This window comes from Ischnura elegans, chromosome 6 (assembly GCF_921293095.1).
Source record: "Ischnura elegans chromosome 6, ioIscEleg1.1, whole genome shotgun sequence".
Classification (NCBI taxonomy): Eukaryota; Metazoa; Arthropoda; class Insecta; order Odonata; family Coenagrionidae; genus Ischnura; species Ischnura elegans.
Window position 1 is genome coordinate 96,578,273 of NC_060251.1, and position 133,950 is coordinate 96,712,222.

The 133,950-nt window shown below is 38.5% G+C and overlaps 4 protein-coding genes across 5 annotated transcripts; 1 reads left to right on the forward strand and 3 right to left on the reverse strand.

Moving 5' to 3' along the window:
- Positions 1-31,223: 31,223 nt before the first annotated feature.
- LOC124161221 (spermine synthase) lies at positions 31,224-66,579 on the reverse strand. Of its 2 annotated transcripts, none has more exons than XM_046537487.1 (9): positions 66,102-66,579; positions 65,616-65,695; positions 65,313-65,533; positions 50,857-50,968; positions 43,570-43,692; positions 42,817-42,971; positions 41,855-41,944; positions 35,001-35,192; positions 31,224-32,050 (listed from the first exon to the last, which is right to left on the reverse strand). In XM_046537487.1, exons 2-9 carry the CDS (start codon positions 65,674-65,676, stop codon positions 31,877-31,879), a joined length of 1,128 nt encoding a protein of 375 aa, XP_046393443.1. In that variant the 5' UTR covers positions 65,677-65,695; positions 66,102-66,579; the 3' UTR covers positions 31,224-31,876. The 2 variants fall into 2 exon arrangements, with proteins under 2 accessions (XP_046393443.1, XP_046393442.1); XM_046537486.1 differs by lacking the exon at positions 50,857-50,968 and adding an exon at positions 48,523-48,634 and having other exon boundaries at positions 66,102-66,573.
- A 1,765-nt stretch (positions 66,580-68,344) lies between these two features.
- On the reverse strand, positions 68,345-78,350 carry LOC124161222 (transcription initiation factor TFIID subunit 9). The gene is made up of 5 exons (XM_046537488.1): positions 77,774-78,350; positions 77,556-77,692; positions 76,908-77,039; positions 76,509-76,809; positions 68,345-68,677 (listed from the first exon to the last, which is right to left on the reverse strand). The coding sequence occupies exons 1-5, from the start codon at positions 77,901-77,903 to the stop codon at positions 68,493-68,495; spliced, it is 885 nt and encodes a 294-aa protein (XP_046393444.1). The 5' UTR covers positions 77,904-78,350; the 3' UTR covers positions 68,345-68,492.
- Positions 78,351-78,635: 285 nt separating this feature from the next.
- Positions 78,636-85,483, forward strand: LOC124161223 (39S ribosomal protein L14, mitochondrial). The gene is made up of 3 exons (XM_046537489.1): positions 78,636-78,822; positions 83,022-83,266; positions 85,136-85,483. Exons 2-3 carry the CDS (start codon positions 83,050-83,052, stop codon positions 85,387-85,389), a joined length of 471 nt encoding a protein of 156 aa, XP_046393445.1. The 5' UTR covers positions 78,636-78,822; positions 83,022-83,049; the 3' UTR covers positions 85,390-85,483.
- A 1,400-nt stretch (positions 85,484-86,883) lies between these two features.
- Positions 86,884-117,302, reverse strand: LOC124161224 (sialin-like). Its single transcript, XM_046537490.1, has 10 exons — positions 117,025-117,302; positions 113,271-113,431; positions 111,056-111,292; positions 110,301-110,388; positions 103,028-103,266; positions 100,484-100,630; positions 99,589-99,721; positions 90,772-91,013; positions 88,429-88,569; positions 86,884-87,140 (listed from the first exon to the last, which is right to left on the reverse strand). The coding sequence occupies exons 1-10, from the start codon at positions 117,080-117,082 to the stop codon at positions 87,123-87,125; spliced, it is 1,464 nt and encodes a 487-aa protein (XP_046393446.1). The 5' UTR covers positions 117,083-117,302; the 3' UTR covers positions 86,884-87,122.
- Positions 117,303-133,950: the final 16,648 nt, after the last annotated feature.

Consider the following 133,950-nt stretch of genomic DNA (forward strand, 5'->3'; position numbering starts at 1 on the left):
AGAAATAGAAAATCCTCTCCGAAACTACGAGACCATCACGAGAAATTTTGGAAACGAGGAAATAAATCATATTTACATAGATCTTAGATATCATCTAATAAATCATACTTGATTTAAGCGCGTTCAAAAGCGCTGATGGATGAGCGTGGTGGAGTAAAAGCACCGGTAAACAATACTGTCCAAAATAATAGGAAATTTTGATTGAGTGTTTGAGGAACAAAAATTAAACGAGTGAATACAGCTTCCTGCCAGGAAAATCAAATTACCACTCAGTAAAGAATTGTTCTACAGACAATTCTTGAGTAAAAACGAGAGCAAATTCTCGGTTAAAACCACGGATAATACAATAGAGGATTCTCCTGTTGGTCTATAACTGTGTAATCCACGGTACATTTCAATGGGTTGAAAGAATACTCGACTAAGGCCGCTGACAGGCAAAGCCATCCGAATTTCATGGAGAAATAAGCTTTAATTTAGGGTTCTTTAGTAGTTTTAAAGTATACCGGGACTAGCCGCGGTGATAACTTTTACGGGAGTCACCCGCAATGCACAATCGTGCGAAAGATCCACAGAGAAAAAATCATAGTAGTCTAGAGCGAACACCCCTTGTGTTCTATGTCCGGGCCTGCTCTCCGGCTGTGGCGCTGTGCGCACGATTTGGACTGCTTGTGGCATCATATGCTCAGCAGTCCAGCAACACCTTGTCCGGTAGTGTCCGAAAATATCCGCAGGGAAGAATGACGCCTCGGTAGCTTAACTGGCTAAAGCACTCGACCGGAAATCGGGGGATCCGGGTTCGAATCCCGGTCAAGGCGAATGATTTTTTCTCTGTGGATCTTTCGTTAGGGTTCTTTGGCTATCTAACCAATTTTTCTATTTGAAATTATGTAATCTATGAAATACGTGAATTTTTCAATGTTATTCCTCTCGATTGAAAATAATATATTATAAATATTAGCAATTAATGAATCGCTATCCAGTATCGCCGCGCTGGGAACATTTACGAAAACTGATTTAAATGCGCTCAAATTGAAACAAAAAACAAACTTCAATGTTACTGACTGGGGCCTCTTCAATGAGGTCCCCTTTGTTCAAACGCTAAGAAGAGTATATTTACTTTTTTTCTGAAATTCTTGGTTTAATGTATTTATAAATATAGAACCTTGAGGATTATGTCCTTTACTTATTAAAAACAAATGTGCGGACGTTTAGGAAATGTATTTTCCATTTTCAAAGCTCATTATATGAAAAGATGAGGAACAATAAATACAATATAAAATCCTTGAAAATGGAAAATAAATGATAAAAGCATGTACTAATAATAAAACGAAGTTATCTGGGCAAGAATAAGACTGTTAAGTCCCTTCTTCCATCTAACCCCTAAATTTTATGCGTATATATTCATGTAATGGAAACTAAAGTTCAAGTATGTAATCTGAGAATAGAAAGAAGAAAAATGATTTTGTTCTTTGTATTCCGTAAACGGTATAAGTTTGTACTGCATTCATCGAACAGCATACATCAGTACCAACCAATTTTTAATTGACCCATTGCTTTCAAAGGTATCCGAGATTTGCATTGTTAACAACAAATCCACCTCTTTTATTGGCAAGAAAAATTATTTCCTACCAACTATTAATGCTTTCTGGCTTTACTATATCAAAATTCCAAGTTATCATAACAAAAACTAAAGAATTCCAAGCATTCAAAGCTGGGCAAACTTGATTTTACGAGCAAAAAAGGGTATTTTTTTAACAAATTAAGTACAGGAGATGCTATCGAGACGAAGAATTTTTAAACTAAGTGATCCAACGTAGAAATTAACTCTCTCTCGCATGCTTTTTGTTGCATTGAAATTGATTTCTTCGTGTAGACGATAGAGATGTTCAAACTCTAGTGTATGGCTTTGTTCCCGACAGTACATTGGTAGTCATTTATCTTTTACCTTTTCATATAACAAGCCTTGAAAATGGTAAATAAACTCCCAAAATGTCCATGTTTTCATTGATGTGGACCTAAAGGTCAAGATTTCGTATATTTATAAAAAGTTTTTTAATGAATGTATCTCGATTGATATTGACTTCTTGTTTTAATCCTTATAAATATGAAATCTTGAGGATGGTTAAGGTACAGAAAAGTTCAGAATTAATAGAGGACGAATGGGTAACAACGTTCGCTACACCGACGCATTTTGCCTTCAGCGAAAAGATGCTCGATTTCCTACGCGACGCGCTCTTGAGACGTGAGTAGAGAAACAGAAGAAGGTAGCGAGATATATAAAAGCCACTTTCCGCGTAAATAGATTTACTTCGTTCATTTTTTTTTTACTTCTTTCCTCCCATACCATCACCATGGCTGCGGAGGAATCCACGAGGGAAGCGGCCCAGAATGCACCGCTCTCCCCCCTACGCGGAAAGAGAGAAAACACGAGCGCGACAGCGGAGAATGAAACGAGGCCAAAAGTGCAGGGTTCACGGACAAGCGAGCATCGAAAGTCAAAACGGGGCAGATGGGGTCGGAACACTTAACACAAGATATGGCGATGAAAAGGACGCCCAGGAACATCCGCTGAAATGTCTCGAGATTCTTTTATTTCTTTTTTTTTCGAAAATGTGGTAATTATGACTGTTACGGAAACTTCCGCCGTCGCAGACCACGAATCACTGCATTTTACAAGGATTCGACGAATCGACGATAGCCGTGATTTGCCTCAAACATCCTTTTCAATGCCTCATACGCAAAAAATTACCTTGGCTTATCATAAACAAGATCAATTTGTGACTCATAACTTAAATAACAGCATTCAACCACTCATCAATCGTGAAATAGATTTTCGAGGTATTACAATAGTTTAAACTCTCGACAGACAAAATTTCCTTCCTTGCATCAGCTTAAATTCGAGAAATTTGAGTTTTTCACAAATATTGATCATTATAGTTCGAGTTATGCCATTTTAAGAAGTCCTTAATGAACCGACAAGCCCACCTTTTGAGTCAAGAGAGACATAGTTTAGGCAATCCCAATCAAGTTTCTGTAAACGGCTAAGATCACAATTTTCCTTGGCGTAACTATCGAATTGAAAACTAGGGAGGAGTGTCTAGTGTAAAAAATATTTGCTGTTTTCCCGGCGAATCGTGAGGGTGAACTTCTCTCGGGATTCCCACCGGGTCAGAAACTCGACATCTGCCAACGTCTCGAGCTCCAACTCGGAACTTATCCCTAGGGCTGCTGAATGTCATTTTGAGAAAATTGGCCTTCTTGTGGAGCTACTGGTTGTTTAATTGAAATGTCACATTGTTACAGTTTATTTGGTGTACCAAATTATAATAAATTTACTTAAATGCATTATTCTAGTATTTTTATCGGAGCTATTTCTATTACTTGCGTTATGTATATTGCTTCTCAGCAACTTAATGCCAAGTTTTGCAAAAATGTTAGGTTTGCACGAATAACGAAATTATTACACTAGTAAATTCGATATCAATACTTAATTATTGCTAAGTATAACTAAACTTTGTTTAAATCCACTTACCTTTATGGTATTCTTACTTTCAACGCACAGTGTTGGTATACAATCAATCAAGGAATCAAGGAATACAGAACCTACGTATAGAAAAAATCAAGAACACATCTAAATTCACTTACCTATTTTACGGGTACCACGAGGTTCCAAAGTGGTGCCATAAAAGAATGTAAAACATTTTAAAATATCTTTCCTAATTCATATTGGACTCGCGCAACGTTGCCCTGAAAATATGGCATTCGTTTCAAATGCAGAACTTTTTGTCATTGATGCTACATTTTTACGATAATTTAAGGCTTTAAGGGCGTAACAGAGTCATTTATTATGGAGATGGCGGTTACTTACAGTTCATATCAGTCTTATGAAGGTGATATATCCCACGAAATTACAAACATTTTATACGATGCAGCCAGGGACGCCGACTTACAAAATATATTGGGGGGGCCCAAACCGGGGATCTTGCCCCGGGAAATTTTATTAGTAGTTATTTTAAGTTATTTAAGCATTTTAGAAGAGTCATTACATTAAAATTAGAACCCGGATAACTCGAATCTCGATATCTGGACACTTCGGGGAAAATTGACAAGCCTGAAACATGTTTTCCTATAACCCATCAAGAATTTTTGAGGGGGCCCGAGCCCCTTCAAGCCCCATGGAGTCGGCGCCACTGGATGCAGCTCCACCATACAAATCCGTCATAGGAGCCAGTAAACAAACATCTTCAGTCTCTTACCAGGTTTAAAATCTTCTCAAAAATTCGAAATAGCGAGTTGTTTATTGATTTCTTGGCAAACACTCAACCAGAGAAAAGAACCATGAACACCATGCGCGAAATAATTGCTTGACCCCAAATTCCATGCGGCAGGGAACCTCTTCCATCACGAAATCCCGCTTTCAAGATCAACCTTCGCTGCAAAGAGCATAAATCATCCCTCGTTCGAAAAGCTAACCCTCTAGAGACAATTCCAATCCTTGTATCAAATTTCGAAGGCCCAAACTCTCGCCAAAAAATTGGGCACATTGTGTAAACTAGGTTACATTATGGGCCAGGATGTTACACTATGGTCCAAGTTGTGGTTTTCAAAGGTCAAGGGTTCATTTCCCACCTTCTCGCAGAGTGTGGTGTAATTTGTATTGACGACCTGAATACTATGTCTTTTTCCTTCTCGATGACTCGAACTTAAAGAGTTATTTTTGAAAAGGAACTGAAATCTTCGTAATTCCTGGCGTGCATGAAGAATGGCTAAAAATGGATAGGATTTAATAGGATAGTAATTTAAATCAGCGTCGATATGAACCACACAGGAATAAGTTATTTTCAAGCATAGGTAAATTTCTGCGCATGAGTACTATCGATTAAAGGAAAAATATTATACCTTAAAACTTGATTGGCAACATCCGCATCCGAACTAGTAATATGTCAAGTCATCATCAAGTCAAGTCATCAAGTCAAATGAATCAGCATCATTTTTTAAATATTTACCCTAAAAATAGCTCCAAATTAATTTATAAACTTAAAATACAGAATTATTGGACTCGACCGACGATCAAATCAGACCGATCCATCACACAAGTCACCGAAAAACAACATTTAATGCAATAAACAACATTCGAGTGAACTTTTTTCTTCCTGTCTCAAGTGAATTGGTAGAAGTATCTAATACCGCATCATGCAGACAGAAAACTAGTTCGATACTTCCTCTGCATAAGCGCTCAACAATCGCCCACCGAATAGAATCCACTCATCTAGTACCATAAGCGTTTATGCAGTGGAGGTATTGAGTTATTAATCATAAGTAGTATTCCTACATTTAATTCATTAATAATAAAATAAACTTTTAATAATTAAAGATGATTTGCAATTTTCCACAAAAATAAATTTAATCCGACCCGAGTTTCGGTGTTACTACATCATTTTCAAGGTACTTGTAATTTAATACTTGAAAAAATCTTGAAAATAATGTAGTAACATCGAAACTCGGGTCGGAATAAATTAATTTTTGTGAAAAATTGCAAATCATCTTTCATTGTGAATCAATTCCACTCCATCTCGCTTGATTCCTCGAAATTTTTTAATAATACTTATGATTACTATTTAATTAAAAAATAAATCCAGTTACAAAGCTAGAACATTTCTTTATACTTCAATTTCATGAGGAAATTTACCAGTAACGCAAACTCAACTATGGAACTACAGCTTCAAGAGAAAACTCAGAAGAATACGCCGGTAGAAAGGCAACCAAAATCGCACCGCACAATGAGCATTGCCGCGGTCCACTTTAAAAAAAAGTTTAAGGCCACACTGCGACCATTATTCCACGGATTGCCGATAGCTCTCGACTTCCTGCGCCACAAAACAATCATCGGTGGTCATAACCGCAGCCTTCCGTTCCCCAAAAGGATATAACGGATCCACATTCAGTGCGTGTTGATCATTGCAGGTCATTCTGGCAGATGGCCTGACAACACTTAGGGGCGCACAAAAGTAATTTCAGCAAAAAAAAAGATAGCCTTCACACGTAGCCCAAATAATACGGTATCTCTTTCACTGGGTGAAATGACGAAAATAATGATGCGAAAAAAATGGAACAAGGGAATTATTTCCACGCAGCCCCGATAGAGTATCTATTATTCTTTTCTGCCACATTTCTTTCCAAAGAAAACAAAAACGTAACACTACATTTACTAAATGGATTCATTTATACTTCCCTCATACTGTTTATTAATTTTATTATGCTTTTATACAACAGTTTCAATCTGAAATGTAGATTTTAAAACCTTTAAACGCCTTTTGTGGAACATAAATCTAGATGAAAACAATTTGGCTCCTTCATTAAACAGTTGATGATGAGACAACTTAAAACTACCAGACGCAAAGAAGTTTTAAACACTTTCCGATTAGACAAGGATACTTAAATAGGCTATTTTTCGTAGCTGCATAATGGAATAGGAATAATATTGGCCAAATAAAAACGAATTTTAAGTTTTTTTATTAATAAGAGTTGAAAATTCAAAGGGTGATAATTCAAATTTATCTAATTGCAGTGGAAAGAATATTTTTGAGTTAACAAATAAAAATTTATTCACCTACTGGCGTTCCTTCGAAAAAATTTAAAATACTTAAACTCTATTCCTTACTGCAAATCTGGCAGGTCGGAAAGAGAAAATGCTTTCACAGCAATTTGCATCAAAACAGGTGAGCCATATTGAATGCTGAAAAAGTTAAAACATAAGTTTAAAAAAATTTAATGGTGGAAGCAAGAAGGCGATAAAAACTTCCATTATTGTAACTTGTATAGTAAAGTTCGAGAATATTTTTTAAAGTTTCTATTGGACTCAAAAGTAAAAACATATAGCAATATTCCATGCATCGATGTCTGAGTTCTAACAACACGTATCTCAAAATTTGGCCGGTCTGAGTTAATATTGTTAATACGGTTAATAAAAAATAAAATTCAAGCAAAAAACAACTCTTTGTTTGCAAATGCATGCTTCTTCTTCAGTTTAATGTATTTTGGATTTTTTTATTTCAATTAAAATTATATACAATTAAAAAAATAAATCGTTTTTTTTTGCTCTCCTGAAAAGTTGCTATTTTTTAGATACGTATTGTTAGAACTTAGCCATCGATATGTACTTAAATCTGTAATTCCGCTTACACTTTTTTAACGTCGACAACCGCATTCCACCTACGTGATCTACTATCTACTGACTACTCACTCCTACGTAGTTTATCTCCTTCTAAAAAAAAACACCCCAAAAGTCGTGTCTTAGGTGCGAGGTATTCACAAGGTGTTGGACCACGAGTGCGGAAATAAAACAGGAATATGAAGAATTATGTACGCTTTGGAATATTTATGATTGCAGCCACATATTCAATCACTCCCTCAGTGCTTCATCCCCAAGGTTGGTTTGGATAGGCAAGGATAGAGCTCACCCCGGACTAAATCAAATTCATGTGATATTAACAAATTCAGGGTGGGGGGGATTCCTTTTTCATGTTCCACCTCGCATGTGGACCTACCCGTTCGATGATGGTAGAGCTCAACCCAGGCTTAGCCAGAGAAGTGTGAATATTTTTGTAAGCGTGAGTTCCTTTCCCTGGGCCACATTCCATTTCGAGGATTAGATTTGGCGGTGTCCGATGGCTTCAACCCTGATTTGAACCAGGAACCCCTCGATCATAAGCCAAGTGCTCTACCCACTAGGCTACCAAATTTCCAAGCCATATATCTTCCTCATGAAAAATTATTTTTTGTAAATACCGTTACCTTGGCAACGATTTTGGCGTTCCTGATAACAATGGGTGCGTTCATCCAGGCTAGCGCTGAGCTAGCGAACAGCGCTTCTCGGGATTGAACGCTCCGCTAAGGAGTTCGCTACCTCCAGCGGACGCCATTTTCAACAGCGAAATTTTCCTATGCTCGCGGACTTAGCGGTGATCCCTGATTGGTTGCTACAGCGTGTTTACTGCAGACGAGGTTATTCGAACGAGGTATTTCGAGGTTTTTGTTCTTAAAAGGGAAGCTGCACACTTTTTAAAAATAATATGGCCGAAGAGGATGTGATAACTCTTGAATTTACCCACGGTGGAAAGACCTACCATTCCAAAATATCTTCGGCGTTGCTTCCATTGATGGAATCCGGTAATCATCAATTTTAACTGTTCGCTCTATCGTTTTACGGTGAAGCTCTCGGATGGACCAGGTTTTATGTATTACCAATCTTGAATTTTATTTTTAAACCCTATTTAATTTTATCATTTTAGACGACTCGTTCAGAAACAGCGTTTTAACGCAAATTATGAAAGCATCTTCAGACGGCGAGAAGGAGACGAATGAAAAAAAAACCGAACAGGAAACAACTAGCACTTCAGCGGAGGATTCATCATTCAAATGGGACGATAGCAGCACCAAACTTTTAATTTCAGAATACAGCAAAGAAGCGTCAAAATTTCGTGATCCAAAAATTTAAAAAAATCATATTTGGCATAAAATATCAAAGGAAATAAACTTGTTTGGCCACAAAACCACCCCAGAAGCCTGCGACCGAAAATTTAGGAATTTAAAAGTCACATACAAATCAGTGAAGGACAATGCAAACAAAACGGGACGTGCAAGAGTCAGCTGGCCATATTTTACAGCGATGGATGAAATTTTTTCCCCAGATGCTACCATCCACCCACAACACCTCATTTCCTCTCTCCCTTCCAATCATCCTCCCGTTCAGCCTTCAGAAACAACCTTGCTTGCCAGTGCTTCACAGTCAAAACCATCCACATCTAGTGAATTATCTGATCCAGTCAGCAATAGCCAAACTAGTGAAAATAGGGAAGTTATTGATGTGAAACGTCGAAAAATGTCAGAATTGACAAAGTTTAGAAAAAGATTCATTGAAGTTCAAGAGAAAATTTCTAATGAACTGGTTAGTTTGAATGAAACTTATAGAAAGAGTGTTCACCTTCAAGAAGAAAAGAACAATTTGCTCAGGGAAATACTGGAGGAATTTAAGAAGAACAGTGCTAATCGTTGACCAATATTTCAATGTATATTTTAAATTTTCCTGTTTTTATTTATTTATGATTGGTTACACAATATTTTAAATACATTACACGTATTAACCAGAGTGGAGTATGATTTCATTTAATAACATATTTTTTTAATTACATTTTTAAGCATTGTTTTTATTTTCCGTGCATTTAAAACTCTTGCCTATTCTCAATAGCATTTAATATATTCAACATTATATTAGGGCGCACGTTGAAAAATATCCCTCATTATTCTACTTCTCTTTTCGGCTGCAGTTGGCGCATTTCTCATCAGGGGCTCCACTAAATTTCTATGTACAGCATCGTCAATGTTTTCTTCGTCTCCTGATGGTGGGTTTTCATAATTTTGATCAACTTCACGTTGAATCAAAAAATTGTGCAAAACACATGCTGCTGATACTGTCAAACTAGCATATTCTAGATTCGTGTCAAGGTATTTCAAACGTCTAAACTTCCCTTTCAGCCTCCCGAACGCCTGTTCAATTTTGCTCCTGGCTCCACTGAGAACAGAGTTAAAATTTGTTTGTTCATCTGTCAAATGTCCATTGTCTTTAAATGGCACAAGGAGGTTCATCATGAGAGGATAGGCACTGTCACCGATTAGGTGGAATTGCGGAGAAATCAAGGGGTTATCCTCACGATTTATGTGGTCGTATAAAGGGCTCACTCGAAACACTCGAGCATCATGCACACGGCCTGGCATCCCTATAAAAATATCTAAAAACTTAAGTCTATGATCACACACTGCTTGCAATACAATTGAATGAAATGACTTCCGATTGAAGTAATCAATAGCATTATTTTGAGGACACTTTATTGGAACATGGCATCCGTCTATTGCTCCTATTATTCCAGGAAAACCAGTTCTTTGTTCAAAGTGTTCGGCGATTAAATGCGATTCATTTACATTTGGCCACTTTATGTAGTCATTTATCATTCTTCTTAAAATTTTGCATATATCAACGTATATTAGGTGGCCTGTACTCTTGGCTAAATTGAATCGGTCACAGCATGCAATAAAAGATTCCGGTTTTGACAACATCCAAACGGCAAATAGAACTTTTTTTTCTACCGGAATTACCGATTGCTTCTCCATTCTATTTCCAACTTCATCAATCAGAATCTGAAAAATATTATAAACATTGATGAAAAACCCATTCATGAGGGTATACTGTTTAAAAATTAATAAAATTAAAAATTGAAATTTTGAACTTAATGATTGAATGTGAATGCTAACTAATAGCGTCAATAAAATCTAAACTATGTGAACTAAACCCATATTTTTACCCGATTATCATATCTTTTAGCGGTAATTTGAGAAACCCTAAGAACTTATCAAAAATATATACATGGAAATTGTTAAATACCTGCATGGTAATTCTCGACATCCGAAAATGTTCAAAAAAATCTTTAGGTGGATATCTGGGAATGATAGTTTCGTAATAGTTCACATTCCGGACCGGTGTCTCCTCTTCTTCCTCAAGAATGTTTACAACATTCGCGGCATCATTTAACTGACGAATTGCCGGTACTATGCCATTTAAAATGTTGTCATTATAATCGTCCAACTCATTAAATAAAATGTTCAGCACAATATCCATTTTGGTTGTTATCCAAATTTACGCCTGAAACTGTTTTCAAACATACGCGCGGTGTTATGTCGTTCCCTTGGCAACAGCACGGCGTTCACCCGAACCTAGCGCTAATACATCAGCGCTGTTCGCTTCGCTAGCTCAGCGCTAGCCTGGATGAATGAACCAAACTTATTTGCATCGTCGGCAAAATGCGTAATGAATGTAAAACTATAGAATCCAAAGGCTCTCAAAATAAACAACTTAAAAATATGAAACGCAATGATCCCTCGCGCTGTATTTTTAAGCCATGAATACTTGATTTTCTATTAAATTTATGTCGAAAATATGATCCTCAGTCTCCCGTGACATTTATCGACGCAATTACTGCATCTACCGGTCCACGGTATTACGCAGTGTGCACATCGGCAAACGGTGATTCTGCCCATGGAATTTTGATAGTCATGGAATTGCTTTCGTTTTTTGGGGCTTTACCGTTAATTTATCTTCCTGATGCTTTCAGAGGAATTGCCAATTGGCTGGAGCTATAAAATATTTTTTTTAAACATTGAATGGGCGTGGTTTCGAAATGTTCAAGATCAAAGTCAAAAGTCAATGATCTTTCGTCTGAAATTCTAATAATGGGGCCTAGGCAATAAAAATCTCAATTTAATTATTTTTGAAAAATGTATGTTGTTGTTCTATACATTAATTACCAATAGAATTATATACTTGTATCTCGTTTGAAAATGCTGTAAAATCTTACGAAATTTCTTAACTTTGGTGTCATCTATAGCTTCCCAGGAAATTGCTATATAAATCCACGCACTGTTACATTTTAAAGAACCAGCAATACTCGCTGAAAATATGGAAATCCAGAAAGGAATTGAATACGGTAGGGATGAGTGATGTATTGAAATCGCAAGTAAATTCCAACTCTCAATTACGGCGTGGCTCTCAATTACGCCAAAAATTACAATAATGGTCGAGTTGAGATGAACGCCATATAAATGTAGCTTATAGAACAAGATTATTCAATTTTACATGAGAATTAACGCCCACTCGGAAGTAGAAAGGTAAGCTACGGTCACGGACGCCAAAGATAGAAAACGGGAGAAGAGAGCGAGAGAAGAGATTTGGGATTTCCCGAAAAAAATTAATGGGTTGCTCCCACGAAACTAACCGAATAGCACCGTTATCGAAAGATGGAAAGGACAAAGATAACTACTCGCTCTATTTTTAGAGATTGCTGATTTTTATTCGCTGACAACACCGCGTGTGTTGCCTCGTCTTAATTAAATTAGCATAACTTTCATAGTCGCCAGTGGATTTTTTATTTTCCTCCATATATGTCTTCAAAACAGCAGTGAATCCCCTAATATGAATTTCTCGACGAGCATGTTTTAAAAACACTACTTTCGTTCCAATTTATGTAAAAAGTCGCGTAAAAGTAATGTCTACCATTTTGTAGCATAAGGGCTGCCTATACCAGTTCCAAAACTCTGAAACTAGGTTAAAATTAACACAAAATATCAAACTGATTGATAGTGCCATTTTGTATTCTATTAAAATATTTCAAAACGGTGACCATGAACTTAAAATGTAAGAATACTCCACGTAAACAGGTAAATGCCTTTTCTTAGAAAGTTTTGCGGTGATAAAGACAACGACGGGCAACGTCACGACGCATGGGCAACGACGAATTTACAAGACAATTGACATACGCTTATTTGTGGCCGATTTTTTTTTTACTTTGCACAGTTTCAGATTCCTGCCTCAAAAAACAGTTTTATCCACTTATTTTCCATTTCAGCTCACTGTGCATCGCAGCACTGCGGACATTTTGGAAACCGATTGAAATTCTCCCTCAGAGTGCCTCCTCTACGTAGTTTTATTTGATGGTATTAAGCCGAGCACTAAATACTCGTATCATGTAGACCTAAATATGTAGAGAGACTCTCTCTCATCGAAACGTTGGCTATGACGGAATGTCACCCGGACGTTAGCCCTCTTATTATACTAAGTATTCGCCGATAAAACTGATGCCTCCACCATGTATATACCATGTATATACCTCCACCATGTATTATTCTTTTCGTCTGGGGGCATGAGGATGAGGGAATTCGGGGCGATAGGTTATGACATTTGACAAAAAATGCGTACCTAATTTTGCAGTCGATGGCCTCCACCAAGGAAACTACATACAGGAGGCCCTAGTCAGTCCCGTTGATGATTTATTTTTGTTGCCATTCTGGGCGCTTTTAAATGAGTTTTCAGATATGCCCGCAGCGCGGCGCTAAGTGCAAATGAATTTATTTATACTGATCACTTGCAATAAAGTATTTTAAAAAGACTGAATCACGCCATCTTTTTTTCCGTCCATCAGAATGATAGTGTAAGCGATAGGTTTTCAGGGAGTTCCGAAAGAGTGATCGCTCAAACCATCATTTTCCGAATGACGTGATCATTCCCAGTCTCTTTTTCCATCGCTTACGTCGTCACTTCCCGTAGTTACAACTGTCGTTCACATAAAAGCCAAGCGTGGCGTTACAATAGCTGTTGGCCCCCTTACGGTCATAATGGCAGAAAGACGGTACCATTGGCGTAACTATGACGGTGGGGGTGAGGGGATAGATCCCCCAAAAGCCTCAGAGAAATAAAAAAAAATATTCAAAACTATTGTCTATTTTTTACGCATAATAAATTCATCTGCTTAAAGTTAAAGATCGTTCATTAATGATGTGAAATGTATTTTCAGGAATATCATTGCTCAAAAATTTCCCCGTCCCCTGTTGCATAGGGGGGAGTCGCCCCGTCAGGCCTCCCTATCCCCCCCAACGGCATATTCCTAGTTACGCCACTAGACGGCACCTAAGGTTTCAGCGACAGAAAAAGGGACGTGGATGTAGAAAGGGATGGTATCTCCATCCTAGGAGCAATTGCGGAAAAAGATTGCGTGAAACGGCCATTTTTGCGCTATCATTGGAGATATCGCTCGAAAGGGACGGAAGAAAAACGATCGCATGATTTAGGCTTCCAATAGCATTTATTTTATTTATTTATTTTAATATAGACGTACTCATACAGCGAGACTGCCAATTTAAAGTGCACTTATAACAAAAAATATTAAATAATAATTATTTATTACAAATTTAAATAGAACAAAAGAAAACAACAAACATTTATCCGGCTATCTAGTCATTTATGCGATAAATATGTTGAAGCGAGGTGAGTATTGAGATTGTCGCTAGATGTGGTAGGCAACCGTCTCAACTTCATAATATCAAGTGAACATTTGTTCAAATCGTTTCAAAATTTACATAGAAATGGTGAGTAACCGTCTCAACTTTATGATATCAAGTAAAAATTTACTCAAATAGTTTCAAAGTGTGTTTTGTCAGAAGTGAGCTATTTTGCTTAAGACCCTCATATTCCCGAAATCTCGCTCTTGGGCGTGTGATGGAAGAGGTGAATGTTCCGGACAGCGGATGAACCATGGGATTACCATTACCATCCCTGGAGCCATCGCTGAAAATAATGGCTTGAAAGGGTCATTTCTTCGCTATCATTGGAGCGACGCGGGTTCCAGTTCCGCCTGGGTAAGTTATCCCTAACCTGGACATGGTTGTTTGTGCACATTAAATTGTTAAACATATTAATAACCGTGATGTAAAAGGCCGTATAGAGCAGTTTTCGGTATTATAGCAATAAATAAATAAGCAATGGACGAAAAAATAAATCGTGTGATTCAGGCTTACTCGAGAGGAATAGAATTTTAAAGTTACGAATATAGTCTTCTCAATACGTTAGGGAGGCGACGGGACAATTTAGTTGACCACATTATTAGACATGATGGCCAGATGAAAACAATCGCAGAAGGACAAGTGGCTAGGGAAGAAGGGCAAGGGATTTCCCCGAATGAGTTATATGGGACAGGCATGGGCATACCCAGCAAGGGGCAGGGAGGGCAGCTGCCCCCCCCCCCCTAGAAGCAAAAAATTGCAAAAGTCTTTGAGCAAAATCAGTGCTGAATTGAAACGAAAGTATTCAACAAATTTTTTTTAAACCCACGAAAAGGATGTGTGTCAGTATAAGATATGTAGCTAAAATAAAACCATTTTTTTCAAGGAAATAATTTCATAAACTAATAAAGCACTGTTATAATTTTCTGAAAATATTGGTTTCATTCACCTTGTTCATGCTAAAATGTCACAACTTACCCCCCCTCCTCTAGACCATGGCCTTCACCCCCCCAATTATGATCCTGGGTACGCCCTTGGGGACAGGTTATAAATGATGTGAAAGAGAAGAAATACGTCGCTATGAGAAGGCTAACGAATAGGAGAGAGGAATGTAGAGCTGCGTCAAACCAACCTATGGATTGTTGACTAATAATGATGATGATGAATTCGATATATCATACCAGCTAAAAAATAAATATCGGTTAAAATCCCTATCTATAGTTTAATTTTCCGCGAAATTCTGATCGCTCTATCCGCCTGCGACGCCAGTGGCGACTTATATGAACCCATTTAAATGGGCGGTGAGTGACAACAGGGGCGGATCCAGGATTTCTTCCTGGGGGGGCACAAGTAAGGCCGTATCCAGGATTTTGTTCCGGGGGGCACAAGGATACCTCGTAATACAAAATGAACGCAATGATAATGGGACCGTATTAAAAATCTTGCATATTTTTTAAGAGTCTGGGGGGGGGGCACGTGCTCCCGTGCCCCCCCCCCTAGATCCACCTATGAGTGACAATTCAATCAGTGGCTGACAGGATAACCCTCAATAGCAATATCTGTGATCTCCGGTCTCTTCAACATCGCGGTGATGTGCCCCGGACGGCCACTTTCTATGTATATACCTGTTGCGTGGGAGAAGGCGCCCGTAGGGGAAGTGGTAGGGGGACACTTTGAGGGGGAACGTGAAAAAGGGGTGGGTGGTCGTCCCCGTTACTTCATAACGGGCTCGTCAGAGTTCAAGCGTCTCATTGTTGCGGAACAATAAAAGAGTCGCCTGACAGGAGGAAAGCGAAGAGTCTGCCGGGGATAGCGCCTCCCCCGGTGGAGAAGAGATTGATATTAATAGGCAGTAAGAGTAGCCGCGAAATTCCAATGAGCAATAAAAAGGGAAGGCGAGAAGAGACCACAGAGCTATAAGAATACACATCTACATTTACAAGGTACCATGCAAGTCACCACCAGGCACGGGATGATTTTCTTGTGTTGGCGTTTTTCTGCAGTGGGTTTTTTCCAATGAGGACGAAAGTCAATATCCTTAGGTTTTTCCCACGCTTGCTCACATCTTTTTACCCTTGGTAAATGTAACTTCGATCACTTTGAATTTTGTTTGCATGTTGTTTCTTAAAATCATACTCCTGGGTCTCTTTTGCCATAATTGACTGCATTTACTTTTAAGAGTAATTTGACAATGTATTTAGCTGCAAAAATTTAATGTATGAAAGTGGCGTAGCGAGGGGGTGGTTCGGGGGGTCCGAATCCCCCCAAAATATAAAAACACAATTATTTTGCTTCATAAAAGAAAACAAAATACTGAAAAATCATGAATTTACCGCAGATTTTTTAATGAATTTTTTCGATCGTGAAAAGTGTTAAAATTAAATTTTACCCCATGATTTTAAACAGTTCCCCCCCCCCTCACCCGCCCCCCGATCAAAATTCGTGGCTACCCCACTGATGTATGCCGAGGAGTTAGATGGAAGATGGGACTTTCTAGTTCCAATCTCACCCAATAAAGTCGAATTATTACTATTATTCCTCAAAAGGCGTGCATCACTCATCCCAGCCTTAATCAGAAACGCGCTAGATCGCCGGACACAGGCCAAGCACACAGTATAATGACACGCGGTCAGACCAGAGACTAGGAGAGTGATAAGGAAACGAACACGCTACCATGTGAATAAAACTACTAGTTCACAATAGAAAAACTAAAATTAGCATATTTTTCCTAGTCCGAGTCAAGCTATCCTTGAGTTAAACTATCAAAAATATGAAGTGGGTATTGTCCCTTATTGAGCGCGGAAAATTATGTGTTAAATCTATTGGCCATTTATCTGAAGGTAAATTTCTATATAACCAAGCTATTTATGATTCTGCCTTCGTTATGAGTCTCTCTAAAAATATTTTTAATCGAGCGGGAAAAAGCGAACAGATAATACATCACAGCAATCACGGACACAGGCCAAGCTCACAGTATAATGACACGCGGTCAGACCAGAAACTAGGAGAGTGATAAGGAGACGAACATGCGACCATGCAAATAAAACTACTTCATAATGAGTGATGGAAAAACGAGGAGTAGTAAGTGAATAATTTATGAGTTATAACATGCCAAAAAAAATCATGGAGATAGTTAGTATTTAGGCATATGATAAATGTTTAACTACACATGCAGAGCCTATTTCACCTACTCCGAGATAAGCTTAAGTATCGAAAATACTATGCTGGCAATTCCTGGAAACCGGTGCTTAAATATGTCAGCGAAGCCCGGGAAAAAAGGCGGGAAAAGGTGGACCAATCACGAGTCACCTGACCTGGAGACCATACTATGGGTGCTTTCCAATCACGTATCTGCGCTGATCTGTTTGAAACTGTTTAGCTCAGAGCGTGTTCCAATCGCACCTGTGACGTCATCTGCGCTAAACAGATGGGAACACATCCTGCACCGTTGTTCGTCTGCGCTAGCAGACAAAACTAATGATGGCGGGAAAAATTGCTGACGGGAAATGAATTCCACCATCTCAAAGATAAGTATGATGATCATTTGAGAATAATAAACTATAATTTGATCTGTATATGTCTTACATAAGTTTAATTAAGCTCGTAATTTGGGAAATATAATATTATCTTCGTCAAACGTAATGATTGATATAACATGAGCAAAGGACGATAGCAAGAGGAGGCTAGTCGATTTTCTAGAGAAATTGTCCTTATCAAAAAAATTAGAAATGGAGAATGTAAGCTATTAAACTAAAATGTTATATTGCTTAGATTCTAAGCAGATTTATTTCATTAGCTTACATGGATAGCGGACGTATTATATACCAAATTTCCTTTAACGTTCATGTGGCGTTAATTCTATTCCATTAATTGTAATTCAGTACCGCAAAATAACTATAGAATCGGCAGATTTATAATGCAGTGTTAACATTTTTTACGGCTTTACCTGCGTGATATGGATTATTAATTATTATTGTATGTGTATCTCAATCCAGAAATGCGAAATGAAGTATAACTGGTATAACTGCCGGCACAGTAGCGGTTCGGGAGAGGTAATTATTAAGTAGCGATAGTTCCATAGTATTTTATTTCAATTAATACTTACTAGTGCTTATATAAATACAAAATGATATAGACGAACATTTATCATCCTTCTTGATTGATCATGTGGCGAAGGTCAGTTCAAAAGCTACAGGTCATTTGAACATTCAACTTTTGCCGCCGATCGGTGCACCATTTGTAAACACATCAGCGCAGATGCGTTCCAATCGTCTGTTTCTTTGTGCGCTAATGTGTTTCAATCTGTTGCGATGTGAGCTAATCTGCGCAAGGTGATTGGAAAGCACCCTATATAACTGGGATCACCCAACGCAAAGACAAGCCCTGATGACGATGGACGACTCGGCCATCGAAACGTCGGCAGAGATGGAGAACCTTATCCGGTGGCAATCCCGAATAAACTTCAACAACTATGGTCCCTCATTGCATCCGGAAAAAATCGACAACTTAAATCCATCCGTTCTGAAGTTTATTTCTCAAATCTTATCTTTGTGATCGTTTCTGCCATTATAATTAGGCTCTCTCAAAATATCTTGAACATCAGGCGAAAATTATTCCAAAGCCACGAAGTTCGCTCTGATAAAATGGCATGGTGGTGTACTGGCTAACACACCTGACCGGCTATCGGTAGATCCGGGTTCGAATCCCGGCTAATTCTAATATTTTTTCATGGCGAACTTCATCCTTTGGTGTATTTGAAAAGTGTTGAAATTTCCGCAAATTATAAGATCTAAAAATTTTCCCTTCGATTGGCTAGACTTTCTCATTCTAAATTCCTAATTAACTTAGTTATACCTTAGTTATATATGTTTATCGTATATATATTTTTTTTAATCTCGCTGCTCGTCTCTGTACTCTATCTTTATCCAAAATCATTCCTTTTTCATACAGATTCCTTACACTAGCTGTACCAGAGGGTGGCTCTATGAGCCGAAACGCGCCGGACGCATGAAAATAACTGATGAAAAGTGAAAAAATACCTTTTATTTCAATATGTCGAACTTCCACTTAATCACGACTAAATCAGTTGGCTTCATTCGGAAAGTTTATTAATAAGATGGAAAAAGGAGTTGGTTGCTCTCGTGGTATCATCTGGTATCAAATGATAAAACCTCAGCAACTAATTTTTAATGTGACTCAATGTTAGTAAGAAATTACTCAAAAGATAATGTAATAATTTATAACAGAAATCAATTTTCACCTAGATTAGTAATAAAATTATTTAATTATCCAAATCATTTATTAAAATTATTAATAGTTATTTATTTTTATTCCTGATATTTATTGTTGTAGTAACAATTACAGAATCCCATCAAGGCACTTTACGAACAACTGACTAATGAATAAATCAATACGATTAATACCTACATCCATTACTTAACATAGGAAATAATGCTTTAGTAAACTTAGCTACATCATCAAAATTTCTATTTGATGACACTTCGGTTCACTATCAGGATTATGTTTAATTTTACAAATTGCTACAACATAAGATATCTAATGACAAAACCTCAGGCTTATGAGCGTCATCATCATTCTAACGGTTGCGGGAATATGAATTTCCGTAATCAAGGTTCTCTGAGGTTTATACGCGTAATATATGAGTGGTCGTAATACTTGAAATTTTGGATACCCAATAGTTCGGGCTAAAGTCCACAAATGCGCACTCCGAGAGGCATTTCATACAACATTTGGGCATTCGCCCGTAACATCCTATAACCCTGATTAACACGAAAATCGCGAATGTCCAGATGAAAAATCGACCGGAAGCGAAATATCCAACACGGCGGCTGAGTAAAAAGAAATACTGTTTTCCAGTTAAAACTGTAGTAAATCGCTCATGCAACGTCTATATTATTATGGTTTCAGTCAAAAATTCATAATCTAGAAGAAGAGCATTTGCACCTTTTTTCCTCAAGATATTTGGAATTTTAATGGAATTGTATGTGCCTACGGCCTAAAAATCGTATTTTCCGTGAAACAAGGCCAAAAGTAAAAATAATGTTGCGGGCAAAATTTTTAGCACATTTCTCCAGCTACCATATCAATCTATAACCAGTGTTCTACAACCGTTTCTGAGATATCTTTCCGGATGATAACCAAACTGCCCATTAAGTATGAGTGCGCGATGTACCTTTGGGAACTAAAAGGTTATCACCGCTGTTGACTGTGCTTCCGAGAGCGACCAAATTAAACTCAAATTAACAAAAATTCGGCATTATCTCAAAATGCCGGCCTCGGTTGTTGACTTGGCAATCGACTTGTACTTGGCAAACGAGTGAATACAAGGTTTTCACATCCGCACGCACTTGTCGAGTCGAACGGGGAAAATTCCTTCCTGGCGCTGCATATTGCACCAGTGCCCCACACAGTGCATCGCGGTTATCTTTTTTTTTAGTGGTCGTACTTGTTAGTGTGGAAGCTCGCCGCGGAGGAGCGCTAGCGGTTGAGATGCAAGAGCGACACCTAGCGAGTGAAACGAAGACCACTTCCGATCAAACATTCTTCCTTTCTTCTTCGCGGCCAGGAGTGGATGATACCGAAAAAAAACTGGCCAACTTCTTTAATAGGGCAGTTTCCTTCATCAAAGAAAACGAAAGGCATTGATTGCGATTCGTTACCCACCATTAGTGTATTCATAATATACAAATTATTTGGTTTTAGAAATACCGGTTTAGACGAATGGGAATGGTCAATTTTATCCTCATTTGAAAAAGGCCAGATTGGCGCCAATGCGATGCCACTCCACGTGACGTCACAGGGACCTAGTTTCTACACGAGAGGATAGGAGTTTTACATCGTCTGTGATTACTAATGCATGCATGAGGCACAGAGCTCAGGGAAACGTCTCTTAATAATCACACATTAAAAATACCTAAGTTCGGAAAGTTTCCTTCGTTTGATAGGGGAATAATAATCCTTATTTAAGCCTAGCGCTACCACCTAGCAGGGTACTCAGCCACCTGCTAGCAGCCTGCGTCGAATCAGCGCTCATGCCTCGCCCCAAGGTCACCTCTCAAGGCGGCAGGGGGAACCAGAAATACGTCACACGGACTTTTTCCCATCATTCCTACTTAGCCGTCGCATTTTCGCGCGCTTGAAATTTTTCACTTTTCGTTTAATCGCGAAAAATAGATATCGTCATTTAAAAATCTAAAAGTGTGAAATTCGTACTCCAGGAGTAATAATCTTTCGATTTAGGCAATAAAAAAATAATAGGAAACCACCCTATTATAATTACAGTGCATTTAACCCTTTATTAGTCGCGTTGGGTCATATATGGACTCTACAGGATTTTCTTATATGATTGTTTAAATACAATATCGTCGTTCGAAATTGGAATTTTTCTAGTCAATTATTTATTGTAATTCTACAGCTTAGTAAAGTAGGATTTTCATAGTTTTTCTTTGTTTCGAGTGATCAATTGCGCAATGTAAATTTGTCTGACAAACAGAGTGAAATCTTAATATCACAATAGGGTGGTTTCCTATTATTTTCTTATTGCCTAAATCGAAAGATTATTACTCCTGGAGTACGAATTTCACACTTTTAGATTTTTAAATGACGATATCTATTTTTCGTGATTAAATGAAAAGCGAAAAATTTTCAAGCGCGCGAAAACGCGACGGCTGAGTATGAATGCCGGGAAAATTCCGCGTGCCGTCGTTCTGGTTCCCGCTGCCTCAGGTGAGGTGACCTTGTGGCGAGGCTTTGAGCGCTGATACGTCGCAGAATGCTAGCAGGTAGCCGAGTACCCTGCTAGCAGATAGCGCTTGGCTTAAATAAGGATTATTAATACCTTATCAAACGAAGGATATTTTCCAACCCTAGGCAGTTTTAATAGGTGATTATTCAGACTTGTTTCCCTGAGCTCTGTGCCTCATACATGCATTAGTAATCTCAGACGATGTAAAACTCCTATCTTCTCGTATAGAAACTAGGTCCCTGTTGCTGTTTCTTACATAATGGAATTGAACTCCCCTCGAAAGCATTAGCTCATGGAACTGACATGAAAGAATCTTACCAGAATATGCAGTAAATTTTTCACTACGCAAAATTTGTGGAAAATTAAAATTAGCTGCAATTTTTACTAGGCTTACAGTTTGACTACACGACATATTATTGCTTCTTCTGCGATTGGGATAGCAGAGACAGAAAAAATCATTACTTGATAAAAGATTGGCTATAACGTAAGCTCTCGTTCCTGGATTCAAAAATATCCTTTTTCAACTTTTTTACGATCCTAAAAATATTATTGTGCCACCTCTAAGTATTTCATTAGGGCTTTTTAAAAATTGTTTCAAAGATATGTGCAAATATGGTGCAGGTTTTACTTATTTGAAACAAGTGTCCTTAAAATCAGTGAAAAATAGATAAAAGAAGGATTTTTTGTTGGGCCAGAGATTTTTTTAAGAAGCGCTGAAGGATTCGGAATTTTGACATCAAGAGCTCAACAAAAAAAAACGCTTGTAAGGAATTCAAAAATGCAGTTGAAGGTTTTCTAGGGCATAGAATGCTTATTTCCACTCTTTGAATAAATCTGTTTATAAATAAATGTGTTAACGCAGATCGAGTCATTATCTTTAAAATCTCATTCGTTAAAAACACTCGGTGTTAATTTTTTCCTTGAATCAACTATATCTATTATGTTGATGTTATCAATTGACCTTTCACAAAATGAAAAATAAAATTACAATTAGCTCCGATTCGAATCCCCTCCCCCATAATCTCAGTGCATCAAATGCACGTGAAGTAATCCTACTCAGCTACGGAGCCACATACACATAACGTGTTCACGGTGAGTCCAAATATGAATCTGAAGAGAGGAAATCCTCGCCACGGAGCTTGCAAGCCCAACATGAGCGTGGACGTGAGTTTCCTCAGTGCATTCTATCCGCTTGGGCTTTGGAGCCTGTAGTCCCAGTCTCGCTAGTCCGGTCGCCCCCGCGTCCGTCCTGGCGTACTGGTGAGAGATGCAGGCTACCTCATGTGCCAACCTTCCAAGTTTTTACCGACCCTATTACATCAGTTAAGTGGGGCTCGTGGGTGTGTACATACTTTTAAAAACGATAGTACCTGATAACGATGATATGGTACATGGAGGAGGCGACCGACAGCTTGGGTGATTTGGGCCATTAGGAAAGGATAGGGCGGCCAGTGAGGAGAAAGACCCAACGTAGGCATTAGCATGTTCTTCACCTAAGGGGACCACGGCCTAACGTCCCATCCGACGGGCGGAGTGCTGCGCTTAGAGTGCCCACCACAAAGCACCAAGTAGGGATCTGGTTGTAGTCCCGAAAATAACTCTGCCACCGCCGGGATATGAACCCAGACCCACTGGGAGTGGACTATGTCCCAACAGTCGATACCCGTCGTGCACAAGTAAAACTTCGAGGACAAGTGTCATATTGAAGATTCTAGTCTGATTTAAATTACTTTCAATCACTTGAAACATATTAAATATCACTCGGAAACATGGGCGTACCCAGCTTTTGCGATTTTTGCTTCTCGGAGGGAGCAGCTACCCCTCCCCCCCCCCCCTAGAAGCAAAAATCGCAAAAGTCTTGAAGCAAAATCAATACCGAATTGAAACGAAAGTATTCAACAAATTTTCTTTAAACCCACGAAAAATGATATATATTAGCATAAGATATATAACTAAAATAAAACTATTTTTTCAAGAAAATAATCTCATAAATCCCATGCCTTTCCCCCTAGTTATGATCCTGGGTACGCCCTTGCTCAGAAACAAAAAACGTAAATAAATTGAGCGTGGTATTTACTCACTCGAAAAGATGCAGATGACCTCAATTCCTCCATCGGTATGACTGCAAGCCATTTCTTCTTTGTTCCTCATCCTTGGGAAAGAAAAAATCTGATACCTTTGCTCCGGAATCCTCACACAAGGGTAAGCAGTATGTGCAGGTATTTCTTAAAACATGCATGCAAAATCTTCGCATTGCATGTAACTAACTGCGTATTCCTCCATCAACTCCAAAACAAATGTAATTCCGCCAATTACAGAACAAATGCGCACAATTAAGCTTCACAAAATTCTAATTTGTTCACCGTACCCAGAACACTCGATGTTCACGCCAATACTTCCAGGAAGGAACTGAGGCCGATTTGGTAAAAGCGGTAACGTACGGTTTGTGCTTAAGAGCATGTGAATCATAGAGGCGGCAATGGGTATGCCTCTGGTGATTTGGGTAGGTCGCCACAGCAACCTTGCCTCTTTTTCCGTCACCAGAATCGTGAATGCTTTTCGTTACGGCAAAGCGATTTGAATTGGTCAAATTTCAAATGAGTTCCCAAATGGATTCTTTCCATATAGTATACCGCCTCGCGAAGCGGAGATGTGAAACGAGGTAGTTTGTTCGGGCAATACTTCTCTGCTCAAATAGCGCCTCTACGTGATACACGCTATAAGGTTAGAGCGAAGGAACATGGCATCAAGCAGACATAGCGACCATATTTGCGAGCTTCCATAGTCGTGGTGTAGCCGCGGGAAAGAGAAGCTTATTTTTTGGTCTGTTATAAATGTAATTTTAGTGAAATGATTAATTATATCACTGTTACCTCTTTATAAACCAACTTTGAAAGTGATGAAATGACAGATCTAGAACTAGAAAAAGAGTGCGTAAAGGGAGTAGGTAACCGCAGAAAAGTACTTGTGTGTGCTTATAGGCAGTGGCGCAGCGAGGGGGGGGGTTTGAGGAATAAACCCTCCCCCTCCCCCCCCCAGAGCTCAGAGAAATTTTTAAGTTAAATCTATGTTATTTAATTAGATAAATATTGCAAAATATCCCTCCGAAGGCCGTAAAACTCAACATTTTGAACCATTTATCTAAAAAAAAATTCTGGCAGAGGGCCCCCGCACCTACCACTTACCTTGGCGGGTATACCACACCCCCAGGCACCCCAGTATTAGTTGCGCCTGAAACCCCCCCCCCCCCCACCCTTGTTCCCTAGCTGCGCTCCTGCCTAAAGGGAGTAGGTAACTACAGAAAAGTACTTCTTGGATAAAGGTGGATGTAGTAACCTAGAGATCAACCACAGAATTACGAAGACAAAAACTATGATAGCTCCAAATCCTATTTTATGGGACCAACATATCGGCAGTGAAACGAAAGTAAGAATACTTACAACAATTAGCCCGGTCAAATTAGTCCAAAAAATAGGGGTACCCTTGCATAAATTGCCAACAAGCTGAAAATTCTCATGAACCTCAAGGATACCACTCTAATGAAATCCTGAAAAGTCCCCATCGATCCCGTGTGTGCAAAAAATTTTATTCAAGGTCAAAGGTCACAAAAATGAGTTTTTTTACATTTTTTGGCCAAACGGTTAGTTTTATGATAAAAATTGCTCAGATGAAAATTGTAGATCAGAAAATTATCTACAAAATTGTCATTTCTATTTTTTCTCTAAGATTTACCATTACTGAGAAAAAACCTTTTAAATAATCATTAATAATGTTCGGAGAACGCAACAATATAGTCAAGCATATTACGGAAAGTACAGCTCCAGCCTACATTCGAAAGGTTACAAAGGAAAGGAATGCGATGCCACTCCACGTGACGTCACAGGAACCTAGTTTCTATACGAGTAGATAGGAGTTTTACATCGTCTGAGGTTACCAATGCATGCATGAGGCACAGAGCTCATGGAAACATGTCTTAATAATCACCTATTAAAACTGGCTAAGGTCGGAAAGTTTTCTTCGTTTGATAAGGTATTAATAATCCTTATTTAAGCCAAGCGCTACCAGCTAGCAGTGTTCTCTGCTACCTGCTAGCATCCTGCGTCGTATCAGCGCTCAAAGCCTTGCCCCAAGGTCACCTCACTTGCGGCAGCGGGAACCAGAACGACGTCACACGCAGTTTTCCCGGCATTCATACTTACCCTTCGCGTTTTCGCGCGCTTGAAATTTTTCACTTTTCATTTAATCGCGAAAAATAGATATCGTCATTAAAAAAATCTAAAAGCGTGAAATACGTACTCCAGGAGTAATAATCTTTCGATTTAGGCAATAAGAAAATAATAGGAAACCACCCTATTGAAAATCCATAGCTTAGACCTCATCACCAGTTTATTTCAACAGATATCTCTCGATAGTTCAGTAAAAGTGTTGAAGTAAGGAAGCAGGAATGCGTATCCATTTCATGAGGAACATGGGAGTAATAAGGTTCCCAGCTGTGCGGAGATTACGCTAAAACACAAATAGCGAGGTAAATTAATCGGGAATCGAAATGGGCATGATACTCCATCGAAGAAATGCAACCATATAATCCATGAAGGCCTATTACGGCGCGGCATAGCACAGGTTGGAACTGCAGTAATTTCTCATCGTGGCGTGGAATAGGGCGCTTTCCTATTATTTTTTTATTACCTATACCGAAAGATTATTACTCCTGGAGTACACATTTCACGCCATCAGATTTTTCAATGACGATATATATTTCTCGCAATTAAATGAAAAGTGAAAAATTTCAAGCGCGCGAAAACGCGACGGCTGAGTATGAATGCTGGGAAAAGATCGTGAGATGTCAGGCTGCTGCTGTGAGAGGCCACCTGGATGCGAGGCTATGAACGCCGCTACGATGCAGGCTGCTAGCAGGTAGCCGAGTACCCTGCTAGCAGGTAGCGCTTGGCTTAAATAAGGATTATTAATACCCTATGGAACGAAGGAAACTTTCCGACCATAGGCAATTTTAATAGGTGATTCTTAAGACATGTTTCCATGAGCTCTGTGCCTCATGCATGCATTGGTAACCTCAGACGATGTAAAACTCCTATCTACTCGTATAGAAACTAGGTTCCTGTGACGTCACGTGGAGTGGCATCGCATGGGCGCCCGTCTGGCCTTTTTCAAATGAGGATACAATTGACCATTCCCATTCGTCTAAACCGGTATTTCTAAAGCCAAATAATTAGTATATTATGAATATGTACATTAATGGTGGGTAACGAATCGCAATCAATGCCTTTCATTTTCTTTGATGAAGGAAACTACCCTATTGTCTGTCACCATTATCGGGGTGATGGTGTTTATTCGTTTACCCGGAAGATAATAGCGCATTATTACCTCGAATAAATTAATTCTAGGACCTGATAACTCTTAGTACTGCAACTACCTAATTACATTGAATATTTCACAGGCATATTACTCTTTGGTCTCATTCTGAAAACAGTAACACCTATGAATCCTACATTATAAGCCCACATAATCAAGTTACCTCATTGACTAACCAAAATTCATGCACGGTGGCACAACTTTTTTGCCAACAAAATGCCTTCTCCAGCTCACTCATGACCTCTCCTCAACAGACTTTTATTTGTTTAATGTCACAGGATAACAAGTGTTTTACTTTTCAGCAAGAACTTTTTCATTAGCTTCTCTTCACTGCACCATGTAAAAGAAATTTTATGGAATTTTACATCAATTTTTTTCCTTTCAATGGACAACTTGTTTGACAGCATGGGTGAATTAAGGTCATTGTTTTGTGGGGATGCAGTTCACTACTTTCCATTATGGTACCCAATACCTCCCAGTGATAATATGCATAAGGTCTGATATGTATTACTGACTTTTTAGATAACCTTCAATACATTTTAACATAGTTCGTTCTGCTGGTGATATAAAAACTACGATAGGAGAGCCAGCTTAAATATTACCATCTATTCAATTTTTCCAGAAATTAAAAGGGAGGAGGCCCCCCTACCCCCTCAATCCGTTAACTTTTTGAGATTTTATGACATTCTATTGCTCAAATTTTGCTCTCCTTGAGTGAGGCCTTGCATTAGATTGGAGTAACAGAGGAAGTCGAATATCACAGAAGAGCAAATGTGTTGCCACTCCATTTGTGGGGAATCTCTTTTGGCCAATGACCAAGTACTGTCATAAGAGATATCAAAACTTGCAAGAACTGGATTTCAAAACACATATGTGCTAACACAATATGACGGGCAATGCCAAAGCATAAGGTGATTGAAATTTCCAAGTCAGGTATTTGCTGATAATTATTTAACTAAGACCTGAAAAGGTCGAAACCAGCAGAATTTTAAATTAACACTGTGTGAAATATAACAAAGTTTATTTTTCAATCTATCAATAATAAGATAGTAAACAGGCATGCTCCTCTCTCAGTCAGTGGGGTATATAGATCCTGATTTGTGGGGGGGGACTGGCCTTTCTATTACATATATTCACCCATGAGGGTGTGGCATTTTTTAGTGTACACCCACCCCAAATTTCTGGTACCCCCCCCCCCCAGAAATTCCTCCGAACTTATCCGCAGAACTTCTCCCGCTAAAGACTTTTCGCACAACGGATTTTTGCGCAAAGGATTTTCGCGCAAAGGCCCTTCGACTCAAAGGCTCGGAGACTCTTGTCTCCGAAACTCTGCCTCCGATAATCCGCCTCCGAAACCAGCCTCCAAACCAGCCATACCTGGAGAGCAAGACTTATGTAGGGAGTCCTGCGGAGGAATGCCTTCTCCTTGGCAATCAAGGGGAAATGGGTGCTGAGGCACATGTATGCAGTTTGGAGTGATAAGTATTGCCATAGTCCTATCACAACTCTCTTTCCCTCCAATACCTCACCCCACTATGTCTCTCCCCTCCATGAATTCCAATGAATTTCCCAGTGATGTCTCCAACCCAGAAGATTGAGGGGGAAATTCCGGCCTGCACGCTGTTCCCCCCTACTTCCCCGGCTGGGATGACTGATGCTTGGCGGAGGGGTTGTTTTCTGTAATAATTCTGATTTTGAATACTTCCACTTCAAATAGATATTGATTGAAAATAACCCGTATTTTTTGACAATTGTTTCTTGTGTGCTGATTTCTTGTTTGTGTTGTCTTTCCCTGAACCAGCTTGTGACCGACAATTGGAGTTCCCAATGTCTGGGGCTTACATGCACAATCTTCAAGATTTAACGATGTAATGCCACAAGGGGGCAACCATTAAACCCTGAGGACCGAATGTGAAGCATAGCATATGCAAAGAGAAGCCAGTTGGGAAATTTCAGGAATTGAATTAGGTTACAAGATTTCATCCTTTCTAGTTCATCTCTCTCTATCCCACACACGTGTAACTTTACATTACGGAGCTATTCCACAGTTATTTTAATTCATACAACGTATTTTGGCTCAAAGACATCATCTGGTAGCCTTGTACCAGATGATGCCTTAGTGAGCTGAAACGTGTTGTACGCATTAAAACTGTGAATAAGTGCCATTACATTCTATTTTAATAAGTCAAACTTCGACTACACCACACCTGAATTGGTCGATTTCATTTAGATGATGGGTCAACAATGATATGAGAAGTGCAAATGAGTGTGAAATCACATCAAAAGAAATAGGAAGCAAAAATAATGAGTGCGTCTCCAAAGGCAAATTAACATTTTTTCACTTTAAAGACATAAGCCATCAAGTCGGCCTTCACAGGTCCATTAAACTCATCTAACGTTATACAGATATTTCCTGATGCTTTGGGCAAGATACTCTGGCTTTTCTCTGACCTACACCTTGACTTTTACCCAAATTTTCTATCCTGTAATAACCATAATACTGTAATAACTTTCACCAAACCACAATGGCAATTAAATTTACAACTTGTGTTTCAATGCAATAGTGCCACATTGAGATCTGTTACTGATTCTAAAGCATTGAAATTCTGAACATGAGTTTTATTTGAATGATAGATTTGCAGAAGTTATGGTAATAAATCTTTTTTTGAAGAGCTATGCCAATTCAATCTTGTTTAAATATTTATAAAGTAAGACAAAAATTTGTATATCCAATACACATATGCATTAAGATCATTCCTCAGTCACCTATCAAAATGAAATTTTAAACCTTAGTCAAATTTTCAACTATCAATCATAAGCATAGTCACATAGCAACCATAAGCACAGGTATTTTTTGCGTAACTTCCACAAATATTATTTTCCCCACATATTTTGTCTCTTATTTGAATGATTATGAAGAATGTGTATTGATGAATACAAGGTAACATACCTACTATACTATTGGTGATCAAGCATGCACGTCACATCAACTGCAGACATGCCAATACTATCAACCTAAACGAAGAAATTACTAAGTGAAAAAGCATCATCAACTAAGCAAAAATATAGTAGCAATGGATTATAAGGATACTAAAATTGAGTTAATTACACATTAGGTATTTGCAGAGACATTTACAACTATTCAAAAAACAGTAAAGAGCCATCTAAAGCAGTATACTAAGAAAATGAAGAGCACCTGAGTAGCCAGTATCAATCTTGCCACAAAAGCTTAGCGCAAAATCTTAGCTTAATATATATTAGACAAAACAGAAAGGCACTACAAAACATTTATGTAGTAAACATGTTTATTGAGAGCAATATATGGCTGATGAAGCAAGTAAAAGCAAAATCATTTTGATTTAGCACTTATTTTACAGCTAGTAAGCAACAAATGTAATAATTATCACAAACACAGCCTCTGAAAAGAACAAAATATATCAAAACATTCATCAAAGCAATGAAATTCAACAAAAAAAATACTTCCCCTGGTTAAACAACCTCCACAGAACACAATCAAGATAATTATTAACTTTGGCTTAGTGAAAATGGCACAATTACAAACCTCAAAATCTGGAAACACACATACCTAAACACTCATCAATATTGGAAAAATTGTTACAAGTAGGAATATGACACACTACACCAACGCTCAATAATAGAAAATCTTGATTCACGCCATATAGAAAAGTGAGGAAATTATTCATAGTCATTGTTTGACTTAGTACTTGAGATTTACCGAGGGCACAACATTGCTACATGAAATATATAGCAAAGATTTTTGATTTGCTGTAACAGAAAAACTGGTAACATTGAGAGTGAGTTGGAAACTTATGGCACCACTAGTTATGTTGCAAACAGTCAGCTTTATAAACCAGCCAGCTATCTCCACTGAATTCAGATGATACTTAAAAATAAAAATGGTGTTTGTTTACACTTAGGTAAAACAAATTTCTACAGTGAAGACTTCATGGGACTTTGCCAATAATCTGACTTTAAAAATGACTGATTATTCTCAAAGCATTTCTGAAAAGACCTATAAACTCTTAAAATGATCACTTTCTACTAGTAAAAACTTCCATATCTAAAAAAAACATATAAACAGATTGATAACATGATCAATTTGGAAGTGTTGCAACGGTTTTGATGAAACTTTTATCAGTGAGAAAATTTATTAACACTTTTCCAATAAATCAGACACATGCCAGATGGTAGACAAATTTTAATCATACTCGTGAAGAAAGATTCCATCCACTCAAGAAAATAGATGGTAAACCAAGTCTGGGTTCATACATTCCCAAGTTTGCCATTCAGGTAGGTTAACAGGAAAAATATTATTTAAGTTTGGTATCAATTTAAAGAACACTCCCATTAATTGAGTAGAATTTTGAGATGTGAAGGACAGGAACTACTCAATCTTTGTAAGCATAACATATTTTTCATAAAAAATTCACAGCATACAAGATATTAAACTATTGATCATGTTTAAAATATCGGAAGCAATCCTGAGGAATAATGTGGTAACATGAATGGCTGTTTTCAAAGATGCAATGACAAAAACTTTACTTATATACATGAAAAAGTTTAAAAAGCTGCTTCAGCTTGGATACTACCGCTGCCATCTTTCAGAGGCAACCAAAGCAAGCACTCCTAGGAGTCTAATCTCACTTCTTCAAATGTGATTTGTTTTTAACAATACAATGGGTGGCTTATGATTGACATATTATTTGAAAGCAGCCGACTAGCTGCACGTAGCTCGCGTAAGCAGCTGCCACGAAACCTTTTAGGCCCATTCCCATTTCAGCAAACTAACAGTTTGCAGTTTGGCGGGAACACCATTAAATACAGCGTGACAAGATGCTAATTAGGCACCTTTTCCTTCTGGGACTGCTTCTTCCACACTTGAAGGAACACCCAATCCTCAAGGAATGACGGCACAAATGCATGATCACTGGAGTATTCCACCTCCACTGAGAGTTTCTTCAGTTGATCCACATACATCTGAATGGATGACGGACTGCAACTGCCGTTAACCTTTCATTCAAAGCAAGCAAAGGACATCAAATAAATTGGGAGATCTGGAGAAGAAACAATGAGAGCAGACTCTCTACGAAGGGAGCATTTCAATAGTCATTTTTGACAATAAAAAAAAGTTTTATCTTTAACTTAAGACAGGCCAAAACTTGTATGCAAATAGGAGAAGATTTGAGGAGTTGAAGGTGATGAGATGATGGAAGTGAGGATGGACAAGGTATGCCGTAGAAGAGATAGGAAGAAATACAAATTACCATTTTGTTTTGAAAAGTAAATCAATTGAAGAATTACAGTTGAGAAGTAGCAAGTGAAAGGGACTGAGAACACAAAATCCCACAAAAATATATTGGGAGAATGGATATGACAATGGATTCGTAAGTAACATAATGAAAGGGGAAGGAATGGAGCATAGTTTTCGTATAGGATAAATAATTGTGATCTTGCTGTCAGGTACAACAATGAATATGTATCAGATTGATTAAACATAAAAGCCTATTTCTAATCAAGTTGATGGTTAAAAATATCCTTTGTTTCATAAGGGCTGGTTTCTTTGATTCCTCCCCTGAATCACACAGAAGTGAAGAAACAAGGATAATCAGATAGCCCAGGAAAAGAATTTTATCAGAGGCTACCATGTACATCACATTCTGAAGAATTATGGAACAAGTTACCCAGCTGACAATGGATGCCAAAAAGAACTACATAAAACTGGAATGACAGGAAAAACAGAAGAGCAATTTTTGAACATTTTTTTCTGGTTTGAAATTGCCAGGCATGGATGATGAAAGGAAACCCTTACAATTGTGTATGTTCATACTCAAATATAAACCACAAATAGTTAAAGGGTACCACTGTTGATTCATGATGAAAAATTACTTAGTTTAAATCCCCACTTTTACCAAATAAAAGTCTGAATTTAGATTTATGTCATTCATTATCATGAATGTTACAAAATTCCAAAAGTTTCAATGAACTTGCCTGAAATTCATGATCACACTCTTACTCGCTCCGTCATTCAACCCAAAGGTTGGTTTCGAATAACTAAATTTATGATGGAATAATCAAATTTTGTAATCCACTGAAATTTTATTTCAAATTACAGCAGACTCCCGATTATCCGGCTGCGGTTTATCTGTGTTACGGATTACCCGTGAATGAGTTCACGATCCTTCGAAGTTTTCTGCAATCTTTATAAAAAATAAAATCGGACGCAAAAGTAACAAGATATTTGCATTTTTTAAATACAATGCTACACCAGGCTCATTACTTCCACTAGAATCCTCTTCTTAAAGTGGAGTTATTTTATCTACTTGCTAACAAGGAATCTTTTAAGTTTACTTGGAAGTCTGCTATAGCATTGTAGACTACAATCAGCAGCAGGAAAAAACTCCTGATTAATCTTTGAAGGTTCTTCAATTGTTAATCATTTGTAAATTCAGAGAAATGTTACCAACGGTCTTTAATTGTATATTTCATATCGCAAATGCACAATTATTGCCGTGGCCTTGCACGCGGTTGAATACTGCCCAAGGGAGCTGGAGATTTCGTCGCACTTGGGCATGTTTACACCGTTACCAGTGAATGCCAATCTGGAGAGGAAGGGAATAGTAGAAGTGAAAGCAGTGGGGGAAGTGGAAGTAGAGATAGAATGAGTCATAGCCAGACACTTGCCTGCGTAGACAATTTGTCTGAAGTCCTGGTTCCCTAAAACCACTACTGCGCGATGGCATATGTACTTGCGTACCCGTTGCCTTCACGGGAGTTCCATGCTCCTGTTTACCAAACATCGCGGTGCGTAATCGGGCTCGGTGATCACGGATCCCCATCCCACAACAGTTGAACAGGGGAACTTGTGTGATACGAGACTACTCGGCATGGCGCCTGGCAGTAGTATACTTTACACCACACTGTGGCCACCACACTTAACCCATTTGCGCCAAATGTTGGCTATACTCAATGATCATTTTTGTAACCTATGTCAGCTGTAGACAATGTGAATTTTTCAATGCAAACAAATGACTGTCATCTATATCCAATGTGAGGGTGGCAAGTGATGCTGAGTTAGCAATGGTCGGAAGACACAGCTTAGCAAGACACCTTAGTGCCACCCCTTGGCAATTTGGCCTGACCCTCCTACTCATTTAAGATCCTCCTCAGAGCAGAAATCCTTGGTAAACTAGTTGAATAGTCTATGATTTTTGCCAAGAAAAATTTGTTGCCTACTCTTAGTTTCTATGCTTCAAATGAATTGTTTGTTTTGTTCCGTGCATAAGCAATTTTTAAATTAAAATTTTAATGATATAATTAATTGACATTTGGTATGAAAGTCCTTGCACCTTGTGAGTTCATATTTTTAAAAAAATACATAATATGAGAAATACTGTCATTTTGACTTTTATTATCAATGCCAGAAATCAGTTTAAAATTCTAAAATGCTTAAAAAATATGAGTTATTGTTAAATGTGTAAATTATAGAAAATCATCAAATATATTTATTTAAAAAAACACAGCTAACGCAATGACTTGACCATGGGCTCGTGCTAAGAAAGGGTCAGCAGATCAAGTCCATTGGTCGGGGTTATGGCTGAGCACCATGTTGCATAGGGTCCCAAATTGGTGGGATGAGAATATCTGGGCAACACCTCCCAAAACATAAGCTCCGTACATGGAGGCGTAAAATATTCTCATGATACTCATAGCATGGAAAACATTTTCCTTTTGCAGGTGCTGGCAGGAAACATTTAGCGAGCATTAGTAAACTAAAATAAAATTTTCAGCAGAAATTACTAATTATTGTATCATGAATGTTCAACATTTCCTCAAAGTTACTCCTGAAGTAATCAATTTTAAGCCTAAAATCATTTCTTCTACACAGAAAAAAATTAGATGAGTTAATTCGGATTTAGTTTATAAACCACTTTTGATTGCCAAAAAACACTGCCAAACTTACGTGAGTCATGTACTTTCCAGTTGGACGAATAACTTTGAATGACTTCTCCAGGATTAGTCGAATGAAGTCCCAATGAGCTCCTTGTGGAGTTGGAGAAATAGGAACATCAGTGAGATCACCAAAAACATAATCGAAGTCTCGACCTTCTCCTATGTATTGATCCATTATCTTCACACAGTCATTAACAATAATCTGAAAAGGAGAATAAAAATATAGAAGACTCAAAGAGAAATGTTGTTACATATTTAATCAGCCACTCTGCCGCATGAAATCATGAATTAAGAATTTTCTATCTAGTATGATGTTAGGCACAATGTGGTGAAAGTTCTTCATATGGATAAGTAAAATTGAACAATCGTGTGAAAGATCCACAGAGAAAAAATCATTCGCCTTGACCGGAATTCGAACCTGGATCCCCCCATTTCCGGTCGAGTGCTTTAGCCAGTTGAGCTACCGAGGCGTCAATCTTCCCTGTGGATATTTTCGGACACTACCGGACAAGATGTTGCTGGACTGCAGAGCATATGATGCCACAAGCAGTCCAAATCGTGCGCACAGTGCCACAGCCGGAGAGCAGGCCCGGACATAGAACACAAAGAGGTGTTCGCTCTAGACTAGTTTAAAGTATACTGGGACTAGCTGCGGTGATAACTTTTACGGGAGTCACCCGCAATGCACAATCGTGCGAAAGATCCACAGAGAAAAAATCATTCGCCTTGACCGGGATTCGAACCCGGATCCCCCCATTTCCAGTCGAGTGCTTTAGCCAGTTAAGCTACTGAGGTATCAATCTTTCCTGTGGATATTTTCGGACACTACTGTACAAGATGTTGCTGGACTGCTGAGCATATGATGCCACAAGCAGTCCAAATCGTGCGCACAGCGCCACAGCCGGAGAGCAGGCCCGGACATAGAACACAAAGAGTACTATAAAGATATAGAACACAAAGTTATCACCGCGGCTGGTCCCGGTATCCTTTAAACTAAAATTGTACATTGCAATATTTCCACTGAGTTTTATTTTTGATACTATGCGTTTCATTGCTAAAAACAAATTAAATAGTGTCAAAAATAAAACTCAGTGGAAATATTGTAATGTCCAATTTTACTTGTTATTAACGGTTATTCTCAAAATTTAATAGATAAACTGATTTTAAAAAAACAGAGAAGATTGGCTATCGACCAAATGTTTTCGGCGGACGAGGATAAAAAGAAGCAGTGGTGCACAGTGACGTACCTCGATGCACTTTCTCTGAAAATGGCTCATCATTTACCCAAGGACAAATTCCGCTTGGCTTTTAAACCTTATTCCACCTTAAGGAGACTGATCGTTAAATGCAAGGACCATATAGACCGATTGGATAGATGTGGAGTATATTCTTTGAAATGCAGCGATTGCAATGGTGTATACGTGGGACAGACAGGAAGGAGTTTTGAAATTAGGAAAAAAGAACATTTAAGTGCTTACAAACATAATAAAGATGAAAAGAGTAATTTTGCTAAGCACTTAATATGTAACTGCCACAGAAGCGATTTTAAAATGAATATTTTAAATTTTTGCAATGACCGCCGAGAACTGGATTCTAGGGAACAGTTAGAAATTTTAAAAATTATTGAAAATCAAGATAGTACCCTTATAAATGAATACCTCTACCCATCCTTTTCACCTATTCTGGCGTCGGTTTTAAAATTCATCAAGTAACTAGGTAACAACAAGATTAACAACAAGATAAACAAATTATAATTAGCGCCTGATGATGATGATTACTCATTGAAACCCGGGTCGCGCTCTTATAAAATAAGTGGTATAAGTAACTGTTTATATCCAGGAAATAATGGAATACCACATAGTTAACAAAGAGTTATTGAATTTTGAAGTGTATTCTACCCAATCGCCTCTTTTAACCCTGAACATTCCTGCCCGCTCTTAGATGTTTCTAATTTCTGACCTTCGCCAACACCCGCTCCTCTCCTGATTGCTATGACTTCTCTTCCTACCTCACCGATTCACTGATTTACGTAATCCCTAGTCCCCCCTCCTCCTTCAAAGACCTTGTGCGGAAAAATCCACAGAGGAAAAATCATTCGCCTTGACCGGGATTCGAACCTGGATCCCTCGATTTCCGGCCGAGTGCTTTAGCCAGTTAAGCTACCGAGGCGTCATTCTCCCATGTGGAAATTTGTGGACTATACCGGACAAGGTGGTATGGACTGCTGAGCATATGATGCGACTAGCAGTCCAGGTCGTGCGCATGGCCAGGCGACTTACAAAAAATATTGGGGGGGCCCTAACCGGGGATCTTGCCCTGGGAAATTTTATAAGTAGTGAGTTTGAAGTTTTTTAAGCATTTTAGAAGAGTCATATGATCAACATTACAACACTGATAACTCGAATCTCGATATCTGAACACTGCGGGGAAAATCGACAAGCCTGACACATTATTTCCTCACACCCATAACGAATTTTTGAGGGGGCTCGGGCCCCTTCAGGCCCCATGGAGTCGGCGCCACTGCATACTATAACTTAATTAATTTCTTGAATTATTGGGGGGGCTCCGCCCCCCCAAACGAATTATTGAGGGGGCTCGAGCCCCCTCAGGCCCCATGGAGTCGGCGCCTATGCGCATGGTGCCACAGCCGGAGAGCAAAGCCCCAACTTTGAACACTAGAGGTGTTCGCTCTGGACTTATTTAAGTATAGCAAAGCGAACACCTCTAGTGTTCAAAGTTCGGGCTTTGCTCTCCGGCTGTGGCGCCATGCGCACGACCTGGACTGCTAGTCGCATCATATGCTCAGCAGTCCATACCACCTTGTCCGGTATAGTCCACAAATTTCCACATGGGAGAATGACGCCTCGGTAGCTTAACTGGCTAAAGCACTCGGCTGGAAATCGAGGGATCCGGGTTCGAATCCCGGTCAAGGCGAATGATTTTTCCTCTGTGGATTTTTCGCACTATTTGTGCATTGCGGGTGACTCCGTAAAAAGTTATCACCGCGGCTAGTCCCGGTATACTTAAATAAATTCAAAGACCTTCCCTATTACGCATCTTTTTAGTCAAACTGTCTCCCCCCCCTCCCCTGCTATCCTTTCCACCCCACCTTTCTCTTGCTGGACGGTATATATAGAACTTGGAAAGCCAAATTGGTACCTTGATAATGACACTACGTGTCGAAAATGGGTCAGCACTTTGTAAATAAAATTGTGTGGAAGTTTACCATTTTATTTTATCCTCATGGATATAAAACATTTCCACCAGATATCGCCGGACACTGTGAAACATTTTCTTCATATTGAAATGAGAAATCTGGCAAAATTCCACACTGAACGTTTATTAAACAGTGACCATGGTTTCAACACACAGTTTCATTATCAAGGTATATATAGTTCACTTATCTCAGGTGTATATACAGAGTAACCAGCCAATTAAAGCAGAAAACTCATGCACAGCTGTTTTCCAGTGAAATTTTACAAAATTCCAGGTTTATCCTACATGATAACTGCGATATATAAGAATTTTAAAACACCCTAAATTACATACAGGTTATCTGACGGCGAAAATCTAAGGGTTCCTAATGACCATAAATGCATGACTCTGATAAAAAAAACAGTATTCTTAGCAAGCTAGGAAAGAAAAAGTGCAATACGTCGGTTACCCCGAGTGCATTAAACAAACTAACCGCCATCACACTAAACGATGAATCGTAGCAATGGACGGCAACTCAAAGGCATTCTACATAAATAGTAATGCACAAAATAAATTACTCATGACTTTGCGATAGCTTAATACCAAAAATATAATTAGTAAAATCAGTCGATTCCCAGAAATACCAATGATTAGTCAACATGGTTTCCTTAGGAAATTTCTTGGTATCCTTGGAGCTCTATTTCCGAATTCGGCCAATAGTTGGCGTATAGCTTGTCTGGATTCTCGAATACCACCAGAGAGGACAAGGGACTGATTGTGAGTAAACTGGGTGGACGGATACAAAAGAGAGAATACGAAGTTTAAACAGAAAGATGAAGGGGGGAAGGGAGGAAGTTTGATCTGAGGTTAGTATGATAGTAACAGCTTTCATTACATAGGACAGACGGGACGATCTATCAAAACCAGGATAAGGGAACACGAACGCGCCTCTGAAAAGAAGCAGTTCTGCCATTCCCCTGTCTCGAAGCATGTGTAGTCGGAACCTGGCCACACTGTGGATTTCGATAAGCCTAAAGTCCTGTGTAATGAAAGCCATTACTATCCTAGGCTAATCCGAGAGGCTATAGAGATAACCAAGCATCCCGAGAACTGCAACAGAGAAGACGGCTACACATTAGTCAACACATGGAAAAGACTCTTCAAAATTAATGACCAATCAGAGCCCACCTAAGATCCAACCAATCAGAACCGACCTCTGATCCCCAAAGAACCTATATAAGACAGCCAAATTTATGCATCACTACTTCTGACCTGAAGACACCATCAGGATGGCTGTAGAAAATGTCGTCACGTATGGACAACTTACTGCGGAGGAACGCCCAAAAGACGAGACTCATATAGGGGGGGGGGGGAGGAAGTTTAAACGTCAAGGTAAGGAATTGTATAGAATAAGTCCTTGACATACGAACAAGATATGTTCTGAGACCTAGATTGAAAGTTGAAAAACCTAGGCTAAGCATGGAAAATTGTAGCTATCCTGCAGAATGCAGCACTGCGTAACCATTTTAGGGTAACTTATGATTGTCACTGTTCCCAGCACGTGCAACGAGGCTGGAGCTGAAAAAATTTCACTGCACGCAGGAAGGAAAGAAGAAAGGAAGGAAGGGAAGAATTTTTGATACTAAACATTACCCGACTTCGTACCTACATCTACATCCTACCCTGCAAGTCACCTAAAAAGGAGTGTTGCAGGGGATGTTAGGATACCAGCCATTTAGTATATACATATAAGCAAATGCTCAAACAAAACTACGACTAGCAGTTATTGAAGTCCTTTGTGGTTTAAGGGGAAAAACGAATTCCCATATATATATCCATTCTGCAAAATACCTTTCTTAATTTATCGCATCTGATTGACCTCACACGCACGACTTCTAAAAGAATGAAACATTTTAAGTTCTATGCAGCAAAAATTAAAATCCCTACAAAAATAGGCTGCTATTTTGAAGTAGAGAGGTAACAATTTGCCAGGGGGTAAGATAATCTTTTCTATATATGAAGGATCGCAATTAAAAGAGGAATGCACTAATAGAAGTTTTTCTTTTTATATGATAATACAGTGGAACTTGGTTAGTACGTTCCTCCTTAGTACGTTTTCCTCCTTAGTACGGCGATTTCCCTCGGTCTCGGTACCATCCGAACAAAATACAGGTAAAAGAATTTGGTTAGTACGTTTGAAAAAATTGCGCTTTCCTGGTTAGTACGCTCAATTGCTTGCCGTGACGCAACCCGCAATTCGTTCTCTAGTGTCTTCTTAAGGGTCGCAAACGTCTGAATTCATGATTTAATTTATTATTATTAGCCATTAACATTCTTCCATTCATTCCACATCTCTTTCTTCTACCGTAATTTATCCAAATGCATTTCTAAATTCTTGTGACGTGATAATAAATAAAATGCGGCCATTTTTTGGGAATGTCTGACTATGAAAAACTACAGCCAATAAGAAGCCCCAATTTTCCCCACCCCGAGCTCCTCACCTTCTGTTGCCTTTGGAGCTTGGGAGTGCCCACTGCTGCACACAAAGTTCATGAGTGGGCAATTGTTGCTATTGCACGAGTTATCATGATGAAGAAATGAGTCTTAACGGTATTAGACAATTCCCACATTATCTAAAACAGTACTGCTCCATAAACTCGACGTCGTGCGTATTTACTTGACTACTGTTGCGGGAGTAGACGATCCTCTGGATCTCCACGCGAAGCTTAGCTTAAAAATACTTGATCTCGGAACGAAAGCAGACGACATTAGACAAATTTTGAAAGTAAATTTCAACTGTTTAATATAAAATTTTCTTGTAATTACGTCGTAATCTAATAATCTTGCGTGTCATCAGTTGATATATCGATCGATTTTACAATCGAAATGGTATCATTCCAGAAGCGAATGTCTACGGCTGTTGCCGTAATTTGAAAGTCAATATAATTTTGCCCAATTTTTATGATGTTTAAAAAACCAGTTGACTTACTCCGGGTTGTTGTTATATTCTCCGAGTACGCTGTGAGAAAGAAAAATAACTTGTCTTCGCTTGTCTGAGCTTCACTCGTCCTCGTTCTGTAAATAGATATAGGATAAATCACGGGAGATAGACGCCGTAATCATGAAATCCTCTCCGGGATGTCCATGAAAAATTGCGATTTTTATTCACATGGTATTGTTTTTCATGGTAGCGCTCATTTTCTTGATTTTAAATGTGAAAAGAGTTCAGGAAGGCGATCCTATGAGAACTACTGATAGTAATTGTAATTATGACGACTTTTTCACTGATTGCAATAACCCCGACTGCTATTATTTACTTTCCTCGTTAGTACGTTTTCCTGGTTAGTACGTTCATTTTTCGTGGTCCCTTCAGAAACGTACTAACCAAGTTCCACTGTATATTGTGTATGGTTGGGACTTTGCCATTATGTTTATATAAAGATATTTACCAAATATTGAAGCTCCTTAGATTAAGGTTTTACCGTGGTATGATAGGATAGACACTGAAAGAAAGACTTAAAAGTGTGGTTTGATGCAAAAGTTGCAGAAATCAACAACCAAAGTCAGCTGACACTCATATGACATGATCTCATCTCAAAAATCAACAAATGAATGAATGGCAAATAGGAAAATTTGACTTGAAATTTACAGCTCTTAAAAAATAATTACCTTGTAATTTGGTCCATCATAGTTGTCAAGGCAATCCCCACAGGATTTTCTCATGTGGATTCTGCAAGCTTTGATTACCAATTCATCAATCTGGAAGCAAGAAAAAAATTCTAATAATTCTAATAACTTACCATCACAACATAACCCTTACACACAGTGGCAGATCTACTGGGGGGGGGGGAGGGGGGTGCAAGGGGGCTATAGCCCCCCCCTTGGGTATCCAATTTACACTAGATAGATTGGTAATTTTTTTCCGACCCCCACCACTGCTGGAATTTAAACCCCCACTTAGCCCCCCCTTGTACCTAACCTGGATCCGCCACTGTTTACACACAATATTTTCGATGCATACCCAAATTAAAAATTAAATAACAAAGTTTATACAGCATAAATATTTGCTGAAACTACTGGGTACAGAAACAAAAACCATGTTTTCACAAAATAAAAAGCATGGAAGACTCACTTCTACAAGGGTAGGAAAACTTCTAGTAAGAATGAAAATCTCTCATATAGGAGTCCACAAAATTTATTGAAAATTGAAGTAATTTGCTAAAAAATAATAGGAACTACCATTACACAGGAAATATGATACAAAAGAAATCCTTAATTTATAACCTTATCAACTTCAACCATCTTTCACCATCACCATTGTACTTGTACATTTTTGTTATGTGTTTCTTATTCCACATAGGAAATTCCGTTAAATCCTAGTCCTACTTATCAGCAAAGTTTTTTACATGCCGGGTGATTCAAAATGAACCGCAAGGTGATAATGTTTTATAATATTTTTAACACTTAAAGCAACAAATGAACAACAAAACAAACTAAACTGTTAGAGTAGCTCTTTAATTTGATATAGTCACTCTTAGTTGTAAATTCAGTGTAATAAATATAATAGTGCATTAATTATAACCCTGCCATTAATTACGAAACATCCCATATTTAACAAGGCTGATACTCACATCAATCATTGTAACAAACTTAGGTTTCTCCTTCAGAAGTTCCCACAGGAGAGCGCCATCTCCACCACCAAGAATGAGAATTTCCTTCCCTTCGTAGTTTTCTTTCCCTCTCTGCATGAGCGTCTCAGTGTACACCAAGTCAGCATCAGAAAGATCTGCAAAGTATGCATAAAAAGAGCTATGCAATTCAATTTTCATAAAGGAGATTTTATTCAATGGTGGAAGATTAGGCACAGAAATGAGTAGCTATTTATTAAATTGTCTACATTATCAAACAAATTGCCTACAGGAAATATTCAAAGCTTAAAATTGTCAAGTATTCCACCATGGGGTACCCAGCCAGGGGCAGGAGGGGGCAATTCAATTGGGTAAGGACATCATAACATGTTTTGACGATATTAATAACAAATACATACATTTAATGACGGATTTTGGCTTGAGTTTAGAAACTTCCCCTGGAAATACCAAATATAGCAATAGTTCAAGTTCCTAAACAGAGACTTAATTTTTCTATGAAGGGATAATGTAGGTAATTTTTGTGATTAAAACTAACATTCAAACCTAAAGTTCTCTTTCGTAACAATGACAAAAATATAACAATTCAAAATATATTGGGGATAAAACTTAGCTGCCATGAAATGCAATCCTTCCTAACCTAATACTCTTATAAAGTGTGTAATGTTCCCTAATATATGCGAAGAAAGAAAGGAAGGATTGATATCTTCTACTGATGACACACAAGAATGCACTTACTTTGTAAATCGTCCAAGACTAGAAAATTTCCACAGCTTCTGGAATGAAAGATCTGGATTTTCTGGAAGGGTGATTTCTCTTCATATAACAATGCATCCGTGTCGTACTCGAGGAGCCGTTCATCTAAAATAATTTGAGATTAAACATTAACAAATGAGCAAATTAATCCTTCATCTACATTACATATTTAATTAATTTACTGCATCAAAACTTTTCACAAGCACTTTCTAAAATCACACAGGCAAAACAACACTAGGGTCAGAATCTCCAGCATACCTGCACCATTACCACGCCTAAGATAAGTAACATATTAATATACTAACCTAGAACTTAAATGAACCATTTTTTCATGAAAAAAATTAAATGTCCTAATTTTAAGTGCCCGCCATGCATAGAAATTCTCAAGTAATAACTGGAATGAGAAGTAACCAAATAATACAATCAGAACCTAGGGCTTAAAAGTTTCCGCTAATTAGTGAAGTAACGTGAGACCAATTACTATAATGATAAATATAAGATAGCCAGTAAAACTATGACAAACCAACTGTTGGCCCTAACTTTATGACATTTACCCCTTCTGAGGTTGCCCACTGAATTCCATGAAAAAATATGTTGAATCAACATTATTTGCAAATAAGGAATTAGTTTAAAGAGAATCAGCGCATGTAAATATTGCTTTGCTGTAAAATATCATTCGTACAAAAATAAGACATATAGTTACAAGATGGATGAAATTATGTATGTGAGTTTAAACAAAATTGGCAAAATTTAAAAATGTGCAAGCAAAATCAGCTCAGATTATACACCAAATCCATTGTAAATCACAAACATTGTACGGCGGGGGTCTACTACACGAGCATTGCAATGAAAAAGTATTAGCTACCAAGGGTTGCACATTTAAGTTCATCACTAAATATCTCACGTTACAAAAAAATACTACATGCCAGCTTGAGTAATAATTTCAATACCTACACAATATGGCATTGCACATTGTACCACTCACTCCTACCCAAACGTGGGACTCAACCCTGTGTCCACCACTGATCAATGGCATGAGACCACCATCCATTTTGAAATTCTGCCACCATTGTTTGAAGGCTACTTTCTCAAACACCAATCATTTAATAATAGTGAAGCATATAATATTAAAGTTTGTTCATTTCTTCATCTACTGATGGTTGGTCAACATATTTAAGCCTTTTACTGCCACTTGGCCGATACACCGGCCGTCGCTGGTTGAGCGAAAATTGCCACGGCTCGATTTATTGGCCCAACTTATTTGTCTTTTTTTTCGTGATTGTGGCCTTTTCAACAGCTGTAATTTACAGAAACCCTCATAATCTATGTATGGTTATAAGATAAATCTTTTAAGTATTGTATAATGTATATATACTATGTATGGTAGTAAGACTATAAATATATCTTAAATATTGGGAAAAAATCTAGATGTATTATATAAAATTAAATAGCTGAAAAATTTTAAAATCTGAAATGTTGCTAATTCTGGAAAATAGCCTTGGTAGTCTTCGCACATCCCACCTGAAATGGGCTGGCAGTAAAAGGGTTAATGTTAAATAATATAAGATTCACTCCATATTGAGAAATGGAAAACTTATGGCATATTCCTGCCCCTATGAAAAAATTGTATAAACCTGTTTCAAAATTTTATACAATTTATACAATTACCATGGTACCCACATGAATGCAATACATCCATCCATCCAGTAACCAGAACAATACCCTGAAACTCTGCTTCTCCACGCACAAGGAAATTGAGTTTAACATTTAAAAAGAGAGTAAACACATTGATGATCAACATTTACTTCAAAGAGATTTTCAAATTTGAACGTTCAGAAATTAGAGTTCAAACGTGGTAGGCAGAATTTTGTACAAAGGTGGGAATAGAGAATTTATACCTTTAAAAATATCCTATGCGACTACTGCTAATCATACACTTAACTACTCATATTGTTTCATGATAATTTAGATTCCAAGTAAGCACCTCAGTCATATGGATAATGGACACTACCACATAGAATTGACAGATTTACAAAGTACCACATGGCATTGACAGAGTACAAAAGGTTAATTGGGCTTGGGTATTCTTTTAGGAAGCATTAGCTAACTTCAATTTAGCCACCGCTCACATATTAGGGAGCAGTAACTCATATTGACAAACTTCAAATTGCAACAATGCTCAGAAGGAAATTTTAATCAGTAAGTAACTTTTCAACATTTGAAATTACCTACACAATCTGATAAACTTTCTGAGTATTAATCCAAACTCATGATAGATACCGTTATTGACTTAATCAAAAAATGTGCACAGGCATTTAATTATTCCTAAAACTAATTTCTAATTTAATTTTTTTTAATAATTGGCATTGGATATCATAAATCAGTTTTTTTTTTCAATAAAAATAGGATTTAAGTTCCTGGGTAATTCAAAGCGCAATGAATTGAATAATGCATAATGCAACCCTCATTCCGAAATTTTATTAGGACCCCCAAAAAATTGATGAAGGAAGAGACCCCAATGAAAAAATTGTATAAACCTGTTTCAAAATTTTATACAATTTATACAATTGCCATGGCAATGTATAAGATTGTATAAAATTTTGAAACAGGTTTATACAATTTTTTCATAGGGGGAGGGAGAGAAAAAAATACACTGAAAAAGAGATAATAGGTCAAATACTACAGAGAAGCTACCAACTGTTTGGAAGTTTGTGAAAGTAGGGAGTGATGTTTATATAAAGTGACCTGTAACCAAAATTTCAATCAGCCTCCCCAAGGCATCCCTATTAAAGTTAAGATTCATACCCCATCCACATACAGAGAATCAATTAGAAAAATGAATAAATCCACATTCAGAGATATTTCCCTGCAGTTAAATTATGAGAAGTAAACTTAGGTGATATCTACATAATAAACCGATAGGCAATCTCCACAACAAATTACCCTTACTGCATTTCTTCACATTTTCATGAGCAATAGTCATTTAAAAATACACCACAAAGCTTGCATGTAGGATATGGAAGAATATCTTGTGATATTAATGCATGAAAAGACTGAACTAACTTTTCAAAAATTTTCCTTGAAGACATGCACATCGAAACCTTCTAACTCCACTACCCTACCACAGCATGGTGTCTACTAGATTTAAGAACGAATACAAGATTTAGAAGGTTTTTGCATTCAAATTCCAAATAACTTTCAAGACAAATTTTCTTATCAATACGAAATCATGAACTTGTGGCAAGAGAACAAAAAAGTGGGTTTGCAAAATTTTGCGTACAGTGTGACCATGTTAATCCGACACTTACACATACATAACCATCATATGGTTGGATCATTGAAAACCAGGGCAAACGAGACTCTATATTGGTAGACACCATGACGAATTAATCAAGTACAAAAATTTATGAAAGAAAAATGGATCAGACAAATACACCTATATTAGCCACACCACATTGTTTATGAACAACAATGACTCTAACATTTGAATGCAGTCTGGATATATCTGGCACAAATGAAAAACAAATGAATAGTGCAAAAAATTCGCAGAGAAAAAAATTATTCGCCTTGACCAGGATTCGAACCCAGATCTCCAAACTTCCAGTCGACTGCTTTAGCCTGTTAAGCTACCAAGGCATCTTTCTCCTCTGTGGAATTTTGAGGACTGTGATGGAACAACTAGGGCATATGAATAAATTAAGTGCTGAGAACTCCCCACTTTTGGTGGTTTATGTGCCAACATGAATGACGGTGATGATAGACTTAGAAACGAATGAAAAAATCACAAGCAGAGTGAATAAACATGGCTCTTACCTGATAGAAGCACATTTAAAATGACCAATCATCCTTTAAAACAATCCATATCACTTAATAAACTAATATAAAATACACACTATCTTAGAAAGTGCACGCTCTCCATCAAAATACATATTCTACATTTTTAGAATACATAGTTGAAATTAATTATGTATAACCTAGTATTGTCACCACATTATAGCCAAAATTGCCATCCTCAACCTCTCATATATGACTCTTCTAAAATGCTTAAAAAATTTAAAACTCGCTACTTATAAAATTTCCTAGTGCAAGATCCCCGGTTTGGGTCCTCCCAATATTTTTTGTAATACGGCATCCCTGTCCTGGAAAAATTGGCACACAATCGTGATGGCAAGGCAAATTTTGGCCATTTTTATATTCTGACATGCAATGACTCCTACCATATCATTTCTTTCAATGCTGTCACGGTCGATCCCTCATGTCAACCTCTTTAAACGATGCCACACCAGCTATTAATAAGCATACCCCCGTTTACAAGGCTTGCCTTTCATAAAGATTCAACACCTATCTTCGAGGTGCGTTAGTGTATTTTTGCAGGACCTCTAAATAATGAAATAAATTCAAATAATCACAAATAGTACTTGAACATGAGTGAGAGTTATCCACAAGGCACCATTAATCTTGAAGGCTCCCACTCTTTAACATGTTATGTTAAAAAAACACAGATTAGCACAATTACATACCCAGACAACATTAAAACACGTATTTTGGGATGCATTTTCAGTCCCTTTTTTTGGTGAATTGTTGTACCCACAGTCACAGGCGGATTCAGGATTCCCCCCCCCCCCTAAATCCTCCTCTGCCCACAATTGTTGTCAATGCATATTCAACATTACAAGCAATTATTCTAGCATTCACCATAGCAAGGAGAGCTTACATAGAAGTAATTTCAAGACCACTCCGTGCTAGATTTCTGCTTTTTTCAAATTGTCAGTACTGAAGAGAATAATTTCTACAGTTAAAAAAATGCCCTATCTACACATTAAATTCCGTTGGCTTAAAACCACCCTGCTTTGAATTCCTTCCCAATTCCTAAACAATCGCTAAAAGAGCATATCAATATTGAAGAGCCAAATGTCATTATAAAACCTTCTTTACCTGATGTGACGAAGTATTTGTTGACCTTATCGGCTCTCTTGAAGGGAGGATACTTGTGGCTCCATTGGCTTCGTAGAGATTCTCTGATGACACCTTCTATTTTCTTAACTACCTAAAGGTTGCCATGCAAGGGACAGAAAAATTTTGGTGCAGAACATGGATTTCTGAGTAGCAATCGTAAGTATAATAAACCATGTCATTCGGCACTGACATGCAAGAGATGTGCAAAAGGTAAACATTTAAGAGGGCAGGTGGAATCACTCACGTTTACTTCATTTAGATGGCCACTCAGAGCTGAAAGAGGAGAATTGCGGCCAAAAATTTGCAAATAATATGGCAGGCAAACAACTAAAGTCATATTAACTTTGCACGACTACATCAATCAAACCTTACAATAAGTAACACTTAGGAAACAAATGACTGCCTAATGTGTCATTTGAACCAAAATGACCAACATGTGGTTTTGAAACCAGAACCATAAACCTTGTACATATTTTATACATGGAAATAGAAAATGAAAATACGGAAAGAAAAAGTGGATGAAAGAAGAAAACAGTGTAATAGTACAACAATTCTACCTAATAATAAAAGCTGACTACAATAGAGCTACTAAAATAGAGCACAGGGATGCACTAGACTACAAGGAAAGGTTAAAATTATGGATTAGTATTACTACTAACAGTTACTACATTATAAAACAATGAACTACTACATATGACCAAAACACAACAACAATACAGATATTTCCCAACACATTGGTTAATAATAAGAGATTAGAATAGAACTAGATATCACTATTTTCCAATTTTAACCAAGTCTAAAAAAAAGTGGTGCAGGCCTGTGGAAGTGATAAATCCTAACCTGGGTACTCAACACCTGATCTCTGTCCAACCAACACACTCAATACTATCAAAGGTTTCAGAAAGTTTGAAGTACTCATAATAGCTATTCTATAATGCAACAAAGGCAGAAAAGCATATAAGCAATTGTAGTAAAATAGAACTTAGATATGCATTACCACCACAATTTAGATTCCAAATTCACAAAAAGATGAACAATGAAATGGCTAATTTTCACTTAATAATTTCTACTCATGTGTGATCAATGGAAAAAGCAAAATTATTTCCATAAACTGAAAGTAAACTGACTAGAATAATTCCGATCAGTTTTCATACAAAACAGTCGATGCCAAAACGTTGCAGCACAATTTTAATTTTTCGTGACAAAATTTTCACTCAAATGACTCGCTATGAGGGCTCATATTTCCATCAGAATAAAACTATCAAAGAACAAAAAAGTCTGATGGCATTTACAACCAATCATCATTCACCATGGAAACCAATCTGAATATTTCTGATCATTATCAAGAACACCACCTCAATGGCTTGATAAAGTTTCTGATTACAAAAGTGGGGAAGTGAAACTTTTGAAATGGAAGTCGCATATCAGTGAAATTTTTATCGACAAAAAATGGACAAAAGTGACTGGGTACATGATACTTCACCATACTGTGGGAATCCAGTTAGTCAAGTGGATAGAGCACTGGGCTACTAACCAATAGGTCCCCAGTTCAAATTTAAAGTTAAAGCTTCAGACACCCAAAAAAATTCTCTGAAGTGCAAGACAAGCATGAGAAAGTAACTCTTCCATGAGAAAGTAACTCTTCAACCACGTCTTCAGGTCGAAGGTGATGACGCTGACTGCAATGTCAGCTAAACTGTTGTCGCCAAAACCCAATGGACGCGGTGAAAACCCGAAGAGAATGCAGAGATGAATATGACTACAAATGACCATAATGGCATTCCACTGGACACAGATCCAGATAACAAATGTTGGCTAACTGATACTCAAAATTAAGAAGGGAATGGGATTGTTCAACAATTTTATTTTTTAGGGATAGTATGTGAAAAGTTAAAGAGTACCTTCCCATGGAGATCGAACCTTCACATATAAGATGCAGGTGGGTTCCTTAGGCTAACATTTTGGAAAAAAGGTGTTTTCTATGCCGTCAAATACAGTAATTAAAGGCACTACACCCACCAAGAAAAAAGGACCATGCATTCACCACTGAGACCACCTGGTATCCTTCACACAATCTCCTTAATTTTAAACCCACATTCACTCTGAAGAAGTGAATATTTGTCATTTCATTGCTCAACAAAAAACCATTACGTCATATGGAATAACTTAGAGCATCTCATATGGAAAAGATATGCTAAGACTAAGAAGTCATTTGTATTTATAGGTAAATAAATATTTGTTTTTGATCCACCCAACTGCCCTTCCACAGATGGGGAGAAGGCCCAGGGGATTCGATTCATCGACCTCACTCACCAGAAGTGGTGAGGTACATGTCAAGTGGGGAACCACGACGAATGGCCGGAAGCAGCTTACTCCTCTCCGCCCCTAACTTCTCCTTAAGGAACATCTCCACACATCGGGCTTGCTGCAAAATTACAGGCCACCACCACTAAAGATACCCTAATACAAACTAAATGGTTAATCTACCATGCAAATGAACCCTCCTGAAACGTTATCAGCCTTTACTGGCATACCTTCAGAGAAAGGCTGCCGTGGGCAGGGTTCCCACTCAAGCTATCTACAGTGCACTCCCGATTATCCGGGCTAATGATGGGGAGAAACGGCACGAATAATCGGAAAACAAGGATAACCCAAACTTCCACTTAAATGTCTTGCAACGTTCTTAATTTACTTAAAACAAACAATATATTATTATTTATGCAGGTATTACGTTATTTGAGTGCTTCCCGGACGCAATGAGACTCTTCGCCAGTTCACGATCTTTTTAACGGCGATAACATGGTGGTATTCATATTATTAATGCTCCATTTAAGGAATGGTTTTGAAAACCACACATCCGTGGCTGCATAATCACAGTTACAGAAAAGTGGTTTGCAGGAAAGCTTCAAAAACATTGCTCGACGTTGGAAACTACACTGTCAGGCACCATGCCATGTTGTCCCGTCTCGCACGAGTTGCCCGGGTTGCAACTGCTGCGGGACGTGTATCCGTGATCACGGAGCACGATCACACACAGTGAGGCTTGGAAAACAGGAACACAGTGCTCCCATGAATGCAGGTAGTGTGTGATCGCTTCCGTTTTATGAAGGGGATTCTAATGGAAATAATCTCAGTGTAACCTCACATTAATGCAGTAATTCCAATGATTTTGCATCCAATTTTATTTTGATTTTTTTAAAATCGCAGAAAAAATTGAACAAGAGTGAAAATCATGCACGGATATTCCGCAACCCAGATAAACTGCAGCCAGATAATCAGGAGTACACTGTATGTTATAAAATTCACGGTCTAAATGCCATCAATTTCACGGTCTCTTGATAAGCCATTTTATGCAGAAATATTGATCACGTAACAATCACCAGCCACACGTTAAATAAAAATTTAACATATGCGACAGACACCGTGAATGCAAAGGAAGTGCTATCTCTCATGACGTCACCTATCGTTAGCAAAATTCAGGGCCGGTAAAAGGTTGTGAGTGGGTAAATGGAGGGAACAGGGTGACTGGGAAGTGAAGAAGTGTCTGAATTTTTGCCAGGGTTAATGAACAATTTGGTTACTCGCCTTCCAATCACAGACTTAAGGTCAATGTGTCGCCATGGCTCACACACCAATAATTGTGCTTCGAACATACGTGCGCAGATAAATGCGTGGGCAGTGTCTACAAGTGTCTGACCTTAAAACATGATCGACATATCGATTTTCCTTTTGATCTGTCGTTCGTAGTCCTACAATCAATTTAGAGAGATTTTTTAAGTCCCATGATGAAATTCACGGCTTATTCACAGTTTTAAGGTTTTCAATGCTGAGTGGGAGCCCTGGGTAAGTGTACTATGTCTCATAGAGTGACACGGTAAGGCTTCCTTCCATGACAGCTTCACCAGTGAGTCGACACCATAATGCCCAGTTAACATCAACTTAACAAGGCTGAACTTGACTTAGAATGAACCATTCTTTAATTACAGAAAAACAGCATAGCAATCATGAAATTCATTTTTATAGGACAAAAAACTGTTATTAGACCTAATTATAGACAAAAGAAACTATCTTGCTAACGGTTAATTTCAAGAGAAATTTGGACTTTCACCAGATGACTATCCTAAGTCGAGCTGGGCCACGTAACTGTTTTGAAACCCACATACACAATTTTTATTTTTTCAACTCCATAGATAGGCCAAGTTCAGACAAATTAAGTTGTTTTCATCAATGGTTTACAGAGGACCCCCAGTAAACTATGATAATCATTCTACTGGCCATTTGGACAGGAAACAAATGGAAAATCCAAAATGTACGTTGTTTGCTAGATTAATCCATCATATTATGGGGGTGTTACTCTATCCACACAGCACGACTCATAGAACAAAGGAGCACATTTCTCCATGGCACTAACATGGTTGTGTTTTCCATTTTTACCTTTTATTATGTTACTATGGACTTATTATGAGGCTGCTATTTTCACATTCTGTTTTGGTGAATGGCAGCTTCCGTCAGAAAAAGACATAATTATGTATAGTGACAGCGATAAAATATCGCAATGAAAATATAAGTATGTACTTGTGATCCATTAACACGTTGCGTACGGATGGCGAGAATTCTCGTCATTTTTTTCCCGAACATTCCGGATGGATGACGAAGATTCTCATCATTTAGGCACGTCAACCTAAACAATTTTTAAGCGTGCAATACGTCGTTAGTTCGTTTTCAGTTGTTGCTCGTTATTCATAATTAATTGATGCATCATAAAGTTTGATTGGGTAAAGTTATATTCTAAACATTAGCCTTTTAACCATGTTTAAACCAAAGGCATATTTCCAATCTCAACACCTCCACCCAGAATCGGCGTTCCTAGGAATTTAAATACCCCGGTACGCAACATGTTAAGTTGAATTAGTACACATTTTGCAGCCTGTTAGAGGGCCTAAGGCTATCTTCCAATTCGCAATTATTCACCCTTCGTGCACTTTTCAATCGTCAACTTACGGATGTGACGACAGCAAGGGTGGATCCAATTGGCGAGGGCGCAAGGGAACGGAGGGTAAGTGAACAAGGGAACGCGGATGCTCCCTCGTTCACGTGCTCTCGTAGGAAGTGGACGTGAAAATGGCGGCAACGGAAAACTTAGAAATCTTGAACTGGATTTGTAATTTTGTGTTTATTATGTGCAGAGAGAGAGCGTCCAATCGGTGCCAGAAAAGTCAAAATACTAGCCAGTCTAAATTACAAACGCAAAAAAACCGAGACGCAAGGTGAAATTGATTCTGAAATCAACCACCAGATGTCCGAACACTGCCCTGCGCTTCACATTTCGTTACTGTCAATAGTTCACATTATTTCAGTTCACACTTAATGGCACCAGTAGAGCATTAGCAAGGGTGCAAGGAAGAGAGGGAACGGGGGAATGAGTGCATACTAAATGGATTGAAAAAATTGGATTGGATAGTTGGCATACTAATTGGATTGGATTATTTAATGAGTATGTACAAGGTTTCTGCTAAAAAGTTTACATAGATGAGAAAACGAAGGTTTCATTGTTTTTAAAAATTGGTGGAAATAGTCCACTGAAACTTAGCCATGGAAATTTAGGTGGTAAAAAGCAAACCCTTCAAAATGTTGAAAATTTGATGGAGAAATGTATCTTGAATGAAATCTAGAGCAAAAGTATACAATCATTCCAGGCTTGATTTTGTGGAAGTTCGAATTATCTTTGATAAAAAGTGGAAAAAACATTCTCGCCCTAGAAACACAATTTTGACCTCACACAATGAGATGTCTTGTATGCCCCTAACATACCATACTGCCCTGTTTCTTAAAGTCTCTTTCCTTCACATAAGAGTTTGTAACACAAATTTAATACACTCAGAGACCGTACATGACTTCATCTTTTCCAAATTTGAAAACTGGTATTAAATATGTATTTCTGAGGTAATTACAGTGGAACCTCGTTAAAGCGAGTACGGGCTATAGCGAGACCCCCGCTTTTACAAGAGATAGCCGATGCACCGTCAATTGACCCTATAATAAGAGTGTTAAAAAATTCGTTTTTACGAGGCCCTTTTGGTGTTGGCTCTCGCCATAGCGAGGGTTTCACCGCCGGAAAAACTTACGTCAAGACTCCTTAATCTCTGTAATTGCTAGCGATCTTTTAGAAATGAAGTTAATGGAGTGCTCAGTCTCAAATTTATGTGGTAAACTGTCGTTCGATAAATAAGTAGTTAATTTTGGTGAAAATATTGTGGCATTAGCATTTGCGAATGCTTGATCTTCTTTTGTTCCTCGGGCAGCAGAAAGCAGACGGCAGCATACCCGCACGTCCGTGAGTTGCGTGAATAGGAAGTATTTGATGGAACACACCATGGCCAAAAAACACCAAACACGTCTAAGCGATTAAATAAAAATAAAGGAGTAATATGAGGTATATTGGCTATTATTTGCACCACCTCCGGTAAAGCGACAATTCGCTATAGCGAGTGTTTATTGGTGCACCGTGGGGTGTCGTTTTATCGAGGTTGCACTGTATAACATTATTGCTCCATGAAGAAAGGGAGACGTAGCAATTTATTAGAAATGTATGATTTGGAGCCTTACTAATGGGCGACTAGAGGGAGCCCAAAACACCAGCTGCCTTCAATTTTCCTATCCAGAGGCAAACCCAAGAAAAATGAATAAAGTCATTTGTGTTTGTTAAATTATATAGTGTTACGATGGACTTCATCGACACAGGGTTGCTATTAACATTTTCTATTTCATTCTGTGATCAGTGGCTTTTGTAAGAGGAAGACAGGCTGATGCATCAAGAGAGAGAATAATTCTCATTAGTAGAATCACTAGATATTTTAATATATATAAAGATGAATCACAAAAGCTGTCTACCAACTAATCAACCACATTTCAGAGAGCTTTATCTGATAAGATTAAATTCTTATTTTCCAACAATTCTTATTTTCCAAAATGTTTCAACAATCAAAAGCTTCCACAATCACTTCAACAATCATAATTTTAAGCACTGCATTGCAACGAGAAATTAACCCTCATATGGATTTACAAAATTAGTTACGTCGTTGGATTCTCGGCGCCGCAGCGGCGCCGCGTCATTTTTTGCTATTATCTTTCAAAGTTAGCTTGAATTTACAAGTTTTTTGATTGATAATGGTAAATACATCTAATATCTTTATTTCTTACCGTGTTTTGCTAGATTTAAACCCTTATTGTTGAAGTAATAACAAAAAAAATTGAACGCTGCATTCTTTTCCATTTCTTGCCGTAATGCTCTTTATTTCAGTTCCCTTTGTATGTTATTTTTGAGTGAAAGTTTTAATTTCGTGAGTAATTGTTGTTTAAAATATTTTTCTGATATGCAGAGCTCGGCAAACTCCGCTTTTTAATGTCTATATTGTTTATAATTTTATGTATCTAAATGCTAAAAATGATGACCAAATAAAATTCGTTTATGCCCATATGACATAATTTTGCTTCAATGCGTTCACCCATATGTTATATCTTTGCAGTGTATATAGAAGGATAAGTTATTAAACGTTAATAATGGAACAGATGTAGGTTAAGTGTGAAGAGACGAATGTAACTTTCGTGATTTTTACAAGATTCTGGCGATCAAGACAAATCTTACGAATATTCTGGGAGCTTATGTCCTGAAATTAAAAAAATCAAGTCTTATGGCTTTTGAAATATAAATAATATGGGATGATAAGCGGCGTGTCAAAGAACTCAACGCTTCTTTGGAGATGGAGCTAGAAGAGTCGGTACTCTTTTCCTACCACGGAGCCCCATTCCCCCACTGGGGACTTGTACCCCAAGCGAAAGGTTTCCTTAGATATGGACGGGTAAATGTTTTGCGTGGGAGTGCATAAGATTAGGTTTTACTCCTGGATTGGTGGGAAGTCCAAAAAAAAAAAAAATTCTTAGAAGTATGTGTTATTGGTGGTAGGGGAGAAGGTGCAGCTGCGTGAGAAACTGTTGAAAGAATGCTCTGGGGTGACAAAAATACCCTCACTTTGGAAGGACTTCCCTTACATTTTCTTTCCGTTTCCTTTCTTAGCGTTTCACTGACCCAAACATTGAGACTCTCCATACTTTCCCACTAAGCTCCCTTATTCGTCATTCACCACCTTCTTACCCCCTCCCACAAAACGTGATTGAACTTCTCACCACCCTAATGACCCACCGAGCTGGACCTTCTTGGAATGAAGGGAGGGCCACCGCGGGGCGTTTTGACAAGGCTTTTGTTCCCTGTCCTTCATGCAGCGTTAGAAGGATGAAGAAAAAGTAGGCTTTTGTATCTAATTGCCTCCTTGCACTCCCAACCTTTTTTGCGATAAGGATTTTCTACTCCTACCTGTCCTAACGATCTGGGTATTCCCCGATCCTTGGCAGTCTACACACTACCGCCCCTTCACCTCAAAACAACCTCCTGGCATTCCTTCTCCTTTCTCCTTCTCACTCATCCCTTTACGTTAGTAACACCCCCAATGCATAAAACATCTGTACATTTCAGTACACATAGAAACGAGATATATGTTTACAAATTTTCACCTCATGGTAAATTGTCTTTTCATCTATTCATAATGAAACGATTTTTACCATGTAAAGTCTAAACTCATCGTCAGGAAAGAGAAATTGTTTTCTATCACGAAATTAGTTGGGTAGTTATCTTGATTTCACCTCAATGGTAAACTGTCACGTCATCAGTAGCTATATAAACGCCAGCAATTTTGTATATACTATCGTAGCCGCAAAGGGATTTTTTTCGAATGAAAAGTACAAGACTTATAACAATAACTGTGCGATGTGTTCTTCAAGGGTAGTCGGTGAAACTTCTGAACCTCTTGGTAAGTTACAGTTACTCATTCAGCGAAAAATATTCACACAACGGTGAGGAAGCATTATTCTACGAATTCGGATAATGCATTGTGTTAAATTTTTCTTAGAATTGCTGCTTGGAGTAATTCTAAACAGAGTCACTCTAGTATTTACCCAAAGCTGACTATCACCACGGCAGTAACGTGGACGCGGAGCGGAGAAGGTGCCCAAGCAAAACTAAGTCGGAAGCCATGGAAAAACAACTTTGAATAGGCATGAGTTTCTATGAATAATTCTCGCAAAAAGATGAAGTTTTGTCAATGAACATTATAACGAAGCAAACGTAATGATTCTTAGCTAAAAGAGAAAGCACAATTGGTATTGTAATATTTTCCTTTTGTTAAACAATTTCACTTGGTTTATAAGTTAAAAATTAAATAATAGGATTAAAATAGATTATAGCATTTCATATGAAACATTATTGCTTTGACATTAGTGTTGAAAGTGCAGACCCTGACGTAACGATGAGGAAATTCTCGGTCCAAGCAAAACTAAGTCGGCGGCCCATGAGAAAACAACTTTGACTAGCCATAGGTTTTTATGAATAATTTTGTAAAAAGATGAAGTTTTGTCAATGAACATCATATTGAGGCAAATATTTTGATTTTTAGCTGTAAGAGAAAGCAAAATAGGTATGGTAAAATTTTCCTTTTGTTTAACAATTTCATTTTGTTAATAATGTTTAAAAATATAAATAATATGATAATAAATATATTATAGCATTTCATACGAAACATAAATGATTTGACATTAACATTAGGAGTGCAGTCAATGACGTAGCGACGAGGAAATACTGAGCGCCGCAGCGGCGCCGAAAATCCAACGACGTAACTTTTTCCATTAGAGGCCAATTAAATGTAAACTATCGACACTATGCTGTCAAAATTTTATACGTAGACGAAAAAGGCAGAAAAAATAGACTACTGAAAATTTCAGAATGATCCATTGGAAAGGAAAATTTTTACACCACTTTTAAAACCACGAGCGCCGCTAAGGCGCAGAGAATCCATATGAGGGTTAATATAATTGGATAATTTTTAAATCTGAACACTATTGACGCTTATTTTTATTATGACAGATTTTTCAGACTTCAATTTTGATGAAACAATGTTACTTAGAAAAAAAACAGGAAAAACTCCACCAGATAAAATGAAACTGAAAGTTACACTAACCACGTAAACGAAACCATAGGGCAAATCAAAAATTACTTATGTCACCCAGGAGATGGCCAGTTGAAACAAAAAAGAGTACTTTTTAGCTTCATACTGTAAGGCGACTCTTCAAATTTTCTAATGTATGCCACATAACTAACTTCTGGGCCATTCCATGTCAAGTCATCCAGGGGTTGACACCCACCTGTCACACATTGCCATGAAAATTTGTACTAATATTATACTTATATACATAAGAATAAATCCAAAAATTCAGCTCATTCTGACCAATATTTCCAGAGATGTGGTAGTTTGAAGTTTTAGTCTATTCCGATTTCCAAGCGGTGTATGCATGCCGAATGATCGTGCATGAATTCTCGTTTTTACATGGCAAATCAACAATTTTGAAGCTAGAGGCTTCTAAATTGATTCAATTGTTCCAAATTTAATGGAGAATCATAAGATACCAAAAAAATGTGAATCCTACCTTCCATCACAATAAAAATTAATCCCAAACACAAAAAATATGATTTGTGTAAAGTCCGTACATCGATTCAGAAAAAAAATCTTAGCAAAAATCTCTCTCCAGATACACCTAAACAATTAATATTACTGGAAAAAGAATAAAATTATCTTTAAAATGATATAAAAATATGAGTGGGGTTTTGAGTTATAACATTTTTATTACACGACAAAGTTGAAAATAAAATGTTTTAAAGCCGAAATGCAATTCAACATTAAGAACTTGAGTAATTAAATAAAATTATATTCATGTGGTTTAAAAGTGAAAAATATTTAGCCACAAAGACCTTCCAATGTATTAAATGTTAATAAAATATTTTACTATTTATTTTGAATTAATTAAAAAAAATGTCATAGTTATTCGAATTAAAGATGTGTTGACGGAAAAAATTAGACCAACAAAACTGTCAACGATAAAATTAACTTTTAAACCACAAAAATATATTTTTATGGGTTTAGTTTTATTTAATTAATAAAATCAAGTATAATTTAAAAATACTTTCACAATAAAAATGAATATAATTGCATGAGCTTTTGTTCAAACTTCACTGTTGAATGAGCCATTAGCATCAGGTAACAATCCTAATCTGATTTAAGGCATGATCACATGAAATTGCTTCATTTTAAAGAAAAAACTTTGTAAATTTCACATGTGATATTACTAAGGACCAGTTTTGTTGCTGTGCTACAATGTTAGATTCAAATTCAGGGAGAGTATGGCCTTATATACATTGAGTCAGTAAGGGTTGCCAAGGTGGGGAAGCTAGGAAGGAGGGTATGGTGGTGCTTCAAAGTCATACAAAGTTGCCTAATGGGAGGCACAAAAGTTACGAAATGGAAGGCACACAATGATACAGAAAGGGAAGAAAAAAATGTAACAAAGTGGGAGGCACACAATGATACAAAAAGGGAAGAAAACAATGTAAGGGGAAGGCACACAATGATACAAAAAGGGAAGAAAACTATGATGATGTGAAATTGGTAGAGTAAATTAATATGTAATGAAATTTACAAAGTTTTGTATTTAAAATAAAGCCCTAAGATTAGTTTGACTGCTGAGTGAGATGTTTACATTAAACATATCCTAGTGGATAGTAAAGCAAGTATAGGAGTAACATAGTCCAGTGAAGACGTGTTACATTTAAGACTCAACAAGAATAAGTTAACCTCTCCGGTAGTGCTTAGTGGACTTACTCCAGACAAGACATGAAACAGACAAGTTCCAAAATGATTAAGATCACCTATTAGTAACAATACATCCTATTTTCAGTGTGTGTACAGTTGTATTGCAGTTAACGTCAGTGTTATGTGCTACATGCTTCTAAGAATTTGTATATTTCAAGTGAATTAATGTTTATCCAAGTGTAATATATTGTGCATAGTTTTGTGTGGTGTGTTTTGTTGGTTTATAGAATGGGAGAAATAGCTGGCCCTAGTCAAGTGATACCAAATTTGTTTTGTACCGTAGGTAAACTGTTAAACTCACCTTGTGAAAATTTCTCTCTAACAAGAGACAAAAATTTATATTTAATTTTTGAAAAACTTTCAAGAGAGGATGTAGAAATATTGATTTGTCGCACAAATAGTGAATATTGTGAAAGGGACACTATATGTTCACACCACTTGTGTTATTTCTTGAGGTATTTTGAAAAAAACCAAAAAGCATGTTGTGACCCCTTTGATAAACATGCTGTGCCATTGACAAAGAAAAAAGATTTAAGAGTGATTACTTTACAAAAGGCTAAAAATGTTAGGGAACATCTCAACATCATTTTAGTGCCGGGAAAGCTGTTATGCAGCACTTGTAGAAAATTATTGAACAATGCAAGCACTGGTGTAAATGATGGAGAGACTGCACTTTGTAGTGATGAAGATAACGGTAAAGAGTTCAAAACTGCTGAAAGGCTAGTGGAAAAAGATACTCTAAATGAGTCTCTTGCAGGTTTAGATGTGAAACCTTTGAAACTGCAGTCTTTATCCACTCATTCTAAAAAGAAGTATGCCAAGAAAAAGTTGAAACAGGCAAAAACACAGGTAAAGAAAAAATTGTCATTTGTACTTCAAGTGGATGATAATTCACTCAATGAGTCAACAAGTGAAGAAGAAGCAAAACCACAAGATAAGTTAATGAAAAAAGCTGAAGATCTAGATTATTTGATGGTTGCTATTAAGCAAAAGCTTAAGACAGACATAACCAGACGAGAAAAAATACAACTATTAACAATTGCTCCTAATTCATGGTCACGAAGGAAAGTAGCCGAGGAATTTGATGTTTCAGAATACTTGGTACGAAAAGCGAGGGCTCTTTGCTGTAAAATGGGAATTTTGGCCATACCAGAACCCAAACAAGGAAGAAAACTGTCTGAAGAGACAATTGCTGAAGTATTACAGTTTTTTGAAGATGATGAATTTTCATACATGCTGCCTGGCGCCAAAGACCGTGTAAGTATAAATAAAAATATGTACATGCAGAAAAGACTTCTTTTATGCAATTTAGATGAAATATTTATTGCATTCAAGGAAAAACATCCAAAGCTAAAAATAGGATTTTCTAAATTTTGTTCTCTGAGACCGAAATGGTGTGTCCTGGCTGGTTCACCAGGCACACATTGTGTTTGTGTATGCTTGTATCACCAAAATGTTGAACTTCTAGCTAATGCAATAAATCAGCATGACAAAGAATCAATCCATAAAATGATGGAAAAATTGGTATGTAATAGGCAGTCCAGGAAGTGCATGTTACGATATTGTGATGAATGTCCTAAAACATGCGAGCCACTCAGACTTTATCTGGAGGATATTTTAGAGGATTTCGATGATGAGGAAGAAATCAAATTTTCGCAGTGGATAAGTGATGGCCGAATGAAGCTGCAGACAATGCTACTTCCCCGTAGAGAATTTATTGACTTCATGGTAGCAAAAATTGAAGCTCTCATACCACATTCTTTTATCACAAAAGCACAAAACACCTACGTGAAGGAAAGGAAGGTAAACTTATTACATGATGAAGCTCTAGTTCTCATGGATTTTGCTGAAAATTATAATTTTGTGCTCCAAAATGAAGTGCAGTCTTATCATTGGAGTCACTTGAGTTGCTCGATCCATCCTGTTGTGATATATACAAGAGGCAAGAGTGGAACTTCAGAAGAAACATCAATGTGTTTCATTTCTGATGACTTGAGGCACGATGTACCATTGGTTTATTCAGTTCAAGAAAAGACTATCGAGTACATCAAGTCTAATTTTCGAAATGTAAAGAAAGTTGAATATTTAACTGATGGTTGCAGTGCACAGTATAAGAATTTCAAAACAATGATAAATTTGTGTTATCACCAAGAAGATTTTCAGATAGAAGCAAGTTGGTCATTCCATGCTACAAGTCATGGAAAAACTGTCTGTGATGGAATTGGGGTCACAGTTAAAAGGACTGTCACAAAGAAAAACCTACAGAGTGCTAGAGAAGCTGATCAAATCATTAATGCTGAACAAATGTTCTCATTTTGTAAGAATCTGTTCTCCAAAATAAGTTTTTTCTTTTTGAAAGAAGATGTAATTGAAAAGAAGAGGAAAATTTTAAAAAGGCGTTTTGAAATTGGTGAAACAATTAAAGGAACGAGGAGTTTTCACTTTTTTCAGCCAGCATCTGGTGAAGTTATTACAGCAAAAAGACTGAGCTCAGACACTGAAATATGTCTAAAAGAAAACATATTCAAGAACACTTCACCTACTATAGAGCCTAATATTCACTCTTTTGTAGCATCTGTATATGAAAATAATTGGTGGATAGGTATGGTCCACTGCTTCAATGAAGTTGAAGGGGATTATGATATTAAATTTATGCACCCTCATGGACCTTCTGAAACATTCTTTTGGCCCCAGAAAGAAGATGTGTGCCCTGTACCAGTAGCTCATCTTCTGTGTGTTGTAAATCCACCTAAAACAAGCTCACAGTGTGGCCGCTCCTACAAAATTGATTCCATATCTTGGAGGGAAATAAGTAAGGCATGGAATGCTTATAAAAATTCAATATAAATTTTAGAGTCCAAAGTCATTTGTTTATAAATGATTTTGTTGGACTATCACTAATTTGGAAAACATGACTTTTGTAACATGAACATTTTCATGGCTGTTGAAATCTTATAAAGTAGGTATTCTATACAAATTAATTTCATGTTCTTTCCTAATTTAACCCTTGACTTCAACTTTAGTGTTATTATAGACATTGTTAGTTTCCTTGTTCAAAGTGTTTGTCTGTTCTTATTTTTACCAAAAAATATAAAATTTTGTACATAAAAAATGTATATTAGTATAATGTATATTAATTTTTATTGTGATAGAAGGTAGGATTCACATTTTTTTGGTATCTTATGATTCTCCATTAAATTTGGAACAATTGAATCAATTTAGAAGCCTCTAGCTTCAAAATTGTTGATTTGCCATGTAAAAACGAGAATTCATGCACGATCATTCGGCATGCACACACCGCTTGGAAATTGGAATAGACTAAAACTTCAAACTACCACATCTCTGGAAATATTGGTCAGAATGAGCTGAAATTTTGGACTTTTTCCTATCTAAATACATATATTTAGCATGCAAAATTTTATTGACATCCAAGAACCTTGGGTGTCAAGTCTACTATTCACTGGATCATTTGGCGTGGAATGGCCCTTCTGTCAGAGTAAACACTCATGGGTGATTCAAGACTTTTTTGTCACCTCAGATTTGTTTTGGAGAGGTGAGGTGCACCTAATGGATGAAAAATTCCTATTAAATTTTAATGTAAAATTATTTGTAATCGGGAAAAGGCCAAATATTAGATGCAGCCGAACAGTGCAAAATAGTAGAAAGGAAAAGAAAAAAAAATTACTTGATGAACACAAAGGAGTATGCTAGTCATTCCCCTATCTCTGATGTAATCCCCCAACTGATTTATAACTGTAATTCCTACCCCAAAATTCTATTGCCTTGTGACATGACACACGTCCAGAATTTTGATTCCATAGGTCTGTATGATTTACTCTCCCTAAACTATGTTTCCATGCTTCCTCCCTAAGAACCATACTATATTATTCTCTGTATCCCATGCACAAGATGTCAATGAGAGAAAAGTCAAATGAATGTTAAGATAATCATTTTATGTCAGCTTTTAACGTACAGGAGTAGAATATAATCTAATCAAGAATAACTAAAGAAAGAAATAGGATCAAGAAGTGTGAAGGAGCCTCTAGCCTCATCACCAAAGATAACTAAAAACATTAATGGAAGACCATAGACATTTTCCATATCAAAGTTAGTAATATTATTAAGTCTATTCAATCTAAAGGTAGCAAAACATTGATTGATTCAACCAGCACATAAAAAACTAATGTATAAAAACATATTATGGATAGAATCGTTAAAATAGCCATCCTAGTAATAAATTTGCAGTAGTAATTTAAAAAACTATTTAAAAATGATTACGTTAAATAGACTATTTTTGAGAAAATCCCACATCTGTTTTTAGAAAGTTGATTCATTGGAAATAATAAAGCTATAAATAGCCAGGTAAATGCTGATATAATGCTGTAAAGATGGAAGTTGGATTCCAATGCACAGTCTGTTAACACTGGACAAATTGTACTAATAATCATGAAGTGCAGTTTATTCACTGATAAAGAGACTAATGGTGTCTTTAAGCCAATTCTCACTACCGAAGGTGATATGCTTCTGAACTCACTTCGGATGGTGTACATATCACCGAAAGCATTCGAAATTCATCAAGGAGTAGCCAATATAAGAATAAAAGACAATAAAAGCCAAATTCCCACGTACCTACGGCTCGATTAGGATGCTAAAATTTATTTACAACATGCCATATTTACCAGAATGTGAAATGATTAATATCCCCCCCAGCTAACCCCCATTTAAAGGGATGATTGAAGGTCGAGAAGAAAGAAAATGCAGTTTAAAAACAAGTGCAATTGTGTAACTGTCAAGCGATGTTCTCATTTATGCATGGAATCATGACTATACACATGAAGCAAACGCCTTATGAGTTAGTTCAGGGTAAATTACTAGTCCGTGATTTTTGAAGCAAGAATATCATGATACTCACACCCTATCAAAATAGAATGATATGACGAGACATTATTGAAAGCACTCGCAAAAGTAATTAATAGGATGATTAGGCACCAGCAAAATTCCCATTATAGACTTTACCTCAAAGTTCATCAGCGGGTCTTCATCTGCTGGTTTGTAGAACTCGACGTTTACAGTGAGAACTCCTTTTTCAAAGGCTCTAGCGGTAACCAACGTTCCTTTGTACCCGAGAAAAAATACAATGAACCCATCCACTACTTCCGTCGTCTGCAGGATCTTAATATCCTTCACATAGGAAGATAAAGCGGACTCCAAGGTATTTATAAGATTCTGTCGTTCCTCTGAAATTTCCAAAAATACAAATGTAATCAAAGGACACAAAGTAAAAGCTAATAATACAAACCTTACTTATAAGAAACGCACCAGAATCTCCCGGAGTGTTAGCCTTGATGGTAAAATCCATCATTATTGTATGCACAGCCATCGTGAAGACCTCAACTTAACTGTAAAATTGGAAACAAATTTCATGATACGAATTTTCTAGGGCAAACGAAACATCCAACTAAAATATAACATGCATTAGCACAAACTGATTTAGTCGCTTAAAAGCACTGCTGACAACAGAACAAATATCTATTTCCATCCTTAATTTCCAAACTTATAAGAGGGTAAATTGAGTGCACAGGCTGTTAACAGAGATAGGAACTTTTGCTAGGAGCTTGCATCCTGACTGCCGGCAATAGTAAGTTATTTGCAAGCATGCTACTTCACCACCATGGAACAATTGTAATCACTGGTTAAATAACCATATACTTCACAACTTTAAGGGCCGAAGGTACCAGTAGCACTATTGACAAGATAAATAACATTTGCAATTCGATAGCTCATATACTAGCTCCAATAGCTTACCGGCAAGGTCTCCGAAGTTATCAATTGCTCAAGTCGTTCGTCGTGAGCATTCACTTATCCCGGGCAGATTTACTTAAATCTGCGAAATTTAAGCGGCGTAATTTACAACTGCATACATCTATATCAGCTGACGAATTTTCCGGAGTTGATCTGAAACTTCAGTCTCAAAATTATCGGATAATGCATGCCCGGAACAACTGCAATATGAAGTTTCCTCGTTTTTTAGCTATTCAAGGACAAGGATAACCCGCACCGCCCGCACGTCTTCGCGAACTTGTTGAGATAACAGACTCCCTCTATATTGCGATTTTAAATTTGGAACCATCTGAAGCGCCAAAGTCAAAGTAGTCAAATGCCGGGAAAATAGCCACAAATTAACGTAAAGTAACACATGTCATCAAAATTCGGTTATCGATCGAACGAAAACGCAGCTGTTGCTATCGAGAAGGGATGTGAGCAAGAAAAGCCTGAGAGGGTACGGTAATGTGGTGGGCATCGCGATAGAAAGGCTGCCAACATTCACAAATGGCCATTCAACTATTCCTTTTCCACGTAGATGTGCGGACGGACATGGAGGTAAGCAATTGTGCCCTCACTCTGCCAGCTAAGTGGATTCGCCAGTCACATGAGCGTCTGGTATGTGGGCAAAATTTGACTGCATTCAAGTTAGAGCTATCCCTATATGCATTATCGACTGAGAGATATTTTTATAAGGGGTGATAGAATTAGCAGAACAGTTAGAATTTTCTTTTTCGAAATAAAATAGTTTAAATTGATTTTTTTTGCCAGGTTTTCCAAAACAGTGATGTCAAAAGGGTTTACTCATGGACGGATCTGGTTGGGTGACCAGTTATCTGGATTAGTCCAGACATGTTCTCATTTTTAGATGTTTGTCCGGTGTCAGGGCAGATTTTTTAAGAATCAGAAGATGTCCTCCTTTTTGGAAATCATTATTATACATATGGTAAATCAGTTAACACCCATTCAAATCCTCTGAAAATTTCTGAATATTTCTTCATAATACCAGGGCACAATACAAATGTGGAAGGGTAATTTCTCTAATTTAATCCTGATGGGCTGCTGAGAGAAACAAATTGAGACCACTTGGCATCCTTCACAAAATCTCCATACTTAAACCCACAATCACCCCGGAGAAGTGAATATTTTCCATAGCAGATCATTGTCACAATACATTTTAAATGTAAGACAATATCATTTTAATTAGCTCTTAAGTTTTTTTTTAATCCACAAACGGATGATACCACCTTATTAAGCTAGCTTCCAGTATGATTTAACACATCTAGCTTCACTCTATTCTAGATGTTGTTTAAAAGTCAAGTGATTTTCTGTTATCAACGGTTTTAAATTAGCAGGTAAAGAGTAAAATGTAGGTCATAGTTTTTGATAATTATTTCCCCTTGAATATAACCTTACACCATTAAATATAAATAAACTCAACAGTTGATCAACATCCTGAGCTTGAGGTGGTAGGATATCGTAATGAAGCATGGTCTGCAGTCGATATATTAATCCTAGAAAATGTATGTGCTATTTTGCACAAGATGGATAATCGCAAATGCATTTGCAGAGAGTTGCTGACCAGAATTTGTCCCTTGGCAGTCATTGAGAACTCATGTTGTCTTCATAGATTGTACAGAACTCTAATCAAAATGGGTGATAGTTGAATATGGTAAAGTTCTGTTACAGCTTCGCAGCACTTACTCGTCTGTCTTTTCTTTCTCCCACCTTTTGACAGTTGCAGTAATTGGTGACACTACAGGATGAAAAATACCAACTCCAGGGATTATGGAACTTTCAATCATTATTTTGTTCAGTATGGCTTGAAATTGCACACGACATGCAAAAGTGTAGTTGGATATGAAACACAGAATTAGAATAGCAGAAAACTCAACATACACAAATTAAGTTTGTAATCTTAATAATAGAGTAGCCACTCTTTGCAGGCATATAAAACGGTGTTAGATGGTAGAATGTTAGGTAAACAAGGGAGGAGAAGGAAGAGAATAGGATTTTTAGATAGATTGAAAGGGAGTAGGCCTTACAGTGAATTGAAGGCAGTGCTGGAAGGTAAGGGGGGCTCCCAGATTACTTCTTTAGTACTCCATCGAAACCTACCTTAATAAATAAAATACTATAATAATAATAGTCCTCTAGATCCATTGCTAACCAGAGGAAAGTCAAACCAAAAACTATGCCCCATCGATCAACAACAACCACTTGAATTATGCTTAGAAAATATTTTTATTACATAAATCACTTTCTCATACATTCACAAACAGATCTGGTTACAAAATACGTGGAATATTGGAAAAATGAACATAATTGGAGGAGCATATTAAAAATGAATACTGACGAACAAGTATTTTTCGATTATTCTGGATCATCATAATCATCCTCCCTCTTTCGTTTAATACCTCCTGATCCCTCTGAAGTTATTATCATTGGTGTTGCTGTTGCAGCCGAATTGGAAGTAGCTGTAGAGGCTGCAGTGGATATACTGGGCATTGTCCCAGCGGATATCTGTATTTTGGGAACAATGGAAGGGCTTGAGGTACCTGTGAAATGAAAATACAGGAACTCATTTAAAAAATGGTCACACTTGGTTTCAACCCAGACCTATTTATTACAGGCAGACCAAGGTTCCAAAAAATATATGCCATCAACTTGGTAATACTAATTCATCACACCACTGGGTATACATTTAAATGGCTGAAGAGGGAAGAAGGTGAAAATTGAGGATTGCCTCAGTCTCATTGTTGAAGAGCATGAGCTGTGAAAGACAGATACTCCAGCCAGCAGTACTGGTAGTTTTGGAATGGGGCACATCTATCCCATGGAATTGGATTTGGTCGGGAAGAAACGAGAATAAGCACAAAGATAGAATTCTTGGTTAGAACAGAACGTTAAATATAAAATCAACTGATCAGTTGATTCAGTCAGTTGAATCAGTTGATTTTATTCGAAATGCTAGTATGGCAAAACAGGCGTTTCTCTTCAAGAAGCTTTCAGTCAAACTTCCTCTCGCAAGCCTTAACATATTCTTTAGCAACCAGTGCCTTAAACTTCAACTCATCCCGAATTATGTCCACATCTCTACCAAGACATCATCCGCAGCTTCCAGAGCAGCCATCGCCCAAGCCCAGAGGACATGGATCCGAAAGGAACTAAAAAGCTGGTTCATGAAGAGGGATTCCCTATCCCACTATCTCTACTACCTTCACCTGGAGCTGGGACATCGTTTGCACAGGTGCCAGTGGAGTTCTTTCCAAGACCACGTCAAGGATCTGAGCAGCCGCATCGCCTTCAAGAAACGTAAGGTGATCAGCAAAAAACAGTACTTTCTTCGTATTTCACAACGACCAACCACCCCTCCACTGTGTGCTAATCGTGCCCCCAGATCCTTCCCTCCACGGGTCATCAACCTTTCTGACCACAACTTTACGGACCAAGAAGTCAACTTCCTGAGCAAGGGTTACAAATACTCACTTTCCCAACCCATCAGCAAGAAGGCTGCTTGTAATTTCTTGGTTGATTGTGAAGTAGCCCTTCATAGTGAACCTCCCGGCAAAAAGCACCAAATCGCTGAACATATTTCTAAAACCCTCACTAGAATCCCAAATTCTTCACCTGCCTCTTCCTCCCACTTGTTAAAATCTATTAAGTCGGCCCCACAAACCACGACCTCATCTTCACCAAAGCTGACTAAGGTTCTAGTATCGTCATCCGCAACAAACGTGATTACCTAACGAAGTGCTATGACTTTATAATCAACAAACGACTTCGAACTGCTAAACAAAGACCCCACCCCCATTTTTCAAGATAAACTTAAATCCACCGTGAACAGATGCACCTCTTTACTCTCACCTCGAGAAAGGAGATAACTTATTAAAATGAATCCATTGCCACCGAAAATGTAGAGCTGACCCAAAACCCACAAGTGTAACGTGCCCACACACCCTTTGGTTTCCCATTTTTCTGCTCCCTCCCACCTCCTTTCTTCAAAGCTAAATACACTCATACGGATCCTCTCGGGGTTCAAGCCTACGCACAGCATTGAAAATTCCTCTGAGCTAGCAAAAAGTCTTTCAACAATAACCCCCCCACCAAAAGGAAAACTGGTATCATTTGATGTTTCCAACCTTTTTACCTCCGTACCTGCCAAAGAAGCTATAGATATAACTCTAGATTGCCTCAGAAAATCATCCGTCAATGACGACCTAGTGAGTGACTTCAAAAAACTATTATCAGTGTGCATGGACCAAAATTATTTTCAATTCAATCACCAGTTTTATAGACAAAACCACGGCCTTTCCATGGGCTCTCCTCTCTCGCCTATCCTGGCTGATATCTTTATGGATAACCTGGAAAGTAAACTGTTCAACTCTCATCACCCTCTTTTAAAAAACTTGTGCTACTACTTTAGATATGTGGATGACATTATTTGCTTATGGACCGGTAGCAAGAGACAACTGGCCTCCTTTCTTGGGCAACTCAATTCCCTCCACCGATCCATCAATTTTACTTCTGAACTCGGAGGTGAATCAATCCACTTCCTAGATCTCACAACTTCCCTCAAAGAAGGCAAACATGACTTCGCAATCTACCGGACAAGTACCTACCTTTACAGATGTACTTATCCCCGCAGACTCAAACCATCCTTACTCCCACAAGATTGCGGGCATTAACTCTATGTTAAACAGACTACTTTGTATCCCAATGACTGCTTCAAGTTTCAACCAGGAACTTGATGTAATTAAATCGATATGTTCTAATAACGGCTATAATGATGACCTCATCCGTAAATTACTGGCCAAAAAAACCGAATAAGAGTATCGCCCACCCTAACCAGTTTGCTGCCGGTCCCCAAAACAGAACCCAAACGGTGGTGCAAATTACCTTTCCTTGCCCCCCTGTCTTACAGTGTTCATAATCTCATACCCAAAGACAAATACCGAGTGTGTTTTTACTCCCCGACCTCCCTTGGTAAAGTGATTTTTAACTCTAAGGACAAAGTGCATCCTGAAGACAAAAGTGGTGTCTATGCCCTGACATGTGATGAGTGCAACAGTGTGTATGTCGGTCAAACGGGCCGCAAGTTTAAAACTCGTGTTGATGGACACAAAAGAAGTGCTCGTTTGAAAGACTCCATTTTTCTAAACACGTGTCCTAATTCGGCCACAACAGTGATTTTAATATTAAAATTTTACATGTACATGACAAAAGTGTAAAACTGGATATTTTAGAAATTTTATAAATCACCAAATGCAATCTTGCACGTAACATCGAAATTTTTAATGATATGACTGTATTCAAATGTTCTAATTTTTTATCTACTGTTTTAAAATCTGACTTCTTCCTTGACAATCCTTCCTCCTCCCCTTCCCATTAACCTCGTTACCACCTGACTTTCTATCTGCCTGCCCCCCCCCCCCCCCAAGCTTTTATACTTTGTGTTTTGACCCTCCAATCCAACCAACAATGCTCCTCCTCATTTAGTTCCCCCCCCTCCTCCTTCCCTCACACTATTGTTGGATAAACAAGGCTGGACGTTGTATGCTATTGCTCAGTTAGTCTTGATAATGACAGTGTAATCATCGAAACTAGTAGACGGTTAAAATAAAAGTTTAGGGAATAGTACTGTGTTTTGTTTCATCATGAAATTAAATATAAAAAGTGGCTTGTACAGGGTTCATACCAATTTTCCCTTTTTAAATTCTGTTGATCACCTAAATAGCTTGAATGGAGGGGTTTTATGGAAAAATGAAGCAAGGTATGTAGTTACAAAGTCATGTAGTGGCAAGTTGGCTCAGCTAGGACAGCAACAACGTACCCACCTCGCTGCTCCAATTGCTCAACATATAAAAAGGTTGTTCTATGTCAGTCGATTTCTAAATTTGAAAGTGAAGAAAAAGTTCAAGCAATGAAGTTTGAAGACTAATGATGGACTACTGAAGAGAATACTGTGTTATCTGAAAAATATGGAATTTGGTCAAGCAACTTGTGTCAGACGATTTTTGGAAAAGTGACTAGTTTTCCCACCATGAAAACGCACCTGTTCATACAGCCCTTTCAGTGTGCCTGTTTTACACAAAAATAAAATGAATCTTTGTCTCACATCCCTTATTCACCTGATAGTACTGCTACAATTTTCTTTAGCTTTATATACTAGTGTTCTTTTATTTCAAGGTTTTGATTCTTGTTATATTTTATGTACTTGATTCAATTCATTGCTTAGAATGAAGATAGAAATCAGAGTGCTCTAATACGATCGTAGAATTGTGCACGGTTTGTATAAAAACCAAGTATCTGGCTATGATAAAATGTGTTACCAAATGTGCAGAAGCAAAAAGGAAAAGTAGTGAGACAAGGGTGTGCTCTGTATCCTATCAATTTCAATGCTTACATCGAGAAAGCCATCAATTAAAAGACGGGCTTGGGTGTCAATGTCTACAGAAAAAGTATTAGTATGCTGTCATCTGCTGACAACACAGCTGTGACAAAAATGATTTGAAGAAGACTCTAGCAAATTCGGAAAGGACAATAGCCAGATACCAGCTGAAATTCAACAGAAAGAAGACTAAGATTTTAGTACGCACCAAAAGAGAGGAGACTAAGACAAACATTAACCTAGGAAAGCAAAAAAGGTTGAAGAGGTGATGAGTTTTGCTGCCTAGGAAGCTGAATTACCATCAGTGGACAAAGCAAGAAAGAAATAGTCAAAAGAATAGTGCAAGCGAAGAGGTCTTTCAGCAAAAAAAAAAAAGAATCTTCTTACAGCTGAGAATACAACCATGGAAGTAAGGAAACAATTCATCAGATGCTACATACATATAAAGCATGTTTCTCCATGGAAGCGAGGCTTGGACGTTAACAGCAACAGAGAAGTCAAGAGTGGAATCCTTCAAAATAAGGTGTTACCATAGAATGAAGAAGATAAAATGGAAAGCATAAGCTTGAAGAGGTGAACGAGTTCTCCTACCTGGGAAAGCGAATTACCAGCGATGGACGGAGCAAGAAAGAAATACACAGTAGAATAGCGCAGGCGAAGAGGGCTTTCTACAAAAAGAAGAATCTTCTTACAGCTGAAAATACCAGCATAGAAGTAAGGAAACAATTCATCAGATGCTACATATGGAGTATGTTTCTATATGGAAGCGAGGCTTGGACGTTGACAGCAGCAGAGAAGTCAAAAGTGGAAGCATTCGAAATGTGGTGCTACCGAAGAATGATGAAGATAAAATGGATTGACCGTGTGAGTAACCAGGAAGTGCTAAGGAGAGTAGGAGAAAAGAGAAGCCTCCTCAAAACATTAAGCAGAAGAAGGGACAACTTAGTTGGCCACATTTTGAGGCACAATGGTCTGATGAAGACAATCGTTGAAGGACAAGTGGAAGGGAAAAAGGGCAAGGGACGGCCCCGAATGAGTTATATCGGACAGGTTATAAAGGATGTAAAAGAGAATAAATATGTAGCTATGAAGAGATTAGCGGATAGGAGAGAGAAATGGAGAGCTGCGTCAAACCAATCTTAGGATTGTTGACTAATGATGATGATGAAAATGGATCGACCGAGTTACTCAAGAGGAATTGCTAAGAAGAGTGGGAGAAAAGAGAAGTCTTCTGAAAACATTAGAGAGGAGACAGGAAAACTTAGTTGGCCACATTATGAGACATGATATCCTGATGAAAACAATTGTAGAAGGACAGGTGGAGGGGAAGAAGGAGAAGGGACTTCCCTTTGAGTTAATAGGACGGATTATGAAGCATGTAAAAGAGAAGAAATACTTTGCTGTGAGGAGGCTAGCATAGAATGGATTGCTGACAAATGATGATGATTAAAATCTTCACGTCACAAAAATAATGGGACCCAAAAAGTAGTGATTTCGCTCTTCTATTACAAGGCTAAATATTGTTCTCCAAATTTTCCTTAAATTGTACCATGTAATGTAAATTTCAATGAATCCGACAGAAATCAATAACTGTGAGTACATTTAAAAAAATTGCTTACCCAGTAAAATTATAATGAAGAATTTTTAAGAGATTTAGTGTTAACTAAGAGCATGTTCTGTCAATACTGGAAGAGGTTTAAACCCCATCTTTTCCCTCTATGATGGGAAATTATTGAAAATGAAAGAAACTTGTCTATCAGTCACAGTATTTGTTGGAGACAGCATCTGCTTGTATTCTTTTTGTGGTGATATGAGGCACACAGGCATATAACATATGGCATCCCAATGTCACAAATTTAGAAAATGATAAATGAAAATTGAGCTCTATGAAATTGAAACCTTTTTTCTTGAGTATAACAATGATTGAATATTCACTTGTCTTCCAGTACCAAGTATATTTTGGAAGTTTTATGATATTAAGCTTTGGTTTAATGAGAACCTCGCATTAGTAGAATGGTGTCGCACAGGGGAGTGATCATAAATCCAGTAGTTTGCATGGATTTGGCAAATCACTGTGCGACAACGGAAACTAAACCAAAACATCACACCATGCAGTTGCACCACGCACAAGTTGCCTGGGAGGCAACTTCTGAAACAACTCAGAACCAAGCCCCAAGGCAAATGCCTTAGTTTAGAGTTCATACAGTGGTATCATGCCCAGGCTCAGTCAGAAATGTTTGGTGCAGTGACAACTGAGCATGGGTAGAGGAGGTTGCAACTCTAATTCCAACTTGTAATCAACCAGAACACAATTTAGACAACATTCAGGGTAATTCAAGACTTTCCTTACTTGGAAATCAACGTACAAAACCTAAACCCATCACAATGCCACATCACCTCCTTGAGATTTTCCCAGCCACCCCTTCCACCTTCCTTTTTCCTCCCCCACTGAAATCACATTCTTTTTATGATTTATAAGTACAACTTTTATGCTTGTAACCCCTGTACCTGATGATGACGCCGCTGCGTCGAAACTAGTAGTTGTACCATGAGAATAAATTGGTGAATAAATACATAGTTTTCCTTTCATTTCTAAGAATGAACTTCCACAAAGTTGACCCAGAGACTACAGAGATTATCCTAAAATCAGTGTTAAATTTTATGGCGAACACATGCAATTGCCACTTAGCAGCACTGAAAATCCCCAGCATTTGACTTCCACAAGTTCTCGTCTCTAATCAGATGCAGCACCCAAACACCCAGAGCGAAGCCTTCAGTCTTCGTCCCACATCAAGGTACCATGCACACGAACTCGAACATGGCCTCAGTATAAATGGAGACAGTGAGATTGCACAATCATTCAATGCCATCAGGACACCTGTAGCAGTTGTGATACTGTATAATTTGAAGGTGGCAGTACCCGGAGGTAATTTTTAATGTGCTTCTAGTTCGATGGTTTTCACTAATCATTGAAAGGGGACCGAAAATTGAATTCCTATCCCCAGGAACTAAAAAATAAACAAGTAATAAATAAACACCCTTGACTGAGTAAAGCTAGAGAGATTTGTGATACAATTTTGTGACGCGGCTTGCACCTGTGGTTGATTACAATGGAGCATAGGTCCATGTTTACATTCCTCTCCCACCTTCAACCTCTTTGCCGATTGCAACATTCTACTATTGATTGACAACAGACTTACATTCAACTTCGTTTGTAATAGGGTGGTTTCCTATTACTTTTTTATTGCCTATATCGAAAGATTATTACTCCTGGAGTACGTATTTCACGCTTTTAGATTTTTAAATGACAATATCTATTTTTTGCGATTAAATGAAAAGTGAAAATTTTCAAGCGCACGCAAATGCGACGGGTAAGTATGAATGCAGGGAAATCTCCGTGTGACGTCGTTCCGGTTCCCGCTGCCACAAGTGAGGTGACCTAGGGGCGAGGCTTTGAGCGCTAATACGACGCAGGATGCTAGCAGGTAGCTGAGTGCCCTGCTAGCTGGTAGCACTTGGCTTAAATAAAGATTATTAATATCTTATCAAACAAAGAAAACTTTCCGACCTTAGCCAGTTTTAATAAGTGATTCTGTTTACTGTGCTGTTATGTAGTAATCTGTTTACTGTATTGTAGTACTTGGATATATTATACTTACTGTTCTTTGTATCTTCCAAGAATAAAGATGTGTGCTCTGTGTTATCGGTCGAACTACTTATGTTCTTAATTCTCTCTCTGCAAAAGTTCCTATTGAGTCTAACAGAATCGCAATCAATGCCTTTCGTTTTCTTTGATGAAGGAAACTACCCTATTGTAAAATTTAGTCATAAAAACACTTCTCCATTCTTCCACATGTAAATTTTGTTGGGACCAGAGACAATGGTTCATAATTGTGAAATTTCATTATGCCTGGGTTCATCCCACTCCACATCATAAATCCACTCCACTGTATTCCAGTTATGTTTGAGTAATCTCTTGCACCTTGCAAAACACTTACCAGCTGAAAATTTAATCACAGGCTTTGGAACTGTGATAACTTTGTGAGTAGTCTGCTGACCGCCTGGGTTTTTCCCAACCAGAGCCACAGTTCGTCCATGTCCACTGCTATTAACAATTGATACTGATGGTGAAGAAGAAACCAGGGAGGTTGATTTAGAGCCAGATCCCTGTGTATTTCCGGGCATTTGATGAACCTTCATTTGGCTGCTTCCAGAAATCATGCTACCAGGTGTAAGTTGAATTCTTGGATGGCTTGTTAGTGAAATAGGAGCTCCCAAAGGATTCTGCTTACTCAATTGCTGAAAATGAAATTCAAGGAGTGAAATTTAAAGCACATATTACATCCAAAACACTTAATGGCCAGAATAATAGTTACCATTTCAAATTTTAACCTTACCTTTTTATAGTTTCTTAGTTTGTAATTACATGAATTCAAGCTGTAACGATCTGGGGGAAGTCTTATGCCACAATGTGGCTTAATCATAGGCAGTGGAACATTATTCTTAGCCCTTGCTACTTCCAGTAAAATCTGCAAAGTAATTGAGTGCATGAATTTAGAATAACTTTTCAAAATAAGTACACACAAAGCATTCACACACGACAATGAATAGGTAAGTCTCAGACATAATAATCTTCAGATAATTTGGGATTAAACTATAAATATTATTGAGAATTATGTACATTATCGGAGTCTTAAGACACACAACTGTACTCAGGTCATACTTCGTATCATGCGGAAAATAATCAAAGTCAATTCACATTTCAATAAAAACTGTTAATGATGTAAAATGTACCATTCAAATAGTTTCTTCGAAAAGGCAGAATGGCCCCTTATCCGGTCAATTCCGGTACTTAGGGACTAAAAATAAAGAGTACATGCAGCAAATAATAAAGTAATTAATTGTTTTATGTTGAATTCTTTCCATGCTGCGCGAGCCATGAGGTACACCGCGCCTATGCTCAATAATCAGAGAAATACGAACTGCCTAACGGCTGTTCACAGAAAATTTTTAAATAATAATGGAAAAATATCCGTCAAACTTACGTCTCTTGATGGAGGATTGGTGAACCGACGATCCAGCTGCAACTGAACAGCCAAAGTAACGTCATCCAGGTCCAAAGACTTCTTCTTTGCATGATTCGCAAAAACTCTGGCATCGTCCAAAGTACAGGTAACATACCCTATAAAAAATAATTATGACTTATGGAGAGAAAAAAGAAAACCATGGAAGACTTAACAGATTGTGGTTTACTTCGACGCACTGTATGTAAATTCCAGCAGCTGGTTCACCACCCTTGGTTCATAATCCGTTATCCCCATATCTTTCAGCATAGATATAATAACCTGAGCGTCCTTAGGGATATGCTTAGTCTGAGATGTTATTTTTGACATTGTGAAATTTTGAAAACGGGTGTTGTAATTCCTAAAACTATACTTTTACTTAGCTCTCGCTAACGAGACAACCGTCATTGCAACTATATAGTCATGGACAAATATATGATATGATAATAACAGCTTCATCCATGGCCGCAACCACGAATTAATAGACAGAAAAATACCAGTCTCTAAGTTTAATCGGAAGAGGTTTCCCGAGGAGAACTTAGGTAAACAAACCCGTTGGATCTTTAGTGATTTTTAGCCCCTCGACGTCTAGACTCCCCTTCCTAGCTTTCCGGAGAAGCAACTGCGATAATTTGAAATTACACTGCGAATGGGAAGAAATTAGAAAAGGCGGATATGAATTGAAATACAGTATTAATTACAGCATTTTAATAAATAAATAACATATAAAGGAATAATGCAGCATCTATTGGCTACGATTCTGAGGTTACGGTCCATTCACAATAGTACTTCTAACTACTCATGTTGTATCGGTACAGTTGGTACTGCTGCAAGGTGTACACAAATGTAGTTTCCCAAACTTCATTTTCGATTTAATTTCTAATTCATGGGGCATTATTTCAAATTAAACTATATTTAAAGAATAAGGGTATGAATCGTGGATGCAATCAATCATAGGAAGGAAAGTTTTATTTAAAATGTTTCGAAGGCTGCGCTCGCTGCGCTACTCCATGTTTTTTTGGTCGTTTCTAGTACTACATTTGAACAAAAGAAACACAAAATTCCACCCCCTCGGATGCATCCGATCCGACCTGCATCTCTGAAGTTGTGGAATAATCTTTGTTGAGGAATGTGATATGTCCAAATTATGTTTTACTAAAGCTATGCTTTATCTGACTAAGTCTTCTCCAGGAATTCGTCTCACGAGCTGCTCTTGATAGCTTCAGAATTTCAATCCGAAATTCAGAACGTGAGTCTTAATAATCAATTAATTTCCTATGTAGCCAGGCGTTTTTCATGTAGTGTGTATTAAAAGTGTGAATTAAAATGGTATTTATTTGAACCCCTTAGAAGGTGCTTGGGGTATTACATAATCTATTAGAAGGGGTTTGCAAATTCAATATTTTACTCCTAAATTGCACTCTAGGTTGGAATTATTTGGGTTGTAACATTTTGCGCTTGCACTCACATGCTGCTGATATCTTCAAAACCGCTTATTCGGAACTTTTAATTTTTTTGTAAAACAATTTTACCCCCTTATTGTCTCGATATATTCCACAGATGTGACTGTTCAACGCTTGTATTTCCCTCGGCCCAATGCATAAATAATAAATGAATAAAAATTAAGAGGTCGTCTTTTGGCCCGTGCTAAGCTTAAAGTTTTTGTAAAACTAAAAGGATTTGTAGTCCTGCAAATTTTAATGTTACATTCAGTTGAAGTGAAGTCATGATATTCCCGAAGCCTCCCTCATTTTCTCCTTATTATTGTTAAGTCTCTTGTTAGTTGTCTCTTAAGTTAATCTTGATATTTATACAAGTGGTGTATTCTTCATTCATCCGTGTACAGCTCATGTTTGGAAACTAGTTAGCTGAACTGCTTTGTTTCTGGCTCTCTGATGCACGTCACTGTAGTTTCTATCTGGGGTATTTCATGGCGTTAAATTTAGTCATGTTGATAAAATGTTTGGTAGATACCTTGTGGAGGAGGTAGTGAAGTCGGTCAATATTTGTTAGGATCAGGATAGTGTGATAATTCCTTTGATTTTTTTCCCATGTGTATGAAGTTAAGTAGAATGCATAGGTTTATTGAAATGCATAGGCTCGTATTGGGGTAGCTTGCATGTCTAGATGGGTTTCAATAATCTCAGCATTAAAATGACAAGTATTCCTGTGGGTAGATATTTCTACCCTTTGAGCAGTATGAAAAATGTTTTATGTGGGACTGAATAATGTCATGGAAAACCTGATATCTCTGGGGATTTTTTAATTGATACCTGATTGACTCCCTGAACTATCTAATGCATAGAGTTACCATGTTAGCAACATTAGGGAGTGAAATAATATTAGAAAAACTATTATGTTAATGTGTCAATTACGTTAAATCGTTATAATTTAATTGTCTGAAATGGAAAATAGTTTGTATACATGGACAAATTTGGTGATGATACAACTAATTCTCTATAGAGCATTAGAAGACCTCCCGAGCCAACTTACATTACTGATGGAGGAACTTTACCATGGAACAATGCAAATGATTTTTGGCTAATTTCATCCTTGGTGAATATCAGTGGCGGATCCAGGATATGGACAAGGGGGGAGGCTAAGTGGGGGTCAAAATTGGATACCCAAGGAGGGAGCTATAGCCCTAATCCCTCTGTGGATCTGCCACTGGATTTTAACGTACCAAAAGCATGTAAAATAGGCCTTAAGTTTAGAACTAATTTGTATTTAAATTCATTGAAGTAGGTAAATATATCTGAAAATATAACTTAATACTTTTTTAAAAAGTTGCAACCTCCAAAAATTTTGACTTTATCTAGTGTGTGTCGACCCAATACACATCCCCACTGATCCACCACTGGTGAATATAAATTTGCCTCCATGTGCATTAGAGTTGTATGTTTCATGCAGTGCTTTGGAAAACGTACATTGCTGAATAGCGACAAAGTAGGGTTTATTTAGTCTCAGACTTCCTACTTGATGGTCTAAGAATGGATTTTATTGTTCACCTCAAGGTAGACCACCTGAATTTTTGGCATAAAGTTTTAATTTTAGTAAATTTTTAATTAGGGAAAACTTACCATTCATATTGACTAGATAAAATTTAGCAATCCTCTGCCTACTAGTTGCCTTACTCTTATTGCTAGTTGCCCGCTTTCCATTTTTTGGAATATCTAAGGCTTTCTACCATCTATAGCCATGGTTCTTAAGTTTTGGTTTATGCAAAAAACCTGTTTCAAATGATTATCAGCTATCGTTATCTCATTTTTTTTAAATATACATAAGATACATAACAACTCATTTGTCTCCTTGTTTTACCTAATTTTAACCACTCATTTCTTGATGGCGTTGTAATTGATCATAAAACATTATTTTCAAACCCTTGCAAATTTATAAATACCCTAGCAAAATTTTCTTTCCAGTTTATGTACAAAATCAGATCTGAAATTGGTGAGGTAAAATCTGGAACAGATGTAGGAGCATAAATCCTTATCTGGACCTGATATGGAAGTGATGTTTCATGATCTGGAATTTGTGAGGACAAGAAACACTGTTGCCATGTTCCCTATCAATTCAATGTATTCCATATCAGTTACCCAATGCATAGCTCCCAATTATTTCCATTGAAAACTTCCCTCCCAGGTTCTTTTGTCCCACATATTTTCCCAAGTAATGAGTAATTTATATGAGTTAAACTGCAACATTCACCAGCATCATACCAGGTCAAACCTAGATATCCACATCAAAACTAGATCTACCACACTAAATACTGAGGGTCCATACCACAAAGGAGCCAAACTCCACAATTCACTCCCTCATAATATTTTTAAAAAATCAGCAATTTGTTTAAATTCAAAACTGAGCTAAAAAAAATTTTAATACAAAAACCTTTGTATTCTACTGATGAATTTTATGCTGTATGTAAAGAAAAACTTAAATGAGTTATGTTGTATGTAAGGAAAAACTTAAATGGAAATAGGGTGGTTTCCTATTATTTTTTTATTGCCTAAATCGAAAGATTATTACTCCTGGAGTACGTATTTCACGCTTTTAGATTTTAAAATGACGTTATATATTTTTCGCGATTAAATGAAAAGTGAAAAATTTCGAGCGCGCCAAAACGCGACGCGTAAGTATGAATGCCGGGAAATCTCTCCGTGAGACGTATTTCTGGTTCCCGCTGCCGCCCTGTGAGGTGACCTTGAGACGAGGCTTAGCGCTGATACGACGCAGGCTGCTAGCGGGTAGCTGAGTACCCTGCTGGCTGGTAGCGCTTGGCTTAAATAAGGATTATTAATACCTTATCAAATGAAGAAAACTTTCCGACCTTAGCCAGTTTTAATAAGTGATTATTAAGACATATTTCCCTGAGCTCTGCGCCTCATGCATGCATTGGTAACCTTAGACAATGTATAACTCCTATCTACTCGTGTAGAAACTAGGTCCCTGTGACGTCACGTGGAGTGGCATCGCATGGGCGCCAATCTGGCCCTTTTCAAATGAGGATAAAAATGGACCATTGCCATTTGTCTAAACCGATATTTCTAAAAACGAAATAATTTGTATATTATGAATACAGTAATGGTGGGTAACGAATCGTTATCAATGCCTTTCGTTTTCTTTGATGAAGGAAACTACCCTATTAATGTATTAAATATTGTCCTGATGTATATTTAATTGTCATTTGCGTACATACTGTGTTCTATTGCCATCGTTTGTTTGTGTTTTTATCCTTTATGTAATGTAACTTGACGAAACTATGCAATTGTATTGCCTTCAGTGAATAAATTATTATTATTATTATTAGTAACATTTCACTTGTTCTGTTTCCATACCAGGGTGCTATATTTCTAACCTGATGCATTAATGTTGGTTGTTGTGGAAAAAAATTCCTTGTATGCACCAAGAATTGAACCACAGACCTTTCCAAGTCACTGCTCAAACCACTAAACTATCTAGGTTCTTTGATACCAATTGCAAAGTACTGAAATTCATGGTGATGGATGAGAGAATTTGTTCCCATGGCAATTATAGTGAACTTCGCTTTGAACTCACTGTTGTTTAAACCGCAGTTAGGAATATATTGCTCTGGCTTTTGTGCAGTCATGGGCTAACCACTGGTAGTGACTTCTTTGGAGTCCATATTCCCTTGTGGACTGCCAGGCCTAACACTATGAAACTTCTTCAACTTAATTTTTTAAGTTGGTTTAATTTCATGGAAATCAAGAAACCTTCTTAGATCCAAAACATAATTTAATGTAAGTTGTTATATTTCACTCACAACCTATGGGAAAGGGCCTATCAAAGGGGCCCTTACCTTCCCTCAAGGGCATAAAATTAATTCTTTGTACTCCTATGAAGGTCAATAATTACTATAACAATACAATAGGTGCATGAAGAGTAGCTGAAAAAATATTTCTATTTAGTATAGTTTTCATTTCTTTGCAGTGTCTACAAATTTTAAAACTGCTTCAACATGCTGAGTAATTCATTGCGCTGCCTGATGGCTATACCTCCAACTGCTGCTGTGGATTTTTGCCGTTGTATTTCTACTTCAGCGGTCAATCAGCACATTATTAAGTTAACTCGGTTACGGGTGGTAGACAACAGTGAAATAGGGAAGTTGGCAATGGCTGAAGGCAAACCTCCGAGGTGCATACATGTGTACAATAAAAAGGGTGTTGGTACAATTGGTAAGTATTCTGAAATAACTCTTCTAATTTATATGCCTGTATTATCTTATTTTCATTATATAGAAAAATGTCTGGTATATTTAAAATGAATTGGGTGAAGTATATTTTTGTGTGGTATATTTATTTGCAATGGGTCTCTTCCCTTGATTTTTTTTCTTATTGTTGGTTTGATAAACTTTGAAAAGTATATACACCATGTTTTTTCTGTTTTTTGATCCGTCACCTATCTGCTTCTTAGCTATTCGCTAAGAAAAACTGTCCAGATGTAAACCTTTAACCCTTTTGCAGAAAAGTTGATGAAGTCACTACATAGCTACATATTATTGAGCGCAGAATAGTTGATGAAGTCGCTAGCTATTATTCACCAGTTCACTGTTTATCGGAGCAGAATTAAACATTTGCCAGTAGAAGGGAAGGTAACTAGGAGAAGACCAAAGAAGATGGAGGGATTGTGTATGGATGGAAGGCACTAGAGCTAATAGCATGAGAAGTAGATAACAGATAGAAAAAAAAAGAAAAAAATGGGTCTCTTAATTATTTCAATCACTGTCACATTCAAAAAAATTTGGTAAACTCACTCATTGACATTTTGGGTTTAGTGCATTACCCCATTGCATTGTGGACTAAGTTTAGGGTGGTTATTCTGTAATTCCAAATGAAAATTATCAATTTGAAAAGTTTATTTTTTAATCATTAAATGGAACAGTCAATGAAAACAGTCATTCAATACTCGAAGCAGCAACAGTGACACAATTGAAATGAACTTTTCCTGTAGAAGTGAGCCTTAAACTCTTGATCTTTATGAGAGCTGTTACTTGCATGCCATCAATAGTCGACCTCCTATGACTGGGGCAGGGAGGCCTCAAGTTTGGGAGAGAGGGGCAATTCAAGCTATGTGTGTATTCCTATTCTTACGAGACCTCCCCATGGCCTAAGGAGTTTAACACGTTGCGTACTGGGTATTTAAATTCCTAGGAACGCCGAGATTGGAAATATGTGTCTATTAGGGCGTAATGCCTTTGGTTTAAACATGGTTAAAAAGCTAATGTTTGGAATATAACGTTACCCAATCAAACGTTACGATGCATCAATTCATTATGAATAACGAACAACAACTGAAAACGTACTAACGAATACGTATTGTACGCTTTAAAATTGCTTAGGTTGATGCGTCTAAATGACGAGAATCTTCGTCATCCATCCGGAACGTTCGGGAAAAAAATGACGAGAATTCTCGCCATCCGTACGCAACGTGTTAACCCATTAGTGCATAGCGTCCCATGCATCGGACGGCTGTATTTCATTTTTTTATGGGCTCCAGTTGACTTGCGCCACATTTTAATACTGTATTAATATATTAGTTGACTCATTGAATTTAATGACTCGAGAAGCGTTTATGTGAGACATGGACATGGACACGCTATGCACTAATGGGTTAAGAGGTTAGATATCTCCGGAGGACTCATCACTCGAGGGGCCTTTTCTCATGATGGGATACTTTTTTGTCACGGGGTAGTTTTCAGGGTATAAAAATCAGAGGAATTTCATGAAAATATATTTTTAAGCACAATGCCATTTTGTGAGTTGGTCTGTATTTTCAAATGGGAATGGCCTCATTCAGAGAGCTAGTGGATCTTAAAGTGAATGAATCAATGAGCCATTAATTTCTCTAGGCAGCAATGATGACATGAATGAAATAAATCATTTCCATGAAAGTGAGCCCTTTATATGATCCAGTGCTCGTGTGCCGTTACTTATTTAACCTCCAAACAATGCCAGTATTCGGTTAAATCTGTGACATCTTCCAAATTTAAGCCAAATTATGAGAGTTATTGAACTGCTTGGACTGACTTTTTTTTAATTTTTCAGGAGACAAAGTGCTTGTGGCTATTAGAGGACAGAAGAAGAAAGGAATCCTTGTGGGAGTGAAGCAGAAACAGAGTGCCATGATTCCAAAGTTTGATAGTAATAATCTAGTCCTGATTGATGACAATGGTACTCCATTAGGCACTAGAATCCATGTTCCCATCCCCACCATTCTGAGAACAATTCTGAAAGAGAAGACTCTTGCCAAGGGGGCTGACTATACTAAGCTATTAGCCCTGGCAACACGCTATGTGTAGTGTGGAGCAGTAAGCGTTAAGTTTTCGAATTATCATTGAAGGTGCATTGAGTTAGTGATTGTAAATAATTTTCCAATAAAATGTTATCTGAAAATTCTTTCCTTTCATTGCCTCCCAGTTTTAGAACAATTAAATAATATAGCAAAAAGTAGATAAAGAAGTACAATATGTATAACTGTACTTACAAGGTACAAACCTCTATGGCACCAGCTACTTGGTATGACTCGTGACGTCATTTTCCCTGTTCCTGCTGTTTTCACAACTGTTTAAATTCTTCTACTCCTCTTTCATTAATTGTTGCCTAAATAATGTTCAATTTGCGAAAACAACTGTTTACCATGTATAAATTGACGGAAAGAATTGTTCAGTAGACTTACAGGAAATCGGTTCGGAAGCCCATTACTCTATAATTGGAGTACTGTTTAACCTTGATAAATATAATTGCCTTAGAAGTTCAAAAAGTAAGTAAGCAGTGAGCATGTTCTAGATCCACAAAACATATTATTAAATGAAAGCTCTCAAGAAGCAAGTGACCTGATACACAGTCTTACGGAAAGTGGGAGTGGTATGTTGGTGATATGGGCTGCTGTGAGGCAGGGTAGCCTAATCTGTCAGCGTTCACTTTGAGGAAATTCATCATTAGTAATAAGATACAAACAGCTATAATAATGTCCCCACATCTGGACTGCTCTTGATGATAGCGTTGAAACTGTTTGAGTGATTAAAATTGAGTGGAAAATTACTATACATAGCTGTTTGTATCTTATTACTAGCCCAATGCGTGCTTACTATGTAGTGTATACGATGTAGAGTGTCACCAAGGTATGTCCCTTGAATCTCTCCCCTTCTCCAAAAATTTGCTTGTCACTCTCTGTCACAAAGTAATTGCAATAGGGTTGTAATTCAAATAAACATCCATAGCTGGGAGGTTTCATGAATAGTTCATTCTGTTGCTAAGCCTGTGTCTTATAATTAGCATCATGTGATCCATCTGTTATGCACCCACATGCACCCACATCTGGAATGATGCTCAAACATCTGTTTAATATGAATGGCTTGTTCTTTTTCCCCCCTGTAATGACGAATTTCAAAGCACTGCAGAAAAAAGTGTCTTTGTACACAGTCACGCACATGGCTGCAAAGTTAAATACACCACAGGATAAATAAGGCTTTTTCACTCCGACAGTGGCTTAGTGAAAACGACCCTCGCCACATGTGCCACAGTGTGGACTAGTGATGTCGACATCTTGTTCAGTAAAACCCATCCCGAATTTCGCTCTGAGAAAATGGCTTGGTGGTGTAACTAGCTAACACACCTGACCGACAATCGGGGGATCTGGGTTGGAATCCTGGCTAAGTAAAATATTTTTTCATGGCGACCTTTTTCCTTTGGTGTATTTAACTTTGCACTTGTGAGCGTGACTGCATACAAAGTCACTTGTTTCTGCAGTACCATGAAAATTTAATTTAGGCTGAGCCATATTTTTATTCAAATACATAAATATTCATTATTTTATTTCACTTACTAAATGGTATTATAATGTATAGTATATTAGTCAATATTATAAGTGGTTAACACTGTTTCCACTGTCTCTGAGTAGAGCATAATTTACAGTTTACTGACTTGGTGGTGCCAAATATAGCATGGCCTCCATTGAACTAGCATATATTTCTTGTCAGTATCATGATCCCAGGTGTGGAAATATTCCCTTGTATTGTTGAATCCTCAAGAGTCATGCTTTTGATGGATCCTGAAAAAAAGTCATTGGCTATGCTCAGAAAATTATGTACGTGTGTAGTTAGGTATATATTTCTATGTAATACACATATTTCTAACCTGCTGCATTAACATTAATGCTATGGAAAAAAAATTTCTCTGGACAAGGAATCGAACCGTGGACCTTTAAATTTCTGGGCCACTATACTACCCAGGTTCCTTGATTCCGATGGCAATTTACCGAGGTTCCACTCCGTAGACTACTGTGTTATATCATTTGCCAAACCCTTCCTCCCAGCATGCTTAATTCTTATGTACGAGTTTTCATTGATTTTTTATTTTTGCTTTGTATTCAGACAAACCAAATGTGTTATACTATTTTTGAAGCGTATCTTTTGCAAAATCACATAATTAACACAAATTAGAGAATTATTAAGGATTTTATCAGTAATTATCAGTAAATTGAAATTATTAAAGTACATATTTACTGAAAAAATATTATGAGTATGCCTTACAAGAGATAATATTTTGGCATTCTGTTTTGTTAGTGGTGTTTGAAAATGTTATTTTTTCTTAAATCTGTTTTTTTCTCGGAATATCGGTGGTGTTGGGAGTTTTCTAAATTTTTTTATACAAATTGTTCACAGAGTCCTAGGCATATGTCTAGATATTATAATAAAGATAAAAAATCCACTCTATGTCTATATGTAGTAGAAAAATTTTTCTTGAGTGTAAAACCAACCAAATACTCATCCGTGTGGCATAGGAATTTCATTCAGGGGGAAAAAACGAGGGGGAAACATTTCTGAAAAACAGGGCACTAAGTAAAGGGTTTTAAAATGGGGTTTCTCAATTTTCATAACCGAAAAAAAAACTTCATTTTACAAATAAATCTTCTGTAAATTCATGATTTTTCAATATTTGGTTTTCTTTTGTGATGCAAAGCAAGTGTGTTCTCATATTTTGGGGGGTCCGAACCCCCTGGATCTCCCCCCTCGCTATTCCACTGACTCATCCACTTTACCTTTCATCATGAAAAAGAAAGACCTTCCTGTTCTAAATTAGCAGTTCTGTGACACCTTCATCCCACTTTTCATCCTAAGTAAACGAACTCGTTATCTCACCCTTCTTTCTCGGACAGGTGCTTACACAATACTTGAACTCCCCTATGGACCTAAGTCAATGGAGCCACTCCAGGAATAGTTCACCTCAAATATCATTATTCCTTGGCCATCAATGGAGCTATCATTGAAAAGCAGTGATAGCAGCAAAAAGGTGGTTCATATTCACTCATACTTGAGGTGGTTAAAAATCGTGCAAACCTGAATCCTCCTTCCATTCTCATCATTCATGTTATTCCAAGGCCTCTCCCTTACAGATCCAAATACCAGGTACAGCAAGTAGGTTCCAGCAGATATGCCCGCTCCAAGGTAGAAAACGATGGCCCATCGCTCCATTGTTTGCTAAAAGAATAGAATAGAATTTGTTAAATTCAAAGCACCTCTGTGTTGGGATTAACACTCGAAGAGGCTGATGCAAATTACGCTTAAACCACCCTTCAAATTGAAAATACGAGAAGAGTATACCGCCTTTATTGTGATGCGGACTGATACAAAGTTAAAGTTAATGGTGTCGTAGTCTCAAAAACATTGTTAAGGTCATATGCCAATAGGAACAGGTCATAGTGATCCATGGTGTCTGTGTATGGGTAGCACTTTTTCTTGGCATAGGGTGATGTGGTGGAGTTTTAACTTCAAATCTCCACCACAGTGGTCAGCCACTAGTCTAATATTGCTGCCATAGGTCCTCTGTAACACTGCCAGGGTACAATATACCCAAGCTCTTGGACAAAGTGCCACCCACACACAATGACCAGTTCTTTTGAGCGAGTGACCTCAACTGGATGAGGATTAGGCTCTCCTACCACCACAAACTTTAACTCTCTATCAGTCAGCATCACTATAAATGTGGGCTGCTCTACTTGCATTACTTAATTGAAGTGTGGTTTAATTGGCATTTCCATGATTCCCCTTCACTGTCAAAGGTAGAAATTTATCCTGCTGATCTTTTTTATCGAGTTGGAAAATTATTTATCACTATAATTATTATAAAATAAAACTCAACTGCTAATCACCTCAGGGCAACAGGTTAGATACAGAATGTGAATGATACCTAAAGAGAGACTCACCAAAAATTACAAACTTGTCAAAAATTTGATAATTTTTTGAAATTTATAAAATATTTCAGAGCGATCCAATTGTTTTCACCTTTACCGAGGCTCTACACAGAATCTTCCAAATTTGTGCCATGTGATGTAACCAATTACTGGTAGCAAATTAAACTATCATCGGTGTGATATCAGGGGATCTTGGTTAAAATCAAGGGGTACTATGAACTTTCTACTACGGAACATCTACTCCCATACATAGTGTAGGCCGAAGGTGGTGGTACAGCAGACTCCCGATTATCTGGCTGCAGTATATCTGTGTTGTGGATTATCTGTGCATGACTTTCACTCTCGCTCAATATTTTCCAAGATTTTTATAAAAAAATAAAATCTACGCGAAATCACTGAAATTACTGCATTAATGCTAGGGCTTATTATCTCCATTAGAATCCCCTTCGTATAACGGAAGCGATCGCGCACTAGCTGCATTCACGGGAGCACCATGTTCCTGTTTTCCAAGCCTCGCAGCACGCGACCTCGCTCCGTGATCATGGATACACATCCCATAGCAGTTGCAACCTGGGCAACTTGTTCAAAAGGCAACTACGTGGCGTGGTGCCTGACAGTGTAGTTTTTGAGGTCAAGCAGTGGTTTTGAAGCATTCGTGCATTTTCAAATTTTTCTGTATCCGTCATCACAAAGCCACGGATGTGTGGTTTATGAAACCAGGTCTTACATGGAGCATTAATAATACCAGTGCAACCCTTGTTATTGCCGCTAAAAAGATCGCAAACTGGCAAAGAAAGCTTTAAATGACTCTGGGAAGCACTCTAAAATAACAGAATAACTGCATGAATTATAATATATTGTTTGTTTTACATAAATTATTAACATTACAAGACATTTAAGTGAAAGTTTGGGTTATCCGTTTTTTTGATTATTCGTGCCGTCTCTCCCCCTCATTAGCCCGGATAATCGGGAGTGTGCTGTATTAATCAATTATTGGGATGAAGAACTGTACAATTGGGCAAAATATAGGAATAGAGAGCATTTTTTTTTAATTAGAAGCAAAAATTGAGATAGCACCACTATAGATGTATCTGGTTTGATCCCAGTTACTCCAGCAACATCTTATGAATTGAAAATTCAAAATATCATTATAAAACAAAATTTTCCTCAGAAATCAGGTTAAATTTAAGTCCTGAGAAGGTTGAATTAAAAAAATTTTGGTCGGATATAAACAATTCTTCTTGAAGTGGGGGTCTTATCCAGACCCCAGGAGAGTGGGTGGTCCCGCGACCCCCCCTCACCCCTGCTGGAAACCCTGGCAACACTCATGGATCCCAAGCTCATCTTAGATTCAGGTTGTGAAGAATAATAATCATGTTTACCCAGCAATTTAGGATATAACTTTACATTTGATTCAATGCTTGTGTCATCTCTTTCATGTTATGCATGTTGAAATTAGGATGAATGTGCAATACCAAAAAATTCATACCTCTCCACCAACTATTGCTGCTATTACTAGTGGTGTAACTATTCCAGAGGAATTTAGGACAGTGTGCAGTATCCCAGATGTTATGCCAGTGAAGTTAACTGCCAAATCAATGTGGTTCACATACGAGCCTCCAAAGAAAGCTCCTGCAGCTAAGCCATTAAGGGCTAGTAGAGCTACGATGATCTGTGGATCAGACTGAACCTGAGTTATGACTATTAAACACACGGTTGGACCCAAAGCAGCTGAAATGAAACAAAAGAAAAAATACCTCTTATAGGACCAGTTTCAAGTTAGCACAACTGTAGAGTTCACAATAATTACCATTGGATACAATTTTCCTCGACTGGGAATCAAGGAATCTTAATAGCTTAGTGGTCAGCTCGGTGGCCCAAAGTTCCGTGGTACAACAGCCGATCGATGGGCATTTTTTCCCAATGTACATAGTTGTATGTAAGTTGATTCATCAGTTAGTTCATTGGTAGCACCAAGGTTGAGCCCAGGCCCACCCAAATATTTTTCCATCCACCCAAATAAGACAGAAAAATTTCAGAATCAAAGTCCAAAATTAAATTTTATTTTAGGAAATTAAAATAAATTGTAGCTCAGAGTAAATACTTACGCTATGATTGTACATGCACAGTTATAATCATATGGAAAACCACTCTGTTATTTTTGCGAGTGCATATAAGTTTTTCAAGTGAATATAAAATGAATACACTCTCGAAAACACGTTAAGGCCTGAGGCATAATTTGTTTTAGCTACGTGGCATGTCATTCAAGTCAAAGAGGTGCCATTCATACAAGGTTAATAAATAAATGTTTTGCTCTATATTTTGTCCTTTGTATTTATACTTGTTAGCTCAAGGATAGGCCCACCCCAGTGGTGTAGCAAAGGGGGAAATCTGGGGGGTCCAGGCCCCCCCAAAATATAAGAGCACAATTTCTTTCCTTCATAAAAGAAAACAAAAATTGAAAAATTATGAATTAGAAAAGATTTCTTTGATAAATCAATTTTTTTTAATTATGGAAAGTGTCAAAATTAGTTTAAAACCATGTAATTAGTGCCCTGTTTTTTTAACAAAATTCCTGGCTACCCCACTGGCCCTCCCATTTTATAATCTGGCCCATGCATGTGACACATGCTGAAGCTACTGCTGCCATACAGTGCAACCTCGATAAAACGACACCCCACGGTGCACCAATAAACACTCGCTATAGCGAATTGTCGCTTTACCGGAGGTGGTGCAAATAATAGCCAATATACCTCATAATATTACTCCTTCATTTTTATTTTCTCGCTTAGACGTGTTTGGTGTTTTTTTGGACGTGGTGTGTTCCATCAAATGCTTTCTATTCATGCAACTCATGGACGTGCGGGTATGCTGACGACTGCTTTCTGCCGCCCGAGGAACAAAAGAAGATCAAGTATTCGCGAATGCTAATGCCACAATATTTTCACCAATATTAACTACTTATTTATTGAACGACAGTTTACCACATAAATTTGAGCCTGAGCACTCCATTAACTTCATTTCTAACAGATCGCTAGCAATTACAGAGATTTAGGAGTCTTGGTGTAAGTTTTTCCGGCGGTGAAACCCTCGCTATGGCGAGAGCCAACGACAAAAGGGCCTCGTAAAAACGACATTTTTTACATGCTTATTATGGGATCAATTAACGGTGCATCGGCTATATCGGTCTCGCTATAGCCTGTACTCGCTTTAACGAGGTTCCACTGTAGTTACCTATGTATTTTAGTTAGCATAGAGTTCAGTAGTGCAGCTGCTGGGAGTGGTCACCATCTTTCGTGAAGCAAAAGAGATTTATTTATACATTCCATTATCCTTTTCTTCCAGTAAAAGTTATAGGCAAGGGCATACCCAGGATCATAACTAGGGGTGAGAGGGGGGTGGGGCAGGCCAAGCTGTGATATTTTAGCATGGAAAAGGTGAATGAAACCAACATTTTAAGAAAATTATAATAGCCTTTATTAGTTTATGAGATTATTTCCTTGAAAAATATTTTTATTTTAGTGATATATCTTATACTAATACATATCATTTTTTGTGGGTTTGAAGATAATTTGTTGAATAGTTTCGTTTCAATTCAGTACTGATTTTGCTTAAAGACTTTTGCAATTTTTGCTTCTATTGGAGGGGGGGGGGGGAGAGCTGCCCTCCCCTGCCCTGATGTGAGGGAACTATTTTGAAGGCCCGCCATGATCCACCAATATCGATTATATCGAACCGGTGGATCGGCGACCTTGAGGGGATGGGGGTACCCGGTGGGGGAGAGTCGAGCACGTGGTGAAGATGGACGGAAACGGGACTGTGCCGGAAAGTGTTTTTAAATCCGTGAAGGCCGTGTACGCACCTAGCCATCAATAAACGTCTCTGTCCCGTTTGTACTTGTTTTATTGTGCCGCAAAGTCACTACAAATCTGGCGACGAGGAAAACATTGGCAGACAAGTACAAGTGATTTCGTGAATTCGCGCGCCACCGAAATGATCGGCCACGTTACCGAATTCAACCCCGCGAAGGAAGAGTTTGGGGCCTATGTTGAAAGACTAGAGCAGTTTTTCATTGTGAACGATATCGGGGAGGAAAAAAAAGTGCCACTATTTATTACGCTGATCGGGTCAGACACGTACGCGGTGTTGAAAAGCTTACTCGACCCGGTCAAACCTGTGAGTAAATCCCTCTCGGTACTAATATCTACGCTCTCAGAACACTTTAGCCCGAAAAGACTGGTGATTGCTGAGCGCGTAAGGTTCTACAAGAGGAATCAATTGCCAAACGAGCCCCTCTCATCGTACATCGTGGAGCTGAGGAGGTTGGCAGCAACGTGTGAGTTTAAAACTTTTCTGGATGAGGCGCTTAGAGATAGGCTCATATGTGGATTGTCGTCCGAGTTAGTGCAACGAAGGCTCATTATGGAACCACAGCTGACTTTCGAGAGAGCTTGCTCCCTAGGGCAAGAGTTGGTGCAGGCGGAAAGCCAGGCAGCGTTGTTGCGCCCTGCAATCACGGGCGCCTCTGCGCCTAATGAGGGCATTTGTAAGCTGGACCATGGTCCAAATTCGGGAAGGAGCCGACCACCAAGATCAGGCGGACCACGGACCATACCCCGCTGCTGGCGCTGCGGCCGAGCACACAGCCCTGATACATGTGCGGTGCGGACTTGGGAATGTCGCCGTTGCGGGAAGAGGGGCCACATCGCCAAACAGTGCAGACCAGGAGGACACGCACAAATTCATGAGGTCGAGGGCGTCGTCAACCTGGATGGAGAAGCAGTAGCAGCCGCCAGCGTGCACCCCGAGTATGAACGGTGCCATGGTATACATTCGGCTGGTGAAGTGGGTGAGTTCTTGGGCCCAGAGGTTTGTAAATGCACTCTTGACGTGGAGGGAACTGAAATAATTTTCGAAATCGATAGCGGAGCATCTGTAACAGTCATGGGCGTAAAGCAATTTGAACGGCTCCTCCGGGGATTAACGCTAAGGAGGTGTGCATTAAGACTGAAGTCAGCTTCGGGATCTGCACTGGGTATCAAGGGTCAGACGATTGTTTCCGTCAAACGTATCTCTGATAATAAGGGGACTGAAAACCGGGTCCAGTTAACGTTAATAGTTATTGATTCAGACCTAAGATTCCCACTTTTAGGCAGGGCATGGCTAGATGTATTAAAGCCAAATTGGAGAAACCTCTTGTCAATCAATCAATTGGATGCGTCGGCTTCCAAACTGGCAGTCTGCTACCCAGATGTATTTGATGGCAACAGGCAGGCAAAGATTAACTATTTTAAGGCACACATAGTTTTGAAGCCCAATGCGACCCCAATTTTTCGAAAAGCGTATGATGTGCCTTTTAAAATTAGGGATCGGGTAAAGCAGGAATTAGATAAGCTGGTAGAATGTGGGATCTTTGAGCCTGTAAGACATTCTGAATGGGCAAGCCCCCTAGTTGTTGTCCCAAAGAAAAATGGGGAACTCCGACTGTGCATCGATTACAAGAGTACCGTTAACACTGTGATCGAAAGGGATCAGTACCCACTCCCACGATTGGATGACATACTAAGTGGGCTCTCAGGGGGGAGAGTGTTTGTAACTCTTGACCTCAGCAGGGCATTTATGCAGCTCCTACTATCGGAAGAGTGTAAGGGGGCATTGGTGGTGAACACTATATTTGGTCTGTATAGGGTTCATAGATTACCATATGGGGTTTCAAGTGCTCCAGGCATATTCCAGTCAGTCATGGACTCAGTGTTACAGGGCCTGGAAGGGGTACAGTGCTATATCGATGATGTGGTGATAGCAGGGAAAAATTGGCAGGACTGTTATGATAAGACTGAGGCAGTGTTGTCTCGCCTGTCTAAGTACGGGATCCGGGTAAATGGAGAGAAATGTAACTTTTTCAAGTCCAGTATAGACTACCTGGGGCACACTATTGATGCGTCGGGTATCAGGCCAACAGAGGGGAAGCTGAAGGCAATAATGAGTTGTCCTACCCCTGAAAATGTTCACCAGCTCAAATCATACTTGGGGATGTTTAACTTCTATGGGAAATTTATCCCCATGGCATCCACCGTTTTGAGGCCTTTACACCGGTTGACCGAAAAGGGGGTTCCATTTACTTGGACGGCTCTTGAAGAAGCAGCCTTCTGTAAAAGCAAGGAGTTGTTTGGGCAGAATAACATCCTCACCCATTACCAGTCAGATGTTCCCCTAATTCTGGTTACGGATGCCTCACCCTATGGGGTGGGCGCAGTGTTATGCCATGAGATAAACGGGTCAGAGAGACCAATTATGTGTGCCTCTGCCACCTTAAGCCAGGCAGAAAGAAACTATGCCCAAGTCGAGAGGGAAGCACTTGCCATTGTGTTCGGGGTCCGAAAATTCCATAAATATTTGTATGGGCAAAAATTTTCAATAATAACAGACGCACAGGTTCTAAAAAGAATTCTGGGACCAAAGGTTGGGATCCCAACTTTGGCGGCCTCAAGGCTGCAAAGATGGGCCATCATTCTTGCTGCCTATGACTACGATGTCCTGTATAGGAAGACTGTCAGTAATGCAGATATGTTATCTAGATTACCCCTCCCTACGGAGACCACAGGAGATATCGAATGCGTATTCCAGATCGAATCACCCTTGAGCTGTCTAGGCGTTCAAGAATCTTCCCAACAGGATACAGTATTGCAAAAAGTGATGAGGTTTACTCACTCAGGGTGGCCACAGCAATGTGAAGATAGTCTAAGGCCATATTTTGTGCGACGTTCAGAACTGAGTATTACAGAGGGATGCGTGTGTTGGGGGAACAGAGTGGTAATTCCATTAGCATTGAGAGGGCAAGTCCTCAGGCTACTCCATGATCAGCACATTGGGATTGCTAGGATGAAACTACAGGCAAGGTCACAAGTATGGTGGCCAGGCATTGACAAGGATGTCGAGGAGATAGCAACAAATTGTGAGACTTGTCAAGCAACGCAGGCAAATATCTCCAAAGGGAAATATTTAGTGTCGTGGCCAAAGACAAACTCCCCTTGGGAACGCATCCATTTGGATTTTTGTCACTTTCAAGGGCATGAAATTTTAGTTCTAGTCGACAGCTTTTCCCGATGGATTGAAACTTGGGTTATGAGTCGCACGAATGCCCAGAATACCATATTGAAATTAAGAGGGTTCATGGCAGTGTTTGGTATTCCCCAAGAGATAGTTACCGATAATGGTCCTCCTTTCCAGTCAAGGGAATTCCTAGAATTCTGTGGAAAAAATGGCATAAAGGTAATCAAAAGCCCCCCGTACCACCCTGCCTCGAATGGGCTGGCAGAACGTAGTGTGCGAACACTGAAGGAAAGTTTGGGGAAACAAGTAGTAGAGACCCTAATGAGCCATATTTCCACTGTCCCGCAAGCCTTAACACAGACTGATATAGAGGGTATGCTTCTGAGCTTCATAGGCACTTATCGAAATACCCCAAATTCTGTTTCCGGGTTTACACCAGCCTCCCTGGTACTCAAGCATCACCCAAGGTCGTTTTTGTCCATGTTGAACCCCAAATTTGAGGGAAACCCACCAACTGTGTCAAAAGTTGGACGTCCCGCATCAAGGGAAATGCCATGCATCCCGCAATATTCTATGTTTGAAGAAGTGTGGATACAAAATCCAAAACCTGGTCCAATACGCTACGTGAAAGGTCGAATAATAGGGTGCTTGAGTGCTTCTACATACCGGGCCCAACTCCCCAGTGGGGAAAGGACTGTGCATGTTGACCAGATGAGGAAGTGCACAGGGCAAAAGAAAACAAACCTCACCGCACAAGGTCCTTCACCAGCAGTGAAGGACCCCGTGCCCTTTTGGTGCCCAACCCCCTGTCCTGAACCAGATACCACACCCACTCCAAATTCAAGCAGGTCAGGAGCACTACCAGACGAACAACCGAACCGGGCAGATGAGACTTCCCTATTGCAAGCCCAGCAGCCAACCCTGGGGTACAGGAGGAGTGGGAGACAACGAAAGCCACTGGAGCGACTGAATTTGTGAAGTTCAATAGTGCTCTAGAGGAAAAAAAAAAGAAAAGTGAAATGTGCTTCCTCCTATTCTTCCCCTCCTGTCTCCTGCCAGTTCTCACCTTTCTTTCCCCTTTCATTTGTTTTTTTCCTTTCTGTCCTTTTAATCTATGCTGACATTTTTAATCCTACATTTCAGTGACATATTGGACTATTAAGCAGTTTTTTTTATTATTTGTGGAAAAAAAAATGTGTACTTATGGGTTCTCCATTCTGCTCTCTCATGTCACTAATAGGACCCATGGGCTACTTTGGAGACATTTGATCCCATGGACTTCAAGGGAGGATGACCAGCCAAACCCGGAAAAAAAAGTTTTTTTTTTGTGTGTGTTGGGGAGGAGTGATGTGAGGGAACTATTTTGAAGGCCCGCCATGATCCACCAATATCGATTATATCGAACCGGTGGATCGGCGACCTTGAGGGGATGGGGGTACCCGGTGGGGGAGAGTCGAGCACGTGGTGAAGATGGACGGAAACGGGACTGTGCCGGAAAGTGTTTTTAAATCCGTGAAGGCCGTGTACGCACCTAGCCATCAATAAACGTCTCTGTCCCGTTTGTACTTGTTTTATTGTGCCGCAAAGTCACTACATGCCCCTCGCTGGGTACGCCCATGGTTATTGGTTATATTGATTAGATTTACAAAAAAACTCATTCTTGCAAAATGAATTTTGTATCCCAGTATATACCGTATGTTTTAGTAAAACATCTTTTTGACGACCCATCAATTGTGTAATTTTAAGTGCCAAAATAGCATAAAATGTGATTTAAAGAGGAGGGGTCCACCCTCCTGACCCCCCAAGTCATGCTTCCCCAATATATTGTCCTGGCTACGCCCCTGATAGAGTTACTGGATCGTTTCTTACATGTATTATGGTTAGATCTATGAGGTTCTGAAGTGACTGAATGTTTGGTAAATAGGATGGGTGAGTTATTAGTTTCTGACTTTGGGGCTGACTGCGTAATGTTTATGGTGAAACACTCCAATTTTAATAGAACTGAGCACAAAGAGACACAGGAAGAACTGATACAGAAAAGAAAGTAAATTAGTCCCAAGTATGATGGGGATACCATTTCATCATAATGGTTCAATAGCCGTAATGGATCTGACAAAATGGGCTCTTTCTCACTTCCCTTTTTACTCTTTATTGATAGAGTTTGAAAAATCAAGGGATGCAGTGGCGTAACAATGGGGGCAATGAGGGGGATAGATTCCCCCCCCCCCCCCAAAGCCTCAGAGAAATAAAAATAATATTCAAAACTATTGTCTAGTTTTGACTTACAGTAAGTTTTAACGTAACTTTTTAATGAAACCTAAATTTTAAATGCTAAAATTAAGTAAAATGTATTTGTAGGCATGTCATTTTTCCAAAATTTTCCCAAAAGGTGGGTGGGAGATCGCCCTTCCCCATCCCCTCTCATCCCCCCCCCTCCCCAAAGCATATTCCTAGTTACGCCACTGATGGGAGGAGCATATTCTCTGCTCTGTCACCTTCTCGAACTATGTATTCATCAGGAAAAATTGACAGCCTTGAGTCTTTCTCAGATAACTCAATGATGTCATTGGTTCATTCCGAGTTCTCAGGTACTCCACCTTGCATTGGTTGATTCCCTGTTGTTTACGCTCACGTGAACTGCTGCTTCCCTCATTTACAGGTTTCTCCGGAATGAGTAAAAGACCCAGACCCTAATGGCATCTCTGACTCATGAAAAGTAGTTGGTAACTTTTGCATTTTTGTTCATTTTAACTTTTGATAGAATGGCTTAATGGATATTTTTTTATATTATCTTCACCTTCCATGTAAAGATTTCTTTAATTGAATTATGATTTCATGTTTGAATGAATGATCCAATAGAAATTGCTATTCCCAAGGATTTGGGTATGTATTGGATTGAAGAAGAACCATTGATGAAATTTCTAATGTTTAATTAAAATTTCTAATAGCGTATTCTCAGTTTCCCTGAATGGGAAACGTCATTTATGGTAGAGCTTTAGAATCATTCAGCTACACATCATTGGCCTCCCAGAGCCAATATTTTAACTCCTGCCAATCAACAATGAGTGCTCACACAAGCAGGGAATGAAAAGACTGCTCAGAGTAAAATCCAAGAGAGTACTCACACTGAGCCGCTATGCAACGAAACTGTTGTAGCAGTCAAGGTCAGTGCTCCACCTCCTTGAATGCACAAAATGCTCTACTAAATTTACAGATGTCTAATGTATTAAAATAGAAAAATTCTTTTTCTTACCTATTCCATTAAAAATTTTATAAGCTGCAATGTGTGATACATAATTTTTCTTTCTCAGCCATTGGGATAAAATCCCAGAGATAATGCTTGAAATCCAGGTGAGGAGGGATGGCAGAGCTGAGAGGAAGGAGAGCTGAAACAGAAGTCATCATTAGAGGCAACATTTTATGATCCACACACATATATTATAATAACCCAAAATTTCATCATTAAAAATGACCAATTTTGTCATAAAAGTGGGAAATGACCCTAAATTTTGAGGAATATTAATTATTTATTTGCTAGGAAAAAATGGCTTTCAGATATCCTCCAGTTATCTTTAGACATTGTTTGATGAGATGGTGATATACTGAAAACATGCATTAGAAAGACACTTAAATAATTATAAGTATGTACCTCCTTCATCATTATTTTTCCAAGAATTACTGGGGAGCATTTGTCTCCCCTCCCCCACTATTCTGCCCCTTAAAATCTCCACAGCCCCCTCTAACGAACCCTAAGAACCACCCCTGATCAGCGGGGTAATTATGGGGGAGATGTGGGGGATAATTCCCCCCCCAAAGCCTGAGAGGAAAAAAAAAATATTTTAAACTATGGTCTAGTTTTGACACATAAATACTGCATTTACTCGAAGTAAAATTTTAAGTGCCAAAATGATGTAAAATGTATTTTCAGGCATATAATTTTTCAAAAATTTTCCCGGACTCGGTTGCTCGGAGGGGTGGCCTAACCCCCAGACCCTCCCATCCGCCCCCAAAGCATATTCCTAGTTATACCACTGCCCTTGATTATTCTTTTTGATGAGAGGGATACCTCTTCATCATTTTTATGTCAAGCTTTATGGTTTCTATGCTCACTTTATGTATAGGTATTTCAAAAAAATATGCCTTCGTACCTCCTGAATGTCAAAATAAAGGACATTCTTCATGTAAGTTGGCAGATCCGATAACATAGTGTAGAGAACCCATGCAGTGCCCCAATGAAAAGTTATTCCTGTCCACAAGTGAATGTCAGTCAATAGATGAAACCAAGGCACCTCTCTCTGTAAAAAAAATCACACAAGAGATTAGATTTAATTGAATTCCTTTCACATTATATTAAATTGTATTCATATTGCATAAATAATATATTTCATGTAGTAAAGTTAGGTTCTACAGTAATTTACATTATTCTCACAGTCTCACATATGATTTATTTATTTGTTTAAGTATACCGGGACTAGCCACGGTGATAACTTTTACGGAGTCACCCACAATGCACAAGTTGTGTGAAAAATCCACAGAGGAAAAATCATTCGCCTTGACCAGGATTCGAACCCGGATCCCTCGATTTCTGGCTTAGTGCTTCAGCCAGTTAAGCTACTGAGGCATCATTCTCCCCTGTGGAAATTTCCCCCAGAAATTGAGGGATTTGGGTTTGAATCCCGGTCAAGGCAAATGATTTTTACCCCTGTGGATATTTTGCACAATCATTTACGTATTTGTTTATCACCTGTGTTGTTCCTCCAAAGTTATGCGTGTATGTTAAAAAATTATATTTATCAAAATATCATTATATTATAAACATAGGGCGATAATATATTTATCATTATCTGATAAGGGGACTAGTAAAAAGCTCTAGCCCTCCTTCCTACACCTCTTTTGTATGACCCCTGTAACCCAATGAACTTTTTTCTTGTGCCGAAGGGAAGAGAATGTAAATGCTGATGAGATGGTTACATTGAGAAAAAAGCAAATCAGAATCACACCCCTTTCACCCATCACTGATTTGTCATGAAGGGTAAAATGGTAAAGCAGCAGACATCAAGTCATCCAAATTTTAGTTTTTGAGGAAAAAAATGGTTGAGATAATATGCTTAGGTTGAAAGCAACTCGTTAATAACTTATCAGTGAGAAATTAATTGGTAAAGCCAAACAGCCCTAAACAGGCACCTCAAAATAGTGGATTCCTCCCATTAACAGAGAGTTTTTTTAGGTCTGGGCAGTAGAATATTGAACCTTCACCCCAAATAGAGGGCACTATTAATACGAATTCAGGTGGAAGAAAATGTATATTTTTTCCCAATAACCTAAAATTAATGGACACACTTTATATATACTATCATTTGAAAATTTACATCCTTCAAAACAACAAAAACCATTCTTTGAAATCCCCTTGGTTACTAAGAACTAATCCAGGAAAAAAAATGTGTGATTAAAGAGGGGTAAATTATAAGAATTGGGTTCTCCTCAGACTATTGAGGGGGATGGTTGCGTAGAAAGAGATGGAGTAAAAGGGAATGTTTAATTATGTTTGTTTTAATAATTGAAATGCCAATAGTCACTACATGAACAAAAACTGTACACCGTACTTGTCTGGAAAGCAGCCACCTCTAATTAGCGGACACTTTTCAATGGTGGGCAATTTTCCCGGTCCCATACATATCAACTATATGGAGGTTTGACTGTAACTCAAAAGTGATTAGATGCTGAAGTTAAAAAAATCATTTGCCTAGAATATGGGCACATTTATGGGGTCTCCACCTCAGCATGGGAGCCGACTACTACGTAGCATATTCTCAGGTTCCCTGAATAGGAAAAGTCATTTAACCCTTAGGCTGCAGGAACGTTTTTAAACAGTCTGCATGGTGAGTGTGGGGAAAACGTTTTTCAACGTTTGACCAGATTTTCTTACCACTGGTAGCCTTTCCTTAAGATTTTATTGCCGTCCTTTCCACGGTTGCTTCAACTCGGCCAAACCCAATGGCAGATAGCACAAAAGCGTCTTTCGACGACTGGGTACCCTGACCACGGGAAGTACTACCTGGATTTACCCCTTCTCCAAGAGAGAGAGAGCTCCCTGTTCTCCGTGGCGAATTCACGATGAAAACAATTTCAATGAATCCTTGCATTTCCTAGAAATTTATTTATCTTGTTGTTGTCCATTAGCCGGGGAAACTTATTTGAACGCATTGGTCTCTCTTTCTTATACTATCGGTGGTGGGTCTTCCATCCCTGCATAATTACCAAGGACATACATACATATTATATTTGTGGTCTGTCTTCAGGGGGTAGGGTGGGCAGTCCCGGATAATGAGTGTCCACTACCTGCTAGACGCACGCTCGGGGTGGACGGAAAAATATCTTCCCTGCTCGTTTCCTGCAAACAGTGGCAGCAAATTTTTGACGCTCCTGCAACTAAAGGGTTAAGCACTATGGTAGAACTTTTGAATTGTTCAGCAACACATAATGGAGCCTCCTAGAATCAATATTTTAATCTTGCCAATCAGCAACGAGTGCTCACATAAGCAGCGGCTGAAAAGACCGCTCCGAGAAACGACTCATCACTCACACAGAGCCCCTACACAATGGTCGCATTAAGGGAAAATTCCATAGCTGTTGTTTTAGCTCACTTCCCTTGGATGAGCAAAATGTACCTCTAATCATAAATATTTACATACCTTTGTATCAAAGTGTTTTTCTTCTTTGCCCATTTCCTTGAGGATGAAGTTTTTCTCTCCTTCAGAGATATGTGGATGGGTGGCCGGGCTGTCAAATATAAGGATCCACCATGGGATGATGATCAGTACGCCCAAAACTCCGAAGAAGTAGAAGATCATTGGCCAACCCCCTCCTTCCAGAGGCCATAGACTAAGTGGACCGGAAGCGGCCATGCCAATCACGGTTCCAAAATACAGTGCTATCTCCACCACCCAAGGTCAAAGACATATTGTTGATGTATCCTTGTTCATCCTTTGATAACAACAGTGAGTTATAATCAACTAGTAAGATGTTATACAAGTGATTCCAACTCAAAGGATAAGTAGAGGGCGGGTAACTGGCACTATCTTAAAGTAAACATATGTATTATGTACCCATCATAAGAAGGTATTACATGGCATTGAAAATTTAAACATCAATGATTACGGGAGGAAAAATTAGGCACACATCGAAATGATTTAATTAGTTTTAATTTAACTTGCTCATGAGAGGTCACTCAGTGCATCCCTTGAAAATATTGGTGACTTTGTCTTTTCCACTCACGTTATTGGGGTCAACCTCTTAGGCACCCGATAAAGTATGTGTAATTGACAAAGTCATCAATGTATTTATTTGAACCATGAGTAATTTCTGCAAGTTTAGCCACCGAACAATAAAAAATATCCCTTGAATGATTTCTCTTGGCTGCAAAATACATACACAGAAATAATGTACCATTTTGCTAATCGTACGCTAGTCATGGGACACCATATCCACATTTCCTTTGAAATATCCATGGTATGTTGGGACCAAAGTAGCGACATCACCTGCCCTCTACCAATCATTACTTTAAGGGTTCAAATGATAGCTAATTTAAAAACTGTCTGCTACTACCATGCCATATACCTATTATTTATTATCATAAGGACTAAGGGCTATCACAACCTTATCTTACGCTTTACTCAGATAAGTATAAATGAATGAATTAATGTTATTTTGCAGCTGCAGTTGGTTGCTTGAGAGATTTAAATGGAAGGTTTGAAGGGTAAGAAATTTTCCTCTGCCAGGAGAAATGTCGTACCTTCCTAAATAAAAAGTAAAGCAGAAACAGAGTTGCTCCCTATGAAGATAGTTCAAACAATCAACAGATCAATAGGACAAACTACACCATCTTTTTGGCGGTTAGCAACCGAAGTCGGCTGTCAGTTACTAGTAGCCGAAGTTGGTTGTTGATCATTTGCAATCAAAGTCAGTGTCGAGAAAAGGTTTCCAGATTGCTCATGAATGAAATTCTCCATCAATTGCAACATCTCTGCTAACCATAATTTTTCTAATAATGGCATCAGTGACTAATTTTGGAGCCTGTTATTGGAGAAGTATTATTGTGGCCATTTTACTCAAATTGTAATCTACTTCATCATTAAATATCTTATTAGAATTTCTATTGCTGGCATATGTTCTTCATTTGGTGCTGATAACTTAAAAAAATGGTAGGTAGTGAGTGGCATTGGTAGCGAAATCAATGTTACCCTGGATAGGGTAACTTTGGCCCAAGATATGTTTTCATTAGGAAAGACATGTTAAAAGGCTAGGGACAAAGAAGGACTTGGATATTTAAAAACACATGTTTTTGAATGAAAATAATCATATTTTTTTAAATTTAAACATATATATTATACATATATAAGGCAAAAGACATGTTTAGAAAAAAATGATTTATCATTTTAAAATGAATCAACCTTAAAAAACCCTCTTTTTACAAGCTTTGGTGGTTGAATAACTTTTTCAATATCATTCCACTTATAAAATAACAAGTCTTTTTCTTTCGGCCACTTCCAAAGTTTTTTGGTCGGCGCCATACAATCCACCATTGCTCCCTCCTCTGTCACAGAGAGCACCAAACCTGGATATCGTAGTCCATTCCAATGAACAATGACAAATTTTCCCTCTTCTACAGATTTATTCAATTCTTCATTGCTCTCTCTTGCATCTTCAGTATTTTCAGCGGGGAAGTTTGAACTGGCTCTTGGATCACCTGCTGTTTTCATCTGTTGGTACTGAAGAAGGCCATATGAAGAAATACTTTTTCCTGCAGGGACTTCTAGCTTTCGCCGTTTTGTTGCGCGCGGCTGAACAACTTCTTGTCTTTTTTCCTTAAGGTGCTGAATAAATGTTTCTCCTATTAAATCAAGGTTAATAGACGCATTGTTTGATGGCAATTGCTTGATGATCTCTTCCTTGTTTATCGGGTGGATTCCAGCCTTTTTAAATCCAGCGATAAGATTATTCCGTACCTTTGGCTCTATGCTGTCCAAAGCCTTTTTCAGCAATCTTGGAAAAATGTCCTTTGATAGTGTGGATGCAGCTTTGCCACTGTCTGATTGTTTCCACTCTGCAAGAACTTGTTTCCATTTCATTTTGAGAGGCCTAAAGTAAGCCAAATCAAGTGGCTGGGTCAAATGTGAGGAATTCGGGGGTAGGCAGATAAACTGGATATTGTTATCTTCACAAAGTTTAAGAACGTTAACGCTTATATGCGAACTGAGATTGTCGCCGATCACTACTTTTTTACCTTCTTGTTTCTTGAGGACAGGAAGGAGTTGAGTTGAAAACCAATCCTCAAAGGTTGCGCCATCAATCCACCCGTGCTTCGTCCTATTGTATCGCGCCCCGTCTGGCCCGTTTTCAGTCCATGTGGTCCATAAATGCTCTCCTTTATATATGATATAAGGAGGCAACGAGTAGCCATTGGCATTGCCACAGAACATGACACTAATGTTAGATTTGGTCGAATTCATAATACGTTCGGGGTACTTGCAGCCTCTCCGACAAATTACTTTTTTCCTTCCAGGATCATCCGACATGCAAGTTTCGTCGAAGTTATAAATGTTATCCGGTGATACATCCTTGACCGCCTCCTTAAGGTTGTCAATGTAGTCGGTGATTACTTTTTCATCAATCTGAGCACGATTTCGTTTTATATTTGATGACAACTTGACTGTCAGATGTGGGTGCCTCTTTAAGAATGACTTCACCCAGTCACGGCCTGGAACATTGTTACGAAAACATTGCACAGTCTTTCCTTGCCTAGTGAGGTAGGATTTAACGATGAATCTCAAATCAAGTTCATCAAGCGGAAAACCATACTCGCACATTTTGTCGATATGACTGGCAAAAGCTAATTCTTCATCTTGCGAAAAAACTTTAGGGTGGCCTGGGGAACTTGAAAATTCATTCTTCAACTTGTTTTTAATAGTGCTTCTGGGTATTTTGAAATGATCGGCAGCCTTCTTTTGTGTCATGTCACCGGATCTGATGGTTTCTAAACACCTTTGAAGGTGCTCGCTACTGTAGTCAGCATATTTTCGGCTCCCAGGAAGACGTTTGTAGTTGTAGGGCATCCTGAACAAGCTGAAAACAAACGCATACGATAGAAATATGCTCACCACACATTTTGAAAGCTATTAGCAGATACCTAGAGCCTAAAAGTATTGTGTTTGTAAAAGTACGACCTACTTTGGCCCAAAAAAATCTGGGCCAAAGTAGGTCGTACTTGATAGGTTACCGGAAGTTATTTAAATAGATATGAAAATGAAAACACACGTCGTGTTTCACAGAGTCTCAACTACAGAATGATATAAAGCATGAAAAAAAGTTATAAAAAATATACTTACATTGCTCGTTCAACAAGATATGCGTGTTGTGCACAATGAAGTTTGGGAGGATGAAATTGCACGTGGTTTCACCAGTCACACAACTCGTGGCGCTACTACTTAGTGGCTAACAATGGAATCACTTGAACCATCAGAAACCTTGAACGATACTACTCCCTAACGAAACTAACCGGAACTATTTCAAAAACTGCCACGTATGCCGCTGTAGAGTACGTTTCGTTTTATTTTATTTTTGGGCCAAAGAAGGACCCTAGGGCCAAAGTAGCCCACGTTTACGGTACTTCTAATACAGATCTTTCCGTAACAAGGTATTCCAAGTTTTCGTTTGTCATCCCAGCTACTATTGGTGGTTGATTTACCTCAATTGGTTCACAGTCAACCACGTCGATATAATTTTGATCATCGAAGTTAAGAAAGATTTTGTGCTTTCTCGGCGAATGGACTGAGTGAAGAGTTCTCTGGATCGCCACCGGGTCAGGAACTCCATATCTGCTGACGTTTCGATGACCGAGTCGGACATCGAAACTTCGGCAGATATGGAGTTCCTGACCCGGTGGCGATCCCGAGAACTCTTCACTCCATCGAAGGTTAGCTTTGGAAAATTCGAATTTCCTCAATTCCTCCTGCTGAGTTTCTCTCGATTTCAATGTATTTGTGATGGCCATTGCACGAATTTGTCTGCGTTCATCGGCTAACATTGCAAGCGGAATAGTCTCTGGGTGAGCAAAATTACATTTCCCTGAATCATAGAGTAGCGGCGTAATTTGATGTCTCTATATATTTCATAAGAAGAATCGTTCATAAAATACTTCGGGACCTCTGTTCAATATTGTATCAATTTTATTGAAAACCGCATTGGAGCGTAAACTTCGATAACAAATTTTGCCAGGATCATCAGTTCTTTTGACGGTTCTGAACGATAGTTCATTGTAATGAAGCAGGCAAGCAAACCAATGCAAAGGTCTTCTTAGGGCCATTTCCATTCTCCTGATCACTCCAGCGTGGCTTCCGGTGTTAACCTCAGTTCCATCGCACACAATTGCTTGGAGTCCATCGATAATGATCATTTCCTCCCCTAGAAAATTCGTTATAGAATCTTAGAGGCCAATAGCTTTGCTGACACATGGGGTGACATGCCATAAGTAGCGTGAACCGGGCTCTTGAACGAGAGTTACATGCTCCTCACCTATTGTTTTTCACTTTGATTGACTATAAATGAAATCAGAGTCTTACCTCTCGTCGAAGTAAAGAGCTTGTAGTTTAACAGTTCCCACATTCCTCCGATGAGACGTGCTTAATCTTTCTCTTTCCCTTCTAACTTTGTTCTTGTCAACAAAAAGTACATTGACTCCTTGAGTAACCAACCCGATATCTATTAGGTGCGCAGATGCAAGTGATGCAGAGGTATGGTTATAGACATGCAGAATTATTCACAGGATGATGCAAATCTTGGCAATTTCAAATTACTTACACTAACCTTTTTCCATGAAATCCTCTCCTTCACTTGCATCACATAACTCTCCGTTCAATGTCATTTCATCACCTGAGTCTTCCGAACAGAAGTGTTATGACAAAATAGGGTGGAACATTCGGGTGTTCCTTTGTTCCTTCCAACCTGCAAAGCTTCGTTTTCCTATTTTTGGTCTCCTGCACATCGATGGCGCCTATCTTCATTTTCCTGCCAATTCCCGGTCCTTAGGGAATTCCCATTCCAAACAAGGCATTTTCAAAAGAATATCACAAAGAAAATCAGTCTCACTAAAGCAATTTACATGCCGCAACATCAAAAAGCTGACGTGCATGACGAAGAAAGTCTTGCTTTAGATCAATGAAAGCATTCTTGTTGACAGATCGAAGAATATTGCGATTATTTCCATGATATTGAATAATTTGTCAAACAATTTCCCTATATCCAACAACTGGGATAGAGGATCTATGCCAAATGCCTTCAATGGCAAAAGCCACTGTCTCCGCGTTTCCCGACAGAGAAACAATGGTATTTTAACTTTCTTCTTCAATGTACCGAGAGTACAAAAACATTTTCATCATCTCTTCATAAGTGGGCAAATCATTACTTATGAAATTTTCGGGTGCAACAAATATCACGCACTTCACTCCACACCTGGTACGCTTTCCCTCTATTCTAACCATCAATTGCGTCAATCCTCCCGTAATCCTTTGGAAGGTTGGTTGGGGGACACGGGTGGAACTCGATGGTAGCCTCTTCCTCGTGGTGAGTTCTGGGTAGTTTCTTTACGAAACTAGCAGAGAGCTACTTAGTGAAATGCTTGGTGTTCAGGTCCTGTTTTTTGTAAGCCTTGGCTGAATTTCTTGTAGAAAATAGCTCCACAGGTACGTAATTCGTCATTATGATTGATGTTAAGTTCAAATAATATACCTTATTATTACTTTTTGTGAGATTATATACTACCATATGATGTCTTATTTGATAATAAATGAAATTCAATCGAAATAAATATTATTTTACCTGCAATTTAGCCCCCAAAATGGAGTTTTAGAAATGTAGGCAAAAATGAGTTGTGTTGTGCGGGTGGTCTGTACTCTAATTTTGTTGTTAATTCATAGACATTCATAGACCATAGATTTTGTCAAAAAAAATTCAAATTTCATTTTCATAAACTATAAACATGTATCCACTCTTTGATATTATCCATTATCCCATATTTTCATAAAATTCGTCTTCGTAGCCGTTTGATTCTGAAATCAGCCTGATTTTTCGCAAAATTTTAAACTTTAGAGCTCGGGCGGCAGTGGTTAATATTATCCGATTTGAAAAAAATTTTGTGTGCGAGATCCTTATATCATTTCGCAACTTTCCCGCATAGGGCAAATTTGATCAGGAAAAAAAACCTTTTTTTGGCACACCCTAATGTACATACCTCATATCCATACATATGTATTAACCTTTTAACCCCTAGGGTGTTCATACAGGCATCAGTGGCATAGAGAAAGAAGGGGGGTCTGGACCCCACCAAAATAGAAAAATACAATTACATATGTACTTTGCTTCATAAAAGAAAATAAAAAAATGAAAAATAATGAATTTACAAAATATTTCTATGATAAATGAAGTTTTTTCTGATTGTGAAAAGTGTTCAAAATAATTAAAAACTCTCTTTTTAGCACCCTGTTTTTCAAAATTTTTCCCCCCTGGTCTTGGACAAGACCCCTGAAAGAAGTTCCTGGCTATCCCACTGACAGCCATGGGTGAAAAGCTCCCATTAGTGCCTGGCATCTCTGTATGTAGTGGCGGACCCAGACAGGGGCTGGGGGCTATTGGCCCCCACTGGGATATTAATTTACTCTACATATATAAGATGTTAATTTTGTTCGGACTCCCACTACTACTGGGAGGTTACCTCCCCAGGTCCCTCACCAAGCCACTTCCCCATTTTGTCCGTATTTTGTCATTGCCATTGTCCGTATGGGCATAAGTTTGGAATTAAATCCTGGTGTAGATTGCAACCTCTGAGCAATTAAACTCTGTGGTTCAAGCTTAAATTCTACTGCTAAGCTATATTTAACGGGGAAATAAATCTAGTTAGAAAATAATACTTACATGAGAAAATCATTCCAGAAAAAGCACTCCTCTCACAAGGAGGAAACCAAACCGAGAACATGTGATGCATTCCAGGCAGAATGACACCCTGAAGCAAAGCAAAAGAAAGATCAAGACAAATATGCATTGAGTGACCTCATTTTAAAATTTGGTGTAACATTAATAATCATGAATTACTTGCTTAGTACCAATAATCAAGTGAAAATCAATGGTGAGTTATGTGTTGTCTTCTCCATATATGTAGGTGCATCTGAAGTGGGAGCAAGAAGAGTTTTACATTGGGTTTTCCATGAATTTGCGATTGAGAAAAGGTTTCCAGGTCGCTTACAAATGAAATTCTCCATCAATTGCGATGTCTCTGAATGGTTTTTCTTTGAATCCCACTAGGTTAAAAGATCATAGACTTACAATTAGCAGGCAAATAAATTTTCAGCCTTAAATCGCCCCAGAGCCTAACCCGAGAAGATTTTATTAAGAGGTAAATCATCTCTGAAACTAGCAAATCCATTGGTAATTTCGCTTCCATTGGTAATGCTTGCTAAATCTAGTTTCCTTTAAGGCAGTGCCTTCTTTCTGCACTCATGCAAGGCATCTACAGACTCTTGGAAACCTTGAAATCCGTGAAAGGGCTCATTGTGGCTGATGAGTAGATGTGTGTATAATGTAAATGGTGTATGAAAAGACTAAAAATGTTGAGCAAATGTGAAAAATGGACTTGTAGTAATTAAATTAGCAATAATTTTATTGCCACCTACCGAACACATTCCCTCCAGCACACGAACCACAAACAAAGACCACGGACCACCTCGTCTTGCGGCTATGGGACTGAAGACTGTGAAGAATCCAGTCAGAGCTATGCCTGGACCAACCACGACTTTACCTCCCCACCTATTGGCTGCATAGCCTCCGAAAAATTGAGTGGCCACATAGCCATAGTAGTAAGCTGCTAAAATATGACCCTGGAGTTCCATACTCCATGAAAATTCACCACCCTGAAAGTCAAGTAAATATTTTACACTTAAAAAATGATTACAGTTTATCCCCATTCGGCCTCATGAATTATTTTCTTTTTGTCTAATTTTCTCTCATAATATCAGTCATTAGTACGTTTTACATGGAAAAATGGAACCTTATATGTATTCAAGTGTTAATATTTCTAGGGACAGGACAGGACTCCATGCCCTCCTCTGTGGGTCATTCTACCTCAATCCACATGTTTGACCCACAGGTATAATTGATCAAAATTAATGAATATGTGTATATTCATGTCATTTAATGTGATAGCTGAACTGAAGATTTGTACTGAAAATCACATTGTATGGCTTGATTTTCAATTACAGTTGACTTTGGTTAAATTTGATAAAAATCATTTTCTAAGGAGATGAGATATTTTTCAAACAAATGTAAATTGAAATATCATCCTGTGTGATGCCAAAACGACCATATTGGTCAAACGTTGGTTGAGTTGAGCCAGAATGACCCATAGGAAGAAATAAGGAAGGCGCTTATCAAGTAAGCTTGTTATGGGTTTCTTACGGCCAGGCCAACAAACATCCAGAGTAATGACAAAATGGATGCCAAACTTTCAGTACCTCCGTAGATGTTGTTTCTATTCCATCATTTTAGAGTATTCATGAAGGCATTAATGTATAAGAATAATTTTTCCATTCTTGATGCTTCAAGAGTATGAGTAGAATTAACATCAAATTGCCATAATTTAAAAGTCATTCATGTTTATGAAATGATGGCGAAACGACAGTTTAAGAAAAACACATAATTTCACAAGAATAGCAACGTAGTATAATATAAAAATGCCAGAGGGAATCTCTAGTATATATTTTGTATTCATCAGGTTATCTCAGACCCAGTGGCGCAGCGAGGGGGGGGGGGTTTGGGGGATAAACCCCCCCCCACCAGAGCTCACAGAAATTTTTAAGTTAAATCTATTTTACTTAGTTGGATTAATATTGCTTATAGAATAGTGTGAGGAATAATAAAATATTCCTCAGAAGACCGTAAAAATCACCATTTATCTTAATTTTTTTCTGGCGGAAGGCCTCTGCACCTCCCGCTTTACCCTGACGGGTATGCAATACTCCCAAGCCCCCAGTATTATTTGCGCCTGAAATTCCCCCTAGCCTTAATTCCTAGCTGTGCCCCTGATCAGGCCATTAATTAAAATTCATAAATGTTAGATTGCATGGATCTTGAATAATTTCAGTTTTTTCATTCACGCACCAGCTAAGTTTTTCTATATTATTTGATTTTAAAATGGTAAATATGCCTTTCACACTCATCAGATGCCGTGGTGTAATAGTTAGTGTATAGAGCTGCGGATGCATAGGTCACACGTTTGGTTCTCTGGGGTGTTATTTTTTTTCTTTCTGCAACCAGGATAAAGTACCTGTATTATGCTTCATATCTTCACTAGCCAGTAGCTTGCCGTTCTTAATTTTTTTCTATTTACGGGAAAATCTGTTATCAGATGTTAAGCTCTTATAAAAGACTCGCTGAATTTCACTGGTAGGCTTTCATGCCCGAATTATCAGCATAGCATGTGTAGTTCGCTGTTCAGCTGCCTTTGGCTCTCCAACAGAAGCGACTTATGTTATCCGAGGATATTTGATGGCATTCCCTACCTATTCTACCCTAAAATCTTACCCTTGCCTTATATAAGCCCCTTAGCTTACGATAAGCTGCTTATCAATTTTTTCCGTAAGAAAACCATAAGAAATGGATAACTCTCTTACTTTGTGCTATCTGGGCAATGTACAGTGTTAAAATATGAAATTAATCCAAGGCTCATTGGTCTGGTGAATGCAACTCTGAATGCAGCAAACATAGTAACTGCTCAAAAAGAATAGACTTCCAAAACTTTGATGCAGCATGAAAGTTCAGTATTCATGAGAACTGCCATTTAATATGTATGTTGTCATAAGTAAAAACATTTGCACAATCCACGTTACTTACCTCATCTTCACTTGATGCTGTATCAGTATCATTTGACCCAGGAGTCCTCAAGGGTTTCACCATTGCAACAATCCCCACAGAGAGATTTACCTTGAGGATATACTGCATCATGATACAAATTGCTCCCATTGCTGCCACTATGTATCGTTGCTGAATCCATTCTGTGAACAATTAAATAGTTTTTTTTGTACGATCTTTTCCTCATTCAAAAATACTTTTCCTAGATAAATTCTTTCTTAAAAAAAGCAGCAAAAAATCAATTTTGTAGGTCAAATCTACCTGAATTAAGGAAGCAGGTACTTTATAGTAAAATTTTACATAAAACAGTTCAAATGTAGCATTGGAAAACATTATTTTTTGTAAAGTTCAGAAAAAAGCTGGATAATTTTGTATGATGTGAAAATAAAATTTTAACCTGCCCATGAATTTTGAAATACTGACAAAATTATTATTATTTTGAAATTATTAGGAACCATTAAGTTTTGCCCACATAAATAAAAAACTTGAAATAAACTTTTAGCTTTAGTTGCCATGTTATTTTTGATCAGATTATTTATTTCCTTGATGAAAAAAAGTATCCCCAGCTCAATTCAGGGGTGGATTAAGGTCGTTGTTTTGGGGTGGGGGTGGTTGATCACTTTCCATGTTTTTTTTAAGTAAACCGGGGCTAGCCACGGTGATAAATTTACAGGAGTCACTGGCAATCCACAAATTGTGCGGAAAATTCACAGAGAAAAAAAATAATTCACCTTGACCACGATTTGAACCCGGATCCCTCAATTTCCAGCCAAGTGCTTTAGCCTGCTAAGCTACCAAGGCGTCATTTTGGACTGCTTGTAGTATCGAATGCTCAACAGATCATACCACCTTGTCCAGTATAGTCCACAAATTTCCACTGGGGAGAATGACGCTTCCATAGCTTAACTGACTAAATACGTGGCCAGAAATCAAGGGATCCGGGTTCGAATCCTGGTCAAGGCAAATGATTTTCTCTCTCTGGATTTTTCACACACTTTCCATGGTGCCTTGGTGGCATGCATTACCTCTCAGCAATAACAGGTCTTAAGTCTGACAAAAGTGACTTTTAGGTACTCATCAATAATTTTTAACATTGATGATTTTAAACATTGTCATTAACCCTTAGGCTTTGGGAGTGCATGAATTTAGCTACCAGCCTGTGCATGAGAGAACCAAGAAAATAATTTTCCCTCTAGCCTGGCCACCTGTCTTGCAAGAAGTGAGCCCTTTTAATCTGGGACAACCCTTCTTCTTTCTTACAGAAGGATGGGCCTACCTTTGAGCACTTGTCGTAGGCATATTAAAGGCATATAGTGGGAAGGCAACAATACAAAATGGGCAGTACAATAGGAAATGCTGGGAGGCAGCCTCTGCCGTTAAGGGTGGTGGCCGGTTGAGAGTTTAGCCGCATTATAGCAATCCATAGAGTGAAGGAAAGTGCACTTGGGCTCTTCCCGGGAAGCAATAAAAATTTTAGAAAGCTGCTGAGGAATGGTCAAACAGTTAAAAATGTTCTTCCTGCAGTCAGCGTACAACAAGTTTAAAAACGTTCCCATGGTCAAAGGGTAAAATACTGCTTCCAGCTGGTGAAATAAAAACTTTCATTGGAAAACCACATTTAAGGCTGTCACACTTTCAATTTTCTTAGAATTTACGAGGGCAGGTGACAACTCCTTTTGGGTCTGCCTCATAATACCCACTGGTTTAAATCAACCTCTGTCATCCTGAGAAATTTTGAAAAACAGGGTACATGCTACGTAATGAATTTTAAACTAATTTTAACACTTTTCATAATCGAAAAAACTTCATTTGTTTAAGAAATATTTTGCAAATTCATGATTTATCAATATTTTGCTATCTTTTATGAAGGAAAAAATTGTATTTTTATATTTTGGGTGTGGGGGGGTACGGATCCCCGTAATCCCTCCTGGCTATGCCACTGGCCAGAGAATAAATGCTCACCTCCAATTCTCCAAGCTTTGGAGGTGAGCGATTATGCTCCGGCTACTGCCAACTGAGGGGATTTGTATTGCTGGGCTCCTACATGAGTGTTTTTGATTATGTGGGTGGTTGTTGAGCACAGCGGCGGAGTGAGGGGGGTTTTTGGGGGATAAAACCCCCCCAGAGCTCACAGAAATGTTCAAGTTTGATCCATTTTACTTAACTGGATTGATATCACTAATAGAATAGTGTTAGGATTAATGACATATCCCTCAGAAAGCCGTAAAAACTCACCATTTTGAACCATTTATCTTAAAATTCCGCAAGTTATTAATCTATCACCTACCGCTTATCCTGGTGGGTATATCATACCCCCACACACCCTGGTATTAGTTGCACCGATTGCACCTAAACCATCCCCAGACTTAATTCCTAGCTGCGCCCCTGGTTGAGCATATGTGCAGTGGAAGTATCCCAATGCAGGTGGTGCAGCAAGGGGGGGAACACGCCCCCCCAAAACCTCACATATATTTCCGCCAGTGCATGGATGTATGATGCTCAGTCAGAAAATTTATGTTAAAATTAATGAAGCATTATTTTTCTTTTGCATTTGGGCTTGTAAAGCACTAGTTGTATGCACATTTCATTGAAAATTTTGATGTTTTTAAAAAATTTTGCCCTTAAAAAGTGGTCTGAGACTCTTTTCATTTTCCATTCCCAGGTAAAAATGTGTTTAGGTCATTGCTGGGATGGAAGGGGTTGATTTCCAGGGCGCCTGGAGTGTATGCAACACCTCTCGACAAAATTTGGTGTCTACCTATTTTAGAAGACGACATTTATGACTTCCATTTTTGTGCCTTCAAAGGAATAATGCTGTTCCCTCAGACACGAAATCGCATTTCATTAAGAAAAATCGTTAGACGGATGGGAAAAAATGAGTAATGACGGAAAAATACCTTTCTCATTCACCTATTATTCTCTCTATGCCAGGTATTATTTTAAATAATAAAACGTGGAAGTTGCCGCCTAGAGGAGAAAATAAGTTACTAGGAAAAAGTTTTCCTCATTTAGCCAAACGATGAGTTTGAATTAAAATAGCACGAAAGTTGCCGCCCACTTTTCGTGAGTTGGTGACGTCACGAGAGTTCCGGTTCATTCATTCGTTCAAGGTGAACCGCTCATTGAGGGCCGAATCGCGTGCAAGAGGGTAATCAATGGCGAACCTCGCGACGACTAAGGGTAGCTGAGAAGCGGTGACCCGATCGGCACAAGTTCTCAACGTCATCAACTTACCTACGAAGGGCTTCAACATCATAAGGTTGAGGGTCATCGATGTTTAGTCGCGGATAGTGCAAGAAGTGGACGACTGATCGGAAAATAGATTTACGGATCTGCTTATTCTCCAAATTCTATCGCAATCGACAATAATAAAAAAAATGTTAAACGAGCGCATTATACGGAGGGGGCGGGACGGGCGAACAAATTCGTTTGATGGACGCAAAATATTATTCATTATACCACCGAAACCTTGTGCAGTTACATTTAATGATAAAGTAGTCTTAAGAAGGGTAACGCACGTACAATTTTGTAACACAAGTTGGTGGAAAAAGAGAAAGGCGAAAGTTGCTGTCAAATCGAATCGATTTACACGATTACGAGCAAATCAATACCCTCTCATGAACACGTATTATCTGTTCTTCAACTCATTGTCAGTGTAACTAGCAGAAAAAGATCATTGCCAGGTAGCAATAGGTTGGAATTAAAATCAGCAGCCGAGTATGGGTGCTATTCCTACCTTTGGGTCGAGGGACACTGGAGATGCCTTCAACATTTTCATTCCCTGCTGACGCCATGTGAGCACTGCTGAACGATGTCACAAGTGCATGTAAAAATATGTAACTAAAAGGATCCACTGAAGTCACATATACATCCTATGTCGGTAGAACACTCGAGACTGCCATTCCGAAAGCCACAGCATAAGATGATACACTGGTTTAACAGTCCGTCGACTCTTGGCTCGTACATTCTTATCGCAAGATTTTCAAAACCATTCAAAACATTTCCTCCCAAACGCTAGTCATTTGTTTCATTGCCTTATCTTACGGTCACATGTGTCATTGAGGAGGCGAAAACGCTATTCTTGCGCAATCTATAGATATGCGATTGTTGCTGCTTAGGACTCGTTACGAATGATGGTGGCTTACGGCTTACGCATGGATTTCCTCCACTGGGAAAATACATGTGCAAGGACACATGTTAGGTATGGATAGTAAATGACGAGGTTGTGTCCCTCGAGTTTGAAGAGCAATTTCTTAAAGACCGAACGTTCGATTAAAAACGTGAAAACAAAATCCTCGGAGCGCGAGATGACTCATGGAAAGGAACCCTCAAACGCAAAGGGAATGCACAAAGGGTCCCCGATTCCATCCCATAGAAGGCTGATTTCTATTGCCACTTCGGTCGCATTTTTAACGGCTTTCAAAAATGTCCACGACGCGGTGATGAATGCAATGCGATCCAAATTTTTTCCAATATTTTTCATTATAATGTCTGTAATTGCCAAGAATATCATGAAAAAGTTAGGGATTTGATAAATCACATCGTCGTGAAAGTAAATTTCGGTTGAAACCCCTAATTATACCTTATTACCCCGTGAAACTCGGATCAATTTGTCCGTCAGCGGCGCGAGTGACGACTTCTGTAAACCCGTTTAAATGCGCGGTATGCGACAACACATTTGGAGGCCGACTTGAGGATCCTCTACTTTAATATTCGTGCCCAAATGTGTGAAATGCACACGCGTTCGACCTAGTCCGGGGTGAGCTCTACCCTCACCTATCCAAACCAACCTTCCGGTTGAATCACTGAGCGGGCGAGTGCGTGTATTCACTAATGACCAAAAGGCATGTAAAATCACGAAACGAGGCCATATACTGCCGGATAGGAATTTCAGAGGGATTGCTGCATAAACGGAAGCTGAATCACACACCAAATGTCACACAACTTATCCAAAAAACAGTGTCAGAAAGGGTCTGATAGCTTAAGTACACCTTTGACAACAACTAGCAAAACTGGGCATTGTCTTCCACAGCAAAACGTACTGTTAATACGGTGTATTGTTTAGAAATTATGACAGTCTACATAGAGACTACGGATGAAATTGGACATGCTTAGAATCCCAAAAAAACTCGATTAACCTATTTAGGATGACGATTACAGAATCAAAGAGCTCAGTACCGGTTAATGGGTCAGTAGCGGATACAAAAAAACTCAAAGGGGGGGGGGGGCGCAATAGATACCTTGAGTTACCTTTACTTTTATCGTAATAAAAATAATCAAGTCACATGCAAAGTTTAAGAAGGTTTTAATTAAAGTGATTGTGTAAAAATACAAGACAATGCCATCTTATGACTTAAAAATTTAAAATTGTGGTTCTGCAATGTTTGGCAAATTTTTCGCGCCCCCTGCGCCCCTTGCTGTAATGGGTACACCTCGGAGTCATTCGGAATAAGTTCTGGCGTCAGACACGGAGCTGATATCTCCCCAATCCTGTTTAACATTGCGATCGAGCAAGCCCTGAAAAACAAGCGAAGATGGACCTTGGTGTCAGAATAGGCGCTAAAATAAATATTTTATCTTCTGCTGTTGACGTAGCGATAATCGCCGAAAGTTTGAAAGACCTGAAAAGCCTGACGAAAATAATAATGGAAGAAACGAAAAAATGGGACTAAAAGTAAATCACTCAAAAACCTAGTATGTCCATGCATTTCACGAGAACCCCAGATAAAATAGGACCCATACATATTGAAGGACGTAAGTTCGATAAAGTAGACCTCTTTAAATACTTACGAGTAAGAAAATAAATTCCCCAAGGCCGCTCTTTGCTGGGAAAAAAGTGGGGGAGGGGGGTTGGGAATTTGGAAGGATGACCAAAGAAAAAGACAAAAAAAGGAAAACTAGGAAAATCACGCTCGCACTCACGCACTACGCGGATTAGCTCCTTAGAAAAAATGTCCGCGTAGGTCTCAATCACACACACTCAGATTTGCGAAGCTACCACTCGCACCAAAGGAAAAGACAAGAATAAAACTAGAATATTCACGCTCACACTCACGCACCTCGCAGATTTGTTCTAAGGAATCAATGTCCGCGTGGGACACACGCACTCACACACACAGGTTTGTGAAGCTCTCGCTTACGACAGTGACCGTCAAACACTCGGGAGTTAGGGATGGGTAGAAGGGTTGTAAGTGCCCAAGAATGATCTCCAATCATCCTCTGCGCAAATCCGTGTGGTGCGTGAGTATGGGCGTGATTTTCCTAGTTTGATAATTTTGTCTCTTTCTTTGGTCATCCTTCCTAATTCCCAAACCCCTCCCTTTTTGCCCAAGAAAGAGTACGGACTTGGGGAATTTATTTTCTTTCGACTGTTAAATGGCCGTAGCTCGTTCAATTACCTATTCTTAGGAGTAATTATTTCGCATGATAATGGAAAAGAAACTGAGATGCAGAATTAATTTCAACTTAGCAAACAGATGCCTACGCGCAAGCCATAGGCAGTTCTCTTCAAAACCCCTCTCAAGTAAAACAAAAGTTAGAATCTGCAAACATTAATTTTCCCAATACTGATCTATAGGTCAGAGAGGAGGATACCAAACAAGAAAGATGAGAAATCACGGATAGTATTCGAAAATAAGGTTTAACGTAAAATTTATAAGCCCACTTTTAAACAAGGGGGGTGGAGAATAAAATTCGATCACGATATCAGAGAACTCTACCAGAGTAATCATATTATTGGTGAAATTCGGAGCAGAAGAATGAGATGGTTTGGACATGTGCTGAGAAAAGATGACGGAAGTAAGAGGTTCTCAAAGAAAACCCACGTGGACGAATACCGAGAGAAAGACCAGCAAAGAGATCGTGGGACCAACTCGAATCTGATTCGGAGAAGGCTGGAGCTTCAGAACAGGAAGCAATTAACGGATAGAAAGGAATAGAGGGAAATCGTTGGTGTGACTCACGAATATTACGAAAGAGGATCCTCAAGTTGGCCTCTAAAGTTGTTGTCACCCATCGCGTATTTAAATGAGTTTACAAAATTCGCCACTCGTGTCGCTGATGGACAAATTGATCCGAGTTTCACGGGGAAATAAGGTAAAATTAGGGGCATTAACCGAAATTTATACACATGATGATGCCATCTTTCACATTCATTACTTTTCAATGCTATTCCTCGCAATGGCAAACATTATAGTGCAAAATAGTGGATCGCATTGCATTAATCGCCGCGCCGCGGACATTTTTGAAAACTGGTTAAAATGCGGGCGAAGTGGCAACGGAAATCAGCCATCTATGGGATGGAATTGGGCCTCCTCTATGCAATCCCCTTGGTGCGGCTGAATGTCAAGTAAGACTTAAGTGGCCCTGGGAGTCAGTGTGTTTGAGTATATTGTTACCATAACGGCCAAACATGCTTCGCAGCGACGTGACATGCTTCCCAGGACTCTAGTGACAGTCGCGTCGCGTCGATCCTATTCCTTCGGAAGGGGTATGCGAAGGTCTTGGTGTTCTTGGTGAAGGCTGACGGGATGCCATTCGCCCCCCGAATGCACCACAGGCATGTTCTCTTGGATTCAAATCCTCAGACCTCCATAGTCAGTAAATGCGATGAATGTCTTCCCCTGGCAGAAATTCACCCACCAGAGCAGCGCGGTGCGATCGGGCATTATTGCACATTAAGAGGAAGTCTGGACCAAATGCACCTCTGAAGAGTCACACGTGTCGTCTCAATACCTCATCCCTGCATCTCCTATCGTTAGGCCTGGTTTACACAGTGCGAGTTAGTATCCGAGCTGGCATAGTTAATTACTGCAGCGCAGCTACTCGCACCGTATGACCGCATCATACGAGTTACTGTTATGTGCGAGTCGGTCAGTAAATCGCATGGGAGTTGCCTCACCATTTTTTGTTTTCAATCGCCTCTCGCCTTCCCGCACCATGCCACAAGCAGCAGCTCGCACAACACTTCAAACAACAACAGAACATATGCGCACGTCACCTGTATCAGTGGCGCAGCTACGAATTAAGGCTATAGGGGGGTTTCAGGCGCAACTAATACTGGGGGGTGGTATACCCGCCAGGGTAAGCGGGAGGTGCGCGGGCCCTCCGCCAGAAAAATTAAGATAAATGGTTCAGAATGTTGAGTTTTACGGCCTTCTGAGGGATATTTTATTAATCCTCACTCTATTCTGTATGCAAAAAAGTAAAATAGATTTAATATAAAAATTTCTCTGAGCTCTGGGGGGAGGGTTATCCCCTCGCTGCGCCACTGACCTGTATATTGTATTTCCTGACTGACTGGTTGTGGTGAGATTGACTCACCGGTACAGTTAATATCGACGCGCCTTCGGCGCGGCCATTAAGTGACCGTTACAAGGACCGAAACCAACTTATGGAATTGTTTAAATCCTAATTATAAGGACAGAGATTTCGTTAAAGCCTCGCTTGAACAGATTCGCACGGAATTGGGTTTGAAACGTCACTGAAACGATGCGAGTACACACGTGCGGTAACTGTCTACTTTCACTCCAGCATCTGGAACTTGTGTGACCGGGTGAGGCGAGTCGAGCTACTGTCATGCGAGTTCTCAGATCCAGTAGCTGTCAACTCTCAGGTCAGCAACTGGTAATGAGTAACCGCGCCCTCAACAGTGCTCCTGGTTCCACCCATGAAGCTTTGCTGGTCTGCACGGCCTACAAAGAGGGCACGTGCCCACGGCGGCAGATTTCAGGGGGCGGCAAACTTTGAAAAGTTTACATTAAAAAGTTATTTCATTTTTCTCGTTAACTTATATAACAATAATTATTTATTTATAAATTATTAAATAATGATATTAATAAAACCCTTTCCCTTGGGCTACAACCTTGTCGCGGTGGAAAGGCTTTGCGCATTCATATGACCCCTAGAGCTGCTCTGTCGGGATTAATTCTAAATTATTCTTAGTAATTAAAGAAGAGGTTAGTGAAGAGTTTGATCTGGAGTGTAGCTCTCTCTACGGTGCGGACACTGAGGAAAGAAGACGAGAGAAGATCGGAGGCATTCGAGATGTGGGTATGGAGAAGAATGGAGAAGGTGAAATGGACGGAGAGGAAGAGGAACGACGAAGTGCTGGATATGGTTGGCGAGGAGAGGCAGCTTTTGCATGAGATACGGAGGAGACAGACGGTATGGATGGAGGGAATACTTAGCGGGGAGGGGATGTTGAAAATGATGTTAGAGGGTAGAATGTAAGGGAAACGAGGGAGGGGAAGGAAAAGAAAAGGATTTTTAGATAGATTGAAAGGCAGAAGGCCTTGCGGTGAATTGAAGAAGGCAGTGCTGGAAGGAAAGGGAGGCTATTATTTTAAATTGTTCCAAGTGCGCAATTTTCCCGGTTGTGACATACATATACAAGATAACAATACACTTCTTTGTTCTTGTCAACAATATCCCACTGTATCAAATCGCAACAACTTTATCTAAAGCTGGTGATAATTTTTCCAGTGAAGTTTTGCTCCAATATTTTCCTCCTTTAATCTCCCAATGATCTTTCTCCGCTAACTATTCTGTACCAACCACGTAGCCTACCCCTTTTCCTCCTTTGCTTGTAAGATACGGTTTTTGGTGATCATTTCCGTTCTGCAACATGGCTGTAGGTGATACGGGCATACTGTAGGACTAGATAGTGTTTAAACATTTTCAATATTTTACAACAAAATATGCGTTCTAAAAACACGAAAAAGTCATTTTATTAATCTAAATTAATGTTTGCAACTTATCATGGAAGATGAATGTTGTAGATGTAGTAGTTTTCCCTAGGTTGAGGTACAAAGTTCATGAAGTTGAGAAAACGGCTAATTTTATGGTGCGCGGAGTAATTTATTGCACTCGCGTTTCTTGATTTTTGAATTTTTCATTAAGAAAAAAATAAATAAGAATTGAAAATAAAATTTCCTTTAAAATGACGTATTATTCATTACTATGACGTACACTGAAGTCCAGATATAAATTAGCAAAGTACAGCGGCACATAATTTTTACGCCGACAGGCGACGGCACTGGCTGCATTTACCTTGCGGCTGCGCCGCTAGTCTAAGCAGGGGATACTCCTTTCACATACATAGCGATCCCGTAGTGCTGTTAAGTGCACATATCGTGCGATTCTCGGTCTATTTCCTGTTTCCCTGCTTATTTGTAACTTTGCTTAATTTTTGTACACTACTATCGCCGCAAAAAAGGTGACACGCTGAACTTAAAGCATTTGTATGAAATTCTGCCAAAGCTCCATAGGGTCGTGCGATATATACTTTTACTCATTATTCATTCGACTACAACAATGAATCATCAAACATTGTTTAAACGTAAACGTTTAGCTTCTACCGTCGAAAAAGTGAAGAAGAACACGCGAAAAACTATGAAAACGGCGAAACCGTCGTCTTGTTAATCTCGTCACGGGTAAAATATTCAATCGGTACATTTCTTCGTATTTTTATAGAGTGAACGAATCTTTGCATTACAAATAGCTTTTTAAAATTAAATTTTACCCATTATTTGATTTTTTTTAAGAGGACGAAAGGTAGATTTTAATTTCCAAGTTGTAGAAAAGTACTTGAAATATCGAAGTTAAGGGTGCCATATGAAAAAGATATTTCCAAACTTTTCATGCAAGGAAATTTTTATATTGTTCCTCTTACTTTAAAATATACCACTAAAATAAAAATCGCTATTTTGGCGTGTAGCGTGTATTTCCGCGGGTCCCTATGGAGCCTCGGCAGAATTTCATAAAAATGCTAAGTTCACGTTCTACCTTTATCTGCGGCGATTAGCAGTGTAGCATTGGGCAAGGAGGAATACGGTGTACCAATCTTAGGATTGCATTGCCGTGTATGTATGTATAAATATAATCCATACATTTTAAAAACATGGAAAAAATTACCTTTATCTCAATTTAACGAACTTACTTCCGAAAATATCGAGGTATTTATTTTTAATATTTAAGATACAGACAAGGGCCTACATTACCTATTCATATACAACAAAAACTTCAAGATGATAAAAGTTATAGTCATTGGGGCGAGGTGGTCCACGGAAAGGAACTGACCCCCTTCCATGAACGTGTGATTTCACACGTCTGTGGCTTAGTCCGGGGTAAGCTCTACCTTCACTTATCCATACAAACCTACTGGTCTGTTCACCGAGTGGATGTGAATTATGAATATTATTTTAAATTGTTACAAGTGCGCAATTTTCCCGGTGGTAACATATATAAGATAACAATACACTTCTTCGTTCTTGTCAACAATATCCCACAGCATCAAATGGCAATAACTTTATCTTAAGCTGGTGATAATTTTTTTTCCAGTGAAGTTTTGCTCCAATATTTTCCTCCTTACATCTCCCAATGATCTTTCCCCGCTAACTATTCTGTACTTCCCACGCAGCCGACCCCTTTTCCTATCCTTTGCTTGTAAAATACGGTCTTCAGGTGATAATTTCCGTTCTGCAACATGGCTGTGGGTGCTACGATGGGAAGGATCAACCTCCATTTTCTCTTTCAGGGAAATTCGAAATTTATAGCTCGAAACATGTGAAGGCCACACTAGTTCAATCGATGAATTAATTCCAACGTTTCGATGGTAGATTCGTCCACCAAACAAAAGAGGATCCTCAAGTCGTCCTCTAAATGAGTTGCCAATCACCGCGAATTTTAATGGGTTTACCGAAATCGCCACTCGCGTCGCTGACGAACAAATTGATCTGAGTTTTACGGGTAAATTACGTATAATTAGGGGTGTTAACTGAAATTTAAATACATGATAAACGTGATCCATCAAGTTCATAAATTTTCAACGCCATTCCTCGCAATTACAAAGGTTATGACGTAAAATATTGGGAAAAAGTGGATGGCATTGCACCCATCACCGCGCCGCGGACATTTTTGAAAATCGATTAAAATCGACCGAATTGGCCACGGAAATATGCCATTTATGGGATGTAATTGGGCCTCCTCTATACAGTCCCCTTGAGCAAAACGCTGGCAATCATTGAACACTTGACTCGGAAAAATTCGAACGCTTTCCGTTTTCTTAGATCTCCCTTGCACATACCCAGGGCCAGAACTAAGAATTTTGTCAGGGGGAGCAAAGATCAGTTTGCCGCCCTCCTCCCCTGATCCTTCCTTGCTACCTCCATCCCCCTGTTACCTATAATAGCTGCAAGCTGATTCACCGATTGTGCGATTGATACAAATTAGCAGCCCAAACTGTGATAGTTGTGGACATTTCGCTTAATGGACGTAAAAGTTAAAAAAAAAAATCATCGGGAGGAAAAATCTGAAAACTTTAAAAAGTCGCTTAGTTTTCGAGATATATCGACTTGAATTAATATGGGAGCCTTATGGGACTAAACATTTTTTGATTTTATTTTGTATTTGTAAATGTCTCAGGAACGTGAAATTCCCTGGACAAAAACTAGATTTTTTAGGCTATGTCCCACCACTAAAATATATTACATGCTTGAGCTTTTATTTTGTGATGCGGTGGTTGAAATAACATACCGCTGTTGAAAGAAAATAAATTCCCCAATGCCGAACTCTTTGCTGGGCAAAAAGGTGAGGACGGGGGTCGGGAATTTGGAAGGATGACCAAAGAAAACGAAAAAAATATATAAAACTAGGAGAATCACGCTCACACTCACGCACCTCGCGGATTTCTTCCGAGGAAAAAATTACCGCGTAGGTATCAATCTCACACACACACTCACGTTAAATTTCAAATTTTGCCGTCCCCTGAAATCTGCTACCAGGGGCACGTGCCTCCTTCGACTCGACCTGCTGGCCTGCACATATCTGGCTACTTTTAAGTTATAAGCAAGTGCCATGAAACCAAAAAAGACTGGCCGAACGGGAGTGATTTACCCTCTTAAACTACGACAATAAGTGAAAAAAGAAACCTCTTCGTACAAAAGAAATGCGCTTGCCAGGATGACGACGCTATCTTCGCTACATGACCGCGCTAACCGTCTCTGACGTCAAATGCACATTGGTTTCGGTGGAGATGACAACTTTTACCGATGAGATAGTAATTCTTAAAGCTCATAAATGTTATTTGAAATTATCTTCGAGTCATTTTTTTAATAACCTCCACTGACCATTGACGCTAAGATAAGCTTCTGACGGCTGCCTCATTCACTGATTAGGAAGATAAGATATGCAAATGAGCAGTAGCTCTCTTTTTATCTGTCTTCGGCGCCCTCAAATTTCAATTTTTTTGTTATCTCCTTAAAATGTGGTGTTACTGAGGAATGGTGAAGATCAAATGGATAGGTCATGTAAGTTATGTGGATGTTTTGAGAAGAGTCTTTCAATAACTTTGGATACAAGACGAGACAATTTAAAGGGCCGCGTAGTGAGACCCGATGATCTGATGAAAATAATCGTTTAAGCATAAGTGAAATGGAAAGACGGCATAGGGAGCCAAGGATAAGATACCCAAGGCAGGTGATGATGAATTTACATTCTGCGGTTAGGTGATGTTATGATAGATTTGAGAGAGCAATTTCTCATATGAACATTGTGATGATCTGCTATTGTTGGTAGACGATGTTACTATTGTAGTTGATTGTTGCCTCAGAGTGTTTATTAACTTCTGTGTGATTGTTGCTTGCTACCTAGTGTGCACATGTGACTCTCTGTTGGCTCCCATGATATGTAATAGAATGAGTGGAATATAATAGATAAAAGGAAAAGTTTGCCACTTTCATTTTCTCAAACTGACCCTAAAGACTGTTGATAAGCTATCAAAACACGGTGTTACGAATGGACGAATAGGTCCATAAGGTAAACTTTGCGTTAATTTTGAGATTACTATCAGCTACTTGGCTGGGCTTAGCCATGGTATGAAACATGATTCGAATATAGCAAATATGTTTTCCTAACATAGAGAACTGAACTATATAGAATACAATTGCTACTATAATAAATAATAACAATACACACGTTACTAATGCAACTATAAAACGAAACAAAAATCGATTGTTGTAAAGATCTATCAGTTCAAAGAGTCGATGGAATGTTTCGTTGCATTACGTGGAGACGTGGAATTCCCTTCCACCGCGTAGGATTTGCCACAGCCGACGTTTTAATGAGTGGGTCGAGCATCGAAACATCGGTAATGGAAAACCTACCCGGTGGAGAACCCGAGAAAATTTCCTATAACTAATCCGCCAGGAAAGCCAATGCAACGCAGCGATGCAACCCGAAGTCTTGTTTGGATAGGTTGTAATAGAGCTCACCCCAAACCAGGGTTGATTGATTTAAATCACTTTGATTTAAATCATGATTTAAATCACGATTTAAAGCACTTGGTTTTTATTTTAAAAAATCAGGTGATTTAAATCATAATGTGATCTATATGTTTGATTTTTAAAGAGTCAAGAAAAGGAAGCTGTAAGTGTATAATTTTGATTTTTATTTCTTAATACAATGAATCGACAGTTATCAGCACAATGGTGGCTCTTAAATAGAAATGATACTGTAGGAATGCATGTAACATGAAAATAAAAAAAAATGGCTTTGGTTAGAATACTAGTGTATCCGTTGAAAAAAAATTGTTTTCTGATTTAACTTCTAACCGTAGGCACCATACAAAGTTGCAATTACAGAATTTTTCTAAACTTCATATGCTTTAGAACCGCATAATATAGCACATTTGATACTTCCAATGGCAATTTTATATTATGCTGGTGTAATTTTTAATTTGATGCAATTGGCATTTCCATAGTTCTCTCCCCTGATTGACTAAATGTTGTATTAAGTTTAGAGTATGTTGCCTCTTATGGTTTCTGCAAACGATTCTCCAATATGCTGCCCAAATAGTTAGTTTTGCAAATAACTGAATTTTTGATGAATGGAGAATCATAAAAATCTCATTTTAATCAATAAAATCCGATTTAAATAAAAAATTAACAAAAATGATATTTTTGAAAAAAATCATGATTTTTATCAACCCTGCCCCAAACTAAGCAACAGACATGTGAGGCCACCTCGAACTTCGAGGATTTTGATTCGGTGTGTCCGAAGGCTTTACCTGGGATTTGAACCCAGATCCCTCGGCAGCCATGTGTTCCATCTACTTGGCTATCACGCTCCCCCTCCTCGATAAGCAATGAGGGAATTTAAAACTCTGGAGGCCTATCTCGGCTGGTGGAATACTTAAAACGTAGGGATGTGCGGGTAGTGTATTTTGATCTCGAGTCGAGTATAGAGTCGAGTTGAAAACTACTCGCGAGTATCGAGTCGAGTCGAGTTTGGTCATTTCTGGATTTGGCAATATGATAATATATGCTCCAGCTTATTCCCATTTTTCCAATCCCCTTGAGAATTTTCTATCCTGAATGCTTAGTTTGATTTAAATAGGAAAAGATAATGAGGAATGTTGATGGCAATTGTGTCAGAATTAGGAGATGAATGAAAATTAATGTGTCTTAATCTCTTAAACAGTTCCTTAAGTACAATTGAAATGAACTAACCCCTAGTAATATGTTGTCAATTCAATTTTTAAATGTGTCCAAACTGCTAGAAAGAGTCCCTGAATATAAGCATTTGCACCACTGTAATAAAGATTACATACGTAAATGAATCATGTAATATTTGATCCTTTCAAATTCTCAAGCAGAAAAGTCAATTGTTCTACATGATTAGGGAATGATTCAATTTTCACGTATTACTGCCTGCAGAAAATTGTCTTTCGCTACTCATGTGGCTGGACAAGTGCTTTCTTGACAAAATTGCTACATCTGAGAACTCAAGGAATTTTGATTAAAATTGTGTCTACGATTTTTAAGACTCTTGAATCTTCATGGAATTTACTTGGGGGACGATGCGAACGAACTATGGAACTTCGCTCTAACCATATGGACAAATTTTATTTTCTTAAATTCTCACTTTTTTCAATCAACCTTATCAACTCTTGTTTTATTAGTTCAAGAAAGAAACAAAACGCAGCAAAGGAACAAAAGAAAATTAACATCGGACGTAAGTAATATTAAGAAAAGGCAAAAAGATGGGAGTATTTGCGACGTCAAACAGGAAAAAAACCGGCCTTGTCCGCTAAGGCCGAAAAGTTACATGTTTATTCCTATAAATCTAAACAATTTTTACGTATTCTCCCAGCGTTTGAGTTAAGAAAGTAGGGTTGGGTAGAAAAGTATCGCACAGTAAAGTATGAGCGACGCAGAGGTTCACTCCGATTATTCCGAATACGCCGCCGGGTCGGAAGACGGTCGGCCGCCGCGGCTGACGGGTTTTTGGCACCGACGTCCACTACTGACTGCTACATGTTCAGTAATCTGAAACTTCAGGGCCAAGACATTAAAACGACTTATTGACTTTAATAACGATATTACTACATGGGTTTCATGATAGCGCCTCCTGTCGGCAGATTTCTGAACTCACTGGCCTTGACAGCTCTGTAACCGAAACTACTCGACTCGACATTCGTAATTCTACTCGAAACATTCGAGTCGAGTACCTACTACTCGACTCGACACGAATTTTCGAGTACTCGCACATACCTACTTCAACGTTCTACGAATGAGGGAAGCATGGAGTTAAGTTAAGCCGCCATTGACCGATATTCAGGTTCTTCTGTTTCCCATGCATTTAATTTGTTTAAATTGAAGTCAATTAAGTGTTTGTTTTTCACTCTAAAATATGCCGGAATCGCTAGTTGCACTCATTATAGGGTGAGATACCTGTAAGTCAAAAGGTGGTTTGCCTGATAACAGTTCCGTTTGAGGATATTTCACTTGCACTGTTGAAGGTACTACGAAACTCGATTTTTAGAATAATTTATTATTTGATACATTTTTGTCAACAGAAAAATGTATAATTTTAAGAGAAATAGTAATTATTCTTGCGCAGAAAATATAATTATATTGCCAAGACATTACAAAGATCTGTACATTCGCATCGACAATGAGCCGCGCGGCGGAAAAAAACCGCTTTTATCATACACACTATGCATGTTCATAGAAAATTTCTTAAAATAAACACTAATGCATTACCTGTGATTTTGATGTGATTATTTCCAGGTCCCATGGTGCACACCAACAAATTTAACAGTAGAGAGCGCAAAGATAACGACAAGGCATCAATTTGTTACGCATCGTTTTTTAGGATGGAAATGTAGCTTAAATATAAACTGAAAAAAAACTTCATCGAACTAAAAAATTACCCCTTATTTGTTGAATAGTCTATAAAAATAGCTTCCAGAAGGAGAAACGGACCGAGAAACAGAAATATACGTGTTTCCACAACAATTCCCTGTCAGGCTTCTATCCTAGCAACGGAGTATATTTTATTTTTTTTTATTTCACACACCACCGAAAACTGCTCTGTTCGGCCTTTACATCGGGGTTGATAACATTTAACAATCACAAACATCCATGCCCTGGATAAGGGTAACTTACCCAGGCGGGACTCGAAACCGCGACCTTCGGGTTGGCAGGCGAGGACTTTACCCCGCCGCCACCAAGGCCAGCGGGTCTACTGTTGTGCTGCGAGTGAAACGTTATGTGGAAGGAGGTCGTCGGTAGCATTAAAAAAAGCAACTCGTACGTATTGGTACCAGTTTAATGAAATAACGAATTTACAGCCTAAAATAAAAAAATTGGGCGTTGGAGACCAACGGGGGAGTGGCGTGGACTGCAGTGGCGCAGCGAGGGGGGGGGGGGGATTAGGGGGCCCTCACCAGAGCTCAGAGAAATATTTAAGGTTCACCCATTTCACTCAATTGGATTAATATTACCAATATAATATTGTAAGGATAGGTAAAATATCCCTTAGAAATCCGTAAAACTCACCATTTTGAACCGTTTATCTTAAAATTCCACAATTTATAAATCTCGCACCTAACGCTCTTCCTGGTGGGTAATTCATACCCCCACACACACACCGCTATTAGTTGCACCTAAACCCCTCCCCCCCAGCCGTAATTCTTGGCTGCGCCCCTGGTGGACTGTACCTTGTGATGGCGCTGTGTTCTCCTGGAAGCAGCTTCGTTCGATCTCCCTCTCCAGCGGACTCCACGACGTCCTCGCACCAGGAGCACGTCTCCAAAAATACCCGAATCGGGGTCTCTCGCTCCTTTTATATCCCACCTTTCTAGGACCGACAGTGGGTACCTACGTTTGAGCGGCAAGGCACATATTCATGGAGGTAGCTGAAGGCCTCCGTTTGACCGGCATTATTCGGAGAGTTAGCGGCGGGTCTACCCCACACTCACATCAGCACTCCCATCTCCCTTCGATGAGAGAGAGAGAGAGGCCCCTCGAAGTCATGGGCGGCTCACGGGTTGCACAAATTTAGCCGTTTTCCTGAAACTTTCCGTCGCACATAAGTCGAAAAGTATTGAGAATTGGGGGCTGAAACATTAGCTACACCTAATGGTATCGGTTTCTATCACCTAGCAACATTTGAACGATATATCGATGGCTAAGTTCCAACAACACGTATCTCAAATTCAGCCGGTTTGAGACAGATATCTTAAACAAGGTGTAGTAACATTAAAAAAATAAAATACAAGCAAAACACAACACTTTGTTTGCAAATGAATGCTTCTTTTTCAGTTTTATAAGCTTTTAGTTTTTAATTTCAGTGTACAAGTAAAAAAATTAATAGTTTTTTTGCTCTCCTGAAAAGTTGCTCTTTTTGTGGTACGTGGTGTTAGAACTTAGCTATCGATATATCGATGACATTCGAGGGACTTTCCTTGTTAGTCACCGAGGTAAAATACTCTCTGCATGTGTAGTAAATAACTTATTATAAGTACATACTATCTGTATGAAAGTTTTGTCATTTTACTACTCATGCAGGAGTCACTTACTACGTTAACCACACGTTTTTCTATAACCAACTAAAAAGTTTTATTTACATTGTAGCACATTAGTTTCCTTAGCACTCTCCTAGTTACTGGTCTCAACCCGCGTTATTGTCCTGAGTGGCCTTTGTCAAGGAAACGAGCACGTGTCTGATTAAGGCAAGGATGAGTGCTTAGGCTGTACTAAAAAAACTTTTTTAAATTTCAAAATTGTCAATCGGATTTCGATGACCCTCGGGTGTACGGATACCCTCGGGTGTACCCTCGGGTGTAAGGATAGGCAAAAAAGATTTTTGAAAAATGCTAAATAATTAGTAAGAGGTGCCTAAATATCAACACCCTTAATTAGCCTACAATTTCGCGAAAACTGCCAAAATAAGGGTAATCAGGATAAGTTATGTTCCATATGGCATAATATTTCGTCGGTTTTTGCGTATCTTTCACCATCTAGGCTCTTTGGACTGCGCAGCCTGGCGCCAAGAGTGGCGCTAAGCGATGCGGCTGAAGATGAAGTTTAAATGGAGTCCCCCTAAAAGGTTTTCTTCCTTCACTCATGGAATAGAGTATTAGTGTGCGCGAAGTATTTCCACACAATACATATATTGCGATGGATGGTTTGTGATTTGAAAAAGTAACCATGAAAACAGCCAGATCACTTTTAGGATAGTTTATTTTTATTTTAAATTTAAATGAGGATTGTTTTCGCATCGTCAAAATTGATGCCAAGCCATTGGACCTTCGCATCATGACGTCAACTTGCACGAAACTTAAACTATTAGTTGAAATACTGCACTTACTTATATAAATGGTCTTCACAGCTGTGCTATGCGATGGTGGAGATAGAATTGCCTTCAAATCCCTTCGAACGGACCATCCAATTTTTTCTCTATACGGGGTCGATTAGTGCGTTTACGGAAACCTTTCCCTGGGTAGTAATAATTTTACTTAAACAACCCGGGATTAAATAGTACAAATAGTACTCCCTCCCTGTCATCTTGCGTGGAATTCCCTTTGGAGATTCTTTCATCCACTATAACGAACTTTTTGAATTAACTTTTCCTTTACTTTAAGAAATTAAACAATTCTAAGAGAAATATGATTAAATAAGCTTTTCTCGGATTTCCGCGTGGGTAAGGCTACCTCATTAGCTCATTGAGTTTTGGTGAGGCAAAAGGTCTTAAGCTTCCTTCAGCAGTGGTGTAGCCAAGTGGGGAATCCAGGGGTCGTGACCCCCCCGAAATATAAAGACAAAATTATTTTCCGTCATGAAAGATAAAAAAATATTGAAAAATCATGAATTTACAAAATACTTCTTCAATGGATGAAATTTTTTCGATTATGAAAAGTGTAAAAATTAGTTTAAAACTCTGTACTTAGTACCCTGTTTTTCAAAAAATTTCCCCCTGGTTTTGGACCCCCCTCCAAACAAAATTCCTGGCTACTCCACTGTCCTTCGGTATGATTTTAAAAAAATTCAACAATCGTGAGAATCAATTTTAAATAATAATCAAAAGAGCAATTCATGATAATGAAGAGTTGGATCTAAGGCAACTGGAGCACTATGGAGATAACTTACTACCTTGTGAAAAAAATAATTGCTATACAAACCATTCCCCTCGTCATCCAGTAGTTACATCAAATTATGGTATTCTTTTCCGTAGAGTTATGTTTGAAAAATATTTTCTTATTATCTATTTATCCATAAGTACTTGTGAAATTACCATGGATACATTCATAAAAAACGTGCATAAGGTTTTAAAGGTAGAATAAATATCTGACATGTGACTTATTGTTAAATGTATTTAT

Coding starts and splice junctions, on each gene's coding strand:
- LOC124161222 (XM_046537488.1), bottom strand. CDS start 77,903: ATGTCAAAAATAACATCTCAGACTAAGCATATCCCTAAGGACGCTCAG. Junction 77,693..77,773: donor GCTGCTGGAATTTACATACA/GTGCGTCGAAGT, acceptor TATTTTTTATAG/GGTATGTTACCTGTACTTTG. Junction 76,810..76,907: donor AACTAAGAAACTATAAAAAG/GTAAGGTTAAAA, acceptor TTTCATTTTCAG/CAATTGAGTAAGCAGAATCC.
- LOC124161221 (XM_046537487.1), bottom strand. CDS start 65,676: ATGGCTGTGCATACAATAATGATGGATTTTACCATCAAGGCTAACACT. Junction 50,969..65,312: donor ACCCGCTGATGAACTTTGAG/GTAAAGTCTATA, acceptor GTAATTTTGCAG/CAAGCCCGATGTGTGGAGAT. Junction 41,945..42,816: donor AGTTTGTTACAATGATTGAT/GTGAGTATCAGC, acceptor TCTTGCTTCCAG/ATTGATGAATTGGTAATCAA.
- LOC124161224 (XM_046537490.1), bottom strand. CDS start 117,082: ATGGCGTCAGCAGGGAATGAAAATGTTGAAGGCATCTCCAGTGTCCCT. Junction 103,267..110,300: donor TTCTGGAATGATTTTCTCAT/GTAAGTATTATT, acceptor TGGTGGAGATAG/CACTGTATTTTGGAACCGTG. Junction 99,722..100,483: donor TTTATTTTGACATTCAGGAG/GTACGAAGGCAT, acceptor CTTCTGTTTCAG/CTCTCCTTCCTCTCAGCTCT.
- LOC124161223 (XM_046537489.1), top strand. CDS start 83,050: ATGCTGAGTAATTCATTGCGCTGCCTGATGGCTATACCTCCAACTGCT. Junction 83,267..85,135: donor AAAGGGTGTTGGTACAATTG/GTAAGTATTCTG, acceptor TTAATTTTTCAG/GAGACAAAGTGCTTGTGGCT.